At 43.5% G+C, this 144,179-nt stretch overlaps 1 long non-coding RNA gene across 1 annotated transcript; it reads right to left on the minus strand.

The window, feature by feature from the left end:
- Positions 1-774: 774 nt before the first annotated feature.
- On the minus strand, positions 775-94,523 carry LOC144792842 (uncharacterized). Its single transcript, XR_013602632.1, has 2 exons — positions 94,358-94,523; positions 775-2,649 (listed from the first exon to the last, which is right to left on the minus strand). It is a non-coding gene; the product is annotated as an uncharacterized LOC144792842 (long non-coding RNA).
- Positions 94,524-144,179: the final 49,656 nt, after the last annotated feature.

Consider the following 144,179-nt stretch of genomic DNA (forward strand, 5'->3'; position numbering starts at 1 on the left):
GGTGTTGGTGTTAGAGCATCGGCATGTTAAACACTGTGACACCCTTTACGGACACTTGTGCATTCTTCTACGGCTTGTGACGTGATTTGATTTGCACACCGATATATATGCCTGTGTTGAAGACAGCACTATGAGATGGTTTTACAATGCTTTCACATTACTGACCTCCTGCCATAGGGTTACATGTGTGAACATATTTGTTGAGTTATACATGCTAATAAAAGGTCTTGTTTCTCAAACAATTTGTGTTTCTGACATTATGCTTATAGCTCCTAAATGACTGCACTTGCCTGCCCTAACACTAGTACATTGCCTGGATTACCTCTACAGTATAACCATGCTTGCAATCCCAATTTAACATGGCTATAGCTGCTGATACATTCAAATGATTTGCAGAGGAGACTTTGTATTACCTAGTTCTAGCATCTTCAGGGACTGAAAGCTGTTCATTCATCAGGCCTGAAGCAACCACGTGCTCCAATTCAGACAATGCTCTGTTGCGGTAGTGTATAGGCAGGGCACTGGAATTATTCGACAGGAGAGGACCGAATTATTTTGCAGGGTTGACTAAATTATGCGGCAGAAAAGGAAATTATGCAACGTAATGCAGCACATTTTGATCCATTATTACTTCATAGTTTAGTCATTATTACCCATGTTAAAACTCTAAGGGCAAACGTTTCACCTCATAGATGCCAGTCTAAACACCCCAATAGAACAGTAAGGGGCGGAAAAGTGATCACTCAATGTTAAATAAGTAAAATACGCTGGATTACTTGAATTCCTTTATTTGGAATAGAAGATGAAGCATAAGAAACGGGCAAGCGCCAGGCAGCACAACCTCTCGGATCCCAGCTCGGCTTCTAACTGACTAGCCTCACTGGACTCCCCATGACCAAGCTTCATTCCAAAGCTCGCACCCACATGAGCCTTAAAGCTATACACAAACAGCTTTAATAGTACAAGAAATAACAACACAACACATCCCCCCTTCATATAAATAAAAAAAACAGTATCGCATGTACGAGAAGAAGGAGAAGACAATACTAGGAAAGGAAAACAAAAAATAAAAATAAATAAAATAATATTAATAAGGAAAATATGTGATAACACATTCAACAAGCATAAAATCAAAAACCAAATTACATATTCTTTAAGCCAAGCGGGCAACACTCTTTTCCTCTAGACCAAACGATATCACTAACATTAGAGTCTGTATTTTTGTTAGACATCCCAACATCAATAGAATTATCAACAATAGAATTTTAAACAAACCCTTCCTCTCTCCTTAAAGAAGAAAGAGACATATCAGATATGTTTTTGCTTGTGGAAGACTCAGAACTACCAGTTCCTTCCTTCCGAAAAACTTCTAGCAGCAGAGAGGTCGTTGGTAGAGAACCATGTTGCCCCTCTTAAAGACGAAACCATTTCATTTATTTTAGGTAATGGAAATCTTTCGATCACAATGTTGTTGTTAAGATGGCGCAAGTTGATGCATAGACACATTTTTCTGTTGGGTTTCCTTGCGACCACAACCGGAGAAATCCATCCGGACGTTTCTATCTCCTCAATAACTCTTTTAGCTAGTAGTCCTTGTATCTCTTTTTTTACTTCCTCTCTTATTAACATTGGAAAAGGTCTTACCTTTTGTACTTTCGGTTCAGCATTACCTTAAAGAACAATCCTATGTTCAAATCCCTTTAGTGTTCCTAACTCTTGTCCAACTACACTAACAAACTTCTTTTTCAATACATCCTCTATTTTGCTGCTTTCGTCCAATACAAGTACTTTCTCATCACTGTTTGGGTCTAAAATAATATGTACATTTTTCTGGTTATACCATCCCAAAACAGATGGTCCCACTTTGGCAACATACAACTTCCCTCTGGTCATTCTCCCTTTAAAAAGAAAAGTGAGCCATCTGAACCCTAACATGTCAATCTTCTCCCCTGTGTAACCTACAGGATTCACATCAAAGACATTTAAATGATCTCCTATTTTGTTTGTAAATTTCTTCTTCCATACTTCTTCATTCATAATAGTGTACAATGATCCTGAGTCAGCGTAAACGTTTACACTTACACCACCCAAGGACAGTTCACATATTGGTTCACCTTCCATAGAATCATCTTTGAGATTTAAAACCAAATTTCCTCTCACATTTTTCACACAATTCTCATCATCCTTGCTATCTTAATCCATACCTAACTCTTCACTCCAAATGCACTTCACATTGCTGCGTCTGCGACACATTTTGCTAAAATGTCCTACTGAACCACACACACCACATTTTTTTCTTACATCAGGACACATCTTATTGAAGGCTAAATGCTCTTTACTATCACATCAATAACATCTCCTATCCTCAGTACTTTTGTCCTTTCCCTGGTTTCTTAATGGTTGGTTTGACCATCTTCCTTGAAATTGTTTTGCTTGGTTCTTTGCTGTATTCTGCATCCTGAAAACTTCTCCTGGTGTCTTTCCAGATTCTTTCTCAGAATCTTTAACTACAATAGCACATCTTCCAGACATTTCTGATTTCCTCATTATCGCTAAAACATCATCCAGTGGTGCGTCCCCATTCACCCATAAACGGTCTTGTATAGGTGAATTATTATTGTGCATGGCCAACTGGTCCTGTATCAGGTCCTGTGAACAAAACAAAAAAAAATGCTTAAAAGTACATTTCCTTGAAAATGAAGAAAAACTTCTCAGTCCCTTGAACCAAAACAATTTAAAAATCCGACTCCTTAAGTGCCCCCGACTGTCTCACCTGTTTCTTCTTTTAATCGAATAATTACCGCTGTCCGTTCAAAACAATTCCCAATGTTTTAAATAATCCAGTTCTGAATAAGCAGCACTGTTGTCTCCTCAACTCCGGTGAAAGCTTGTGTAAATATGCCCAAATAATAATTTCCTGAAAATGGGCGCCAGGCAAGGTCATGCAACGTGACCTTGCGCAATGATGCCGGTGTACTATCGAGCTCTGTACCCCATCGAGCGCTGTACCCCCCCTCGTTTTGCGCATGCGCAACATTCCTGCGCATGCGCATATTATGCCCCTATGACGTTGTATGACGTTTCGTGACGTGCATCATTATTTGCTGTACCTCCTTTCGTTTCTCGACTCTGACCAATCAGAAGTCTCACTCTTTTTCTCATCCAATCACAAGTCAGACTCTTTTTCTCATCCAATAGATCGCCTCCAAACTGTTAGCTTCAACCAATCATCGCATTTCTATGTATTTATTATTCGCCAAGTTTCTGGAACTTTTCCCACAGCCCTGCTGAACTTTTACCACCCCCTGGCTACCGCTCGAGTTTAGTAGTGCAATCCCTGCATCGCTTGCAGTTGTGTGTTGCAGTGTGTACTACATCCTTTGCATCGTCTACTTGCAACCCTTGCATCGTTTGGGCTTCACTCTGTTGCTTTGAGTCGGTGAGTAGTGTAGCTATTTGCTTTTTTTTAATTTCAAACCCGCTTTGTGCGTTTTTTATATTTCTTTCGCAATGTTATGTCGTATGTAAATTAATATTTCTGATACCCGCTTTGTGCGTTTGTTATATTTCTTTGGCAATGTTATGTTGTATGTAAATTAATATTTCTGATAGACAACAATGTGCCTTTTTTTTTTGTTAATGCCTTTGTTCGACGTTGAAAGCCAGACATGTGCGTTAGCAAATTGCCTCGACGTTTAAAGCCAGACGGCTACGCCCATGAGCTACGCCCTCAGGCCTGCCATGTGCTACGAACTCGGGCCTTCTTCAAAATGCGTAGGTCCATTGGGCTTTATAAGGTTTGGGCAATGGTATGTTTAATGATATCTTATTTTTTTATGTGCTGTAAATTCTGTTCCCTTATGACGACGCTACCGTGTCAAGTCCTAACCTAATCTCTTTGAAAACCAGCATTGTGCGTTAGCAAGCCAGACACGTGCGGCTACGCCCTCAGGCCTGCCATGTGCTACGAACTCGGGCCTTCTTCCAAATGCGTAGGTCCATTGGGCTTTATAAGATTTGGGCAATGGTATGTTGAATGATATCTTATTTTTTTATGTGCTGTAAATTCTGTTCCCTTATGTCGACGCTACCGTGCCAAGTCCCAACCTAATCTCTTTGAAAACCAGCATTGTGCGTTAGCAAGCCAGACACGTGCGGCTACGCCCTCAGGCCTGCCATGTGCTACGAACTCGGGCCTTCTTCCAAATGCGTAGGTCCATTGGGCTTTATAAGGTTTGGGCAATGGTATGTTGAATGATATCTTATTTTTTTATGTGCTGTAAATTCTGTTCCCTTATGACGACGCTACCGTGCCAAGTCCCAACCTAATCTCTTTGAAAACCAGCATTGTGCGTTAGCAAGCCAGACACGTGCAGCTACGCCCTCAGGCCCGCCATGTGCTACGAACTCGGGCCTTCTTCCAAATGCGTAGGTCCATTGGGCTTTATAAGGTTTGGGCAATGCTATGTTGAAAGATATCGTATTTTTTTATGTGCTGTAAATTCTGTTCCCTTATGACGACGCTACCATGCCAAGTCCCAACCTAATCTCTTTGAAAACCAGCATTGTGCTTTAGCAAGCCAAACACGTGCGGCTACGCCCCCAGGCCCGCCATGTGCTACGAACTCGGGCCTTCTTCCAAATGCGTAGGTCCATTGGGCTTTATAAGGTTTGGGCAATGCTATGTTGAAAGATATCTTATTTTTTTATGTGCTGTAAATTCTGTTCCCTTATGACGACGCTACCGTGCCAAGTCCCAACCTAATCTCTTTCAAAACCAGCATTGTGCGTAAGCAAACCAGACAAGTGCGGCTACGCCCTCAGGCCTGCCATGTGCTACGAACTCGGGCCTTCTTCCAAATGCGTAGGTCCATTGTGCTTTATAAGGTTTGGGCAATGGTATGTTGAATGATATCTTATTTTTTTATGTGCTGTAAATTCTGTTCCCTTATGACGACGCTACCGTGCCAAGTCCCAACCTAATCTCTTTGAAAACCAGCATTGTGCATTAGCAAGCCAGACACGTGCGGCTACGCCCTCAGGCCTGCCATGTGCTACGAACTCGGGCCTTCTTCCAAATGCGTAGGTCCATTGTGCTTTATAAGGTTTGGGCAATAGTATGTTGAATGATATCTTATATTTTTATGTGCTGTAAATTCTGTTCCCTTATGATGAAGCTACCGTGCCAAGTCCCAACCTAATCTCTTTCAAAACCAGCATTGTGTGTTAGCAAGCCAGACACGTGCGGCTACGCCCTCAGGCCTGCCATGTGCTAGGAACTCGGGCCTTCTTCCAAATGCGTAGGTCCATTGTGCTTTACAAGGTTTGGGCAATGGTATGTTGAATGATATCTTATTTTTTTATGTGCTGTAAATTCTGTTCCCTTATGACGACGCTACCGTGCCAAGTCCCAACCTAATCTCTTTCAAAACCAGCATTGTGCGTTAGCAAGCCAGACACGTGCGGCTACGCCCTCAGGCCTGCCATGAGCTACGAACTCGGGCCTTCTTCCAAATGCGTAGGTCCATTGGGCTTTATAAGGTTTGGGCAATGGTATGTTGAATGATATCTTATTTTTTTATGTGCTGTAAATTCTGTTCCCTTATGACGACGCTACCGTGCCAAGTCCCAACCTAATCTCTTTGAAAACCAGCATTGTGCCTTAGCAAGCCAGACACGTGTGGCTACGCCCTCAGGCCTGCCATGTTCTACGAACTTGAGCTTTCTTCCTAATACGTAGTGTTCTTGACAGGGACGATATCTATACTAATGGTGTATATTTACACCTTTGTTTACTATTGGTCTTTGTAATTATTTGAATGACACCATGTAAAATGGCTTAATGGTATATATGACTGTATATTATTCTTCAAACTTTCTCTTTTTATAGTAATGGATGCCATTAAGTAAAATGAGCTTGTGGATTATGTGAGCCGTAATGTTTATCCAGATGGTTTTACAAAAGTTCAGAAGCATGGATTACGCCGAATGTCGAAAAGTTACACCGTTGATGGTAGTATATCTCATTATTTATTTGTAAGTGGCATGTGTTAACGGTTTATGTGTTATTGCATGTTTTTTGTTTATGTTTTCACTTTTGCCCTGCATAGTTTGTGTAACTGTCCTTCATTTTTTTCTCTTTTTGATAATAGCTGGGTGTTTGTTCTATACTGCTAAAGCTAAGAAGACAAAAGTGGTCATTGGTGCTGAATCTGCTTATAAAATGTATCAAGAATTTCATTCCTCTACTCTTGGTGGCCATTCCAGTATCAATAAAACTCTGAAATGCATTTCCTCCCATTATTTTTGGCCAAATATGTCAGTTCAAATTGATGAATGGGTAAGTTTCCATTTGGCCATGTTTTTATAAAAACTTATTATATATGTTTTTTCATTAGCGATTGTTTTTTTAATACAAAAAATTTGAACCCGTATATTTATGTTTTATTTCACTCTCTCTCCACTATGGTATGTACAGTTTTTCAATGAAGTATCCTATAGGGTATGTTTTGTTCTTGTTCTCCCTTAGCACTGTAGATGTAAGGCGTCAAGTTTTTTAGATTGTGCACTCTGTGACATGGTTATTAATTGTACTTGTCAGATTTCTATTTTTTTGACTTGCAGATCAAACACTGTGACGTTTGTCAAAAGGAACAACCAGCCCTCAAGATTTGCCCAGAATTAAAACCAATCAAAGCACGTTTTTACTTTGTTGACTCTACTGTTACAAACTTTCTGTCCATTACCTGATTTTGATCTTAGTATTGCGTTTTTTCTGCCTTCGACTTTTGTACCTGTGATTGTGTTTATTAACAGGTGGAAGAAGTTTGGGAACTTATTGGATTGGATTTGATTGGACCTTTACCTACCACTCCTACAGGATACAGATATGTTCTGACAGCCACAGATTATTTTTCGAAATGGGTTGAGGCATTCCCTTTACAATCAAAGACTGGAGTTGAGGTTGCTTCAAGATTGATGCAAATGTACCTCCACCATGGTACTCCAAAAATGATCCTAACCGATCAAGGTTGTGAGTTTGTGAATGAAGTGAGTGAGCCATTTTGCCATAACTTATAATGCTCTGATGTCTATTGTGATCTTTGTGTACTGTTTTTTTCTTATTGATTAACAGTTCTAAAGTTTATTTCACCCACATGTCCCAATATATTGATGTTTGTTTTCAGATTCATATGGAGTTATGTAGGCTCTTACAAATAGAACGTTCTGTAAGTGCAGCCTATCATCCACAGACAAATGGGTTAGATGAGCATACAAATACTAACATTAAAAGGTAATGCAAGTTTGTCATTGACTTTGTTAGTTACTTATGAGTTACCTGTCATGGTGATGTTTTTGCACTTTACTATTTTACTACTTTCTCTAATGTGTTCTGACAGGTTTGCTTTGCTGCAGTGAAATCGTAACTGGAAAGGAATGTGTCTATTGATCTGACAGTATTATTTATGCTTCCGGTTAATTGTTTTTATTATTACAGCACGTTGTCCAAGTACGTCAATGAGCATCAGACTGATTGGGATGTTTATTTGGACAAAGCATTGTTTGCTTTATGATCGAAGCCGCATACCACCACAAAAGTTTCCCCTTTTCTACTTATGTATGGCCGAGAAGCAAGATTTCCTAGTGAGGTCATGGATGGACCGGAATGATATTTAGAGTATTCCAATGTATATTTTAAACTGGCAGTTGATGGACTTTGACATACATGCTTGCCGTGTTTTTTTTGCATTTGAAACAAAGTTTGTTTATCATATTTTTGCAAAATAGCTGTATATTAAATCGCTCCATTTAAAATCGGTAAAAAGCATTTTTTTATTTTTGTTTCCTTCATTAGCTTCTGTTTAAACTACCAACAGAAAGCGAGTATGCACCACTTGTTGCAGAAAAGAAAATTAGAGCAGCAGAGTTGCAGAAGCAGACAAAGCAGAATATAGAGGTTGCTCAGGAAAAGCAAAAAGAAAAGTTTAAGAAAAGAGTTTGTAAGAAATATAAGCCGTACTTGTTCAGCGAAGGAGAGTTAGGCCTTGCTAAAAATTGTAGGCGATCGGCAAGGAAAGGCGGCATTTTGGAGCATAATTTCGCAGGACCCTACCATATACATGAGATTAAAGGGAAGCGTGTAAAGTTACTCAATAGTAGCAACGTGGTCTTACGTAGAACTTATAATCTGGACATGTTGAGGCCTTATCAGTTGAGTGCGACAGGTAATTTTGTTAGGGCTACCTTTTTTAAAGTAAAGGCCTAATTTTATGTTTTTTATTATGGTGATCACTGTGCCTGTGTAAATGTCTCTTTAATATGCGCAAAGATATTTGTTATGAACATTTTGTTGTGTAAAGAACACTACTTTACATTTGGGATTTATGATTATGTACTCTTGTTTCAGTATTATTAACAACCACTTCAAAAAAATCTTTTTTCAGGAAACATGACCAGTGACCGATGGCCATCTGTGCTCCCATCATCTGCCGCACCGCCTGCATCATCTCCCGCCACGCCTGCATCATCTCCCGCCATGCCTGCATCTTCCGCAATGCCCGCTTCATCTCCCACAAAGCCTGCATCCCCCTTAGGTCCTACTACCAAATTGTTTAAAAAAGTTCTTGATGTATGGCGGAAACCGGCGATTGGACGGTTAGAAGCAGTAGTGACGGGTTTCAAATTATATGATGATTCTTTTTGTTCCTTAAAAGAGGGCCAATGGATAGTTGATGAGGTTGGTTTACATGAAATGTATTCTTACTATAGTATCTAATTATGTAGGATGTACATGGTGAGTCCCGTGGTAGAGTTCATGTGTTTTCTTCATTTTTTCAAAGGTCATTAATGCGTATCTCAGCCGATTATGCCTGTTAACCACTAATGTACGTATATTGTCATTAATTATCAATGCACCAACCAAGAATAGTAAATGTGTATGAAATGTTTCTAAGCTACTTTATTTTATCTTGACTTCAGTGCTTATTGATTTCTGCAACAGTCTCTTCGTCCATTTTCCTTGGATCATATCGCTCCTCTCATTGCCGGGTAAATATTGAAATCTGTATCATGATTACAATATTGTTTTGAGTTGTTAATGATTATTTGATTGTTCCAATTAATTTTCATGCCATTTATTAATATTGGAACATTTTTCCGAGTACTAAAAAGGTGTATGCTGTATGTCATTTATTTTTGTCATTGTCTTGGAAGTGATTATTGTTCCCTTCCAGTTCTCTTTTAATACTTAATTACTTGTTAGCATTTTTCTGCAGACATTGAGTATGGATGTTGTATTTGACTTGCATTTTTTCATAAGCTTATTTTGTACTGTATAGATACCTTTTGAGATGAAGGATACAGTCCTGTGTCCGACCAATACTGGCGTTCATTGGCTACTTTTGGTAATTTTTATCTTTTTTCACCTTTGTCACTTTTGTCATATTCTTCTTCCTAAGTTTGACTTAGTATTACTAGTAACTGCTGAACTGTTTTGCTGAACACTATATTAATTTCCATTTCTTGATTTAGTATTCACGATTGTAGCATACAAATGCATTTAAAAATGTCCATATTTTAATATTTTATTTCCTATTGTGCTTACCGTTTCAGATTTTAAAACCTTTTGCCAGAAAAATAAAAGTGTATGATTCGCTGGATGGCAATCTTGGGACCTACCATAATTTTTTTACAGAATTGGAGGTAGCACTTACTTTTACTTTCTATTGCATATGTTATGTCAAAAGTGCACAGATACTTTTTGGCCAACATTTTTTTCTTCTAAGTTGAAATATGTATTATATTGTAATCGTACTTGTGTTTCATTTTTCTAACTAATATTTAACCAGACCGTTCGAATGTTTCTAAAGGGCTTTCCTACAGGAAATCGACTGTCCACACAGTGAGCTCTGGAAGTTAGTGGTAGAATGTAAGGCCAAGCAACAGGATAGCTACAATTGTGGTGTTTTTTGCATGCTGGTAATTTTTCCATACTTTAATTACAAGTTGGAATTTGTCGTAGATAGGTTTATGTTAAACATTGCTGACGCCTTTGTAGTAGTTGCACACATTAAAGACTGCTTTATATTTAAATTACTGTCTTGAACGCCAAGTGATCCTGATGGTACTGCCTGTCGGTCGTGATTTTTATTTGCCTGTGATTTTGTCTGGCAAAGAAGATGTTACTGATGTGGTAGGTGTGAGACGTTGGACACAAGAATTTAAAAGTAAAAAGCGCTTGAATTTATCAGTTCATTTTTATTTCCATTATGTTATTAGTGTAACATGTTCGTTTTTAAACTCTGTCCAGTTTGCAGAATCGTACATAGCTAGAAGACCAGTTCGGGCAAATGAAATCAATATCACGTTTCTGAGTGATTATAGAATGTTTATTGCAATAAAGCTACTGGAGTATTCAGGTAAGAATTTTAGATTGTACGAAACATGTTTCTACATTTGTAATGCCCTAGGTTACTTTCAAAGTTTATGTGTGTGGTAGCAATTTTTCATTTCTTCAATGATCAAACGAGCACTGCCAAGTATTTCATTTTATCCAAGATAGTAATTGATGGAAATTAACTTGTAGTTTTTTAAATGCTTGTTTTTGTATTGGTTTTTTGAACGACTTTCGAACATCAGTGACTGGCCTATGTACTTCGTTTCATTATTGTTTTAAACCTGTCCATAATCTCCTTTACTGATGCGCTACTCTTGTCCTCTATCATATTTAGAATCAGTTCAACACTTCTGCGGGGTCTGCAACCAAGAAAATGTACAGCTTGTTCTGAATTCCTCTAAGGCACAATGCCAAGTATGCTGTAGATGGATCCACATGGAGTGCATTCCAAGTGACCCCTCGTCTTGGTTACCTTCTCAAGGTTTTACTTGTCAGAAATGTATTTAAAAATGCAATGTATTTTGGTTGACCTTTTTCTGCATTTTGGCTGTAGATTTACATGGTGTCTAGTTTCCTGCCTTCTACAAATGTCTCTGGATTATCATCTAATAATAATATTTGTTTGTCAAGTGCAAACCAACCATCATCCGTTACGGTCGCTAGGTGACCAATGGTATGTGCGAATCTAATGTAATATCAGTGAAAGCCAGCCATGTTTTATTTTTCATTTGCTACGCACTTTGATATAACCCCTGTCTGGCAAATGGCATCCACGTAAAGAAGCCAGCCATGTGCGTTTAGAAAAGTGGTATGCTCTCAGTCCCTCTGCCAAAAAGCGTCCAATTCACTTCTGACAGTGGTCTCTAGGTGCAGGGGGCCCTCGGGGACATTAAACAAGGCATCAAGCAAGGCACCGTTGAATCACCCGTGACGTGATGCCACACCTTTCCACAACTACTAATAACATCAAACAACTGTAGGTTTTGATTTGGTAGGCAGGAGGGTCCATGCGAATCACCTTAACCTTATTCAGCATCCACAGAATGCAACACATCAATTTCAAAGTACAGTGACAATAATTCTTTACATTCAAAGTATAGGCCCTTTCAGAGGTGTGTTTGTCTATTCTTTTAATTCAAAGTACAGGCCCTTTCTGGGCTGTGTTTGTGTATTATTTCTGTAAGTTAAAGTACTGGCCATTTGTTAAGCATGTTATAAAATTACAAAGTCCAGGCCCCTTCTGGGTCTTGTACTTTTATTGTTGAAATTACAAGATACATGCCCCTTCTGGGCCTGTATTTTCATTGTCCAAATTCCAAAGTACACTTTTATGGTCGAAATTCCAAAGTTAAGGATCCTTCGCAATCTGTGGCTTGTTCTTGAGCCCTGTAGCCGTTCATTGGGATGTGTAGGTAGGCATCTATTAGGCCCCCTCTCCTGTTCTGTCCACGTCCATTTCCACTCACAAGACCGGACTGGCCTCTTTGTTGGTACTGCCAGGGCTGTTTTCTCAGCTCTTGCTGCGTCTGCGACTCTGCTAAGTGGGATTGTTGTGCACTTGCCTTCCTCTTCTTCTTTACATGTGGAAGCCATTTCTCAGGCTCCCACTGTGGAATCCAAACCCCCATTCTGTGTACTGCTCAGGGAAGCCAAAGTAACTACTCCCCTGACACTGCAGTGGTTAGATTAGGCGTTTGCTGCCTTGCTTGCTTTAAACCTTATTGAAATTCAGAAATATTCTTCCTATCGTGTTTCTCTATTCTTTTAATTCAAACTACAGGTCCTTTCTGGGCTCTGTTTGTCTGTTATTGTTGAACTTCAAAGTACAGGCCCTTTCTGGGCTGTGTTTGCCAATTATTAGTCAAATTCAAAGTACATGCCAGTAATTGACCATTTGTGGTAAGTACTACCCTGTGAATGCAGTGGGTAATTTGCACACCTGCTGCCTTTTGGGGTGTGTTTGCCAAATATAAGATATGATTTTGTAGTCAGTAAATGTGCACCACACATTGTTTTTCAATTTCTTCTTCTGCCTTCGAGGGCATCAAGCGTTGCTGTACTTTGCCATGTAGTTAAAGTCAATAACACGGATCTACATCTACATCTACGTCTACATGTGTGTCCAGTTCCCCTGTCCGTGACCCTTTATGGGCTTCTGGGTGGGGGCAGCTAATTCCTCAAATATCCAACTTGTCTGCCTTCTTTAGTCTCTGGTGATCCTTTTTGTTTTTTTGTTGACTGAATTGCCATGTCCCGGGTTCACCGTCTAATGCATCATTCTAAATTAGCCTTCCTAACAGTAATTTTATTGACGAATTTCCAAAGTAAAGGACCTTGCCCGGCCTCTACTTTTATTGTCGAAATTAAAAAAATAAAGGCGCCTTCTGGGCCTGTTTTTTTATTGTTGATATTCCCAAGTACAGCTGAAGCGGTCACCATCGTCAAGATCGGTTTGGACCACATGAGTCCTGTCGGCTTCTGGACTTATTCAGCGTCCACACAAAGTAGCACACCAATTTGAAAGTACAGTCACTATGACTCTTTACATTCAAAGGCCAGGCCCTTTTAGAGCTGTGTTTGTCTATTCTTTTAAATCAAAGTACAGACCCTTCCTGTACAGTGTTTGCTCATTATTTTTTTAATTCAAACTACAGGCCCATTCTGGGCTCTGTTTGTCTATTAATTCTGTCACTTAAAGTACTGGCCACTTATTGAGCCTGTGTTGAAATTACTTTTATTCTTGATGTTCTTCTGTTCCATTGTCTTTAAATCAGGCAATGTGTCACTTCGCTCTTCTTTGTAGAGTTGGATAATGTAATCCAGCTTGTTAATCCATGGTACTTTAACTTTATCTGGAAGTGAGATTTGAAACCTCTTTTCAGACGGCCAACTCCTTGCAAACTTGGTTGAATTTCCAAAGTACAGGCCCTCCTGATCCTGTACTTTTATTGTCGAATGTCTAAAGTACAGGCCCCTTCTGGGCCTGTACTTTTATTGTCGAAATTACAAAGTACAGGCCCCTTCTGGGCCTGTACTTTTATTCTCGATGTTCTTCTGTTGTTCCATTGTCCTTAAATCAGGCAATGTGTCACTTTGCTCTTCTTTGTGGAGTTGGATAATGTCATCCAGGTTGTTAATGCCTGGCACTTTAACTTTATCTGGAAGTGAGATTTGAAACCTCTTCTCAGACGGCCAACTCCTTGCAAACTTGGTCGATTTTTCAAAGTACAGGCCCCTCCTGGGCCTGTACTTTTATTGTCGAATGTATAAAGTACAGGCCCCTTCTGGGCCTGTACTTTTATTGTCGAAATTACAAAGTACAGGCCCCTTCTGGGCCTGTACTTTTATTCTTGATATTCTTCTGCTGTTCCATTGTCTTTAAATCAGGCAATGTGTCACTTTGCTCTTCTTTGTGGAGTTGGATAATGTCATCCAGCTTGTTAATGCCTGGTACTTTAACTTTATCTGGAAGTGAGATTTGAAACCTCTTTTCAGACGGCCAACTCCTTGCAAACTTGGTTGAATTTCCAAAGTACAGGCCCCTCCTGGGCCTGTACTTTTATTGTCGAATGTCTAAAGTACAGGCCCCTTCTGGGCCTGTACTTTTATTGTCGAATGTCTAAAGTACAGGCCCCTCTTGGGCCTTTACTTTTAGTGTCGGATTTCCAAAGAACAGACCCCTTCTGGGCCTGTACTTTTATTGTTGATATTCCCACGTACAGCTGAAGCGGTCACCATCGTCAAGATCAGTTTGGACCACATGAGTCCTGTCGGCTTCTGGACTTATTCAGCGTCCACACAATGTAGCACACCAATTTGAAAGTACAGTCACTATGATTCTTTACATTCAAAGGACAGGCCCTTTCAGAGCTGTGTTTGTCTATTCTTTTAATTCAAACTATAGACCCTTCCTGTACAGTGTTTGCTCATTTTTCTTTTAATTCAATCTACAGGCCCATTCTGGACTCTGTTTGTCTATTAATTCTGTCACTTAAAGTACTCGCCACTTATTGAGCCTGTGTGGAAATTACTTTTATTCTTGATGTTCTTCGCAGACGGCCAACTCCTTGCAAATGTGGTCGAATTTCCAAAGTACAGGAACCTTCTGGGCCTGTACTTTTATTGTTGAAAATACAAAGTACAGGCCCCTTCTGGGCCTGTACTTTCATTGTTGATGTTCATCTGCAGTTCCATTGTCTTCATAGGACACTTGTGTAAGGGCTCAAAGGGAGCACCCATCAAGTATGTTAAGACAAGATTTAAGTCCCATTGAGGCACAAGAAAGGGAGTAGGAGGTAATTTATTAACAATACCCTTCAAGAATCTTAAAACCACAGGTGATTTTAAAAGAGACTGCTGGTCCGGCAAACATAGAAATGCAGACAAAGCCGAGAGATAACCCTTGACTGTGGCAACAGCAAGTCCTTGCTGCGCCAAAAATAGAGAAAAATGGAGAACATCAGATAAGTGGGCTTTCAAATGGTCAACAGATTTCTCTCCACACCAGGGAGGAAACGCGTAAAGGAGTTTTCTTCCCAAAATCAACTGTAACGCGTCCCCCAAGGCTGCTTGCATCGGATTTTGGACACTGCAGAATAACAGGCAGTGAGCGTTCACGTGAGTAGCGAACTGGTCCACCTGAGGAGTCCCCCACGTCCGGAAGACATGACAAACTACCTCTGGATGAAGGCTCCACTCGTGGTTGGCCGAAAACTGCCGACTGAGACTGTCTGCACGCACCTTCAGAACTCCGACTAGATGATTCGCCATCAGACAAATCGGACCAGAGACACAGAGCCTCTCTCCAGAGACACTGCGACCCCACTCCTACCTGCTTGTTGATGTACCACATCGCAGTCGTGTTGTCCGTCAAGACTTGGACCGACCGACCGCGAAGGGAAGGGAGGAAGGCCTTGAGCGCCAAACGTATCGTCCGCAATTCTAGAAGGTTGTTATGAAGCAACCTTTCCTCTGGAGACCAAAGACCCTTGACCTCCAGGTCCCCCAGATGAGCACCCCACCCTAGAGTGGATGCATCCGTTATTACTGTGGCCACCGGAGGAGGAAGCTGAGAAGGCTTCCCCTGAGACAGGTTGCCTTCCACGCCCCAAGACAGATCCGCCCCAACTTCTCTGGAGATCCTCACTGACTCCATGAAATCCCCGTTGTGTTGATACCACTGACTGCGGAGGCCCCACTGGAGCGCCCTCATGTGCCAGCGTGCAGGTTGACCAACAGAATGCAGGAAGCCATCAGACCGAGCAGACGAAGGTTCTTCAGGACTGGAAAAACCGCTCCATTGTAAAATAAAGGAATCATTTCCTGTATGTCGCGAATCCTTTGAGGAGGAGGGATTGCACGACATACAGTTGTCTCCAGTACAGCACCTATGAACAGGATGCGCTGCGAGGGCACCAGGGTAGACTTGGGTACATTTATCGAAAAACCCAACCTGTACAACAACTGGGTTGTCTCTTGCAGATGTTGGAGCACTCTCTCTAACGATTCTGCTTTGATCAGCCAGTCGTCCAAATAGGGGAATACAAGAATCCCCGACCATCGGAGATGCGCTGCCACCACCGCCATCACCTTGGTAAAGACTCGAGGCGCAGTAGTAATTCCAAATGTAAGGACCGCAAACTGATAGTGTTGCGATCCGACCGTAAAAAGGAGATATTTCCTGTGCGACTTCAGGATTGGAATGTGAAAGTACGCATCCTGCAAGTCGAGGGACACCATCCAGTCTTGCATTGTGTTTGATCCGTTCCTGGAATTGAGATTTGAAAACTCTTCTCAGACAGCCAACTCCTTGCAAACTTGGTTGTAACTTGTTTTCCTGATTCCCAAACTTATACAGCTTGATGTTCTTCTGCTGTTCCATTGATTTTAAATCAGGCAATGTGTCACTTTGTTCTTCTTTGTGGAGTTGGAAAACGTCATCCAGCTTGGTAATACATGGTTGACATGGATGTGCAATGTCTGTACAAATCGAAACCGCCAGAGATGGGCAGACCAGAAAGGCAGGCTCTGCACTGTGTAATATTTGCATATCATATAGTCAAGGCAAGCAAGGTGACCTGTAAGGGTGTACAGAATAGTTTGTTGAAGCTTGTGCTGTCAAGGTCAGATAGGAAGCCATTTTTAGCTCCAGGCCTCATGTTAATGGGATCTTACATAATCATGAACTCTTTGGAAGTACATGAAAACAAATTTATATGGATATTTGTATATTTTTGGAACAATCCCCCCTTTTTGGATATACCTATCCAACATTAATGTGAAACCAAAAGATATATATGTCTATATATGTATGAAACATTACATACATATCTTTGAATGGTATTACACATTCTTTGCATAAGTCTTCTGGGCTTGTAAAGTACAGGCCCCTTCTGGGCCTGTACTTTTATTGTCGATATTCCAAAGTACAGGCCCCTTCTGGGCCTGTACCTTTATTGTCGATATTTCAAACTACCTTTTTGTTGTCAATTCCAAAGTACATGCCCTTTCTCAGCTATCTTTTCATTGTAATTCAAAATACAGGCGTTTTCTGCGATCTGCGGCTTCTTCTTGAGCCCAGCCAGAGCCTTTTCATAGCCGGTGCTTTCTTGGTCTTCCCGGCTGTCTTTTTGGCTGGTTCTTTTTTCAATGCACACTGCTTCTCAAGGCAGTTCGCAGTATTTTGTGAGTCCATTCATCTATTCCATGAGTTTCACGAAACGTGGATTGACTGTTGGAGGAGATGTAGCAGGATCCGACAATGTTTGCTCCCTTCAAGATGAGATCGTACCCGTTGGGACTGGCATTTTGCGAACCAGAACCTCAAAACACTCTGAGAATTGCTGGTACACTAAAGCAGATTTAAATGTGCTGGAAGCTTTCATGTCAAATTTGGCTTGCGACTCGGACGAACCAAAATATATATATGTCTATGTATGTGCGAAACATTAGTTACATATCTTTGAATGCCATTACACAGTCTTTGCATAAAATGCATATATTGTCACATTGATACAATGTGTCACTTTGTTCTTCTTTGTGGAGTTGTATAATGACATCCAGCCTGTTAATGGGTGGTACTTTATCCGTTCCTGGAGAGCAGGATAGAAAAAATACATATGAAATAATAAAAAGAACGAAATGTTGGCTGCAAGCTACAGCTAGCCCGAATATGAGATTTCAAAGCTCTTCTCATACAGCCTAATCCTTGCACACTTTGTCGAAACTTGTTTTCCTGATTCACAAACGTATACAGCTTGATGTTCTTCTGCTGTTCCATTGTCTTTTAATCAGGCAATATGTCACTTTGCTCTTCTTTGTGGAGTTGGATAATGTCATCCAGCTTGTTAATGCCTGGTACTTTAACTTTATCTGGAAGTGAGATTTGAAACCTCTTCTCAGACGGCCAACTCCTTGCAAACTTGGTCGAATTTCCAAAGTACAGGCCCCTTCTGGGCCTGTACTTTTATTGTCGCAATTATAAAGTACAGGCCCCTTCTGGGCCTGTACTTTTATTGTCGAATTTCCAAAGTACAGGCCCCTTCTGGGCCTGTACTTTTATTGTCGAATTTTATTGTCGAATTTCCAAAGTACAGGCCCCTCCTGGGCCTGTACTTTTATTGTCGAATGTCTAAAGTACAGGCCCCTTCTGGGCCTGTACTTTTATTGTCGAATTTCCAAAGTACAGGCCCCTTCTGGGCCTGTACTTTTATTGTCGAATGTCTAAAGTACAGGCCCCTTCTGGGCCTGTACTTTTATTGTCGCAATTACAATGCAACACACCAATTTCAAAGTACAGTGACTATAATTCTTTACATTCAAAAGTACAGGGCCTTTCCGAGTTGTGTTTGTCTATTCTTTTAATTCAAACTACAGGCCCTTCCTGTGCAGTGTTTGTTTATTATTCTTGTAATTCAAAGTACAGGCCCTTTCTGGGCTCTGTTTGTATATTGTTACTGTAACTTAAAGTACTGGCCACTTATTGAGCCTGTGTTGAAATTACAAAGTACTGGCCCCTTCTGGGCCTGTACTTTTATTCTTGATGTTCTTCTGCTGTTCCATTGATTTTTTTTGGGCGTCGATTTCTTTGACTGCCGGAAGGGGTTGTTATAATTGGTCATTCGCTAGCTGTAGTAGTCCATTTTTTGGAGAAATGGATCAAACACCACAGACTCAAGTAATGCAGTGCAGATTGTAGTTACACATGTTCAGATTGTAGTTACACATGTTCCTTCACATGCACTTGTGTTGATGTCAGCAGATATTATCCTCTTCTGCTTCCATGTATTCACACTGGACACAATAACACCAATTGGGGGTCTCTTCTTGATCCGAGCGTGAGTCTTTGCGTTCATTTGGACTCTCCTTGTTAACCCCAGTCTGAGTTTGACCAGTCTCCCATCGCAGCACCTCGGTTGCATCTGTCTGGTCTCTGGTCTTCCGTCTGCAATGTCTTCACTGTGTTTCATAAAGGTCCGTCCGTCCCCCGGGGAAATAGTGTCACTTGCACTCCCATGATGCTATCAGAATAAACCGGGCCATGTGTATGACATTTTTGTTTTTTAGTTTCATTCATTTTCACCGTAGTCTTTATTGTTTTCTGCAACGGTCATTTCCTCTATAGTCTTGGACACTAGGACGCCTTTCCCAACCAGGCTCGTGCCCGCATTTTAGCCTCGTTTTCAAGGCAGATCACAGTATTTTGTGACAGTGGTTTGACTGTGACTTCTTCGCGGCCGCCAGTGAAACTGCATTCATCTCGGCCGAGGAGGTCATGACTTTCAAGATCAGATCTGACAGGCCGCCCTTAGCCTACCTTATAAGTTGTGTGTGAAAGGTTATTCACCGAGCTGTGCTCATCCTCCCTCTTTGTTCAGAGATTGTTGTGTTGTTGTTAAATGCTGCGCGCTTGCACTCCAGTCAGCCGCACCTGGCTATCTGGTTCCGTTCGATGTGGCTCGTGTGTTATCTTCTTTTCAAAACTGCATAAAATCTTTGACTTTGGACAATAACCTTATTCAGCATCCACAGAATGCAACAAATCAATTTGTACGCCATTGTACGGCAGAGTTTACGGGTCCATTAATGACTGTATGAGGCAACTCCATGGCAGATCGTGTGCATTCAAACGATCCCCTGACTGGGACCCAACACTCCTATCAGTTTTGCGCAAGTATTTAGTCTTAGTTGGAGTTTGCTGTACTGCTCAAAGCCACATATCTGTTTATGGAGGTTAAAGACCAAACAGGACACACTATGTCTTCATTTTTTTTCGCAGGTGCCAGTACTCGATGTGCTGATACTCAATTGGTCGCCGGCTTGTATTTCAAGCAATGGCTTGTTAATGATAGCTTTTATTTGAAAGTGGGCCATAGTGCACAGAGTCATGTATCTGTGTAATGGACTTGGAAGCTGAACATCATTATATAAATTCATTTTCTTCAACCTTCACAATGATTGATCTGTCCATAACAGCCTAAAATTTGTATTGGTTTTGCGGATGTTCAATTGTCCTCCTTCTTGGCTTCCAGCTTTTTTTTTTCATCTGCTGCTTCTGCCGCCAAGAGTCAGTGTTCTTTTATGGCTTGGTACGGTCAGAAGACGCTTCAACATCGTTCTGTGTCAACGGGATCACGCTCGACGGGATCTCCATCGAGGTGTGTCCCGTTCCCTAGCCTGGGACCCTTTTTTGGGCTCCTGGGCGGGGGCAGCTACTTTGCCGACATGTCCAATTGTCCACCTTTTTGGCTTCCAGCTCTTTTTTTGTTCATCCTCCTCTTCTTTGTTTTCTTCTGTCTCGTCAATTCAGAGATATAACGCTGCACTTGCTTGTCATTGACTATACACATGTAGATTGAAAAGTCCAAACGCTTCGACACTGGTGTGTATCAACGGGATCACGGACGACTGGCTCGACGTCGACGTGTGTCCCGTTCACCCGCCCGGGACCCTTTTTTGGGCTCCTGGGCGGGGGGCAGCTATTTCTTTGGATTTTCAACTGCCCGCCTTCTTTGCTTCCAGCTCTTTTTTGTTCACCTTGATCTTCTTCCGTCAAGGGCATCAAGCGTTGCAGTACTATTCCATTTTGTCAAAGTCAATAGAAGGAGATCAAACAATTCGATCCACGAGACAGACTAAGTCCAGTTTACTGTAGCCACAGACAATACTGCTGTAAAAAATGAAATTTTAGCAGCCAATTTACTTTTGCGAAAAAGTATCGAAGGCTCTTCTGCATATTAAACAGTCCCACTCATTCTAGTGCCACATAAACAACATGTTCTTGGCAGAAAACTCAAAGGTTTCATTGTTCAGAAGACACACCAAGACCAGCTTTGCCCCTCTGGTCTAGACGACTCCCTTCATTGGTAAATACCTCTGCCCGCACCATATACCTTTCAACTTGCCAGCCTCACAGCAGGGGCAGTGTGGTGGCAGCACGTTGAGGCTCCTCAGCTTTGTAAATGTAAACCTGTTGTGAGCTGCATTTCAAGGCTTCTTGGGAGCATCCAGGACATGTGACTCTGTGTGAGCTGCAGACCAGTGCTTTTTGTCACCACCCAGACGCATATCTGTATAGTGAGGTGGGAATCCAAAACATCCAGCCTTTACCATTGCTCCTGTCTTTTCACGGACACTGAAATGGCTCAACATTCTTGTGTTTTCTATTTTTGTTGTTATTTATCTTTGCATTGCGCATAAAAAAAAACAGGTTATATCTCCAAGGAAAGTTGCGCCTCTGGGACAGACGCATTTGTGATTGTGGCTGAATCTTGACCACACGGATGGCACTGGATGCTTCCACAGATTCCAGATAGGCCACGCACTCCCTTCCAGCCTAATTTTCATCTGGAAATGTAAGAGAAATGATTGCCTGCCATTGTCCCAGCAGCGCATGTCGTCCGTCCTTTGCCAGAGGGCTGTTGTCCACTTTGAATTGCATCATGAATGCCACCAGCTTCTTTTAATCCTGGAATGGTCAAATATGATCTTGTAACAGTTCTATCAACAATACCTACCTTGCTCCCTTCAGAAAAGAGATTCTCCTCCAGGGAAGCCACGATTGCAGGAGGCTCACTGGCCACCTTATGGGATGCAGGCTGAAGTACCATCTGCACGTTTCAAGACACCATTTCTAATAAATACTTAAATATGCATGACTTGATAGCACTCCAGTCAGTGTACGCACATATTTACACTTCTTCCAATATAATACAACAAATCATTGCACGGTTAGACGTTTTAACACGGATCTTCTTGTCCGCATCTTCTTCATCCATATTTTTACCTTGTTATTGATGGTTACTATTTTTATGTAATGGACTAAGATTTTCAGTCTGATGTTTTTCATGTTAAAATTTTTCTTTTGTTTACAATTTTTTTTATTTTGAACTTTGTCCTTAATGAAGGGTTACTGCTCGTTCCCGTTCATCTTGTCAATTAAAGTAAGGCGGGTTGACCGGATTGCTGTTGACGGGATCGCCGGACTCTTGGCATTCTTCTGTCGTCTTCACTGCTTCCTTGCCCTACAGTTCTTTCTTCTTCACCTTGAAGTATACGGATACACCGCTGCCCTTCAGCTGCGCAAGGGCGCCTTTGCTGACCAGGTTCTTGAGGGAGGCCTTAACACGGATCATATTCTTCTTTATTGCGCCTTTTGTGTAACTAGTACCCCGTCCAGGCAGTGGGTAATTTGCGCACCTGCTACCTTTGTTATTTTGAACCTTAATCAGCATCCAAAGAATGCTGCACATCCTACCTGCCTCCTGTTCGGGCTGTGTTTGCCTATCATTTTTCTAATTGACATTTAAAGTGCAGGCCCTTTGGGCTGTGTTTGCAAGGTTGTTTTAGAATTGCAATTGAACACTGTTCGACATCGGTGTGTGCCAACGGGATCACTGTCGACGGGATCTCCGTCGAGGTGTGTCTCGTTCCCTCACCCGGGACCCTTTTTTGGGCTCCTGGGCGGGGGGCAGCTATTTTGCCTAGAAGTCCAATTGTCCGCCTTCTTGGCTTCAGGTCTTTTTTGTTCATCTTCTTCTTCCTTCGAGGCCATCAACAGTTGCTGTTCTCTCGCATCTTATTTTTTATGTTAATAGATGGATGTTTGTTGTATACTGCTATACATCACATGACTATACTTGTCAACGGGATCACGGTCGACGGGCTTGCCTTCGAGCGTGTGTCCCGTTACCCTGCCTGGGAGCCTTTCTGGGCTTCTGGGCGGGGGGGGCAGCTACTTTTGCGCATGTCCAATTGGCCACCTTCTTGGCTTCCAGCTCTTTTTTTTGGTTCACCTTCTTCTGCCGTCAAGAGTTACTGGTCTCTCCCGTCTTGTCAATGTTCTTCCAGCACTTTTTTGTTCACCTTCAATGAACTTTGAGGTCAGGGTGTTTGTTCAGAGTTTTTTGTGGTGTTGTTTAATGATGCGCGCTGTCCCTCCATTCCGGCTTGCTGATTTTTGACGTTTGTGACTCTGACCCTGGGCCATTTTTTTCCAATCCATCTGTCTCCTCCCCTTTTTCGAAAATTATAAAAATGATACCATGTTTCCATGCAACCTTTTTAAAATAACTGTATTGTAAACCATAACGTAAGTTGCTGATCTTATTGGCCGCATCGTAGCAATCGCCGTTGACTAGATCTCACTCCCAGTGATCCAAATCATTGAACATTTAATCAATCCTCCTCACCATTACTGACCTGTCCATAACAGCCTAACATTACTATTAGTTTTGCTTCCACCTGTTCAGTTTTTGGATTAATATAGACCATTTTTTGTTTAGGATCTGGTTTAAACAGTTCTTGTACTTAGGCTTCGATTTATTTCAGTGCCGGAAGGGGTGGTTAGAATTTGTCATTCGCTAGCTTTAGTAGGCCGTTTTTAGGAGAAATGGATGAAACACCACAGACTCAAGTAATGCAGTGCACATCGTAGTCACTCATGTTCTTCAACATGCAGTTGTGTTGATGTCAGCAGATATTATCCTCTTCTGCTCCCATGTATTCACACTCGCCACAATAACACCAATTGGGGGTCTCCTCTTGACCACAGTCTGAGTCTTTCCATTCATTGGTCTCTCCTTGTTGACCCCAGTCTGAGTCTGACCAGTCTCCCATTGCAGCACCTCGGTTGCGTCTGTCTGCTCTCTGCTCTTGCCTCTGCAGTGTCTCCACTGTGCTTCATAAAGGTCCGTCCATCCCCAGGGCAAATAGTATCCACTTGCACTCCCATGATGCTAATCAGAACATTACAAACCGGGCCACCGGGGAACGTGCGCGACAGTCAATGAGCGAGCAATGGCCAACAGCCGCATTTCTAAGTCCATTTTTGTTCCCCTTGGTCTCTAGATAGACCTTGTCATACGTTTAGCGGCTTATGCAAGCAAAAGGGAGCTTTTTTTCATAGCCACAATGGGAATGTTAATTGGGTGAAGACTAGAATTTTACTTTATTGTACAGATTCCAAATGTATTGCACAGATTAAAGTAACTTCCAAAACAGTGTTAATTGATAACTCAAAAGGATACCCAATGAATATCACAATGTAGCCATTAGTCCCATAATACACTTCATGAGGAAACAGGGGCTGAAGATATTGTCTAATGAGGCGTGCTCTCCATCCACTCAGGCTATCTGGTTTTGTCGGATGTGGCTCTGACCCTGTGCCAGACTTTTACAATTTACACTACCTCCTTCCCTTTACCATGAACATTAAAAAAATGATCCCATGTGTCCATGGCACCTTTTTGAAAAAACGGTATTATAGTCATTAATGTAATTTGAAGAGCATTTGCTGACCTTCTTCTTGGCCGTATCGTATCCTTCGCCGTCGACGGGAATCTCACTTCCAGTGACCAAAATCATTGAACACTTAACCCACACTCCTCACAAGTACTGACCTGTGCATAACATAATGATATTGTTTGTTGTCAGGCTAATTAAAAGTTATCTAGGCTGATCGGTTGGTGATCCTTGGCGGCAGCCTGTCAGATGTTCCCCTTCCGCTTGAAGGATCCGATAGGCAAAAGTACTCGATCTGTATGACATGTTTTTTCAAATTTGTTTTACTTGCACCTTCAGTGTTTATGGTTTTCTGCAAAACTGGCTTGCTCTATATATACAAGGACACTTATCGTACCAGTTTTCTGGGTAAATATTAAAATGTTTTCTTGTACTTTCTGTCTGTCTGCATTTTATTTTATGATCCCTGTCACACGTTCCGCTTTTTGGCGGAGGGGGCACCGTTCTTGGCCACTGGATTCTTGGTCTTGGCAGCTGCCTTAATGCCTGCATAAAAATACAGTACTATTAATGAACATGCCTGATGTATCAGGTGCATCAAGCGAATCATTCAACATGTAATTGAAACATTTGCGGATGACCGGCTATTGGCCGATCCTGACTTTTAACAATTTCCATTCCACTTGCCAAAAAAAGTGAAACAGGTCGACGGGATCCCCGTCCGTGTGTGTTGAAGGGACCACTGTAGACTGGACGGCATTGTAGCCACTGGTGATCAGCGCCTTCCTCTTGACCCCTGCATGCACCTTTTTGGGCTTCTTGGTGGTGGGGAAAACTTTCTTGGCCGACGGTTGATTGGTCTTGGCGACTGTCTTTTTGGCCGCCTTCTTGCCCACCAGGTGTTTCTTGTTCACCTTAGAATGACAACAGGACTGCCCATCTATGTGTAGATGATGTGAAGAAATTATATATTTTTTGAACAATTCCCAAAAAGTTTACTGCATGTAAACAACAGTCAACTGCTGCTCTACCAACAAGATTCAGGGAATGAGCAGCTCAGTAATATTCCAAACAGATGGAACACGTGCCCTCTTCCTTGAGGCTCCTGAGCTGCCACCTTGCCGGTGGTTAAGTATGCACCTTTTTGGGCTTCTTGGCGGCAGGGACAACTTTCTTGGCGACTGTCTTTTTGGCCGCCTTCTTGCCCACCAGGTGTTTCTTGTTCACCTTAGAATGACAACAGTACTGCCCATCTATGTGTAGATGATGTGAAGAAATTATATATTTTTTTAACAATTCCCAAAAAGTTGACTGCATGTAAACAACAGTCAACTGCTGCTCTACCAACAAGATTCAGGGAATGAGCAGCTCAGTAATATTCAAAACAGATGGAACATGTGCCCTCTTCCTTGAGGCTCCTGAGCTGCCACCATGCCGGTGGTTAAGTATGCATGTCCCTTTGTGCTGGAGTGATTTCATCCTCGGCGTCTGAGTGTAGGTGGAACACTAGAACGCTACATCATTCACCATTTGGGTATCTTTTTGATTTTTAAGATAGTCATTGTGTTCAAGTATTTTTAAAAAACATACAGGCTATAACTTTTCTTCACAATTCAAACATTCATTACAATCGAACTTCCAAAAACAACGTACATTTAACTCCATTAATGTTAACATATTTGAATCAGAGCTGCTACATGAAGTAAATTTAAATGTGATCTTTTGTAGAAAGAAAAAGAAAAATGTACAATTAGATATTGATTTTTTGAATTTTGACCTATCTCATGTAACGAGTTACTGTCTCCTTCACGTCTATTTTTCTTTCCTTGACGGCGACCTCTTCTAATTTATACTTCTCAACGTCAATCTACTAGACGTCGAATGTCTTCTCCTTGACATCTATGTCAATCTCTTTAATGTTGATCTTGCCACTAACCACCTCCTGGTTCCTCCCTGTTTGTTCAGAGATTGTTGTGATATTGTCTGATGCTACCTGCTCCATCATTTTAAGCGTACTCAAGAGAGTAGACCCATTGGAAGGCAGATTCTTAATCTTCCTTTGATAATCTTGTATTGTAATACAGGTTTCAGACCACTGTGGCGCACCTGCCCAGTCTCGGCGGGCAGACGGGTTGTTGACACCCTCTTTTGTTGTAATCCAAGTCATTTTCATTCTGCATCTTGAACATCTTGCAGGATTCACTAAGAAACCCATATATTGCATATATTGCTTAACAGTAAAGGTCATTGATTTATTTACACGTATTGATGATTAAATATGGCTAATTACAAAATGTAATTGATAAAAATATACGTAATTAAAGTGTGCACATACATATTTATTAAAAAGACGCTTCAATGTCGTAATAATTTATAAGTGTCATATGTAATGTCGTCTGTCACTACTATGTCAGGCCTGCACTGTATAGTTAGGGAAGAGGTGTGGCGCCACGGCTAGGGTGACTGACTCCGGAATCTAGGGACCACGGTTCGATCCCTGGCACCGCCAGCAGATTAGCCCAGCACCATGTGACTCTGGGCACTAGCTTGCTTAATCTTCCCAACGGCCCCCAGCGCCCTTTATGGGTGATTGTGCGCTTTACAAATGTGGATTATTATAGTTAGCAAGTTTCCCTGTTGCGTTTACTAACATATACATAGAAGTATATTATAGTCTTCATAATTCCATTGTCACCATCTTAATACAATGATGCTAACAAGAGAGTCGAGGCCCTGGCACAATATCGTCAGAAGGAGACAGCGTTACCCGTGACTAGATAGAGTTCTTCAAAACAATTTGAAAACATGTAAAAACAAGACGGTAGGAGTATGGCAACCATGTTAATGTACAGCAGAACATGCCAAACAAATACTTACTGTGTAAGTGACTTTACTTGTATCTAAGATATGTCAGTAGTAAAGAAACATGTTGTCTGTAAATTGAAATGAGTTATTCTGAAACATTGAAACTATTTTCACAAGTTCTGTCCTGTTCTATCAGTGTTTGTGGTCATCATGTTTTGAATTTAGAGCTACACTGGATCAGTACAGACTGTTTAAAAATAGTAATATTGGCATTTGTGGGCCCACAAATTTTACAGTGATATATAGAATTTTTTTTTAAATGTTAATGTTGGAAGTGCAAAGATTAAAACAATTGTGACTTTTGATACATTCTTAACATTTCTTTACTGTAATATCAGCATTTGTGATGTATAATGTAAAATGTATTTCATATTTATTATGCTATTAAAAGGAACTTAGTTTGTACTTGTGGAAATTAATTAAAAAAAAATGAAATAAAGAATTACAAAAAATAAATTGTGTCACTGCATTGTGTCAAGTGCTTTATTATACAATATGCATGGAGATGGTGCTTTCAATTGTTGTGAAGTGCACAAACACACAAGAATAGACTGTGCAACCGAAGCACATTACAGAAAGGTACAAAGCATTTAGTTTAATGATTTGGGTATTAAGATGGCATGCAGAGCTCGGATATAAAGTTGTTTCACAGCCTTCGTTGTTTTTATCTTGAATGGTTGATAAGGGCTTTCAAAATTTGAACAGAGAAGGTTGGAGGTTACATATGGTACTGCAAGAATCCATGAAAAGGCTGGAAGAAAGTCTGCATGTACAATGGCCAGTGTAACCATTTTCAGGGTGGGTACGCACAAGGTTGTGTCTAATGATGAATATCAAGTGGTTGATCCAACATGCACTGAGAGGGCAACAGAAGATGAATTTTACAGGCTTGGACTATGAGGAGAAAACACTGGACGAGTAAGAGGTTAAGTCAACAGATTTGATGGGGTACTTTCTTAGCAGTCACTAAAGTTCTGTACTGCGGGTATCTCTGTTATAGTCATGCAGCAACCCACTACCCCAAAAGAAAAAATGATAATGTACTGTATGCTACAGACCATGCTTGATACACCTTCAAAAAGAACAAAGTTAAACAAGTTTGGCTGTGCATCCTGGGATACCAAGGATCTCTAGAGAGTTGCTAAAAGGAACCGTATCACTATTCAAGACACATGATAGCTATATAGGGAACTTGTCTGTCCTACCCTTTCTCTTTATAAATTTAAGGATTTTGGTGAAGGGAAGTTTCGGTATGGGTGAACTTTTAAAATATGTGTAAAATGAGATTTTACTTTAGCTATCCTTTTCACTTGAAGTGAAGGTAATGGCCAGTGTTGCTTTGTATTTATAGGCTACAATATTTGTCTTCAATATTCGCTTACCTCTATGTATGACTGCAATTAAGACAGCTTAACAAAGCAATTTACTTTACGCCAGGGGTCCACACACATGGGCGGCAATATTCATTAAATTACGAGTACAACAGAGATATCCCTAGTACAGAACTATAATTTCAGATAAGAAAATAGTCCATAAGGCATTGCAAAAGAGGCGGAAACAACGGGCTGGAAGGTCCATGGGTGGTGGAGGCTCAGTCTGTTAATCTGTGTCCTACCTACTATGTTGCAAACTTAAGACACAGTAGCAACCAAAGCCTGTTACTTTATGTGACACACAATATTTGTAAATTAGGATGGAAGGAGTGAATGTAAAGGGGTAAAATACATGTGTACACATGTACTGATGCGGTCAGAACACTGGATAGATCACTGAAGAGCCAATGTCATATATAAAAAAGAAGACAAAGCAACGCTGCATGAAAAGGAAAGCATATCTTCTACACAAAGTGGAAAATCAGCAAGAGAACAAGTCTCCAAAAGTACAATGATCACACAATGTGGAACAGATTGCGATGAGAGGTGCAAAGGAAGTATGAAAAAGCGGTGTTAAAAAAAAAAAAAAAAGAAAGTTAAAACATCATACATGATGCCAAGCACACTGGGGGGGGGGGGTAACACTGTTGTACAACACAGAAAAGTGCAAAAAGTATATGTCCCAATGTTTCAAAAGCAGCAAAGGAGGTGCACAAACAATATCAACGCACACTAGTCAACGCACACTGGCAAACTAGAAGAGGCCTGTATAAGCTCCCTTTATGACTTAGGGGGTACACAATAACCACGGTGAGCATAAATACTACCCGCTCCCCATCAACACCAGCCAAACCCTAGTCCACGCACACTGGCAAAGAAGAAAAGGCCTGTATAAGCTCCCTTTATGACTTAAGGGGTACACAATAACCACGGTGAGCATAAATACTATCCGCTCCCCATCAACACCAGCCAAACCCTAGTCCACGCACACTGGCAAAGTAGAAAAGGCCAGTATAAGCTCCCTTTATGACGTAGGGGGTACACAATAACCACGGTGAGCATAAATACTACCCGCTCCCCATCAACACCAGCCAAACCCTAGTCCACGCACACTGGGAAAGTAGAAAAGGCCAGTATAAGCCCCCTTTATGACTTAGGGGGTACACAATAAACACGGTGAGCATAAATACTACCGACTCCCCATCAACACCAGCCAAACCCTAGTCCACGCACACTGGCAAAGTAGAAAAGGCCTGTATAAGCTCCCTTTATGACTTAGGGGGTACATAATAACCACGGTGAGCATAAATACTACCCGCTCCCCATCAACACCAGCCAAACCCTAGTCCACGCACACTGGCAAAGTAGAAAAGGCCAGTATAAGCTCCCTTTATGACTTAGGGGGTACACAATAACCACGGTGAGCATAAATACTACCCGCTTCCCATCAACACCAGCCAAACCCTAGTCCCCGCACACTGGCAAAGTAGAAAAGGCCTGTATAAGCTCCCTTTATGACTTAGGGGGTACACAATAACCACGGTGAGCATAAATACTACCCGCTCCCCATCAACACAAGCCAAACCCTAGTCCACGCACACTGGCAAAGTAGAAAAGGCCTGTATAAGCTCCCTTTATGACTTAGGGGGTACACAATAACCACGGTGAGCATAAATACTACCCGCTCCCCATCAACACCAGCCAAACCCTAGTCCACGCACACTGGCAAAGTAGAAAAGGCCAGTATAAGCTCCCTTTATGACTTAGGGGGTACACAATAACCACGGTGAGCATAAATACTACCTGCTCCCCATCAACACCAGCCAAACCCTAGTCCACGCACACTGGCAAAGTAGAAAAGGCCTGTATAAGCTCCCTTTATGACTTAAGGGGTACCCAATAACCACGGTGAGCATAAATACTACCCGCTCCCCATCAACACCAGCCAAACCCTAGTCCACGCACACTGGCAAAGTAGAAAAGGCCAGTATAAGCTCCCTTTATGACTTAGGGGGTACACAATAACCACGGTGAGCATAAATACTACCCGCTCCCCATCAACACCAGCCAAACCCTAGTCCACGCACACTGGCAAAGTAGAAAAGGCCTGTATAAGCTCCCTTTATGACTTAGGGGGTACACAATAACCATGGTGAGCATAAATACTACCCGCTCCCCATCAACACCAGCCAAACCCTAGTCCACGCACACTGGCAAAGTAGAAAAGGCCTGTATAAGCTCCCTTTATGACTTAAGGGGTACACAATAACCACGGTGAGCATAAATACTACCCGCTCCCCATCAACACCAGCCAAACCCTAGTCCACGCACACTGGCAAAGTAGAAAAGGCCAGTATAAGCTCCCTTTATGACTTAGGGGGTACACAATAACCACGGTGAGCATAAATACTACCGGCTCGCCATCAACACCAACACCAACACCAACACCAACGCCATCAACAGCACTGTTTAAGGTCCCTTTTGACCAAAAGGGGTATACAAAAGCACAGGGAGCACAAATACTACCTGCTCCCCATCAACGCCAGGCAAAGCCTAGTAAACCCACACAGGCAAACTACAATCGGTGGATGTAAGCTCCCTTTTGAAAAAAAATTATAAATCAAAAATATTATATTATTAAGAATTAATTACTATTAATAAAAAGAAATAATTCTTCATAATTATTATATCATGATATATTATAAGAATTATTATATATTGCATAAGAAATTAAAAGATAAATATAATATTATAAATTATATATTAAAAAATCAATTTCGAAAAAAACATATTTGTCAAACTTTACAGAATTAAAAAGAACGATTAGAACAATATGTGAAAAATAACTTCCTTTAAACATGCAAAGAACATGTTACCAAAATTATTTCCATCAATTTCAAATAATTGCTTGCGTAATTCCACTTTTAGAAACGAATGGCAGGCGTGGTTTAGCACAGCAACCATCTCCCACAAGCTACAACGTACTATGAACAACTCCTCCCCCGTGACGAAGTTTGACAAAATTTAGATAATTAAAACGAACGATTAAAACAATATGTGAAAAAAACTTCCTTTAACCATGCAAATAACATGTTAGAAAAATGAGTTCCATCAATTTGAAAGAATTGCTCGCGTAATTCCACTTTTAGAAAATAATGGCGGGCGACGATAAACACAGCGACCGTCTCCCAGAAGCCACAACGAACAATGAACAACTCCTCCCCCGTGACGTAGGGGGTACAAAGCTCGATGGGGGAACGACGGACGATAGCTTGGTTCTGAGAATCGCTGCACCCCGTGTGACGTAGGGTGATGTAGGGGGTACAGCGCTCGATGAGGGTACAATGCTCGTTAGAACACCGGTGCGCGGTAGATGTTGTGCATACTCGCTGATGTAGGGAAATGACTGCATCCGCATCGCGAGGTCAGCACAGCCGCGCGTCTGGAACATTGCCGCTGCTCGTAAAATGCAGCTGAAGGCGATCTCAAACCGTCGCGCTGTCCGCCTTAATAAGGTAAATAAAAAAAAAGCTTTTCTCACCTAGTACAAGAACCACTTCCAGAATTCTTTTCAAAGATAGTACGCTGCATAAACAACTGCTTCATAAACAACTGCTTTTAAAATGCAGTCTTTAGTCTGCGTTCTTTAACAAGTTCTCTCGCAAAGTACAAATTAAGTTAACTTGGAGTAAAAAGTGTTCCGTTTCCGTCCCTCGTCGCCACTTGTTAAATAAGCAAGATACGCTGGATTACTTGAATTCCTTTATTTGGAATAGAAGATGAAGCATAAGAAACAGGCAAGCGCCAGGCAGCACAACCTCTTGGATCCCAGCTCGGCTTCTAACTGACAAGCCTCACTAGAATCCCCATGACCAAGCTTCATTCCAAAACTCGCACCAACACGAGCCTTAAAGCTATACACAATAAACACGCATCTTTAATAGTACAAGAAATAACATCACAACACTCAACCTTTGCATAGGGCCTTACACTGTACAGTAACACACGTTACTGAAATTTTAGTACCTTTTGATCCATTTGAGCTAGAAATATTTTTTTCAATCTACAGATTATGCAGCAAATGATGAATTATGTGACAAATGCGGAAAATCCATAATTATGTGGGAAAAGTGCCTGCTGCAGAATTACATAATTCCAGTGTCCCCATGCATAAGATAGGTCTTCTGCATTTGCGACTATTTTTCAAGTGCAACTATGTCTGTGAGCCCTTGATATTAAATTGTGCTACAAGCCAAGTATGTTGCTGTGCCTGAGTGTGCGTTTTGGCTTATGTAAGGACAAACATGTTTCCTACTTCCACCTGTCCTTACTGTATATTTAGAGGGGAATGAATTGTCGCATGAGGAATTTGCATCTTCATCTTTCTCTAGGTAGTGGTTTTCGGACTCTGTGTGCCCACTGGCATGTTGCAGTCTTTCTGACATCCTGTGCTCTATAATTCTGCTGCACCTTGTGACTAGGACAGTGAGGGCTTCTGCGGTATTTGTTGTTCCACTTCTGATACCATGGTGTGTACCTCCAAAATGGGACTCTGAAGCCTTATATGCTCTCTTAGCTACTCATTACTGGTTTCCGGATACCATACGGCCTTTGTGCCAGACCTCACTGTGATATCCTAGTGTCATAGATATTATGACATAGGAGGCTACACAACTGGGCTCCAGTATGGAATCAAGTGTAGCAGTCGGTTGGGGAAATATTGTCCTCTGCCTGTTACATAATTTGGGTCCCGAAGGATTAAAAGACTTCAATCAAATGGAAAAGGTTAGAACTGGTAATGGTGAAAACGTATTTTTGAATGTGTGGTAGGGGTCAGGCAATTTCCGTAGCTTGAGAAAGAAATCATCGATATAGCATTATTGAAGTAGTAAACCAATCCGTCTTCAAGTTAAACGGTCTTTATTGTAAAGTATAACAGAGGCTGAGCCTGAAGTGCGGACCGGGTAAAGTAGCCAGTGCCAAAGCATTCCACAACCAAGGTACAAATACAAGGAATACAGAATATATAGCGCTGACAGCGCTCCAAGTACAATGCATTCTATTAAAAGAGAAGATGGCATTAGCATGTGTAATAAGTAAAGTTAACTTACCAAAGCCATATACTACAGCCGACTCGAGATGTAAGTAGCTTTCGTAAGTTTATTCTAAGGACCCACAACAATGAGCTCCCATCCAGCTCAGAGTGGCAGGCAATTGATTTCCTGTACACTTTAGAACCAGATGAGGACTCGAGGCCCATTGTTCCAAAGAAGGTGCATAGAACATCCAAGGCATGTCAAACAAAAGCTCTGCGCAAGCAGAGAACAATGAGACATTTAAAACAACATAAGAATATACATAGAAACACCTGAATACCACATCACCCATCATCTTTATACACAAAAGAACATAATCACACAATTTCGAAGGCAATTTGATTAAGCGCTGGCTACAAGAGAAAGTGCCCTATTGAACTGAATTATCCTGAACACCTGACATAGAGAGATCAGAGGCCACAACTCTTTTGCCAACCTCGGGTGACCGAAGTATCATGCTAACTCAATTGTCCTGACAATTGGTTACAGAACCACCTCCATCAGCAATAACAGAAGTGTGTGGCCTTTGAGTTACATGTTCAGACAAAACCTCAACATCATAGCTTAGATCAGATTCATCAACCCCGGTTCGGTTAGCATAAGCCCACTTAAAGATATCAACTTGTCTATCTGTTAAGAGGACTGCATTGTCCTTATTCCTCCACCATCCCTTCCCATCCAACAAAACAGAGAGTTTACTGACTCTGATAATGCGCACAGGAATGGCAAATTTAAACTGCCTCTTGCTGACTGTATCCGGTTTCTTTATAAGCACCCAATCGTTAAGAGCAAAGTGTTAAACCTTTACTTTAGACCTCCCATCATACAAAATCTTCTGCACCAGCTGTTTGGCTGCCACCCTGTCCCTGATAAGTTGAGCATCCTCCCCTTCAGCTCTTCCTTTATCTAGATTAAGTCCAGCCGAGAAATTAAGAAACCAGTTTGGCAAAAGTTTAGATCTAGCTTCCCTTCCTCTGAGTGCCTTGAACGGGGTAACCCCAGTGATAAAGTGAGGTATGCCCAAACCTTTTCTTGTAAAAATTCAGCAACATTGATGTTAGCAACGAGAGCTGTTTGAAGACCTTCTTTTAAAAAACAATTTGCCCTCTCAACAGGTCCATTGGAGAAAGGACTATACAAAGTTACCTGAGCAAGCTTCACATCAAACATCTTCATAAAGTCTTCCGTTTGTTTGGAACTAAAATGCATGTCATTGTCTGTAACTATACAACTGGGTGAACCTTCCACCTTAAATATATTTTGAAGAAAATTGGTTACAGTTGGTTACAGTTGAAGAGTTGGCCACATCTACAAAGGAGTAATACAACCACTTTGAGAAGTAGTCAATGGCTACTAACATGTAGGGGAGTGAGATTTGGGGCTTTAATGCAGTTGATAAATTACAAGTCATCCAAAATACATTTTAAGACGGATTCTAAAAGTGCCACATGGAACACCGGTATTTGTTGTACATGAGGAACTAGGGGTTAAATATATTACAGACATAGTTGCAGTCAAGCCCCTGCTCTGCTGGGTGAATGTATGGTCCAACGAAGAGGCATCTTTTAACCAAGCGGTAATTTTAGATAGTCTTTCCTTGGAGCACACTTTGAAAATCCCTGGCTTAAATACATTAAAGATACATTTAATGCCCTTGGAAGACCAGATATATTCATGAATCACGAGATAGTGAAAAAAGGAGGATAAAAAGTTAATCAAAGACTTATTCTTTAAAACAATCAACACGGAGTGTGAAGGAAAGGAGCTTAATAAGCCCGTGGCAAAAGCCCTTGCTCTAGTCAAATCAATACCAGGTATGGGGCGTTACTTGTCCAATTTAAATAACCTTCATGAGCGTTTTTTAATAACTTGTTTTAGATGAAATATGTTTGATCATTTAGTTGACTCTCCTCCTGGTTTTGTAGTACATACCGAGGATAGAGGGCCATGTGGCTCCGACAATAGGACTCCACTGGATATGCTACATTTTATCTTTTTTTGTAAATATTTTACGCATCCCAGACGACAATTTCTGATACCATATTTAAAAGAAATGGGTTTCAGGCAAGCATGTGTTGCCCTTTTGCACTTGCAACTTTTACAAAATGAACGTACACTGTGTGTTGTTACACATTTTTTAAGTGCAATGGTAAGATCAGGAAAATCTAGATATGACTAAGATTGGGAGGGATATTATGGACATATGTTGGGTGTATAGTAGAATTAAATTGAGAGGAAAGATGATTGTATTTATGCCATACGAAATGTAGGCAACTATTACATGCTGATTTTAGGTACCCCTTAGAGCAATTTCAAAGACTAGAATGGTCTAGACCCCCAGGAGAATGATAGTCACTTTTGTATGAATACTGTATGCTGAAATTTGTATTTTAATGAACTCGATTCAGATTTTTATTGTACCATCTCTTTTATGGCAGAGTTACTGCTGAATAAAGATTGTTTATTATTACTAACAAGTACCTTTTGTCAGAAGGAAACAGATTGAAAGGCCCAGAGAAGTCTAATGCAATCTTCTCCCACACTCTTCCAGGAAAATGATCTGTGTATACTGGTATCTTAGGCAACTTACAATGTTTGTCAGAGACAACACACTGAGGGCGTACTTCAACAAAGTTAGAGACTTGTTTATCCACACCTGGCCACCAGTAAACGTGCTTAATCCTCTTGGTAGTAGCTGAGATTCCCAGGTGTACCTCATGTGCCATGCAAATACTTTTTTTCCTGAGACTAGCAGAAATTACAAAAACTCCATTTCTCATACAAAAGCCTTCCTCAAATGATAATTCCTCAGCAACCTGAGCAAAACACCTCATCTCACCAGTGAGAGTTTTCTCAGATGGCCATTTGTTCTTGATATAGTATTCAACTTTTTTCAAGGTATCGTCTCCATTCATAGTTGCACCTCACTCTTCTTGGGTGACGGAACCCTGATAAGCAAACACAGCATCAATGAACCCCACCACACATTCCCTGTCAGAGCTATCCAAGGACTCACTGTTATGCGTAATAGGAAGACGTGATAAACAATCTGCACGAATGTTTTTTTTCCTCTTTGAATATATTTGACCACCAAATTGAACTCCTGTAATTTGGATAGCAAGTGAACCAAACATGCATATGCCCTACCCAAGCCATTCCCAGCCAATATAAAAATACCAAAAGCTAGTGGTCAGTGAACGTTTTGCAAGATCTACCCCAAATATATGTTTTGAACTTTTGTACAGCCCATACTATAGCTAGTGCTTCCCTTTCAATGGTGACATAATTGCTTTCAGCACCTGACAAACCTCTAGAAGCAAATGCTTCCTTCCCATCCACTCACTGATCAAAAATGGCCCCAAGCCCCTTGAGGCTGGCATCAACCGTAATGAATGATTTTCCAGTAGATACAAATGGTCGCAGAGTAGGAACATTCACCATCAAAAGCTTAACTTCTTCAAACGCAGCAGTGACATTTCTATTCCACTCAAACTTTGTACATTTCTTGAGAAGAGATCTTAGGGGCTGCATGGTCATGGCATACCGTGGTACAAATCTTGCATAATACTCTCAAAGCCCCAGAAAGGAGCACAACCCATCCTTATCAGTGGGAGCCGGAGCATTTTTAATACCCTCCACATTGCAAAACATCAGTTTGATCCCCTTAACCGAAATGAGGTGTCCTAAATATTCAACTTCTTGTACTAGAAGCTTGCATTAACTTGGTTTTACAGCCATACCTCTAGTTTGTAGAATGCTTAACACTTTATGCAGGACCAGTACATGTTCTTCCTTGGTGTCTGTATATCGTCTTGAAAGGCTTGCACATGTGGCATGACACTAAATAAACCATCCATCAATTTTTTAAATACACTCACCGCTTATGCAAGGCCAAAAGGCAGCCTAAAAAATTTGAAGGCACCAAACAGAGTTACAAAGGCGATGAGTGACTGTGATTCTTCCGAGAGCTGGATTTGGTGATAAGCCGAGTGCAAGTCAATGATAAAAAAAACTTTGAGCACCCAATATTACCCAGAATTTGCCTGAATGTGCCGAAGAGAATGACAATCAACCACAATGTTCTGATTGAGTGATCTCAGGTCCACACATAACCTGAGATCTCCAGTCCTTTTTTTGGTTAAAACAATGGGAGAGATCCATTCAGAGGCATCAATGAGTGCAATTATTCCCTCCTCCCTTAGTTTGGCTAATAGTATCTTAAGATCCTCTCTAATACTAAAAGGGACAGGCCTGACCTTGTGCACTACCGCCAAGGCATTTTTCTTAAGTCTGATGCTGTGTTCAAAACCCAACACAGTACCAACCACGTCTTTAAACACCCAGGATAGTTCTCAATCATTCTGTCAACAAAGTCATTCTTTAGGCCCACCAACAACTCTAAACGAGGTTCTCCCAAGACAATAGGAGGATCTTGTACAGGGCACAAAAGTATGCCTAGTCTTGTAAGATCTGTCCAACCCACAATGTCGTATGGTGGAACTGGTTTCTATCAAAACAGATTCTGAACAATCTGGGGACGACAATCTAGAGACCGAAAGAGTGTTCTGCATTGATGCTCCTGTTTTAAATCTTGAAGGGAGCTACAGATCTACACCTATGTGTGACATGATGATTGGAGGGGTAGAAATAGCTATTGTAGCAGACTCTGGTTCGCCATATACTATTAATAAATTAAAATGTATGGTAGAAAATATTTGTTCCTGTTCAGGGAAGTTATTTAATTTGAATCTGATATCCATCCAGACACTTTCACTGGGGAGAAAATGCCTATGTTGGGATATAGAGAATTGAACTTTGTGTTCAAGGGCAGATGCACAGGGAGCAAACTTTACGTTGCTGAAGTGGGGCTTTATGTCCTTGGTTTGGTTAACCCGAAAGCCCTAGACATAGTACTAAATCCTAACAGTGTTGACCAAGTTTTATTATTAGCTGTGGGTGAACAAAAATGTGTTGATTATTTAAAGGACACCTTTCCTGAGATAGTTTCAGGTACGGTAGAGAAACTTAAAGACGTTGTGCATCGTATTGTACTTAAGAAGGGCATGAGACGTGTGAATCACAAGGCACGTAATGTACCTTTCAGTGTTAAGAATGAAGTTAATGAAGAGCTAGAGAAGTTATTGAGTAAAGGTTTTATTGAGCCTGTAGAGAGCGCTGAGTGGCTGGCCCCCTTAGTTGTTTCCAGGAAAACTAATGGCAAGGTTAACCTTTGCATTGATTTGAGGGAACTCAATAAAAGCATAATAGTAGGCATGTTTCCCTTGCCCAAGATCAATGAGCTTCTAAGCATGACCACGGGTGTTAAATGGTTTTCAACCATCGGTTTATCTTCTGCTTACCACCAAGTGGAATTCCACCTAGATAGCAAAAATGTGACTGCCTTTATTACTCCCATGGGGTGTTTCAGACTTGTTGGAATGCCTTTCGGATTGGCATCAGCTGCGGCTGTTTTCCAAGGGTTAATGCATCGCCTCTTCAAGGACGTTCCCAACGTAACTTACTTTCAGGATGACATTCTTATAATGGGTAATTGTAAGGAGGAGCATGATTTAACCTTGAATTCCGTTCTTGTGAGACTAAAGAACTGTGAAGTCACAGCTGAACTAGAGAAATGGAAAGTTTGCAGACACTGTCTCCTATTTAGGGTATGGAGTGAGTGATAAAGGTGTGTTTCCTAAACAGGAGGTAATTAAAGCTATTAAAGATGCTCCAGCTCCTACTACAAAAGATGAGGTGAGACCATTTTTAGGGTTGGCAGTCTTCTACTCGATGTTTGTGAAGGATTTTGCTGAGAAAACATTTGGCATTAGACAACTTTTGAAAAGTCGTCAGGATTTCGGGTGGAATGAAAATTTTCAGAAGGAATTTCTCTGTACCAAGAATGATATATGTAATGCCGTTCCTTTGCAAGGATTCAATATCAAATCCTGCACTATTTTATCCACTGGCGCTATCGGTAAAGGGTTAGGGGCTGTGTTGTCCCAAGTATCTGAAGATGGAACAGAAAGTACTATGTCATTTGCTTCATGGTCCTTGACTTTGCCTGAGACCAAATATTCGGTGATTGAGAGAGAAATGTTGGCATGTGTGTGGGCTACCTAAAAATTTAGACAATACTTATGCGGGACCATTTGTACTGATCACAAACCCTTGGTTAAGGTGCTAACCATCAAGGGAACAGAAAGAGCTACACCACGCATTGGTAGAATGTCTCTCAAATTATTGGATTATGCATATGAAGTTGTATACTCGCCTGGAAAAAAGAACAATGTAGCGGATTACCTGAAAAGATCACCCATTCTGGATGGTGACACCCTTATGAGTGGAGATGAATAGGCTGACTACAATGTGGCACAGGTTTTTAGTGAGAATTTAGATAATTCCCCTATTCTTGAAGGAGATTGGCAGTCTGGGTATGCTGAGGATGTATATTTGATGGAAATAGAGGAATATATCTTGAGGGGATGGCCCAGTATATTCGATCTTACTGAGGAATGTAAGAAATTTTGGGAGTTACAAGAGGAGTTGTCAGTTTCTGATTTGGAATTTATTATGAGAGGCAATTAAGTAGACCTCTGTCTAAGTTACATAATGCGATTTTGGAACTTACTCATGAAGGGCACCTTGGTATTATTACGTCAATATGTGAACAAAGAGAAGTACGCAGTTCCCCAAAAATGATATACCGATGGAGTGAACAAGGGGGGCCCGGGGCCCACGTGAGAATGAGATACAGGAAAGGGGTGGGATCCTACCTTTCGGGACAAAAACCCTCACACACCCAGCAAGCTAGGTGTCATGCTTCATCATCTGGGTTTTGCTCCTCGTCAAACTGGCGGTGCAATATCTGACGGGCACCCAGACGGGGCTCTTTGCCGGAGATCTTCTGTCCCTGCCAGTTGGTGCATGTGGGTGTGAGGTCCCTAGGGAGAGGTGTAGATGTAAAAGGAGTGATGGTGATTAAAAAAGGTTAGGTAGTCCACTACCTGTGTTTAATGGTGTGGCTATCTACCTTGCTAAAAACAGTGAGAAGAGATGACTCCCTGGTACTAAGATCCAGGGAAGTATACTCTACCAAGTGGTTGGTCAAAATGTTTCATGCAATTGTTCTGAGGGATACAGCGCAATTCATCAGGACCTACAAACTAAACTACTATCTACACACTGTGGAAGGGAAAATTACCTACTCCACAGGGGATTCTGGGGTAGGCCGGTGGTCCTACCACTTCTTAGTGGAACCTGGGGGGGAAAAACAACAGTGAACATAGGAAACAGTCAGATTGATGTCAAAATCTATGTTCACCCCTAACCCCTGGCCTGTATAGTGCGGCAGCAATACCATCACCTAGCACTCCAATTCCCAGGTCGGCCCCTACATATCTCCCTATATGCGGACGATATGCTGCTCTATGTCCGCGACCCCGCACAAAATATGGACTCCCTCTTACGCGCATACATCAAATTTGGGGGATATTCGGGACTACAGATAAACTGGGACAAGTCCTCCGTATTCCCACTGACTGACACTACCCTGCCGCACCCGATTGAATACCCATTAGCGTGGCAGACGGACCCAATACGATACTTGGGTATATGGTTCCACAGGGACCCGGAATTAGTCATACGGACGAACTAAGGCAGGGCCATAGATACACTAGAAGACAAAGTCAAGAAATGGATTCAGCTCCCATTATCACTGGCTCACAGAATAGCGATCGTAAAGATGGTCGTGCTTCCTAAACTCCTTTACCTCTTCAATAATATCCCCATCCAACCGCAAAAGGGAAGTTTTCAAGCGGCTGACCACATTGGTGTTGAAGCTGATATGGGCGGGCAAGCAAGCGCGTATTACCTTACCTATGTTGACGCTACCTTATGACAAAGGCGGGTGGGGAGTACCAGACTTCTTGCTATATTACTTATGAGCCCAGGCCCAATACGCTACGCACTGGTACCACAAAACCCCACATTTGACACATGTAGCTATTGAGGAGGGTGACGCCGAGCCTGTCCCACTAGATGCCATCATCACACACAACAGACCCCCACTCCACAGCAATGACATTAATACGATTGACACCACAAACGCTGCATGGAGACGATTAGGTCAACTGATGCACAAACTACCCCTATACGCTCCTGCATTGCCGCTACACCATCATCCGAATCTGTCGGTCATGGCTGAAGCTGTCGGCATGGGTCTCCTAAAACAGGTGGGGATAGTCTCCATGGGTGACTTATATAAAGACGGGGTATTCATCACGGAACAAGACCTGGCCTATATACAAAACCCAACGCTATTATTTCGCTTTACATTTCACAGGCTAAAGGGGGCGATCAAACAGCATTACCCAACCTTTCCTGATGAACCGTTAACTTTGGATACATTGCAATTCCTTCTAACGACTCCCAACACCACGCACTTGGTTTCACGGCTCTACAAAATGGCGCAGGCTGAAATAGGCTGTAGAGCGTCCAGGGCTCAGGATAGATGGAACGCGGTACTGGAGGCTCCCCTCACAGAAAATAGATTGGGAGATAGCCTGCACACTAACCAAACTGCTCACGCCCAATGGCAATTTGCATATAATACATTTTAAATACCTGCACCAAGCATATTACACACCAGTCCAAGCATAGGTATGGTCTACGGGATGAGGCACGTTGCAGGCGATGTGGTTACGGCCAAGCAGATTTTATCCATTTAGCATGGAATTGTGCGGGGATACAGAACTACTGGATCGAGGTGGTGGCTAAATTGTCCGAAAAGGTGGGAGTAACTATTGTATGTATAATTCGCTGTTGCCTACTGGGGTTACTGGGAAGTGTGAAAGCCATGAAACGTAGGTTCTGCGCAGTGGCCTTGCTGTTGGCTAAGCGAAGAATCTCCATATGCTGGGAGAGTACTAGGGTACCATTGGTCAAGCAGTGGCTGAAGGACATGGCGCATTGCCAGGACACGCTCCGGACTTATGAAGAATCACTGCCGTCTAGGTCCAGACCTAAGGACTATTGGGTGTACCTTACCACCTACCTGATTGCACATGTTGATGATTGAGTGGTTTTGGTTGTCTGTTAATTGATCTGACCTCCCGTAATTATTAAAATTCGAAGGCATCACTTGTTTCTTAACACTTTAATGTCGGCTGGGTGGGGAGTGCTGTTGTGGAATGATCCAGTTATGGTTTATGACTGTTCTACAGTAGAAAACAGCAAAATCTGAGACCGAATGTTACTGTCAACGCAGCCGGCCCATGGTGGTTGTAGGCGGCTTGCTGTGTATTTTATATTCTTGAGTCGCAGTTTCTATATGTGACATTTCTTTAACGGATTGACACGCTGCCAGCCCACGTAGGGTTGTAGGCACCAAGCCGTGTAACATTGACGTACTGTATCAATAAAGGTCTTGGAAACAAACAAAAAAAAACAAAAAAAATCTATGTTCACCCCTAATTACTCAAAGCGTATAAAGGCAAGGATTTGGGTGAGCATCATCAACCCTGCCAGAGCAAATGCACAATTTAAAAACAATTTTTACACAAAAACAAGGGAACCCAGAAGGTATACTATAGGGACCTTGGGCAGTAACATATTTTATAAAACAGTGGTCCCCATTATTGGAAATAATGGTCTGTAAGATCAGACAAAACAATTATCATACACTTGATAGGTGAAATGACTTTTGTCCAGCCGGACAAGAATTTTATTTTCAATAGATTTAGAACAATAGTTAAGAAATTGGGAGAACCATTTAGCATCAAGCGGGCACAGACGTGACCCTTACAAGACAAGACAAGACAACAAAAAACTGGTGGCCAAAAGGGCAAAGCAAAAGTTGCATCTGTATACTTTTAGTCAGTTGTTACAGATTTTGAATTGCATTACAACACTCCACTGCAATTAATAATATTTCAGTCATATATTGCATTTGGGGGTTCAAAGGTCAACGACGTTTCGATGCCATATTAAAATCTAGGGCATCATCATCAGGACAGGAAATGACAGTTGTTGTCTTAACCATTAATTACACTAAGCCTTTAGTCACAGTACTGTACAAAAAACATTTACATTTATAATAGGAGGGAAAGGGAAAAAGAATAAAAAGGATTTTTAGTTTTAGGCATGTTGAATTAAAAATTCATAACCATTGTGAAAATACTGTGAAGATAAAGAAGAAAGTGTGGACCGGCGAGTGCACTTTAAAACTGCTAACAGCATGCAGCATGGATTCGGGAAGTCTGTGAGCAATGACGATCCAGACGAACTTGCTTAACTAATTGTGAATTACATTTCTCTCATGGCGTGAGGGCAAGTGCCATTTAACGTGGTGCGGGCAAGTAAAACCGACAATTGCAGGGTTGTCGAGCAGAGTGGTTCTAGTCATGCCTCGGGGGTATAGAGCCTTCGTGTAAAAGAATTTGAACGATAAATCGGGCGGCGGGTGAAAAGCATGCTGCGAGCGGACGAGTAACCTACGTTGAGGCTTTCTTTAGTCGTATTATGTAGAGTAAAAACGTCTCGGTGGACTGCGGGGATATCTGAAAGGAAGCAGTTATTTGTGTTACCTCGGTGAGCGTAACGTTTTACCCGAGAGAAGAAATACAGTTTCGAATATTTACCAGATCGCAGGGCACACACTTGTCCCTGTAGGGAAAGGGAAGAGAGCGCAATGGCTCGGATAAGGGTCTGCTCAATGGCTGTGTCTAAAAGGGAAAAATTAAGAACCGGATAATTAGGTATTAATGCATCTGGGTTCGTGTGGTTAGCGTGGGGTAATACACAAGGCTTAGGAGGATGAGAGACTTACTTGTTCACCTTTCAGACTGTAGCAGCAGTGGCGGCGGATGGGTGAGTGAGTAGGCTGCCCTGAAGGCTGATATGCCTCGTGATGTGTGGAAATAGTGAAGGGACTGCCTAGGATAAAACATGTACTAGAGTGCTGGTGAACATGGCGGCCATTTTACAGTGGTTACATTGTGAATTATAGTGCAGGTGCCAGTGATGATACTGCAAAGAACGGCGCAAGTGGTAAGAACGGAGCGCATTTTTTTCAGAACACAGATTAAAGCATTATTATTGGGCTGAGAACGGCGCAAGTGGAGAGAACGGAGCACATTTTTCAGATCACAGAATGGAGCATTATTATTGGGCATCACAGTAAAGAGGTCCAGTCTTCCTGACGATTGAGACCATTTCTAATGCTGTCACATTTCAAAATCCAACGAAGTTCCTCTTTGTTGAGCAAGTGTGCAATGTCTGCCCCTCTGGGGGGTGGTTTAATGATTGTGACCACTGTCCAAAGAATGTCTTTTTCACTGTGGCCCATTCTGGCAAAATGTTCGACCAGGGGTGCATTTGGTGTTTGACATCTGATCCTGCTGCGGTGTTGTCCTATTCTCAGTTTCACCTTTTGGCTTGTTTGGCCTATATAGATAAGCATGCAGGGGCATAAGATAGCGTACACCAGATTGGTAGAATTACAATTTGAAAAACATTTGTGAGCATACTTTATGGTCTTATATTCAAAATACTGGCCTTCAATCGTCAAGTCACAACAGACACAGTTCCCACATTTTTTATGTCCTGTAAGTGGTGGAAGGTCCCATGCATCATTTAGAGTTGTTTTCAATTGTTGTTGGGGAAGAGCTGCCCTCACTAAATGATCTTTAATATTTTTTGCCCTTTTAAAGGCGAACATAGGACGCTCTATTGTCAATGTGCCGGCATTCAGCACCGACCAATGTTTAAGCACACTCTTTCTGATTAAATTAGACACTGGTGAGAATGTGGTGACGCAAATTAATTTTTCTTGGTCTGTTTTTTGTCTGGGCTCTAGTAGGGTTTCTCTAGGGCAGTACCAAGCCCTTTTCATGGATCTGCGCACTAATTTGCGCGGGTAGCCCCTGGTTCTAAGTTTCTTACTGAGGATCTTTGCCTCAGTAAAGTAATCTTCCCTGAAGTAACAATTGCGTCTAATACGTAAGAACTGCGAGAAAGGAAGGGAATCCCGCAGCACTCGTGGGTGGTTGCTGTTGTAGTCTAGCAAAGTATTGCGCTCCGTAAGTTTGCGATGCAGTGAGGTGGTAAGGCGACCGTCAGAATGTTTAATTTCTAAGTCCAGAAAGGGGATTGATTCTTTGCTGGAGGACATGGTATATTTCAAGCCCCCACTGTTGTTGTTCAGCCAATGTTGAAAACTAACGAGATTGTCGGAGGATTCGTTCCACACTAAAAAAATGTCGTCGATATACCTTTTCCAAAGGCAGATGTCATTCAGAAAAGGGTTCGACGTGTCCAAAATGTTGCTGGTTTCAAGGTGGTCCATGTACAGTATGGCCAGGTTTGGGGCAAAAATAGCTCCCATGGAGGTACCCCTAACCTGGCCATAGAACTGTCCGTCAAAAAGAAAAAAGTTTTTGGTCAAACAAATTTCCAATAGCTGGAGAATAAATATAGATGGAACATTATGGGGGCGCGGACGTGTTTAAAGAACCTTTTCAATCATGCGCAGGGATTCAAATTGCGGGATATTAGTGTATAATGATTCCACATCCAGCGTGCACATAGTGCTGGATGTGGGGTCAAACGGGTAGTCTTCTATTCGATTTATCATTGCCATACTATCCCTGATATCACAAATTGTGTCAGGGACAAATGGTTTAATAAAAAAATCTATATAGTGCCCGAGTGGCTCAAGTACAGAGCCACAGCCCGAAACGATGAGGCGACCTGGGGGAGAGAGGGGATTCTTATGGATCTTGGGTAGACAGTATATAACAGGGGTCCTAGGTTATTTTGTATTGAGAAACTCGTACTCTTTTTTCGACAGGAAGCCTAATTCACAGGCTTCTGTAGTCACTTTGTTAATCAAATCCTGAATTTCACTGGTGGAGTTGCGAGGCAGTTTGCAATAGTGTTCCCTGTTGTTAAGTTGACGTAGGATTTCGCCTTTGTAGAGTTCAATGTCCTGGATTACAATCCCGCCACCTTTGTCCGCGGGTTTTATAACCAAGGACTGGTTAGTTTTGAGGGTGGTGATAGCTTTTTTCTCTTCAAGGGAGATGTTGTAGGGCGTGAAAGACCTTTTGGTTTCTAGAGTTGTTAGGTCTTTGAGGACAAGTCTTTCAAAAGTTAGTATCTCCGGTGGAATTATACCGGCTGAGGGACTGAATTTAGATGGGGGCTTGAAAGGAGTATTGGAAGATTTGGGTAAGGCGGGGTTGAGAATGAAAAAACTTTTTAAACTAATCTTTCTGAAAAATCTTAGGAGTTCTGTTTGTATGTCCTGAAAATTAGGACGTACTGTAGGGACAAATGAAAGTCCTTTACTCAACAGTGAGATTTCATTACTAGATAGATTATGATCTGTGAGATTGAAAAAGGGGAGAAGACCGCTCTCTAGTATACTAGTATTGTTACTAGTGGTTTGATCAAGAAGCGTTACCACCGGTAGTGCTGGCGGCGTGTGAATCGTTCTCCGTGAGGGTTTGGTGGTTTGGACCATGTTTGTTGTTGTTTGCGCCTGCCCCTCGGTTGGCCACGACCGCCTTCTAAAAAATTCCGGTTAGAAGGTCCCGGACTGTCACTTTGATCGGACTGTCCCGAGGAGTCAGCTGAACTATCAGTGAATCCTACGTGTTGTTGTCTTTTATTGTACCTGCCCCACGGTTTCTGGTTTTGGGGACCGTTGTATGGACGATTAGTATAGAAATCTTTAGCTAAATATGGGTATGCCCTTTCTTCGCTGAAGTTCTTTATGTCTTTCCTAACTTTAATTGTTTTCTTGTTTAGTTCTATTTTGTGGAAGTCTTCAATGGTTTTGTTAATTTGCTCGAGAAGTTTATTGGATTCAGAGCTGGTATTGGCGTCTTTTATTTGTTTTTCAAGGTCCGTTATTTCAATATTTAGTTTTTGAAGTTCTTCGGTGGCAATATCAACACCAAGCACCATCCAATGCCTAGAGCAAGTGGTGCTGATATAACTAAAGCCGTTTAGGTATTTAGGGTTGTTAGTGAAGACCCCTGGTACGTTGCGTACCTGTAAACCTAAAGGGATAGTATTAGATCTAAGGTAGTCTGTAAGTAATCTGATCATTAAGGTTAGGCGTACTTCTTTTTTCTTTAGTTTCTCTAAATCAGTTGTAAGTGAGGTACTGGGCCCGGCTAGTGTTTCTGTTGAGTCTGAAAGGAGGGAAGGGCCTCCTAAGAATTTGTTAATTTATTCCAAATTATATAAAGGTGGGTGAGGGTCAGACATGCCTGAAGGGAAGACACAATGAGGGAAAAAATTATATTAACACTACGGAGGGTGGGGACGGGGCGAACCCACTTGAGAAAAGGGGCTAGGATTGCCTGAATCCCTTGCAATCCAGCGAATGCGCTAATTATTTTTACACAAAAACAGGGGAACCCAGAAGGTATACTATAGGGACCTTGGGCAGTAACATATTTTATAAAACAGTGGTCCCTATTATTGGAAATAATGGTCTGTGAGATCAGACAAAACAATTATCATACACTTGATAGGTGAAATGACTTTTGTCCAGCCGGACAAGAATTTTATTTTCAATAGATTTAGAACAATAGTTAAGAAAATGGGAGAACCATTTAGTATCAAGCGTGCACAGCCGTGACCCTTACAATGTGTGACATTGATCCACATTCTGTCCATCACTGTTGTGTTTGCAATTACCGCTCTAAGTGTACTGGGGATGCTCAGACGTGAGTCCCAGGCACTCCACACCACTGGAATCAAGCTAGCCGGGCTGATGAGAGGTGTTACCTCGAAACCGGGCCGGTCCTCGGATGCTTGTTTCCGTTCTGGGAAGGACATGGCTTTTGTAGTTCGGACTGGACTGTTCCCATGGGGCACAGGGTCAGCGGTGATTTGCATATCGCCATTGTCTAACCCAGGGTGGTGTGGAGTGGAAAAACGATGGATTTGGGCCCAGATCTTTGGACTGGGGTGAATGTGTGACATTGATCCACATTCTGTCCATCACTGTTGTGTTTGCAATTACCGTATTAAAATCTAGGGCATCATCATCAGGACAGGAAATGACAGTTGTTGTCTTAACCATTAATTACAGCCCAATAATAATGCTTTAATCTGTGTTCTGAAAAAAATGCGCTCCGTTCTTACCACTTGCGCCGTTCTTTGCAATATCATCACTGGCACCTGCACTATAATTCACAATGTAACCACTGTAAAATGGCCGCCATGTTCACCAGCACTCTAGTACATGTTTTATCCTAGGCAGTCCCTTCACTATTTCCACACATCACGAGGCATATCAGCCTTCAGGGCAGCCTACTCACTCACCCATCCGCCGCCACTGCTGCTACGGTCTGAAAGGTGAACAAGTAAGTCTCTCATCCTCCTAAGCCTTGTGTATTACCCCACACTAACCACACGAACCCAGATGCATTAATACCTAATCATCCGGTTCTTAATTTTTCCCTTTTAGACACAGCCATTGAGCAGACCCTTATCCGAGCCATTGCGCTCTCTCCCCTTTCCCTGCAGGGACAAGTGTGTGCCCTGCGATCTGGTAAATATTCGAAACAGTATTTTTTCACTCGGGCAAAACGTTACGCTCACCGAGGTAACACAAATAACTGTTTCCTTTCAGCTATCCCCGCAGTCCACCGAGACGTTTTTACTCTACATAATACGACTAAAGAAAGCCTCAACGTAGGTTACTCGTCCACTCGCAGCATGCTTTTCACCCGCCGCCCGATTTATCGTTCACATTCTTTTACACGAAGGCTCTATACCCCCGAGGCATGACTAGAACCACTCTGCTCGACAAGCCTGCAATTGTCGGTTTTACTTGCCCGCACCACGTTAAATGGCACTTGCCCTCACGCTATGAGAGAAATGTAATTCACAATTAGTTAAGCAAGTTCGTCTGGATCGTCATTGCTCGCAGACTTCCCGAATCCATGCTGCATGCTGTTAGCAGTTTTAAAGTGCACTCGCCGGTCCACACTTTCTTCTTTATCTTCACAGTATTTTCACAATGGTTATGAATTTTTAATTCAACATGCCTAAAACTAAAAATTATTTTTATTCTTTTTCCCTTTCCCTCCTATTATAAATGTAAATGTTTTTGTACAGTATTGTGACTAAAGGCTTAGTGTAATTAATGGTTAAGACAACAACTGTCATTTCGTGTCCTGATGATGATGCCCTAGATTTTAATACGGCATCGAAACGTCGTCGACCTTTGAACCCCCAAATGCAATATATGACTGAAATATTATTAATTGCAGTGGAGTGTTGTAATGCAATTCAAAATCTGTAACAACTGACTAAAAGTATACAGATTCAACTTTTGCTTTGCCCTCTTGGCCACCAGTTTTTTGTTGTCTTGTCTTGTATTGTAAGGGTCACGGCTGTGCCCGCTTGATACTAAATGGTTCTCCCATTTTCTTAACTATTGTTCTAAATCTATTGAAAATAAAATTCTTGTCCGGCTGGACAAAAGTCATTTCACCTATCAAGTGTATGATAATTGTTTTGTCTGATCTTACAGACCATTATTTCCAATAATAGGGACCACTGTTTTATAAAATACAATTTAAAAACAATGGCACACATAAAAAGCAACAACGGAACATTGTGGACATATCAATAACGCAATTCAGTTAAAAGAGACAAACAGAGATACGCTCATCCTCACCCTAGTATATACAATGTGTGGCTTCTGCAGTCTCCTCCCGTATGCTGAGTACTTCAAAAGTAAGTACCCTGGTGGAAAACAAGTAAGGAGAAGAGGGAAAGTGTGATTAAGGAGGCCAACTCGGTGGGTGTGGGACGAAACGCCGGCTCACAACGGACAGGCCAGCATCCCCCACAGTACCATCCCCCTTGGAAGTGGGGAGCGCCATTGTAAATGTGCGAGCAGTACGTAGGGAGCCGGGTACAACCAATGCCATTACCCGGCGCTCAATTAGCACCTGAGGCAGGCAGCTGCACCAGTGGAAACCGACAAAAGCATGGGTGGAGTCGCGGTGGAAAAGGGGGAGCCATGCGGCCCCCCCAGGGGCTCCGCTGCAGGGAAGCAAAGAGTGCAGCCACCAGTAACACGCACAACCATGGGGTCTCCGAGAAGGACATCAATTAACCAGAGCTAAAGCCAGGAAGCGCCACTCAAGGAAGCCTGGGTACCGATAGGGAAAGTGATGGCGTCACAGGGCGGCGGTCCGCCGTTGGAGCCAGCAAGGGCGGGTCCTGGTGGCAGAAACAAGCACTTACCTAGTGCCGAAGCATGTTCTGTCAGTAAACCTACCCTCATGAAGTATCGGGGTCCAGGAGCCGGTGACTGGAGGCGATAACACCACTAACCCCTACAAGGATAACCTCACTGTATGGCGCAGCCATCACTTTCCCTAACGGTACCGCTGCTTAACGCTGCCTTGCAAATAACGCCCCCTTTCATGCAATACATAGCGTGAAAGAGGTGGGCAGTGGGTGTTGCGGTGGCCGTTCCACTGCAACACCCATTGATTTTTATGCTGCCGCCTATTTACAAGGGCAGCGTAAATAGGAGACTGCGCCAAAATTAAAACCAGGAAACACCTGGTCTTAACTTGGCAAAACGAGGAGAAATGCTTTATTTCTCCTCGATTTTCCTTTTTCCACGTGTGCTGCCTTATGTAGTACACATGGAAAAAGCAAAACACCTTGGTTTGTTTAATGTTCAAGAAGGCGACCCTTCCTGCACATAAATAATCTTTAAAAAAATTACATTTTGTAACTTCCATGTGTGCTGCATTAAGCAGAACACATAGAAGTGACAAAACAGCAATTCAAGATTGTTTATGTGCAGGAAGGAGGACCTTCCTGTACATAAACTATCTTCCCCTGCACACAGATGCCCTTGCACTATGGTGCAAGGGCATGCATTGACGCTACCCTGCTAAATGTAGCACCAGCGCAGGGGGAAACGCAGGGCTGCAATATATTCTTGTAAATATGGTGCAGCCCTGCATTTCAGTAGTGGCGGAGCGTGTCAAGCCAAGGACACTAACGACACGCTCCTCCACTTCTGTTGTAAATATCCCTCTTAATATTTTATATTGAAAGAATTGGCAAAAACAAAATAGTTTAATCAGAAGATTGGTGCTGCATCCCAGTGACTAACTTTTAAATGGCTGGTTTTATTTTGCAGTAAGAGGCTCTTGCTCCTGCCAGGGCCAGACTGGAAACCAAAAGCAGCCCTAGAAAATATTTTCAGACCAGTCCCCATACGGTGCATACCAAGTGCAGTGAGTGAGCCTGGCCACTACAGAGGGGGCTTTGTAAGGCTCTCCCCCAAAAGATTTTGGGAAGCAATGGTTCAGTCTACAACACATTTATCATTACGTATTGAATTTGATTAGTTTTTAAAGAATAGTAAATGAAAACCTTACTATGCACCAGGGTAGGACAATCTGGGAATCAAAATGAGTTACTTACAAGAGAAGTAACTCACTGACCTATGCACATGAAATAAAAAAAAAATGTAAATGCATGGTACACGTTCTTTGCAGTAGGCATATTAACCCTCTGTGCTACATTAGATAAATTAAAGCTGCCACTGAACAAAACTGACATCTCTCTCCTGCAGGTACATTAATCACTGGTGTTATCTTGACACTTTTATTATTGTTCGAAAACTGCTAATGATACAGGAAACTTTGCAGTGCTTTTAAAACTGCTGCCTGTGGACCCCCTGGGAATGTGTCAAGGACCCCTGGGGGTCCGCGGACCACAGTTTGGAAAACACTGCTCTAAAGGATACAGGACTGTGTCCCACTAGATTCTTGTTCTCTACCTTGTTTATTGGATCTATTATATTATTAAATTGTTTGTCCGGCTGGACATTCAGAATATAGCATTGATTTCAATCTATATTTATCTTGTTGTTATGTTACTTGGTTAAAGTCCACTGTTCGCATATATAACTGTTACCCAAGGTCCTTAATTACCTTGAGGGTTAGCTTGTGTTTTTGAAACACAGAGAGTTTTTGTTAAGGCCAGGAGATCAAGGGGTCTGTTCCTCAGCTGAGGACAATCTGAATCAAGAGCCTATTTGGGGCGTGGTGCAAAATACACCCAGACAGGGTACGGATCCCATCAGGGATGTTATCCCCAAAAACAGAGGTTTCAAGTTAGATCGTCCAGAGGAAATAGGAGACAAAGAGGAATGTCAGCAGGTAAGAATTTCAAAGACCGTTAGAATACCCTAATAAAGGTGGGTGGTAGGTTGGCTCAGTTTTGTGGGAACCTCAAAGTTTGTGACAGATGACCCCTGGGTTCTAGAGAAGGAAGCCATAGAAGAGGCCAAAGATGGCGTTCTAGGGTTCATCAGCAAAATTAATTTGGTCAACAAAAAAGACAGAGGTATGCGGCCAGTGATTAACTTAAAGGGGTTGAATGAATGGGTTGTATATCACCACTTCAAGATGGAGGGTGTTAAGAGATGTGTTAAGAAAGGAGAAGGTGTCTGCACGCAGTTGTGACTGCCATGTCGGCTTGGCATATGCCACCACTTGATAAGCACTAATCTTCCCTTTTATTACATGTAAGTCACCCCTAGGTTAGATCCAAGGTACCCCTATGGGCAGGGTGCAGTGTATCTGGAAGGTAAGGCATGTACTGGTGTGTGTGACATGTCGTTATAGTGAAACACAGTGTATTTTATTTTTCACTATGGAACGGCTATCAGTCCCATAGGATAAAATGGGAGATACTTTGTAACATCTTACAGGTATAACTTCCCATTGGGACAAGATAAAGAAATTGAGTTTAGTATGCCTGAACTCAGGATGCAAAAATGCATCTTTTAGTAAAGATGATTTTTATGTTGTGTGTTTGAAAGTGAGTATTTTATTGCTTAGCCATCCTGGGTGCCTCTGCTGGTGTGTGGATTGACTGTCTGACTTTGGAGTGACAGGGGCTGGGGCTGAACATTCACTGTATACAGCCACTAGGGGGTTGAGGTGTGTCCTGCCTTTCCTGGATGAGTCAGGGCTGGGCTGAATGAACCTGAGCTGCATTTAGAGTAGTGGGAGGAGATTTCCTTGCACCTGAATAGGCCTGGTCTGCCTTGGACAATGCTGTGTCCACCTCCTGTGAAGAAGCTGGGCCAGAGAGGACAGAACTGGTTGGGCTGAGCACAGACACTCTCTGCCACAAGAGAACAAAGGGAAATATGGTATAAATATTGGGGCCCGGACCCCAGATCTTTAGAATTTTTTGGGACCAAAAATACTGCCAAGAAGAAGAGCTGGAGAAGCTGTGAGGAGGAACTACCACTTTGCTGTGTGCTTTGCTGAGTTGACCTGCAGTGGCTGTTTCTGTCTTGGGCAGAGAAAGGACTCGACTGAACCTTCTGCAAATTCGTTGTGTGAGTTATTATAAGGGCTTGAGGTAGAGCTTGCCCCCTGTTCAAAAAGTCTCAGGAACAGCAAATACTTCAAGTTCATCTGCTACCAGCACTGGAAAATGTGTGTTTTGTGCGGCAACAGGAGAAAAAGCAACCCGATGCCGTCAACGACACCCAGTTACCCTGTCCAAGTAGGGACCGTTCTTCCTAGTCAGGATAAGGGGGTTACACTACTGAAATAAGCCCTGATCATCCCCTTGGTAGCGTGGCGCGAGTAGTCAGGCTTATCTCAGAAGCAGTGTGTAAAGCATTTGCACATGCCCAACAGTAATACTGCGAAAACACTACAAAAGGACACCACACCAGTTTTAGAAAATTAACCAATATTTTATCTGTGCAAACAAGACCAAAAACGATAAAAATCGGGCATACAGTTCTCAGCAATCTCTCTAATCAAAGATAGGCTTAAAAGATAGTTCCTTGAAGTAAATAGCTCGGACCGGGGCTTTCACGGTGTCATGAACAACAAATCCGAACAGTTCTGGCTGACCGCAACATTGGGGGCCAGCTACGGTGTCGGAGAAACCCGCAAAACTGCACTTTTAGAAGTACAGGGTGTCGGCACCCTATTGTTGATCTCCAAAGAGCCAGCGTGGGTAGGCTTAGGTTACGGAGGTCGGTGCAGGAGTGAAGGAGCTGGATCAGAGGAGTAGATCCAGCGCAGATGGTGGCAGCAATTCCTCAGTGCACTCAGAGAGGATTGCACACTTTACTTAAAAGGTAGGCAAGGAGTACAAGAAGGGTGCTGATATACAAGGTGGTTTCAGGGTTATGAGGCATCTATCCACATTAATGGGGTCCCTGAGAAGAATTAGGGGGCAGGATTGTGGCTTCTTTTCCCAGAAGAGGGGAAGGACACTCTAGTGGCTTTGGGTAAGGGGTACATCCTCGCCTACGCTGACATGAAGGAGGCCCTTCTCACCAGGTATGGTCTCACTCCTGAGTAATACAGGGATCATTAATCTAGGTATAGTATAAGTATAGGTCCAGTTCGAAAACTGCTGTACACACTTGGTTGGAATGTGTAGATTCTTTTTGCAGGTCACTGGATGGTTTGGTGAAAGGCAGTAATGTGACACATTTTCAGGGGCTCTACAATTTGATTCTGTGGGAGCACTTTTCAAGTGTATGTTTGGCAGAGCTGAGCCAGCACTTGACTGATAGTAAGCTGACTGACCCCAGGAACCTTTCTATGGAAGCGTACCACTGTGTGAGTACCAGGGTCCACAAGAAGGTGATTGGGGAGATTCCGCCAAAGGTGGACAGGATCCCCATCAGAAGAGTGGGGTGGACATGGGTAAAGCACAGTTCTCTAAAGGGCCCCAAACTAGTACCAAGAGTAAAGGTTCCCACCCCCCAGGAGATAAGAAACCAGGGGTCTCTTTAGGGAAGCCTTCAAAGATTGGTCCGCGCAATTGCCATGCCTGTGAGCAGGTGGGTCACTTGAAGGGGGATCCCAAGTGCCCTAAAAAGGCACAGATACTCACCAGTGGGCAGTCCAAGGTGTTGGCTAGTGTAGCAATTAGGGAGGAGGGGTACCAAGAGGAGGGTGGGGATCCCACAGAAATGACCCTTGTCTCACTAGGGGACAGTGAGATGGTCCTAGGAAACCAGGTGCCAGCAAACACTAAGAAGTGCAGCGCCTGGGCAACCATCAATGGAAAAGGGTAGAGTCTCTCATAATACTGTAGATAGTGTGACCTCAGCCCGGTGTCACCTGGTCTCTGAGGAGCAAGTAGTACCCGGGGCCTTCCACTAAGTAGTTGCTGTGGACAACTCAGAGCGTCAGTGTAAGGTGGCGCAGGTTCCCTTTGAATGGGGGATCTCAGGTCCCTTGAAGGTGGTTGTGACCCCTTCCATGCCTGTAGATTGTCTGATAGGTAACAACCTGGAGCAGTCCTTGTGTAAGGATATGGATGTAAAGATCTTACCTTTGTTTCCGCAGGAGCGACATGCAAGACGAAAAATACCCAATGTAAGGTTGGTCCGGGTGGTTAACAATGAGTCGAGGGATGTCTGGGGTTACCTTTGTTTCAGGTATCTTTATTAACTGTCCTAAGGGCTTGAGTAGACTGTTTTTAGTCAAGAATCAGGGTTACAAAAGAATGGATGAAACATAACATGTATAAGTGGATGTTCCCCCGGGGAAGTGTTCTGCGTTGTCCTCAGGTAGGTCTTCTTCGGTTGTGACTCCTCGGGACTCCTCGAAAGGGCAGAAAGAAAAGGATAGGGCCGGGATTAGCCACATCCGCTCTCATAAACAATACTGGTGCTACCGCCACCTTACGTAGTGAAGGGAGGGGGGGGAGAAGGGTTCGTGAAGGAAAGGGGGCCGACGTGCCTTGGTTTGAGCTAATTCTCGCCTCCCCACCACCCCCACCAGAAAGCACCCCTCAGCAGTACTTGCCTCGGGCCACGGCCCGTCCACAGGGCCGTGGCGTCCGGACCCGGGGCGGTTGTTCCCTTCCTTGGGCCACCGGATGTGTGCGCCTTGTAGATCTGAGGAGGGTTCTCCCTTGGGTACCAGTCCCCGCCGAACCTGCTCCCTCCTGTCTCAGCTCCTCCTCACGAACTGCTAGGCTCCGCACCTCCACCGCTGGGACAGCTGGGCTCCGCTCCTCCCCCGCTGGGACTGCTGGGGTCCTCTCTTCCCCCGCCGGGACAGCTGGGCTCCTCTCCTCCACCGTCGAGACAGCTGGGCTCCGCTCCACTGCCGAGACTGCTGGGTTCCGTTCCACCGCTGAGACAGCTGGGCTCCTCTCCTCCACCGCCGGGACAGCTCCTTCAGTTTCTCCGTCTTCCTCCGGGCTCCAGGATACCACTTCCTGCACACGCCGCCCGTCCTCTGTTGGGAGAAGGCTTTTATGGTCCCACCTCTCTTTCCGTCACCGCCTGTCACGAACAACAGCTAGACCGTCAACCGCTTCCGAGTGGGCGCTGGTGTCTCTTCCCGACATATCCCACTTACGGTTGTCGTTCCTGGCTGACCCTCCGTCCGCATCACACCCAACCTCCCCCTACTCGCCAGTCATGCCCAACAATGTCAAACAGTAATGGCAACCAGGGGAAGAGGAGAAAAAAAAGGGAAAAGAAAATAATTTTCCCACACTGTCTCTTCGTAACTATAAGGCCAGTCAATCAGGGATATTTCCTAGAGGTAAAGGAAAAAGGTGTATATAAGTGTATGATAAGGAAAAGAAAATATAATGTTCCAACAGTGTTTTGATTCTCTTACTACCTGATTGGTTCCCCTCTTCCTTATGCAACAACTTAAGGTGTCTGGGATAGGTTCAATTATGCTGGCTATGAAGAAAGGAAAAAATACTAGTCAAAACTATACCCTGAGATTATAAAGGAAAAACATATAGGTCATGGAATATTACCCACCTATGCAAATCTGGGAGATACCTTCTGAGGTCAGGTAAACAAAGGAATGTATTAAGGAGCTAGCTAGAATACCCTATTAATCCTTAACTTCAGGGCAAGTGATGGGGTACTCTTGCATTTTATCTTTACAGGGACAATTATCAAAAAAAGAAAATATGAAGAGACAGATCTCCAAGGAAAAAGAACACCGCCACTGAAGGGCCCACTCTTTCGAACTTCCCTGTCCTTTCCATCACGGCCTCTTTGGACCTTCTTATCAAATTGAAAACAGGCTCCCCTCTGGATCCTTGCCCGGCCAAACTTCTCGCCAAAACAGCGCAAGTGATTAATCCCTTAATCAACCCAGTGCTAAATCTATCTCTTAGCACGGGAGTAGTCCCTCAAGTTTGGAAGCAGGCCCTCATCCTCCCTCTTTTGAAAAAACCCAACCTTGATCCTATTGTCCAGGCCAACTATAGACCTATCTCTCTCCTTCCTGCTTATGCAAAGGTCGCAGAGAAGCATGTCCATTCTTCTCTCTCCAATTTTTTGGAGACTAATGACATTCTGCATCAGACCCAGTCTGGGTTCCGTGCAAACATGAGCACGGAAACAGCACTGTTGGAAGTGACGGAAGCAATCAAGGAGGTTTTGGATTCTGGTGGAAAAGCGAAGCTGGTGATGTTAGATCTCTCGGCGGCTTTTGATACCGTCCCCCACAGCCGTCTTCTTTTAAGACTCTTTGAGATTGGTCTGAGGGGGACGGCTTTTAGCTGGTTTGAGTCCTTTTTGGCTGATCGCCAACAAACGGTCTGGGCCCCCCATACTCAGCCTTAGTGCCGCCTTTGGAGGCAGGAGTTCCTCAGGGCTCAATCCTGAGCCCTACTCTCTTTAATATCTATATGGCCCCTCTGGCGGCGTTGGCTGAGTCTCACGGTGCCCGGATCGTTTCATATGCGGACGACACTCAGCTTCTCTTCTCCTATGATAAGAACACAGTTTTTGATGGAGAGAGTATTAGGAGATGTCTGGAAGCCGTTTTCGGCTGGTTTCAACTAAATAACCTCAAGTGCAACTCAGATAAATCAGAGGTGCTTTTTTCGGCTGCCCCCCCCCCGATCCGGGCTGGAAGTCCTGGTGGCCGGCGGCTATGTTTCCTCCTTCTGCCGCCACCTCTATGGCCAAGAATCTGGGAGTGAAGGTAGAGAACGGTCTTACTTTAAAGCCACAGATCCTTGGCTTAGTGGGACAGTGTTTTGATCTCCTAAAAATGCTCAGGAAGTTCTTGCCACTACTATCTCTAGCCCACAGAAGAACTATCGTCCAGGCATTGATAGGTTCGCGCCTGGACTATGCTAATGTGTTATATCTAGGCCTTCCTGAAACTCTTTTGTCGCGTTTGCAAACTGTGCAAAATTCTGCTACGCGAGCAATTTTTGGTCTTTACCAGAGATCAAGCGCGAGAGACCTTCTCAAGGCCCTCCACTGGCTTCCAGTTCGGAAACGCATCACTTTTAAAGCGCTTACTCTGGCTTTTAAGGCCCTTCATGGCATCGGTGCCAAATATATCAGGAAAAGATTGAACTTCTATCTACCTTCTCGATCACTAAGGTCTTCTTCTCTGGCCTTGGCCACTGTCCCGGCAATTAGACAAGCCCGTATTGGAGGTCGCTCCTTCAAACGTTTGGCACCTCAACTGTGGAATTCCCTGCCTCTGTCTTTGCGGAAGAATGATAATCTTTTAGCCTTCAGGAAAGACCTCAATACATGGCTTTTTGTTCAGTAAATTTGCCATTTTCTTCTGCATTGTGCCTCCTTTGGGTCTATAGCGCCAGGACACTCTTTTGAGTAGCTGAGCGCTCTACAAAACTCATTTAACATAACAACATAACATAACATAACATAAGTATGCCTTTGTTTAGATGCTGGTAAGCATCACCACTGAGTAGGCCGAAGTGCTGGTTAACTGTGTTCTTTCTTTTCTCTTTTCTAGGTAATTGTGTACTAGAATGAGGATAGGGGCAGGAGCCGCGTCAAGGACTGGAGCAGAGGACCGGAGCAGGAGCCCTAACCGAAACTGGAGGAGGAGGCATACCTGGAACCAGAGCAGGGGCCGCGTTAAGCAGCAGGCAACAGGGAAAGACTTGGAGGCAGAAATCTAGGGAGATCACCGTTGGACCCCTGAAGAATGGAGGAGAAGATGCCCTGAAGCCCACTGCAACCCAGAAATGCAATAGTGATTAACCCGTAATCGGACACTCTTGTACTCTCAAAACACTAGAACGCAAAACTCTCTAGTACTGGAGCAAGTAGGCTTTATACCCATCCTCTGCCGAGCCCTGCACGTTAATCATAGCGGGATCGGCCAAGCTGACAAGGCTGGCAGGCATGACAGTGGAGCTCAGGTCTCACTCTAAGATGCTTGGGTTGCCAGACCAGACCGTTGGTGTTTAGTCTGGATCACACTGGATCTACTGGGAGAATGGTCTCCTATACAGTCAGCTTAAGGTTGCTGAGCCTTGGTAAGCCCATGTGCTGGTGGTACCCCAGCACTTCAGACCCTTCCTATTGGGTCTGGCTCATGATGCACCTTTGGCAAGACATTTGGGGCAGAACAAGACCTTTGGCAGGCTTTTCATCCACTTATATTGGCCTCAAATGCGAAGGCAGTCAGGTGCACCTTGCAGGTCTTGCCAAACTTGCCAGGCAAGTGGTAAGAGTGGGAGGAAGTGTAAAGCTCCTCTCCAAACTTTTCCAGTTGTAGGAACCCCTTTAAAAGAGTTGGGATGGACACTGTGGGGCCATTGGTTCCCAAGACAGCAATGGGCAACAGGCATCCTGGTCTTGGTGGACCATGCCACCCGGTACCCAGATGCTTTCCCTCTCAGAACAACTGCGGCGCTGGTGGTGAGCCAGGCATTAATGGGAATCTTTTGCCGCATGGGGTCCCCCAGAGAGGTGGTATCTGGTCGGGCTATCAATTTTATATCGAAGTATATGACATCCCTGTGGGAGGAGTGTGGCGTAACTTACAAGTTTACCACTCCTTACCACCCCCAAGGTAATGGGTTGGTAGAGAGGTTCAACCAAACCCTAAAAGGCATGATTACGGGTCTAACAGAACCCATGAGGCATAAGTGGGACGTCCTCTTACCATGCCTTTTCTTTGCATACAGGGAGGTACCACAGAAGTCCTTAGGGTCAGTCCCTTTAAGCTTCTGTATGGGCACCATGTGAGAGGTCCTCTCAGTTTGGTAAAGATAGGCTGGGAGACAGCTCACAGGAAAACTCCCCAGGATGTATATAGCTACATGCTGGTCTTCAAAAACCAAACTGCTAGATTCAGGAAACTTGCTCAGTCGAACCTAGAAGCAAGCCAAGAGGAGATCAAACACTAGTATGACCAGAATGCCCCTCTGGTAAAGTTTCAACCTGGCCAGAAAATGTGTGTTATGGCCTTACTTACGCCTTGTGTTCGGCAGGGCAGGAGGACTGGGCCTTTTGAGGTAGTGGAGCGCAGAAGTAATGTCACTTACATGGTGAATTTGCAGACTCCGAGGAACCCTTTGAGGGTACTCCATGTGAACTGCACTGTAAGATGTCCTAAGTGAGCACGCTCTTGGTGACAGACGAAGGGGTCGAGGAGGACAGTGAGTCTCTTCCAGACTTCCTGTCAACCAAGGAGCATGATGGGTCAGTGAAAGGTGTGATCCTCTCCCCTACACTGACCCCAGAACAGCAGAGTGACTGTCGCCAGTTGTTGGGGCTGTTTGCAGCCCTGTTCTCCCTGACCCCAAGTGCCACTCATTGGCCTACCCATGACGTGGACACTGGGGATAGTCATGAATGAAAAACATTTTTATTGCACAATTACTTAAAACCAGTTGCAATACTTCTTACATTTGTAAATAGAAAACATGAGTAAAATTCAGCCAAATGCCAGGATAAAACTGTTTAAAAATACGTGTTACTCTTAAAAAAGCAAAGGGAATTATTTTAGCAGCAATTATAATATAAATGTCAAATTTAATGTCTTAAAGCCATAGGGAGGCGGAAGTGTGAAACAGACGTGACATCTGTGTCAACCACTGTGTGTCTAAGCACCGCTAGATTTAAGAAGACTGAGAGCCTAGTGTCATGCAAAAGTTTGATATTAAAATTGAAAAGCAAGTTGATTTCCTGTTTATTTAAGATGTTGCTATACAAGCTCTTCAGATGTTGACCAAACCTTCTTTCTCGGATAACCGAACAAGCAACTCAGCCATATATTTCCCAAATCTACCCAGGTCTATTGGTGCGGTGCAGGCGAACAGGACTGGTACCGCTTCTTTACATGTCTGCAACCCTTTAGATAGACACATCGGTTTTAGGAGCTTCTGACGTTGTTGTAGCAACCCGGAGCAGCAGAAGACTAAATGTAGCAGAGACTCCTTTTTGTAATTACATATGCTGCATCTGATTATAGAGGCCAGGGATTTCCATCCAGGGTTTAATTCTTTGGTTGGAAGGGGCACTAGCCTGGCCCAGTGGATGTTTTTTAAAGGTTTCCTCCCCACTGCTTGCTTCAGGTAAGGCTGTAATTTATGCTCCTTATATTGTATTGCATTGTATTGTAATTGCATTTATATAGGGCTTACTACCCCTGACGAGGCGTCGAAGCGCTTTTTCGGCAGGTAGCATGCTACTCCGGGACCCATAGAGGATTAGTGTTGAATTAGTATAGTGAAACATCCAAGTACATTTTAAGTGGTGGATAGGTTAGACAGTTATTTGGATTTGGAATGATAGCAGAAGGATAGAGGAGGAAAAAGGTTTGTATTTATTTATCGCTTGCTTGTTGACGCACGCTATTCAGGAAGCCTATAAAGGATTAGTGGTGAATTAATATGGTGAAATATGAGGTAATTTCAGTGGTGGATGTTAGTCTGTTACTTGGAGTGAGAAGGATAGCGGAGGGATAAAAGGGGAAGAAAGATTTGCATTCATATAGCACTTGTTACCCTTGATGAGTGTTGAAGCACTTTTCTGGCGAGTAGCACGTCACTCCGGAACCCATAAAGGATTAGTGTTGAAAATGAATATAGTATAAATATGAAATAATTTGAGAAGTAGATATGCTATTCAGTTATTTGGGCAGTATATTAGTATAGTTGAATATGGAATATGAATTTGAGAAGTGAACATGTTAGTCTGTTAATTTTGATTGAAAAGGATAGTGGAGGGATAAAAGAGTGAAGGATTTTTTTTTTAGGTCTTAGCAGTAGTAAGAGGCTTTTGGATGAGTAAAAAGGAGTTTTGGACGGAAGGAGTCAGTAGGGAGAGTTTAGAAAGGTTTGTTTTAGGGGATCGGTGTAGTAAAAAGAGGTGTCAGATGATGCAAGGAGGGGTAGAGCAGGAGAGAGTCTAGAAAGGGTTATTTTGGCCATCATAGTAGTGGTATGGGGTTTGGGATAAATGAGAGAGTGGACGTAGAGGACATATTGATGTATAGGATGAGAGATAGAAGGGGTAGATTAGAAGGAGTAGTAGAAAGAAGTTTGAGATGAGTCAGAAGGTTGGGCTAGAAGATATATTGAGCAAAGTATAGGCTGAGAAATAGGCTAGTGCATTGGAAATGCTAAATTAGAAGAAAGTGATACATATATAGATCCATAAGTACATTGAAAGTACATAGATACATAAAGGAAGTAAGTATATTTAGATTAAATATATTGATAGAGGCACAGGATGAGAAATAGGGTAGTGCATTGGATATGCTTTTTCAGGAGAAAAGTAACAGACACACAGATCCAAGTACATGGAAGGTACATAGATGCACAATGGAAGTATGTACATTTAGACCAAAGATGATTTTTATTTATTGATGAATGTTATTATTATTATTATTATTTTTTATTTTCTCTTAACAACATAATTATTTTACATGTTTTATAAAGTAATACACAAAGATAGGTACATAACTATAGTGAAAACAAATGCTTATATACAGAGGGATATGTTGTAAATTTCTGTTTCCGTATGGTGCTTATGTGGGGAAGAGCCAGATCTTGAGTAGTTTTCTGAAGATAAGGTGGTTGTCGGTGGATTTTATGTTGGGGGGTAAAGAGTTCCATAGTTTGGCTGCTTGAACAGAGAAGGATGTGCCACCCATGGTTTTTTTCTTGTATGGTGGGATTTTGAGGCGAGATGCTCCTTTAGAGCGGAGGTTCCTTTGTTGAATGTGTTTGGAGATTTTATTTCTGATGAAGAGTGGTCCTATTCCATGTATTGCTTTGTGGGTGATACAAAGCAGCTTGAACGTGGATCTTCTGGCAACCGGTAACCAATGCAGGGCTTTCAAGGCAGGGGAGATGTGGTCTCGTGGTTTGATATGCAAGAGTAGTCTGGCAGCCGAGTTCTGAATCCGTTGTAGTCTTTTCATGGTCGTTAAAGGTGATCCGTGGTAGAGGCTATTGGCGTTATTGAGTTTGGATAGAACAAGGGAGATGGTAGCTTGGACCTTGTGTGGAAATCCCAAATGAGGGAAAATGTGCCCAATGTTTCAAATGCTCTTTAGGCTTCCAATTGGTGCATTCAACACCTAGCAATAGTATTTTGCCTGTATGCACCAAACCGAACTCCTAGCGGATGAGGCTGTTCCGGGTGTGTTTTGGTAGCTTAAATATGCGTTTGTACACCTGGCATTGTGATTTCTCTAGTGTGATATCCAGCTTGCCTGGGAATGCCTGCTGTGCGTAGTCTGCTATTGCCCTTATTTTGGACTGTATGACTCTTCTTATTGGGACTGTCATTGGACTAAGCAATTTGTCGTGGAGTTTGCACAAAGCATAAATTGTCGACTGAGCTTTTGAGTTCATTTTTTGAAGGTATAAGGCTGATTTCCCAATTTCACTGAGCTATGCCCCAAGATAATTGTATGAATTTGTGGTAGCGATTATCTCACTACTCACTTTCCATTTAAGTAGTGCTTTTTTTGCAGACCGTCCAAATATCATCACTTTGGTTTTGTATGGATTTATCACCAATTTATTAGTCTCATTATGGATGTTCAGAGCGTATAAACACCTTTGTAGGCCAATTCTGGCGTGATCCATCACAACCAGGTCGTCTGCTTATTGCAATATTTGGAACTTCTTGGGGCCTAGTTTGGGACTGGCGAGGTAGGCATTTTGGAGCGTCTTCCCTAGACCAGCTGTGTATAAGTTATATAGGGTCGGGGCAAGGACACAGCCCTATTTTAGACTCCGGTCTGTAATACACTTTTTTGTTATTTTGCTATCTTCTAATTTAATTTTTATCCAGGTTTTACTATATAGGGAAATAATAGCATTCAAGAGGCTCGCTCAGATGTCCCATTTTCATAGCTTGCTCCAAAGCTTATGTCGAGAAACCCCATCGAATTCCACAGAAAAGTCAACAAAACAGGCAAAAACTGGTTTTTATTATTTTTGGGGTTAGCTTGCTGGCCCAGATAGGAAACAGCCACTATGTTGGCAATTGTCAACCCTCCTTTGCGGAATCCTGTTTGATATGGGGGGGGAGCGTTTCTGTCTTCGATCCACCGGTTCAACTCTGCCAATAAGGTGCTGGCATAGGCTTTCCCTTTGATGTCCAGTAGGGCAATCAATCTGTAGTTTTTGGGTTCTATATTGTCTCCTTTCTTAAATATTTGTTGTAACAGTGAGCCGTGCCATGAATCTGGGACATTAGCTGGCAGGCGAAATTCAGGGAATAGGTGGGATAGAACTCCTCCCCGGTATACCGGATCTTCTCTGAACATTCCTCCCGGGAACTCATTGGGACCCGGGGCCCCGTCTTTTCTTATCTTTTTTCTTAGCTTCTTAACAGTGGGGTCATCTTGATCATTGCCTCCAGTTTCTGACCTAGGCTCATCATCACTATTTGCATTCTCCACTAGACATATGGTAGACGCACCCTTTACTTTCTGTGTAGATAGTAGCTATACGACTTAGCCATGCCTCGGCGGGGGCAGAGTTCCGTCGATCCACTTTGTCATTTTCCAGCTGGGCAATGTATTGCCAGAACTGCTGGTGTTTATAGTTCTTGGCTAGCACATGGATTTTAATCCATTCTTCCTCAAGATTCTTTTGTTTTAGATTCCATTTCAGCTGTTTGCGCTCAAAATGGAGTTCTCTGCAACTGTGCTTGGTGGCCTGTCTTCTGGAGTTCCGGTGGCTCCCTTTTGCTTGTTTTAAATACAGGGTTAGTTCACATAGTTTTTTATTATCTTGCCAAGTTTGCGTTGAACATGGCTATTAGCTCGATAGTTGCTCTTTGCTCCACCCCAAAGGACTGTTTTCAGGGCAGAGGTCCATGCGCCCTAGTTTTCAATAGTGTATTCGACGCTAGGATGGTTGCTTATACATCCCTGTTCGTGTTTCCATGATGTTAGTAAGGCGGCCTTCTGCTCATTCCATCTTAGCCTCCTGATTAATGAGTATTCCTCTATACCTCTGGAGTGTGCTAGAGTCATGACCTGTTTCCGTTGTTTGGTATGGATGCTTATTTCCAATTGAAGAACTGCATGGTCCCTTGTTTCATGCGTTGCCATTGCAAAATTAGCTATTTTTTTACTGAGACAATTGCCCAGGAAGATGTATAGTTGCACTGGGGATAGTCCTCCTTTGAAGCCCAGGATATACAGGTTGGCTTACAGGGTCAGAGATAGCATCAAAGAGGAGGTCTCCAAAATACTGGTGTTAGGGGTGATAGAGCTGTCCAACAGTCCTTGGGGCAGCCCAGTGGTCTTGGTTCCAAAGCATGCTGCACCCAGTGCCACTTCTGAACTGCGGTTCTGTGTGGACTAACGTGGGCTCAATGCTGTCACCAGGACTGACGCGTACCCCATCCTCAGAGCCGATAAGCTCATAGATCGGTTGGGAGCTGCCAAGTTCCTCAGTACGTTTGATTTAATGTCTTGGTACTGGCAGGTTGTCTTAACTGATGGGGCAAAGGAGAGGGCAGCATTTTCAACCCCAGAGGCTCACTACCATTTCCAGGTGATGCCCTTTAGATGTAAGAATGCTCCTGCAACCTTTCAGAGATTTGTCAATCATGTGTTGGCTGGACTGGAGGATTTTAGTGCCGCCTACCTGGACGACATTGCAGTGTTCAGTTCCAGCTGGAAAGATCATTTAGCAACCTCTCTGGGAAGTGTTAAAGGCTCTGCAGAATCAGGCCTCATGATCAAGGCAAGTAAGTCCCAGATCGGACAGAGCTCTGTGGTGTACTTAGGGCACCAGGTAAGAAGCGGTCAGGTGCCGCCCCAACAGAGTAAGATTGACACTATCCTGGCTTGGGAGACCCCAAAGACCCAGACAGAGGTGTAAGCCTTTTTAGGTCTCACAGGTTATTATAGGATATTTGTCAAGGGCTATGGCACCATTGTTGCCCCCTTCACTAAGCTGACTTCCAGGAAGCAGCCCAAGAAGGTGATCTGGACTGATGCCTGCCAGACAGCTTTTGATGCCCTGAAGGCAGCCATGTGCACAGCGCCCGTGCTCAAGGAACCCGACTTCTCCAAGGAATTCTCAGTGCAGACTGACGCTTCAGAGCATAGTGTGGGAGCGGTGCTCTCACAACTGAATGACGAGGGCCTAGACCAGCCTGTAGTCTTCCTTAGTAGGAGACTACTCCCGAGAACAGAGGTGGAGTGCCACAGAGTGAGAAGCTTTTGCTGTGGTCTGGGCACTGAAGAAGCTAAGACCCTCCCTGTTTGGGACTCACTTCCTAGTTCAGACAGACCAAGGCCCCTCAGATGGTTAATGAAGATGAGGGGTGAGAACTCAAAACTGTTGAGGTGGTCCATTTCCCTAAAGGGAAAGGACTTTACAGTGGAACACCACTCTGGCACAGAAAACGCCAACACTGATGGTTTGTCCAGGTTCTTCCACCTTAATGAAGAGAACTCCAAGGAGATTGGGTAGTTCTCCCTATTTCCCCGAGTCTCAAACCCTATTTTGCAAGTCGGTATTAGGTTACCAACACGCAAAATAGGATTTGAACATACCACAACTCTTTTTTAGCAACCTCCGAACTGGTAGCAGATGAACTTGAAATCTTTGGTGTTCCTGGGACTGCTTGAACAGGGGGAAAGTTCTTCCTCAAGCCCTTGGAGAAACTCACACAAGTTGCAGAAAGTTTAGTCTAGTCCTTTCTTTGCCCAAGACAGAAGCAGCCGCTGCAGGTAAACACAGCAAAGCACACAACAAAGTGGTAGTTTCTCCTCACAGCTTCTCCAGCTCTTCTTCTTATGGTTGTTGTATAGCGTTTTAGGACCCTTGTGTAATTTTCCCGATTCATCCATACTAATATTATAAAGACAGAGCCCTAATCTTTGAGGCGGGTAATCTCAGTAACCACAGCACCAATCACAACACCCAGTACAGCAGTGGAAAGGGCAGTTGCAGCAGAAGGACATAGGCTATACAGATGGCCACCATATACATTTGAAAGGTAAAAGAACCGTGCCAGCAAAGTAGTCCCTTGTGGGCGTGTGCGTGGGCGGGGCGCAGCATGACGACAAAAAAAAGCATTCCTTAAACGTGTGTGTTGTGCTGGGGGCATGACAAAGGCTGGGGGTGTGTGCTGGGGGCGTGACAAACTACAATGGGCGCGGCAATTGCGGAATTGCACGGGAGCAAGGGGCGTGGCCAATGGGCGCAGAAATGCACGGGAGCAAGAGCGTTCAATGGGCGTCTGAGTTCAGCTGGAGGCGCGCCAATTGCGCAATTGCGCGGGAGCAAGGGATGTGACAAATGACAATGGCCGCGGAAATTGCGGAATTGCACGGGAGCAAGGGCCGTGGCCAATCGGCCGCCAACAATCGCACCACATTCCTAAATTATGATGCCAATTGCGCACCTGGGCCTATGCGTTCAATGGCCGTCTGCGTTCAGCTGGAGGCATGGTAAGTAACCGTTCGCTATACTCACTTGTGGGCCTGCACGTTGGGCTGGGGGCGTGTCACACATACTGGGGCCGAATGCCGTGTGTGCCTTGTGCTGGGTGCATGTCAAACAGACTGGGGCCGAATGCCGTCGGTGCTTTACTAAAATGTCGTTACGTTCCTGCCTTCACGCCATGTGGGTCCTAAAAAAATAATAATACCGGGAAATAACTTTCAAGGGTCCCATAATTTGCATTGTAATACGGTCGCCGCTGGAGCCGGGCCTCAAGAGGGGGCACATGCCAGTGAGCGTGCCTGCGAGGACAATAACTGCAGCGTCTCCTGCGCGCTGTCATTCAAATCTCTGCATAAACGAATTTACACACGGCGCCCAACATCAACCAGGGCTGGAGCCGGCCTCAAGCGGCGGCTGACGCGACTAAGTGGCCCTGCTGGCACACTAACCTTGAAACTGACTGCACTTTCCCACATGCGCAGCGTCTCTAGCGCGAGCTGTCACCAACTCAACTGTTCATACCCAGACAACGTCGGGACGGGCTGCTAGTGCCCTTATATAGATATAAAATACTGTATCCTTATATAGGCATATAAATCATAACCATATTAAGATATAGCTCAAGTAGTCCTAATACGGCTTGGCTACTTCCACCAGTTCCGAAAATCTACAACGATTTCTTGGAAAAATCCGCCTTCAGCAGACAGGGACTTCCCCCTGCATGAATATTAAGTTATCCAAGAAATCATGGAGTTTTCAGAGAATTAAGTCGCTGATGACGTTATTATGTCTAATCTTATGTCAAACTCGGCACCTTCAAGGTATAAATATGCCCACACTTGTCCAAACAAACACACGGTGGTTTGGAGCAGTTCGACTATCTACTTGCCCGACGCGCCCTGCTGCAGCAAGTACCGAAGGAAGCCGACCCTCCAGCCGACGCACTGAGAGACGCTGTACTTTCTCCTGCCGAGAAATCCAGCTCCAGTGTTTCCAAGCTACCCTTGCGGGTTGCTGGGAAATCGAGTCCTGAGAGAGAGATACAAGACCTCCTACATTCTAAACCAAGGTACGGAGCTGATTAGACCCTAAGAGAATTCTTGGAATAGATTCTTGGCAACTAATACTAAAACTAGGCTACACCTCACTTACTTATTCCCTTGTACTAGACCTAGGTTAGGTACACCGGGGTAGGTGTATTTTAGAAGCACCAGTTGAGTACTTTTAGTCATTATTTATCACTGTATGTATTTTATGCATTTTAGGTATCTTATGGCTTAGAAACCATATCATGCTTTTACAGTACTATTTTATAATACTCTTCGTATTATATGCTCTGTACTTTACAGCAAGTATTACGATTGCAGCAGTTCATTTCTTATGCTTGAGAAAGAAGACTGCTCAATAAATACCCTTTTTATTGAAAACGCCCGTCTCTATTTCTCTGCACCTCTGGTGAAACAAAGCATGCACGATTGACTGAGTGAAATAACTATCTATTGTTTCTGTGACTCTAGAGATATATTTCTTATTCTTGGGGAACAAAGTTGTTATGTTTTAAGCGGTTGTCAGAAACTAATCCCTTCTTGTTCATTCAAGAAAGTTTCTAGTGACCTCTGAGCTAGCTGGCACACACACAATTAAGTTTAGTATATTCGGTAGAGACCTAGTTGACTTCAGTCCTACGTCTAAGCTACAGGATACACTATTCCAATGCGCAGAGCCTATTGGGAATATAGGAACTACACTACATGGTCTGCTTGGTCAAAAAGAGTTCTAAAGTTCTGGGGTCTGGGCCCCAATATTTATACCACATTTTCCTTTGTTCTCTTGTGGCAGAGAGTGTCTGTGCTCAGCCCACACCAGTTCTGTCGTCTCTGGCCCTGCTTCGGGAGGAAGAGACAGCATTGTCCAAGGCAGACCAGGCCTCTTCAGGTGTAAGGTAATCTCCTCCCCTCCCACTACACTAAGTGCAGCTCAGGTCTATTAAGCTCATCCCGGACTCAGCCAGGAATGGTTGGACACACCTCAAACCCCGTGGCTATCTACATTTAACCGCATGCGTGCGGGGGGAATTCCGCCCGTACGCTGGGTTTTTAAAAATCGCACTTTACGTGACGAGCTGGGCTCGTCATGAGCGTGCGAGGAGGCTACGCCATGACGAGCCCAGCTCGTCATGAGCGTCGAAGGGGTTAATGTGCAGTCCCTGTCCCTCAAAAGCCAGTCAATCCACAAACCAGCAGAGGCACACATGATGGCTAAGCAAGAAAATACCCACTTTCTAAAAGTGGTATTTTCAAACACACAACATAAAAATAATCTTTACCAAAAGATGCATTTTACATTCTGAGTTCTGGCATACTAAATTCCATTTCTCCATTTTGTCCCAATAAGAAGTTATACTTGTAAGATATTACAAAGTATCTCCCATACTATCCTATGGGGCATATAGACTTTCCATAGTGAACATGTCACACACACACACCAGTAAATGCTTTACCTTTTACATACACTACACCCTTCCCATAGGGTTACCTTAGGCCTACCGTAGGGGTTACTTACAAGTAATAAAAGGGATGGTTAAGGCTTGGCAAGTGGTGGCACTTGCCAAGTCAACATGGCAGTCCCAACTGTGCATAGACACTGCAGTGGCAGAACTGAGATACCTTTACAAGGTTACTTCGGTGGGTGGCACCATCAGTGTTGCATGCCCACTAGTGGCATTTGATTCACAGGCAATGGCACTCTCAGTGCAATTTACTAGGGACTTGCCAGTATATCAAACAAGCCAATTATGGAAACATCAATCCATAAAATAATTTACAGTAGGAGCACTTGCGCTTTAACACTGAACAGCAGTGAGAAAATGCGCAGAACACTAAATAACCAAAAACAGAGTTAAAACCAGGAGGTCAGAAAGCAAAAAGACAGGGAAGACACACCAATAGATGCCAGGTCTCACGACTTGTTAGCATGCCTCCTTTCCTTAACACATCTCTTAACAGATTAATCCCCTCTATCTTGTAGTGGTTATATACAACCCATTCATTCGACCCCTTTAAGTTTATCACCAGCCGCATACCTCTGTTTTATTTCTTGACCAAAATTATTTTGCTGATGCATCCTTGGACTGGGGTGAATGTGTGACATTGATCCACATTCTGTCCATCACTGTTGTGTTTGCAATTACCGCTCTAAGTGTACTGGGGATGCTCAGACGTGAGTCCCAGGCACTCCACACCACTGGATTCAAGCTAGCCGGGCTGATGAGAGGTGTTACCTCGAAACCGGGCCGGTCCTCGGATGCTTGTTTCCGTTCTGGGAAGGACATGGCTTTTGTAGTTCGGACTGGACTGTTCCCATGGGGCACAGGGTCAGCGCTGATTGGCATATCGCCATTGTCTAACCCAGGGTGGTGTGGAGTGAAAAAACAATGGATTTGGACCCAGATCTTTGGACTGGGGTGAATGTGTGACATTGATCCACATTCTGTCCATCACTGTTGTGTTTGCGATGAATCCTAGAACGCCATCTGTGACCTCTTCAATGGCTTCCTTCTGTAGAACCCAGGGGTCCAGGGTCACAAACTTTAAGGTTCCCACAAAACTGGGCCAACATATCACCCACCTTTATTAGCATATCTGAACGGTCTTTCGAAATTCTTACCTGCTGGCATTGCTTCTAGTCTCCTATCTCCTCTGGATGATCTACCTCAAAACCTGTTTTTGGGGATAACATCCCTGATGGGATCCGCACCCTGTCTGGGTGTATTTTGCACCATGGCCCAAATAGGGTCTTAATCCGGATTGTCCTCGGCTAGGGGACTGCCCCTCATTCTCCCAGAACTACCAAGAACTTTGTCAGCCTTTTTAGTGGTCGCAAACAGGAAATCGGCCCATTTGCGATAGCATGTTCTGAGCTCCTTTCCAATCCTCCGCTGTGTCGCAGAGGAATATCAGGAGAGATCATCCGCGTTCAAGGCTAAATGGTTTGGTGTCCCTCCGCTGTGTCAATGGCTTCCTTCTGTAGAACCCAGGGGTCCAGGGTCACAAACTTTAAGGTTCCCACAAAACTGGGCCAACATATCACCCACCTTTATTAGCATATCTGAACGGTCTTTCGAAATTCTTACCTGCTGGCATTGCTTCTAGTCTCCTATCTCCTCTGGATGATCTACCTCAAAACCTGTTTTTGGGGATAACATCCCTGATGGGATCCGCACCCTGTCTGGGTGTATTTTGCACCATGGCCCAAATAGGGTCTTAATCCGGATTGTCCTCGGCTAGGGGACTGCCCCTCATTCTCCCAGAACTACCAAGAACTTTGTCAGCCTTTTTAGTGGTCGCAAACAGGAAACCGGCCCATTTGCGATAGCATGTTCTGAGCTCCTTTCCAATCCTCCGCTGTGTCGCAGAGGAATATCAGGAGAGATCATCCGCGTTCAAGGCTAAATGGTTTGGTGTCCCTCCGCTGTGTCGCAGAAGAATATCAAGAGATCATCCGGGTTCAAGGCTAAATGGTTTGGCTTTCCTCTCGTCAGCAGACCCCTGTAGTCCCGTCCTCTTCTCGCCTGGCAAGCCAGCGGCTCCATAGCCAGGGCAAACAGTAGCGGGCTAGGGGGAACCCCTATTTTGTGCCCCGATCCACAGCCTGACCCCAGGACACGACCTTTCCCGTGTGCACTCTTGCCATCGGGTTTGTGTTTAACAATTGTACTCACGCTGAGAAGCCACCTCCTAACCCTAGCGCGTCCAGCACTACATAGAGGAAGGGCCACTCCAGGCTGTCAAAGGCCTTCTCAGTATCCACTATGAACACAGCAGCTGTGGTTCTATCATAGTACTCTGCATCCATAATGGCCGGGAGCCGTCGTATGTTAATTGCTGTATTTCACCTTGGAATAAACCCGCCTGATCTGGGTGGGCCAGCTTTGTCATATGAGGCAACAGTCGGGTCACCAAGATCTTGCTTAGTACTTTGTAATCCATATTCAACATGGAAAGTGGCCTGTAGGCCGTGTGATTATGTGCCGGCTTTCTGGGCTTCAGAACCAGAACAATAAGGGCCTCTCTGGTGCTTTCGGCAGAGTCCCTGCCTCTCGAGCTGCACTGTACACTGAGACCAGTCTAGGGGCCAGTTCTCCCACATATGTTGCATAAAACTCAGCCGGCAGACCATTAGTGCCAGGGGTCTTGTAGTGCGCCATATGCTTGATGGTTGCCTGTATTTCCTGCAAAGTAATATCCAACCCCAGTGCTTCCGTCTCATCCAGCTCTAGGCATGGCACCTGCAGTCCCTCCAAGTATCCCCAGCCAGCAGTCATATCACAAGTGCTGGGCCTCTGTACAGTCTGGCATAGTATTTGTGCAAAAATGCGCGAAGTGTCTATTGCCATCGCTATCAGCCAACTCTACTACAGGGGAGCTTTTGTTGGCAGGGTTAGCTAAGCACGCTAAGAGGAATCCAGATTTGTCCCTCTCCGCATGTGTGCGGTCTAGATATTGTTTGTAGTTGATGCACCGAAGTCTTTCTTTCAGTCTGTCACGCTACTTCCTCCGTAGCTTCTTGCACTTCCTGTTGTAACTCTGGGTTTTCTGGACACCTCTACTCTAGCTCTCCAAGGGCCTTTTCCGCACCCGCAACCTCTAGGAGGATTGTGCACCTGATTCCGGTGTTCTCTGCAATGCAATGGCCCCTCAGGATCAGCTTAAAGACATCCCACTATGCCTTTAGAGAGGAGGCTGTCCCTGTGTTGTCGCTAAAGTATTCAGCGATCTTCTCTGGGATCCCCTCTCTAAGTATCTGATCTTCTAGCGCATATGGGCAGAGCCTCCACGTAGGAATTGCGGGTCTAGGGTGCACCGATTGCAAGCAGAGTATGACTGGGTTATGGTCTGTAATTGTTCGGGCTAGATACTCGGTCGTGCGCACTAAGAGCTGTACATCAGCAGTGCATAAAAAAGTGTCTAACCGCACATGAAGGTCAGACATGGCTGAAAAGTAAGAGTAATATCGGTCGTGGGATGCAACATTCTCCAGGAATATAGTAACCCCCCAGTGGCGTTGCCAGTCGCAGAATGCTCGCGTAATGCCCGATGTCAATGAATCTCGCAGCGGGGTGGGATCTGTCTAGGTGCATGTCAGTTACACTGTCAAAGTCTCCCCCTAGCAGCGTAGGGCTAGTCAAATATGGGGACAAGTGTGTGAAGGGGCGTAGATACTTATTATATTTAATTTGCGTCTTCTAATCAACCTCTTACTACCACATATCAGCCCTCTGGGTACACTAGGGAGTCTATCACTTGAAATGGGACCCCTGCTTGTATCCATATCAGGGTCCCTCGCACGTAGGAGTAGTATGTGGTATAGAAGGCCTGGCCCCTCCATCGTCTCTGTAGCGCTAGTCCCTCTTTCTGCATGAGGTGCGTTTCTTGTAGGAGGGCTATTTGCACTCCTCTTCTTCTAAGGTAGGATACTACTTTATATCTCTTCGCCATGGTATGCATTCCCCTTATGTTCCATGTCATTCATTTATATGTCTGTGGGCCTGCCACCTTGCGTCTCCCTAAGAAGTGTGCTCCAGCTTCCCTCCCCAGACCCCATTTGGTGTATACTAAACTCCCTGTTATCCTGTCTCAAATATAAGAAGCGGTGCAAATCAGTGTCCCCAAGTATGTGCAACAACAAGCAAGATCCCCAACTCCCATTCCCTTGGATAAGTAGGTGTTTGCCTCCCATCCAAACTATTAGGTCAATTCTATCAGCAGCTCCCTCGCTGCTCATTCAGTCAGGGGGGGTGGGCCTTTGCCCCTCTGGCTCTTGGGGCCACCATCCAGCTCAGAGGAAACAGATTCTCTAATCAGGTCGGCCCCCTCAGCGATCACAGCATCTCTGCTCCATGGCACAATCTCTACTGACTGACTTGTCCCTACTGGGACTAATACAACGTAATTGCGGGCCCACTCATCAGGCAGGTCACACCCTGGATCTGCTCCTATCCAACTCTCCTTTGGTCTCCTGTCTGCCTCCAACGCAAGTTAATTGGACAGACCACTTTATTATTGAATTCTATACACCCCATTCTAAACCTACCCCCTCAGGCCCGATCTCTCTGCCCAGTAAACAAAGACAGTGGCACAAAATTAATAAAATCTCATTTAAAGAGAGGTTTGTCGAACCCTTTATCACTTCCTCAGAGAACATCGAAACTGCTCTAAAGAAATTCGAAAGGGCAACTAAGGCAGCTATAGATGACATAGCCCCCCTGAAACTGTTTAAACCCCGGCCAGCACACAAACAAGAAGTGTGGTTCTCAGAACATCTAAGAATGCTAAAACAAGCCGCCAGAAAACTGGAAAAGAGGTGGAGATCATCCCACCAGGCGGATGATAAGAACCGCTACTGGGACTCTCTGTCCACTTATCATAAAGCCATCCGTACAGCACGCAAAACGCACATCACGTCCCAAATTACAGCTGCAGGAAATTCCCCTAAGGTTCTGTACCAAATCCTACAGTCATTCGTCAAACCAGTAGCGTGTGAAAGCTCTGAATCGGCATCGCAACACTTATGCGATGAAATCTCCCAGTTCTTCATAAAGAAAATAGACACTATTTATGAGAAAATAACTAACTCTAACATGGCAACTAGTATAGACTCATCACTCCCTCAGATTAATGATGAACTGAATCAGATCACACACACACCCTGGACTCTTTCCCTCCCATCACTTCAGAGGAGGTATCATCGCTATCCACACAGATTAAGAGTGGAAGCCCGGATGACACGATTCCAGCCAGAATAATGCCCACTCTCACTGAAAAATTATGCCCTGTGATTCAGAGGCTCGTGAATCTCTCTCTAAGCGCAGGTGACGTCCCCAGGGAATGGAAGCGGGCCCTGGTAAGACCAATCAGGAAAAACACTGCCATACCTTGGACCGAACTAGCCAATCTAAGGCCCATTTCCCTGCTACCATTCTTAGGGAAACTGACCGAAAAACATGTTAACCATCATCTGTCTAACTACATTGAACTTGCTGGCGGCCTGGACTATTCTCAATCAGGGTTCAGGCCAAAGCACAGCACGGAGTGCACCCTTTTTTCAGTCACGGACGACCTGCATATGTATCAGGACAAAGGCTACGCCGTGATCCTGGTACTACTAGATCTGTCTGCAGCGTTCGACACCGTGTCACATACCATCTTAACTGACCGGTTGGCTAACATTGGACTAAAGACCAAAGCCCTCGCCTGGCTAAGGAGCTTTCTATCCAATCGCACCCAGAGTGTCATCATGGGTGCATATCGCTCAGAGGAGATTTCAAAAGGGGTGCCACAGGGCTCTTGTTTGAGCCCAGCTCTTTTCAACATCTACGTGGCACCCCTGGCAAGAGTGATGCGCACGTATGGTTTCATCCCAGTGTCATATGCGGATGACACACAGCTCCTCTTCCCTTTCAAAACTCTCTCCACTGAAGTAAAAAGCTCCTTCTCATCAGGCATGAAGGCTGTAGCGCAATGGATGTCCTCCAACTGCCTCAAGTGCAATGTCAGCAAAACAGAAGTCATGTTGTTCGGAGAGGCCAATATGCTGTGGACTCCTGACTGGTGGCCGCAAGACCTGGGAGCAGTTCCCGAACCTAAACAGGTCGTCAAAAATCTAGGGATACGTCTAGATCAAGAACTATCACTGAAACAGCACATCAACTATGTCATAGGCTCCTGCTTCCACACTATCAGCCTGTTGCGCAAAGTTTTCCCCCCTGCTCCCAGACTCCATCAGGAGAACTCTGGTACAGGCTCTTGTGTTAAGTCGGATCGACTATTGTAACGGCCTATTACTTTCTGCAAATAAGGGTGTGCTGGCTAAGCTCCAAGTAATCCAGAACACGGCGGCCCGCTTAGTCCTGAATGTTCCCCCGAGAACAGCCTTTCTAAACCTCTTCTGGAACAACTACATTGGCTCTCAATCCGACAGAGAACGAAGTTTAAAATTTGCTGTTTAATACATAAAAGTCTAAACGGACAAGGGCCCGCCTACTTGGAAAATAAATTTACTCCATATGTTCCGACCCGATCTCTCAGATCCAGTGACCACCTTCTCTTGGTGGTACCCCATGCTAGAAAGGCCAGGCACGGTAGCAAAGCTCTATCTGTAACTGGACCTTCACTGTGGAACAAACTCCCTTTGTCCCTCAGACAATGCTCAGAGCATCTAAAATTTAGAAAGCAGCTTAAAACCCTGCTGTTCAGAAATCAGATCTAGATCCTGCTGATGTCATTTTTGCTCTGTCTTTGTTTTTTGGCTCCAAAGCGCAGAGATACTCCAATGGGAGTTGATTCAAGCGCTCTATAAACCCGCAAATAAAATAAATAAATAAATGGCCGCTAACTCTGAGCATCTCTCAATCTACCCGTTCTTTCACTGCTCCCAATGGTTTCTTAGATGATGTCATCAGCTGTTTGTGGTGTCACCCGCGGGAGTTCAGTGCTCAGTGTCTCATATACACTTGATCCCTGTTCAGAATCTGACTCTATCATTGTTTTGCTGCTCTCCAGTGCAAGCTGTTCCGTCTCCTTTCCGCTTATTAATGCTACCACTTTTATTGTATTCTATCACTCCCTTTGCACCTTGCAATACGTGGGTATTAGCACATGTCTGTTAGCCATTCTGCTGCAAGATCTGCCATTGTGCTTCCGTTGTCTCCTCATCTCCCATGGTAGGGCTTCGCCATGGCAACGTTCCAGCCAGTCCCAGGCCTCTCGGAGAGTATGGAAGAACTCCGTTTCCTCTGATGTAGACACCCGCAGTCTGGCAGGATAGAGCATAGTGTATTTATAGTCAAGCTCGATGAGTTTCAGTTTCACACTGTGGAACGATCCTCTCTGCTTCTGCACTTCTCTGGAAAAGTCCGGGAAGATTCTCACCACTACATTGTTCACATGGAGAGCTCCCTTTCGTCGAATTTGCGCCAGAATATGGTCTCTATCCCGGCAGTGGAGAAGCCTCACCACCACCACCAGGGGTGGTGCTCCAGGGGCGGGCGGGCTCGCCAGTACTCTATGGGCTCTTTCAAGCACGTAGAACACACAGTCCTTTTGGTGCCCCCTCCGTACAAAGTCAGTGCTCGAGGTAGTCCACCATGTTTGCCTTCCACCTTTTTAGGGAGTCACTATCCTAATGTCGTTCCTGTGGGATGTTTACAGCATCTTCTGCTTGCAGTTCTAGGGTGCTTACTTTAGTTTCTAGTATAGCAAGCTGTTTTTTCATTGTTGAAATATCCTGGGAAGTTTCCGACAGCTGACGTTCGTTCGCTGAGACTCGTTCCACCAGCAGCTTATGGTCGTCTCGGAGGATGCCCAACTCTGTGCCTATTGAATCTATCTTCGCCTCTAGGCGCTCGCTGGAGGTAGTTATCGCTTGCAAGATGTCTTGTAGTGTTGGGGCTTGTGGGTGCGCTGTCTGGGAGGGGAGGGCCTCACCCCCCCCTCCTGTGTGCTCTCAGTTGGAGACCCATCTTGGCCATGCTTTCTTGTCACCTTCCCCATTGCTTGCAGAGGGACCGCACCACGGTCTACGTCGGAGCTGTGTGCTCTTCTCCTCGTTTCACTTTCAAGGTGTGTTTTGTTCCTTAAGGTGTCCCTTCTTTTCCAAAGGTTCTCCTGATAATGGGGGCCTGACTACCCCGCATCCCTCAAGGTTGCTTACCCACACGGAGGGGGGTTTGCCGTCTGGCTACAGCACCCGGACCTCAGTGATCCTTCAGCCCTCTACTAATATGTAGGCTGGGTCAGAGTCTGTGTTAGTGCCCTGCAAGGAGCCCTTCCCCGTCCCTCAGCTGTTCAGGCTCTTTGAACCTTCCCGCTGTATTCAGTGTTCCAATCTCCCTATTCTGGCTCTGCAAGGGGATCAATAACGTGTATAGATATGATGCCCTGCACTTCAAATGTGTGATCTTGTCTTATACCTCAATTATCAATTTTTAAATCACGTTTCCAATGGTGCTGCCTCTCGAACTGACTGGCTCCTGTCAGAATGGAAACTATCTCAACAAACAGAATCTGTTTGAGAGAGGCGCACTTTCCACTAACCCTACTACGGTTCTTGCACTTTGGCATATATCTACTATAATCAACCATATAGATTCCAAGAGAAACAACCTTTACCACGCGGATTTTACTCCGCGTGGCCTTTACAACGCGTCCCTTACAACGCAAGTCGTTACCACGACTTGCGCTGGAGGGCACTAAAGGATTAAAAATAGTAAATTTACTATCCCAACACCTTCCCTAGTGTCCACGGGGACTGGTGTTAGAATAGTAAATTATACTATTCGAAATCCGCGCCCCCAACGCAAGTCGTGGTAACGACTTGCGTTGTAAGGGACGCGGTGTAAAGGGATGCGTTGTGACGGTACGCGTCGTACCGTCATACATCCAGATTCCAACATTCATAAATGAGTAAACATCAATATATAAAGAAATGTCATAAAAAAACATATTCAATACAGCATCTTCAAAAAACAACAGTTCTCTTTTCCAAGAAACAGACTCCAAATGTTGCTTCTTTTCTTTTATTCTTCTTCTTTTGCATCAATTCCTGAGTGCATTCACTCCATGAATTCACTTATGTACAACACATTCCTTCTTGTTTCCCAATGCATTTCGGTATACAAGATACCTTCGTCAGGGGAATGCTATAACAAATTAACAAAAAAACTCTTATGTACACAACTCATTTTCTTCAATAGGGTTTCATGAGACCACCACCTGTGATCAAATTATACTATGGTGCTTATTTGAAATTAATCAAACTGTTTATTGAAAGCAACTGAATAGTGCTTCTATAACCTTAATCCCTGCCCAGTGTGTAAAAAAATGTGTAGTTGATAACCCTGTGACACAACATGAACTCGTGATCCACTCTAAGCCCACCAGTGTAATAAAAGTGTACCTGAACAAAACCTCATGTCGTTCAAGCGGACCTGTGTATTATCGAACAACTGAAAATGAACATGATAAGACCCGTAAAATAGCTTCTTTACCAACTACTAGACAAAGACAGTCCTACCTGCACTCAAGTTGTCTGGTAAATCCCAGTGTGATTTTTCACCTATGTCCCACGACAACTGTGTTTCACCAATCTTCAAACCAAACTGTACCTGAACACAACACAAAAACGCTTTAATCTCTCTTCTCATCTGTTGTCCCTCTTAAAACCTCGTCCCGTTGGCGCAAAACGTACCTGCTAGCAACTCCTGCTAGTGCTAATCGTGTGGTTCCCACCTGCGTCCTCGAACGCCACTCGTTCACCATTGCTCGCTACTACCCGATAAGTGAGCACTGGTGTAGACAACATAAAAAGCGGACTACCACAAATCGAACCTTACTAAAACGCCGCCATCTTAGACTAGTGAAAAATACTGTTTGCGTGTTCATGTGACAGATTATTGAGCTCTAATCATGTTATATATTGACTAAAAATTATCGGTATAACTCGATGAGAAAACTAAATAATCAATGTTGCTCAATGCAAAAAATATATATTTTACTCCTCAAAAGTTAATAAATAGATATGCACCATGTGTAATAAACTACCCTACTGGAACCCCATGTGTACTGAAACCAGCTTGATTCATTTTTAATATGCCCTGATGTATTCTTAACATGGTCAGATAACAGACTATTTCAAGCAATATAAAACATTATATACAATATGCCACATCCTAAGAAATGTGAACCTACAAAAAACAAGATAATTCCAATTTGTCATTAAGATCCCAGGGTTCAAGCGTGTTCAAATGCTTGATCCAATACGTTTCTCTTTGCAACAACTGTCGGTTGACGTCAACATGTGATGTTTCATCCACTTTTTCTAGTACTGTAAATCGCAACTGTGGGATGGAATGCTGTCTGCAAGGGGATCACCATTCCGTCTTTGTCCAACATCTGGCTCACTCCCCCTTGTTTAGACTTGGCTCTCTCCTTTCAACTCCAACTTGCAGCTGCCCTGCTGAGTTGCCCCGCTCTCTGAGCTTGCCGTGTGCTATCAGGCTCTACTCCGGTAGGCGTTCTTGCTGCTGGCACTCTCACCTCTGCCCACCACTGACCACTGTGTACAGGCGCATCAGTAACACCCCGCAACTGTGTGTTGGCCGACCTGGTCATCGCTCGTGGCTTGGAACAGACGCAGGGTCACCTCACTCTTCCGGGTTTCTGGCTATCTCGCCCGTCCCAGGGGTCTGCTCCATGGCTCGTCACTCATTCGGCTCCGCTGGGCGCCGCCATCTTAGGAGAGCCACAAGCAGCTGCCGAGCTACGCGGGTTACTTTCAAGCGCCGTCTACTCTGATGCGCTGCAGCCTCTGACAAACTCCTCTGCTCTGGGCATGTTTGGGGGACCACCAGAATCCGATTTTCGCCCGGTTGGGGGGGGGGGGATGGGGTAGGGGGCTGGATGGAGCTTGATGGCGGCTGGCCAGTCAGTACTCTTGAGCAATGCTGCTCACTCCATCGGCGCCAGACCATGCCCCTGAGCCACTCCTGGTTGATACAGAGTTTCAGAGAAGTAATTCTATGACCATGCTGAAAGTATCACTTGAAATCCTCCATGACACTTCTAGATTTGATGGCATGGAGGACTTCAGAAGACAGTGGGAGAGGCTTGGACTTTCGGCAGAGGCTTTCAGACTCATATCAGAGTCCTGGTCATCAGGAACCAGGAAGGCATATAGATTGGCTTGGCAAAAATGGTTTTGTTTGTGTATACACAGGGATTATGGTCCAGTATACACAGATATAGTTCATGGGGTTAATTATTCAACTGCAATATTTGGAACTGGACTATGGTACAGAACAGTGAATGTTTATAGGTTGGCTGTTGCAACAGGTCATTGTATAGTAAATGGTGTGTTTGTCGGTCAAAATGTAGTAACTAAGAAAAAAACGAGTTGTATATGGGTGATGAACCCTCCTAAAACATTATCAAAGACAATATTCTACCCATATTTTGAGTAAAATGACTGTGCTTAGTAAAATATTTAAAAGGCTATGAAAGAAGTACTGGGAGTTTGAGGAATAATGTTGCACAGTTATTACTTGCCTACAGCTGGCCTTATAGGGCATTTTGCCACCAACTTTGGCAAGATGGATGACAGAGGTGATGAATGAAGCAGGTGTGGATGTGAGTAGATGTGGAGCACATTCGCTTAGGGGTGCATCAGCATCAAAAGCATTTGTTTTGGATGGTGGACTGCAAAACATTTCAAGAGCTGCAGACTAGCCAATGAGAACATGTTTAGAAGTTGCTACTTTAAACCTGTGGTGAATGCAAGTGACAATGTTTTAACTGCATTTTAAACATGCAAAATATTAGCCTTCATGTCCTGGCATAAACATGTAGATTTTCCACAGTCTGACAGAATACACTCTGTCTGGTTTCTTTCAGAGTAAGAAAACTTCAGATAAGAAAATTTGAGGTATTGACAGAATAAGACCTTTTGTATTTGGAATTCTGATCTTGAGTTTTGGGATTTATCTTGTTCACAGCATTTGAAGAAGGAAGATAGCTGCGTGTTGCTGGACCTTATAGCCTATAATCTTAGCCTCCCTGTCTTTAATAAAATTCCCATTTTCTGCCCATCAGGCTGTGGAAAATCTACATTGTGCACTATGCAGATGTGTACATTCATAAGTTTATTCTTAGTTTTCAATTGTAGGCGTTTCTAGAAGTATGCCAGAGGAGTGCTCGTGGAAAGGGTCATGTAAATCTTATCAGTACATACTTTTTTTGCTTTGTACCTGTGCTTAATTTGAGCCTTGGTCGCAGGTGGGGTCCACCAGCTCTCATTTTCAGGGACCAGGACTTATTTTTCCTCTTTAGACTTTGATCCAGAGGAAGACAAACATAAACACATAAAGGTATAAGTAGGAGGAAGATAACGAAAAATAGTGACAAAGGGAGAAAGTGGAGATGACAATGGAAAGGCATAAGTTAACTAAAGTAGCAGGCAGTGTCTTGTGGTGAGTTAAAGAAGCTACAACTGGAATAAAGACATGCTGCCTGATTCATGAAAACCGGAATCTGCGATTTCCCAATTGCGATTAATTGCGAATCTCATTTTAGAAATCGCAGATCGGCATTCTTGATTGTTTGCGATTAAAAAAAGCGATTCGCACGCGGCCGCAAAAAGCGTTAGCGAGTGTCGAAAATCGCTGATTATTCGCTATTTTCGGCAACATCCGTGTAGGATTAGCGATATCGCTAATTGCGAAATCGCTAATACACGTGATCGGGAAAACGGGAAGTCGCTTTTCGAGCACAGTGATGACATCACAACCAGGAAGCAGCCAGTTCCCACCCCCATTCACCACAGTGAGGCAGACCTCGAGGCAGCAACTGAGTGAGCTCCTGCAAGGACACCTGCCAACTTGGAATACCACACCCAATCTCACTGCAGCAATGGCAGAGGAGGCTGTGCCAGGGCCCAGCAACACCGGGCGCAAGAGAAAACTGAAGTTCTCCGAACAGGAGTTGGAGCACCTCATCGAAGGGGTGGTAGAGAACCACTCCAAACTGTTTGGAAAAGAGTCAAGGAGGGTGCCAGAGCAGGAGAAGCAGAGAATATGGGTCGGGATAGCGGCCACAGTGAACTCCGTGGGCGTGGCAGACAGGTCACTGGATGAACTAAAGAAGAGGTGGTACGACCTCCGAGGTCGTGCCAAGGAGAGGGTTGCCGAGAGGCTGGGAGAGTCCCTAGCCACTGGAAGGGGAGGACCTACAGTCCCTCCAAACACCGCCATGGAGGACCGCGTCGAGGACACGTTGGAGTCCGAGACGTGCATTGGGGTCATCAGATTGGACTCATCCCGCCCCACCCAAGAGAGCCAAGGTAAGTGGCATGCGACTGCGAAACTGTCCTCTATGAATGGCCATTACCGTATAGCCTCCCATAATGTTCCAAAGTCATGCCATCGGTGCACATTAGGTAATGCCCTAAAGCATTGTGGGACATGTAGTGTGGCCACAATGTACAAGTACCCCAATGCAGCCAGACAGGTTCCAAAGTACGCAATGCCACAGCCAGTCAGGGAATGTCATCCAGCATGCATGTAGCAACTGCACGTATGACAGATACATGCAACGAATGGACGTCCACTTCCCCTCACAGGTGGCGCAGACAGCAGCGACAGTGACAGGCTGTTCATCGATGAGAAACCACAGGATGCGGAGGAGGTGCCGTCACAAACACATCCAGCACCAACAGGCGCTGCACCTACCCCTGCAACCAGGCCCACAGCATCAGCGCCAGCACCAACAGGCGCTGCACCAACCCCTGCAGCCAGGCCCACAGCATCAGCGCCAGCACCAACAGGCACTGCACCAACCCCTGCAGCCAGGCCCGCAGCAGCTGGAGCCTCCACATCTGCTCCAGCGACAGCGGTGACACAGCGCCCACCCACTGTGGGCAGCCAGCAGAGCAGGCATGGCAGGGCTCGCCTGCAGAACAATGCACGCAGCGGCAGGAGGGGGATGGAAGTGCGATTGCCTAGCATGAGCATAGAGCATAGAATGCTACGCATTCACCAGATGCAGGCACGCCGGCAAGGGACCATACAGATGCAGCTGCATAATATTGGCCGCAATGTGGCAGGTGTGGGGGAGAGGATGGACCGCATGACGGCAGCCATGGCAGGTGTGGGGGAGAGGATGGACCGCATGACGGCAGCCATGGAGGCCAACACTGCTGCGCTAATATCACAGCGCAACACCGGACGCCGCCACCACCGGCAGCTACTGACGCGGCTGGCGTCATACACCAGGTCTAACTATGTGATCGGCAATGCTACATCCCAGCTATCGCGTCGGTCCCTGGCGCAGCAGCAGCAGCTAATCCAATGCTGCGAGGATGTGGCCAGAGTATTAGAACACCTCACCACTGCCGTTATTGCACTCCACCCCCCTGTACCTGGCACTGTCGGGGGGGACGATGCCAGCGAGGGCACCTCAAGTGTGAGCAGCCAGTCTGCCTCACAGGTAGCGGTGTTACGACATAGCACCAGGCCCACTGCAGGGTCACGTGCGGTGGCAGAGGAGGAGCCGGAGAGGTGCTTGGGTGATTCGCGCCGGAGGCGCAACTGACTAACATGTACTTTTACAGGCACAGGCTGACACTATAAGCTTGCCCTGTGTTTTGGACGCAGCAGTATGGGGCAATACTGATTGCATAGGACGGATGGCAACTTGCACTATTATTGTGAATCAAACAATAATATTTAATCTTGCATCATACATTGGCGTCATGTCATTATTTCCATTTGCATGCAATTGTGATTTGTTGGGTGAGGGGAGTGGGTGGACTAGAAACTGTTCATTGTGATGTGGTTGCGGCGTCTGTGGCCTTCAGCTGGGTTCTCCCCGCGTGCATGACGCCCATGTGCAGGTGGCCGGTCGTCCCCTTCCGACTCACTGCCAGAGATGTCTACAGGTATCCTGCGCTTGGTAGCAATGTTGTGTAGTATTGTGCAGACAGCCACAATGCGGCAGCACACATCAGGGCTGTAGTACATGGCCCCACCTGTCTTGTGCAGTATGCGGAATCTGCTCTTCAGCAGCCCAAAAGTCCTTTCAATGCAATTCCTTGTCCGTATGTGCGCAACATTGTAACGCTGTTGCTGTGGTGTAGCAGGGTTGAGGTATGGGGTGAGGAGGTATTCACGGAGGGCGTAGCCACTGTCACCTGAATGAGAGGAGCAGAGGGTGAGTGCCTGTGCAGCGCAGCTAAGTCATCGCAATGTGACATTGTGGACAAAGTGTACTTACAAAGTAGGTGTCCTTCCCCAAAGTCTCCCCTGGCCAGTCGTGTGTGGAGGCCGCTGTGCCGGAATATGAATGAGTCATGGGTACTCCCTGGGTACTGTGCCACTATGTCCGTGATGTATGTCTTAGCATTGCAGACCATCTGGATGTTGAGGGAGTGGTAGGACTTGGGATTGCGGTACATGTACTCCGTTGCAGCTGGTGGGCAGATGGCGATGTGGGTACAGTCAATGCATCCTATCACATGTGGGAAATGGGCAACATTGTAGAATTGTAGCTTGGTCAAATCCAATTCCTGTTGGCTGGTGGGAAATTTGATGTGTTGGTGTAGCTGGGTCAGCATTGCGTCAAGGAAACTCCTTAGGCAACGGGACATGGTGGGCTGGGATATCCCCCCAGCAACCGCTACTATCCCCTGGAAGCTCCCAGAGGCCAGGAGGTGCAGGCTACACAATACCTGGACATGTGTAGGCACGGCATTGGTCCGCCTTGTTGGGTGCTGCATCAGGGGGTCACGGTCCTGTGTTAGCTGGATAATCATTTCTCCATTCAAGCGGTACTTTGCATAAATTTGCTCTCTGGTTTGGCCCAGCAGGGTGACCCGCTGGCGGAATATCCTGTCCTGGATTCTGCGTCTCCTCCGTGCTGCTCGCTGCAGCCTTCGCCGCCTAACCACCATGTACATTCCTGGCATTGTGAGACGCCAAATGCTGCTGCTGATTCTCCTTATGTGTGTTTGGTCAGGCCTGCACCTGTTACTGATTGGCCAACGGTTTTTCAAAAAAAAATTTCAATGGCTTTTATGGTTACCACCTGCTTTGGGTTGTCCTTAGTTTGCGCCTCGCAAACAGCGATTTTGGGCTTTTTCGCTATTTGCGATTTTTCATGAATACCAATTGCGATTGTATAGCGAATTCGCTATTATTTTCGCAGTATCCGTGGTTTGTCGCATTTTCCGATTCGCTATTGCTCTCCTGCCGGGATTCTGCGAATCTATTTGCGGATTCGCTATTTATTATGTGTTTGCGACTTCGCTATTGTCGTGATGAATGCCGATTGGGGAAATTGCGCCCGCAATAGCATTTTCGCAGCTATTGCGAGCGCAATTTAGCTTGATGAATCAGGCGGTATGCAACCGTTCTATTCGCCTCGCTGCGATTTCGCTGTCAGCGAGCTTTTGAGCAAAACTTTGTTGTCTGGCACTTATTCTTTTACAAATTAAGCACTGCTTTTTACGGGCATTTGTAAATGCATTTCCCACACTTACATGCACACTTACATATGGCAGAAAGTGTGTTGTATTGAGTTACGTTGCACACGCTTGTTGCCGTGCTGCTTTGCCTATGTGCATTCAAATGTAATTATGCATCTTCTGAATGACGTTCCACGTTCTGCGGTTTCGTGTACTGAACGGTCAGTTTCTTTCACCAGTCAGTTGCCAGATCACAGAGGTTGAGTCCATCAGAGGATGGGCTCCTTGTATGCAACAAAAGAAGAAGAAATATACAATAAATTGGATGTCTACAGGCGGATGTTGTCTTCATTCATAGTATGCATACAACGTTATTATGGCGACATAGATTGGTTTTCTACATGGTTCATTTAATCTACTGTATCTGTTCGTGTAAACCCTGGAGCCCACCTTCAACTGCGGAGTGTATACGGAGCTCGTCGGCTGCATTGTATTGGAAGTGTATCCAGAAATCGTCAGGGCGGAGTCACGTATGCTGGATATACAGAAAGCAGCTGTACCAATCATCGTGTTTGCACTGGCAAAGGTACAGAAGTGGGAAGCTGCTACGAGTAGGAAGTAGCTACACCAATCCCCTTGTTGGAAACGGCCTTAACAATCAGTCGGCAGGACACGCATTCACTTTTGTCTTGGTTGCAGACTTGCAGGTCATCACGCTGAACACAGAGGAATGTGTACAGCTAGTTAAGACTTGCCGGCTGTCACGCTGAACACGGAGGAACGTGTACAGCTGGTTAAACTTGCGCACCGATTATTCTGCTCACAAGTATTTTGTTATTCATCACCAGTTGGGCAGATATATATTTCAATGCGGTGAGACTACATTCTTCAAGTTCTACTTGTTTAAATTTTACATATTTTTTAAACTTTCTTATCGTAACAAAGTGACTATGTTTGTTGCTCAAATTTACGGTGTGATTTAAAGAATTTTTTTTAACTTTCTGAAATATTTGTCTTTCACTCATTATTGTATTTGTTTAAATAGTAAAATTGTAATTACTCCTGCTGTTGGGAGGAAGTAATGTACAACAACCACCTACACATTTTCTGGATACCCCAGGCAAAACTAATTTTGTGGCTATAGATGGTGTAGGTTGTAGCCATTTTGTACAATTGTCTAGGTACCGAAGGGCAAAAAGTGTTTGATAATTTGGTAAACAGACATAATATCGACTACAAAATATAAAATGGACATAATATCGACTACAAAATATAGGCTGAACAAAATATCCAATGGACAGAATATAGACATCAAAAATATCGTTTTGAAGGTAAGTAATGTAATATCGAATGTTAAAAATATAGAAAGTTAAAATATCGAAGTATATAATATAGGTAATTAAAATTATCGAATTTTTAATAATATCGAATTTTTTATAGTGTTTGTTATGTTATTATATGTGTGAAAAGTGTGTATTTATGTTATAATTAATTTTAATTAATGAATTTTTATTTTTTATTTTTTGCGTAATTTAATTCTGTAGCGGGTTGTGGGTTTATAGGGGAATAGGGTGGGAAGTAATTTAATTATAATTAATTAAATATGTAAATTTATATATTGGTATTCATTTTTAATTAATTGTTAATTAATTTATATTTGGTAATTAATTAAATTTTAATTAGCAATTAATTTTAATTAATTGATTAATTGCTAACTATGTTAATTTTACTAATTTATTTTCTGTAGCGGGTTCTGGGTTTATAGGGGGATTGGGTGGGAAGTAATTTATTTATAATTAATTAAATACGTAAAAATATTTATTGGTATATTTTTTAGAATTAATTGTTAATTCATTTTTATGGGTAATTAATTACATTTTAATTGGCAATTAATTTAATTTAATTGATTAATTGCTAATTATGTTAATTTTACTAATTTATTTTCTGTAGCGGGTTGTGAGTTTATAGGGGAATAGGGTGTGAAGTAATTTATTCATAAATAATTAAATAATTCAAATTAATTAATTGTATTTAATTTGAATTAATTGTTAATTAATATTTAATTGTTAATTAATTAATTGTTAATTTGTAATTAATATGAATATGTAACTAATATTATTAATTAATTGTAATTTGTAATTTTAATTGATTAATTATTATATTATATTAAATTGGTAATTACTTTTAATTAATTTTTTATAGATATTAATTTATATTTTTTTAAATAATATAAGAAGTATTTACTTTCGCTACTGTTGCACTCTCTGGAGTGGGAATAGTCATTTTTACCCCTACGCTAGCCAACGCTTTCCCTACTGTTTCACTCTTTGGAGTGGGAATAGTAATTTTTACCTCTACGCTATCCAACGCTTTCCCTACTGTTGCACCCACTGGAGTGGGAATAGTAATTTGTACCCCTACGCTATCCAACGCTTTCCCTACTGTTGCACTCACTGGAGTGGGAATAGTCATTTTTACCCCTACGCTATCCAACGCTTTCCCTACTGTTGCACTCTTTGGAGTGGGAATAGTAATTGTTACCTCTACGCTATCCAACGCTTTCCCTACTGTTGCACTGTTTGGAGTGGGAATAGTAATTTTTACCCCTACGCTATCCAACGCTTTCCCTACTGTTGCACTCTTTGGAGTGGGAATAGTACGTTTTTACCTCTACGCTATCCAACGCTTTCCCTACTGTTGCACTCTCTGGAGTGGGAATAGTAATTTTTACACTTCCGCCATCCTACGGTAATAATATTGGATATTATTTAATTATATTATGTTACTATATATATATGTTTTAACAAATATGATTGTAAAAAAAAAGTTTTATAGCGTTCATTCATTATTTAATTATTATAAGGTAATTTAAGTATTTTTAAGTATATTTTAGTAATTAATTTTTTATATTAATTTAATTTACCATTGTTTTTAATAAAGTCGATATTTTTATAAACCATATTTTTGTAAACGATATTTTTTACTCGATATTTTTGTACTTACCTGTTTGTAGATACAAAGTCGATATTTTGTCTGTCGATATTTTGTCGCCGATGTTTTTGATAGTCAATATTATGTCCCTCGATATTATGTCAGTGATCCTGATAATTTACCTGATATTCCTGCTCCAGGGGGCGAGGGTGGAGATGCGTGGAATATATGTATTGAAATTGAGAAAAGAGTGGAGAAACAATTTACTGAAAAACCTAGCATAGTTTTAGAACTATTTAATTTTTACTCCAGGAAACAAAATTGTGATGAGAGTGTAGATCAGTATGTGGCTGCTCTACATATTTTAGCTAGCTAATGCTGCTTTGAGAATGCTAAAGATCAATATCGGAGGGACCATATTGTGTTTAATTGTTATAAAAAAAGTGCCAGAGTATTTGCTGTGTTGTACTAATCCTACCTCAGAAGAAACTTTTAAAATCACCAAAGGTATTGAGCGATCAGTCCTTTCTGTAAAAGCTAGCTGGTGAATCCCCTAGGACGGGCATCGTAAGCAGTACCAATGTGAGCGCAGTAAAAAGTATTACGAGTGGTAAGTTCAGCAAATCTAATACATATTATCGATGTGGGTCATACAATCACATTGGCAATAGTCTCAACTGTCCTGCACTGGGTATGAAGTGTAATAAGTGCAGAAAAAACAGTAATTTTATGAAAGTGTGCAAGAGTACCAGTGCGGTTAAAGTAAATTGTGTGCCTGAAAACATCCACAGTATTTACTTGAGGAGAAGGATGGCGTTGATACAGTGACCATTTTAACCTTAGAAGTGAATCATCCTGAAAATGCTTTACATTCTGTTAACTGCGTTGCTAGTAGTCTCGCTAAGAAAAATAGACTGTTTTTCATGGTTCAAATTGGGTTTGTGAATTTACAGATAATGGTGGATTCTGGATCACCTGTAACTATGTTGTCTGAAGAAACATTTATGTTACATTGGAGTTCTTGTTTGCTCAAAACACCTTACAGTAAAGCTGTAGCATATGGTGAGTCTGAGATTGTCACCAGAGGGTATTTTGAAGACACCTTGGAATTTTACACGAGATCTATCTTTACCAAGATATGTGTTGCTATTAATGGTTGTGACATAATGGGTTGGATTCATCAAGGTAGACTTGGCATTGTACTAAGACCCAGGACCACTATTCCAGTTATGTTAGTGGAGAAAAATGTTGGTAGTGTTGACAACATTTTGCAGAAATATTCTACTGTTTTTTCTGAATCCATGGCAACTGTCAAGGACTTTGAACATGAGATAATTTTGAAACCAGGTGCCATGCCAGTTAAGCACAAAGTTATGGTGTTCCACTTTCTGTCAGGAAGGATTAGAGCCAACATTTAGATCAGTTATGTGCTGAGAAGATTATTGAACTGGTTAATGCTGCTGAATGGGTCAGAACAATTGTAATCGCCAAGAAAAAGTCCGGAAAAATCCGCTTGTGTGTGGATTTACGCTCCTTAAACAAAAACATTATAGTTGATTGTCGCCCTAATGAATTAATTTCTACCTTGGAAGGGGCAAAAGTCTTTAGCAACATTGATTTAAAGACGGCATTTCATCAGGTATTACTTAAAAATGAGTCTCAGTCCTGTAACCTTCATCCCTCCCTTTGGAGCTTTAAAATACTTATTGTTGCCGTTCGATCTTGCATCGGCGGCAAGCGTATTTCAGAAATTGATGTTCACGTTAGTCAAGGATGTATCTTGAGTTTTGGCTGGACGACATCCTGAATTTTGCTAAAGATGAATTAGAGCGCAACTGCATATTAGACAAAGTTCCAGGAATTTAGTCTAAGCATGATATGACGGTTTCAAAGGACAAGTGCAAATTTTTAATGGATAATGTTGAATATTTAGGACATTGAATCACTGCACAAGGAATTAAACCTAAGGAAGATCTTATCGGAGCCCCAAAAGAGGCACCTGACCACAGCAACAAGGATGATTTGAGATCTTTCCTGGGCCTAAGTGATTATTACTCCAGATTTGATTGTGGGTATGCTACCCTTATGGAACCTCTTAAAAGAAAGTTGTGGAAAAAAGAAACATATTTTTGGGGTCCAATGGAGCAAATCATTTTCCATGATATCAAAAACATACAGGGTTGTGTCCCACTTGGTTGAAAGATATGTCACCTGGTAAACTTGGGAAGGTGTAGATTTAAAGAAACTAGAAACAAAGGTTCAGAATACACAAAGGAGAATGACAACAATTATGAAAAAAAAACTGTCGGTATGGGTATTATGAATGAATGATCTTGGGTCATGTTGAAGGACATGAGACCTAGGAGGTCCAAAGTAGAGTTCAATTTTTATGGAACTATCAAAGTTGTTAACATTGCACGCTCCTCTGTTCTCTTGGAAGAAGGGCATTGGTGGGAGAGAAGAAATTTGGTGTTATAAAGCGAGTTTCAAAGTACTCTAGTAAGAAACAAATTAAAACAACAGAAGGCTAATGACTTATTTCTTCTGCCTTTGGCTTCTACTACAGTGGGTATGAGTAAAGATTATACTGCCATTCAAGACAATAATTCATCCCTAATTGTGGAATCTAGCAGTCATCCGTCGTTAGGAAGGAATTCAGTTGTCAATCAGGGAAACCCCTTGGTGGACAGTGATATTATTGTTACTCGTAACATTGAACTAGTTACAACCAAGAGTGGCAGAATTTTTTAAAAAACTGTGTTTTTGCAAGATTTTTCTATTAGACATTGTGTGTTTTCTCCTCTATAAATATTGTATTTAATCGCCAAGAAAAAGTCTGGAAAAATCCGCTTGTGTGTGGATTTATGCTCCTTAAACAAAAACATTATAGTTGATTGTCACCCTAATGAATTAATTCCTACCTTGGAAGGGGCAAATGTCTTTAGTAACATTGATTTAAAGACGGCATATCGTCAAATATTACTTAAAAATGAGTCTCAGTCTTGTTGTAACCTTCATCCCTCCTTTTGGAGCTTTAAAATACTTATCGTTGCCGTTCGGACTTGCATCGGCAGCAAGCGTATTTCAGAAATTGATGTTCACGTTATTCAAGGATGTATCTTGAGTTTTGGCTGGACGACATCCTGAAGTTTGCTAAAGATGAATTAGAGCGCAACTACTTATTAGACAAAGTTCCAGGAATTTAGTCTAAGCATGATATGACGGTTTCAAAGGACAAGTGCAAATTTTTAATAGATAATGTTGAATATTTAGGACATTGAATCACTGCACAAGTAATTAAACCTAAGGAAGATCTTATCGGAGCCCAAACGAGGCACTTGCCCCCAGCAACAAGGATGAGTGGAGATCTTTCCTGGGCCTAAGTGATTATTATTCCAGATTTGTTTGTGGGTATGCTACCCTTATGGAACCTCTTAAAAGAAAGTTGTGGAAAAAAGAAACATATTTTTGGGGTCCAATGGAGCAAAGCATTTTCCAGGATATCAAAAACATATGAGGTTGTGTCCCACTTGGTTGAAAGATATGTCACCTGGTAAACTTGGGAAGGTGTAGATTTAAAGAAACTAGAAGCAAAGGTTCAGAATACGCAAAGGAGAATGACAACAATCATGACAAAAAAAACTGTCGGTTTGGGTATTATGAATGAATGATCTTGGGTCATGTTAAAGGACATGAGACCTAGGAGGTCCAAAGTAGAGTTCAATTTTTATGGAACTATCAAAGTTGTTAAAGTTGCGCGCTCCTCTGTTCTCTTGGAAGATGGGCATTGGTGGGTGAGAAGAAATTTGGTGTTATTAAGCGAGTTTCAAAGTACTCTAGTAAGAAACAAATTACAACAACAGAAGGCCAATGACTTATTTCTTCTGCCTTTGGCTTCTACTACAGTGAATATGAGTAAAGATTATATTGCCATTCAAGACAATAATTCATCCCTGATTGCGGAATCTAGTAGTCATCCGTCGTTAGGAAGGAATTCAGTTGTCAATCAGGGAAACCCCTTGGTGGACAGTGATGTTGTTGGTACTCGTAACATCGAACTAGTTACAACCAAGAGTGGCAGAATTTTAAAAAAAACCTGTGTTTTGCAAGATATTTCTATTAGACATTGTGTGTTTTCTCCTCTATAAAAATTGTAATATATATTTTGGGGGGGGGGGAGATGTGTTGTATTGACTTACTGTGCACACGCTTGTGCCATGCTGCTTTGTCTATCTGCATTCAAATGTAATAATGCATCTTCTGAAGGAGGTTCGATGGTATACAGTTCCATGCACTGATTGGTTGGTTTCTTTCACCAGTCAGTTGCCTGATCGGAGAGGTGGAGGTCGTCAGAGGATGGGCTCCTAGTATGCAAGAAAAGAAGAAAAAACTTACTATAAATTCGATGTCTTTAAGTGAATAGTGTTTTCATTTAAAGTCTGCAAACAACAACGTACCAGGCATAACTGCTGTAGAATGTGTCGGACAGAGCACAAATCCCCTGTGATTTCAGAAGAGTTTGGACATTGTGGAAAGAGACTAAATGTGTCACATTTTTTAATATAAATTGTAATATTTTAGTGAAAGCAAGGAATATGAAAGCCTTGTGCAATTAAAACAGCTCTGTGGAAAAATCCCTTAAACTCAGTATTGTTTTTTACAACAATTGTCAATCAATAAAATTTAGGAAGGGAAGATTATTAAACATTCCACACAGGCATAAGCTATGAACATGCGCAGATGTAATTTATGAATGTATTAATTTAAGACTACTTCAGTAAATCAGGCCCTTTGTTATGGAAATATAATACAGAAAGGGCCTTTGCCGGAAACCAAGGCATCAGCAAAGTCACAGCAGTATTTTTCTGTCCGAAACCTACCCTACTAACGACCAAATTAATGCTACTATTTGTTTTGCCTGCTTAAAATCAATGCTTTAATTGCATTCTAGTTTGTAAGCGAGACATGTTTTACTCTTTAATAATACGATGCACACAAATAACCTCCCACCTGAGAATTGGGAGACACAACCCATTAACCTTGCTTCCCAATCAATAACCCGTGTGCTTCTCATCAGCTAAATAATGAAATATTTTAACCAGTGCATTCTTCTGTTTTGTTGTCACTCATATCTAAAGCCAAGTAATAATATTAGTTGTATAGGAAGATGACTTTAACAGGACTAGCTTGTTTACAGTCATAATGTGTACTGCTTGTCTGGAGGAGCTAGAAGTGAAATAAATGAAAAAGGCCTTTTCTGGGCAGCGCTACTATTTTCTTAATATTTTAGAAAGTACAACATGGTGATTGTTGTGTATGACATTGAGATTCAACATTTTAAAGGTGTATTTATTGTGGTTGTTAACAGCAATAACTATACAGGCATCAGAACGATTATAATCAATTAGTTGAACAATTTATAAAACAGTTTAATAGATGGGATTTATGTTAACACAAAACAAAACCAGTATTAATCGGCATGACCATTGCTGCTAATAAATATGTAACCATAATATATAGAAAAATAAGGGCAATAGTGTTTGTCAATGACACTTTCGTGAAAAACCCTAGGGGCGCACTCATAAAAGCATCTTGCTTTTTCTCTCCAGCTATCTGCACTATCTCTGACCACCCTTCTGAAACCAACAGATCAATAAGGTTATTACAATCTTAGTTATGGAGCTCTCAAATACAAATAAATTCCCATAATGGAAGAATGTAGATGTACGAAAAAAACAACTAGGGAAAATAATTTTTGATGCACAGATTGGTGATTACCGCCTCTTCTATCCATCCTTGTCCCATTCCTTACTAATAGAGTGAGTGTGACCATTCACTCCTTTATCTCACCTTTGTAAAGCTGTCTTCTCTTTTTATGAAAAAGAGTTTTATGATGTATAAACCCCTCCCCTTCCTCCAAACTTCCTGTTTTTTCCTGTGTGTGCCCTTCCCTTTTAGGCCTTTTGAGGCATTTCAGTGGCCCTTCATGCTATTGAATGTATATCATGGTTGTTTTGTCTGTATAAATGCTTATGACACTTTGTTGGCAGTTGTTATGGCACTGCATGCTTGCTGCCCCTCGAGAGTAACCAGCTGCACTTCCCATTAGCGGAGGTGTAGGAGACAATACATTTCTGGGGGACAGAAACAGCCTTGGAGACTTTCCATTTCAGTTGTTTGTGAACCGCAGGCTCCGATAACGTACAAAAACATTTAGTTTTGAAGTGAAATAGGGAGAAAGGTAGTATGTTGTTACAGTTTGAAGGTATCTTTTATTGTTATTTATATTTCCAAAGTAATTAAACCAAATATGAAAATACATGTTGTAGAACCTTGCATCTTCATGCACCAAGCAAGTAAAGGTGAGAGAGAAAAAAGAAGAAAAGCAAACAAAATGTTCCTAGTGACATTCCTAAACCTCAAAATGTGACTGAGCTAGGTAGAAATCATTCTTTCTTGGTGCAGGCATCTATAATAAAATCATGAACTTTAAGTTGAAAAATCAAATATTTTCTTGCGCCATTCAATGCAGAGGACACATTATTTTGCTAACGTCTGTGTGTGAAATGATTCCACCATCTCTTTATGTATGTAACACATGGCAACATGATTGAGTCTTTTCTGGGACATAGTTTTCAGTCATCGGAAACCAATGAAGCTTCTCTCAGCAACCAAGAAGATACTGAAATATCTAGCAAAATCTTTAGTAGCTTATCAACCTGTGTAAAGAAAGTTCTCTCTGTTGGAAGCATTTATTGGAGTATGTCCATCAGTTCCAGGACTAAATAGAACTTCAATATACTTAGTAGTGTAGCTAATTGAGATGAAAGCAGCAAAGAGTCAATTTCTCCGTATTGAGCAATAGTGTCAATGCCACTGCCTATTAAAAGCAGCTGCTCAAGTTTTTTCAAAATACTGAGGGTGATAGAAATCACTGACAGTTACAGGATGAAGATGTCTGCTGCTCCATCATCTATCACCACAGTCATGGGAGTTCAATGGCATTAACATGAAATTTAGCAGCATAAACACTATACTGCTTTTTTGAGTTGTGCAGGCTGTTCAAACAATTCATCATTGCAAAGCTTTAGTATTGCACTTTTTAGTACATTCACATCAGCTAGTAGTAGTTCTGATATAGTTCGCTGATTTCCTTGCATGGCAATATTCAAACATTCTAGAAGTTGCAGTACTTGGAGACCTTTCTGAAGACCTAGGAAGTTTGTTTCTTTCTAAACTTGTGCCAGCAAACCGTGAACACAAGCAGACACATTGCTACTTATCTTGGAATTTGGTATTTATATGAGGGTGTCCAGAATAGGTTCATAGCTATTAATTACTTTTCGTACAGCTTTTACACAGACAGTCCAACACATTGGACACAATGGCTTTATTCTCAACACATTTGCAGGGCCTTCAATACAACAACGTCAAACATTTGTTGTCTAATCTATGGGAAGAGGTTTGCAAATGGATGACATAAGTGTAGAGTGCACTCAAAATGCATTTCTTGCACAAAACATGAGTAGCTCTATGAGGCAAATTTACAATAAGAATAAGCCTAATGTTTGCAAAAATGATATCAACAGTGTTTTTGTGGAAGAGAGACGCTTAAAAATGGGAAAGTGCCTGCTGTGCGAGGCACATACGCAAGAAGTGTTTTAAGATATTTGCTTGCATTGAAAATAGATATAGTGCCATATGCAGCAAAAGATGTGTGTGGGTGAAACTCAAAAGTGAGTGTTAGCGATGAACACAAATATGAGGGGCTGAGTGTGATACTTTTAAACACAAAGTGAAGCTTACAAGTGAATACAGCAGGTGGAAGATCGCAAATGAGTACAGTGTGGGATGCACAAAAGCCCAAAACCTTCATGTGTAGGATTCTCACAAAAATGAACGCTATGTTATACAAAATGCTCATTACAATGTGTGATATACACAAATGTGAAAAGCATGCCATGCGAGATGCATGAATACATGAGGAGACTAAGGTGTGAAAAGTGCGCACACACAGGTAGTCTAGCCATGTGAAACAAGACACAGACAAGCTGATTAGATCCCACCCTCTTCCCTGTATGCTATTTGTGAGATGTGTTTGAAACAGAGCACAAGGCATTTCTTTGGTACCAGCTTTAGGGTGGTATGGCCGGCACTGTCACAACAGGCAATAACTTCAGGAGTGGAGGCGGGGGCTTCAGTTCGGTTATCAGTGGACTGGTCCCCTCTCAGTGGATGCACATAGTGGTAAAATCACTTCTAAAAAACAAACAACCTTGGCCCCTTTCAGTTTGGGTAACTAAGCAATCTCCTTGCTGCCAGGAGTATCCAAGCTCTTGGGGAAGCATGTAAATAAACATCTCTCAGCCTTCCTCGAATCCAAAGAACTCCTCCCACCCCATCCCAAATGGGGTAGAGGCCACAACACAGCACAGAAACTGCTCTGCTGGCTGTGGTGGAGGAATTGAGACAGCTATTGGACCAAGATGACTTCGTAGCTATCATACTCTTAGATGTCAGTGCGCCCTTCAACACTGTTAATCATACCATACTCATTCAGAGAATATATAATGCCGGAATTGGGGGTGGCAAATGCAAAAACAACAGTTGATGGACAGAATGCAGAACAATGTCATACATTCACCCCAGTACAGAGATCTGGCCCTAAATCCATCGTTTTTTTGCTCACCATGCCATTCCAGTTTGAACCCAGCCATATGCAAATCAGTCTTGACCCTGTGCCCCATGGGAACAGTCCAGCCTGAACTGCCAAGCCAGGTCCTCCCTGGACTGGAAACAAGCATCCTAGGACCGGTTTAGGGCTTTCAGCCCTCATCAGCCAGGATAGCTTGATTCCAGTGGCATGGAGAGCACGGGACTCACGTCTGAGCATACCTGTCCCACTCGGGGTGACAAATGCAAAAACAACAGTTGATGGACAGAATGCAGAACAATGTCATACATTCACCCCAGTACAGAGATCTGGGCCTAAATTCAACATTTTTCTGCTCACCATGCCATTCCAGTTTGAACACAGCCATATGCAAATCAGTCTTGACCCTGTGTCCCATGGGAACAGTCCAGCCCGAACTGCCAAGCCAGGTCCTCCCTGGACTGGAAACAAGCATCCTAGGAATCAGAGGTGGGGCAGTGAAGTGGTTCATCTCTTTCGAGAGAATAGAACCTTCCATGTACTAGATCAGTTCTACTATTCTGACAGTCTGCCTTTGAGCTGTAGGGTGCTGCAGGGTTCAGCCCTGAGCCCCACCCTCTTTAACTTATATAGGTGCCCCTTGGCTGAAATTGTACATTCCTATGGGATGTTGTTGGTCTTCTATGCTGATTACACACAGTTAGTCATGTCAATACCCCCTGACTCCCACTTGAATCACCTCCAATTGGCCCCCTGTCTTCAGGAAGTGGCCGGCTGGATGGCTAACTGTCAGCTGAAGTTGAACGAAGACAAGACTGAGGTCATATTGTTGGGCAACATCATCAGAAGCCAGGCCCTGACTGTCTGATACTGGCCAAACACAAAAAGCCTGCTAAAGTGTTGGGGATGTGGCTGGATGACAAGCTCACCATGGACCACCAAGTAAAGAAGCTTGCAGATAGCTGCTATGCCATTCGTAGACTGCTGTGGGAGGTCCTCAACCTCCTCCCCCCTCATCCAAAAATCTGATTGTCCAGGCCCTGGAAATCTCACGACTCGACTATGACAGAGCCTTGACCTTCGGCTCTCGCAGATATGTGATAAAGAGGTTACAGCTCATCCAAAATGCCACTGCTCGACTCCTCGTGAACATCCTGAGGCACCAGTCCACTAAGAAGGCTTTGGCAGAAATACACTGGCTCCCGGTGGAGCAGTGGGTGTAGTTTGAGGCCCTTTGTATCTTGCACAGAGCACTTCACAACAAAGGCCCTTCACAGCTACAACTGTTAGCCTCCCCTTAAACTCCTGTTCGGCCACTCAGATCATCCTCAGCACACCTGCTGAATGGTCCCAAGATTCTCAGATCTAGATGGGGGCCACTCAATGGCCTACTTGGCCCCCAAACTGTGGAACACCCAACTGATGGAGTTGCACCGACTGGAATGTGAACTTCCTTTCTGTATGGCCCTAAAGACTTGGCTATTTAAGAATTCATTAAACCCCCCCCGCCTTCCTGTGATGGTTCTGCTGGTTGGTGTTGGTTCTTGTGTTGGGAGGCCTCTGGGTAGCCATGCGCTTTACAAGAATGACTGAATAGAATAGGATAGTTCAAAATTGCTTATGGTGTTAAAGCACCTGCGCAAAGCTATTCATGTGGCCAGCAATTTTCATACAATAATAATGCAAGGTAACTCTGGTGATTAATGTACTTGCCAAAGAGATCTGAGTTTTGCCTCGTGTCAATTTTGACTTGTGATTAAGTAGCTTAGAGGGTTTATGTGCCTGCTGTAAAGCACAACATGTAACATTTAGATCATAGATTTGCATTTTATAAAGATAGACCAGTGAGTTACTGCTTTTGCACAGATCTCCTTTGGTTCTTTGCAGTTCAAGTTACAATCGTTCTCATAGAGCAGGTTCAGTTATGCACCGGTGGTTAGACAGAATATCGGAAACAAAAAAATCTTTGGACAAAATATTGTGTCAAGAACTTCGAGGCCAAAAATATCATGAAGCTAAGTTTCTATAGGTAAGCAAAGTTTTCCTATACATAACTTCACATATATGCACCTTGACGCTATATATATCTTTAAGGTAAGTGGATGTGGAGGTAAGGGTAGCAAATCTATACTTACCTATGTGCACTAACCTTCTTGGTAATTTGTTCCTCAATATTTTGGAGATTATATTCTGTCCACACTCTATTTTTATTTCTGATATGCTGTCAATGATCCCTGTGCACTAGCTGTCACGATTCCCCATACTCTCGTGCCCACCACCAGGGGGCTGAATTGTAGGACTTTCCACTTTCATATATGGACACTCCCCTTCATACATATACTGACTTCCAGCCATTTGGACGCTATTTGGAAATTGCCATCCATTCCCAATCAATGCTGGGTTTTGTAGAAGCCAGCCTGCTCATGCCTGAAACTCCATTACCTAGAGTTCCCTGCTCACTGCTTCGTCTCCAATCCTGCAGGCCAATGATGGGTGGAGGAATTCAACTCACCTGTGGCTGGCTGCTGCTAGCCTGCTCACACCTGATGCATGTGATTACTGTGAGCTCTTTTAAGCCCCAACTCCCTTCAGTCCAGGTTTGGTCAGCGTAGCTGTGTTCCAGTGAGACTGATCCTTGTTGCCTGACCTTTTGCTATCCTTGTTTCCTGAGCTTTTGATATTCTTTGATTCCTGAGCTAGAGTTATTTTGTGCTCCTGTGTTGCAGCTATTCCTTGTTCCTGATTAGCACTGCTTGTAGTGCTTTCTTGATTCCTGAGCTGTAGCTATTCCTTGTTCCTGATTAGCACTGCATGTAGTGCTCTTTTGATTCCCGAGCTATAGCTATGCTTGTTCCTGAACTAGCACTGTCTTCAGTGTTTCCTTGATTCCTGTTCCTGAGCTATCGTATTTCTAGTTCCTGAATTAGCACTGTCTTCAGTGCTACCTTGACTCCTGATCCTTAGCTATTCCTTGTTTCTTTGATTCCTGAACTAGTACTATTAAATGCACAGTAGAATCTGCTCTTTTGTATTTCCTTTGTCCCAGTTCCTGCTTTTCTCCCCATCACCTGTTTCAGTCCTTAGTTGCTGTCTTCTTGTACTGTCTTGCTTCTAGTTTCCTTGTATGTTTGTTACTTGCTTCCTGTCTAGTGTGTCCTTGCTTCCATTCTTTCATGTTAAGCACACCTCCTTGCTATCTCCTTGTCTATTGTGCTTGTGTTTAGTTCTACACCCTTGCTGTTACTGCCTTGCGTGCTCCTGTTTGATTGCCAGGATCCGTGGGCACAGCTGACTACCTAGTAGGTGTTTCATGTCTACTATGACTATTGTCTTTGAGTTACTTTTAAAACGTCACCATAGGTATAAGCTCCAGAGAACCTGCCTTTGCATGTATATCCTATATGTGGGTATTTGCAGTCAGAATCTGTTACAGCAATTGTGGGTGAGGAACTTGCTGAGCTTTAGTCTTAACGTGTGGAGCTCCTGAGTGCTTTACCCCACATTCCCTTTATTGTTAATGTTGTTTTATATAAATGTCTTGCACATTTGTCCTGGGTGTAGTTATTCTGAATGCTAAATCACCTCTTGAGTTCCTATCCTTTCTGAGTTCTAGCTATCTTGTTCCTTTGTGCAGGCCTCCCCTTTGGATCCCTTTTCTCCTCTGACTTCTTGTGTGATCCTCGGCAGTGCTGTGCTCATCGTTCTGCTTATATTTCCTACTGAGTCACCAGTCCTTACCCAAGTCCCTAATGGTGTGCCAGACAGTCCAGACAGTCCCTGACACTTGCTACAAAGAGCTGCACGCAAACTGCAATGAGTAAGTTTAGAATATTACAGGTTTTTTAAACATGTTTTATTACTATAAAGTTACTAAGAAGGCTTTCGTTTACAAGGCCCCTATGCAGCTGGAACATCACTTTTGATGACTCTCCGGTGGTGCATATTGCAGTGCCATATCTACAAGGACACGTAAAGCCATCCTTCATAGCTTTTCTTGGCCTTGTAGATATGGTGTGAGGCAACGCAGCACACGGTGCTGCATTGCCTTACTGCAATGGGGAGGTGTGCCATGGGCGTTACGGTGGGTGTTCCCACGTAACACCCATGGCATTTGACACATTCCCAGATTTACAATGTTCTGTAAACCGGAGAACGTGTCAAAAGCTTTTGCCTCCCCAGGGGAGGCGTAGGAGAGGCGCAGAGGGGAGAAATTGCCTCCATTATTTGTTGTTGTTGAGAAAGGTGTCCCTTCCTGCACAAAAACAATCATTCCCACAATACAGACACCATTGCACAATGGTGCAGGGGTGCCTATGCTGGCGTGTGGCAGCCAATTGAGCTCCACTGCAGGGAAAGAGGACAGGAATGTGCCCTATCTGGTAAATATGGCACAATTCCTGCCCTTCTCTTTTGCTGTGGGGCAGCACAGCAGGCAGGCTTGCGGCACTTATACTGGAACAAGAACCCACCTCCAAAATCCACTCTAAAATAGAGCTGAGTACATATACAGGCCACAAAAGACACATACATCAATTATACATGTGCAGTAGTTTCAGAATATATTTTTTTTAAATGTATACTGTAGTATTTATTTGTCATATTTTCTTGTTATATCAATTAGCTCATCCATGTACATATTTAGTCAAGCATATATTTCCCACAGAGATCAATTTTGAAATATAGACCTCCCCCCATCACATGCATGTCAATCAGACATTCAACCTAAAACAAACCATTCATACCTAATCATTCATACCATCAGGTTAAAACATACATAGCACCTTCAAATGGAACATCCAATTGCAAAACACAGAAATTAACTTGTGAGTACATTAGCAAAATGTCTCCATATTATATGTCACATAACACATACTACAGTATTTATATATGTTTCACTTTTTCTTCTTTTCACATATATATAGTAGACATCTGGGATGGCTTAAATCCTTCGTAGGTGTCCCCAGGCTTAGGTGCTGGTGCCGAAGCACGTTTCGGTGTTAGTGATCCAAAGACCACTCACTTTCTTCATGGCACACACCGATGGAGTATAAAGAACATCCAATAAAAACAAGGAGTGGGGGATAAAAGCAAAGTGGCCGTGAATAGGAATACACTCTACAATGGAAAAGAAACTATTAGAACAGTATGTACATATACCTCAGCTCACAACAAAAAAGAATCACACTCACCTAGATTTCTTTATGACTTTACATTCATACCGAGTGAGTGTGTCCAATCATACTGAGTGGACCCATACCAAGCATTGCCTGTCCTATCCAAGCATCATCCCATAGAAAAATGTGTAACCTTATAACCCCCTACCGTGCTCATTATTAAATTGGTGCAGCATCCCCAATGTGAAGGAGCCTCACTAAAAAGTGAGAAAAGATCACCTTATGAGTGCAGCAGCTCTGAAATGTGGAACAAACTAACGGAACCCCGAAGTCACTCAGAAACAGTTAGCAACTTCACTCCATGTCTGTGGAGGGATTTATAGCCTGATGGAAACATCAACACTGCAATAGGAATCAACAACCACAATGAATTTAAAGCAGAAAACTACAGAGCCTTATATGAAAGAAGGCCAATGTAGCCAAATGCCTTATACTCAGCATCCTTAGTACAGAAAAGAGGTAAGAATGGAGTCAAGAAAGAGTACAGCACATGGCAATCTCTTCTCCTGGGGCCACAAGATCCCAAAAATCATTAATTCACAGGATGGGCAACAGCAGCCTATTCTAAATTGAAACTATAAAGAAAACTGAACATGTCTATCAATCCCCCTCTGAGTCAAATGAGACTCACAGCAAGCAAAGGGCTGTATGACTATGCCTATGTACGACCACTCAAGCGCCAAAAAGAGGGACTGAAGTATGGTAAGCAGTTCTACATAAATACCCTATGGGTCGCGCGTGATACAAAGGGTTAAAGTCAAAAGACCAGTCCCGTAAAGTCATCAGAGAGAAACCCGATTCTTACTTACTAGAGTCAAACAGACTTCCACATGGTCCCAACCATGTCTCGGGTTGGCGAACGCTCTTGCCACAAACAACAAAACATGAGTGGATATGGGTCCCGGCTTAGAGATTTAACAAGCATTTGCAATGCGATAGGTCTCGCATTTACGCAAATTTGAGCTATTGGCATTGTAAATGACAATGCCTTTTATTTATGTTTTGGTTTTTAAAACATAAATAAAAGGCATTAGCATTTACAATGCTAATAGCTTAAACGCTCGCAAGTGCAAGACATATTGCATTCCAAATGCTTGTTTGTAAAAGAGCTCTATGCTGCGTTTTCACATTAATGGTGGCCATGCCCATTTCTATAGACGACCCGGGTATAAAGAAAGGTGCACGGCCGCCGTTAAAGTGAAAGCGCGGTATGGGGCGCTTTTACAAAAAATGCATTTGTTTAAGGAGTCAAACACATTTTTTTGTTGTATAAGCGCCCCATGCCGCCCTTTGACATTAGTGGTGACCACACCCCTGTCCTTAGACGCTGCTCATGTAAAGAAATGTGCGCGGCCGCCATTAAAGTGAATGCAAGGTAAGTGGCGCTTTTACAAAAAAATACATTTGTTTGTCAAGTTGACAAACAAATGTTTTTTTTTTGTAAAGGCACCCCATGCCGCGCTTTCACTTTAATTTCGCCCATGCTCCTTTCTTTAAGACACGGCTCGTCTAAAGAAAGGTGTGTTCGTCATTAAAGTAAAAACGCGGTAAGAGCGCTTCTAAAAATAAAAGGCATTTAAGCAGCATAGCGTGAGCAGAATTGCCGCACTGTGCAGGGAAAATGTTTGAAAGATAAAGCGCTGCGTCCATGATTGGGCCCTGCACTGTCATGGAAACAGGGTGGGCTAGGGAGAGCCTGTCGTGCCTGCAAAAGCAGCTAGCGTAAAGACATTAAAGAGAATAGTGCTCACAGACTGTAGCTAAAACAAACTGTGCAAAAAACATACGTAAAAAGCCCAGTCCTCATCCGTCCGCCATCCTATCGGGGGCCGGTACCGTCCGCCACAAGGGCGAAGGAACCGTGCCCCCAATTAAGATGCATCCGCCACAGTGGCGGGTGCATCCCGCATTTTTTACATTGTGGCGGTCGGGGCTTGAAGCACCGGCCGCCGCAATCAAAAAAAGCACGTTGTACATTTCAATGCACAACATGACAGGCACCGTGCGGTGCCTGTCATGGTGTACATTGAAATGCTGGGGGGTACCATAGGTACCCCCCATGTGACCCCCCCACCCCCCTTCACCCTGGGGGCCCGCAACGGGGACCCAAATCAAAGACCTCACCAGCCATCCTAATATGGCTGGCGGTGTCTGATAGACACCGCCACCATATCACCATACCATATCAGGCTTTTTCCACCGCAGTCGCAAGCCGACCGCGGCGGAAAAGCGGCGGACGGTCTTCCCCTCCGCCACGGTCCCCCCTGCCATCGTAATATGGCGGGGGGAAGAAAGGTGGCGGACGGGCAGGGATGGCGGACGGATCGCCACTGCCTGCATGGCGGTGGCGATCCGTCCGCCATCCTAATGAACCCCTATGTTGGGACTAACAAGCTTATTATTGAATCAGAAGCAGTCATTTAGAAAGGACAGTAGTAGGAGCCAATTGCAAAGATGCGCGGAGAGTGGGCGGAGCTTCAAGTCCTTACCTGAATACAGCATGCCTCGCAGAGCTGAGCATGTGCTACCCAGGGTCGACCTAAAAAGGAGGCAGCATAGGTGTAATCAACCAATCCGCGGGAAATGCGGTTTGCCACACCTGCCTAGTGCCATAGGTATGGAACTCAGGCCACCATGGGATACAGGGTCAGCCATGTTGAAAGAAGTGTCCGCAAATGAGCTAGAAAGTAAAAAGCTCGCACAAATGGCCAAAGTGTCGGCCATCTTGAAATGTTCTTGATAAAAATAATTTGAAAAAATACCTAAAGCCCAATCACACAAGAAAGAGTTATACTGGAGCTCCAATCCAAAGCGGCCTATAGTAATGGTCTGCTTCCAATGATCGAAAAGAGTATGATAATAAACATAACAGCCCACGTGCAAACACTACGGCTGGTCGCTAAGAAACAGGAGCAAATTCAAGACGGCCATCTGAAAAAGACATTCAGTGCCGCAGAGGAGGCAGACCACAAGCCCCAGGCAGATACGCAGCCACCAGTACTTCCTCAGACGGAGGCGCCATTCAAAACAGGAGCAGAACTCTCACAGAGCAGGAGTCTATCATCGCCGCAGAGGGGGCAGGCCCAAAGCCCCAGGCAGCAACGCAGCCACCGCCACTACTGCGCCCGGAGGCGCCATTCAAAACAGGAGCAGGGTTCCCGAAGTGCAGGAGCCTATCATCGCTGCAGAGGGGGCAGACCACAAGCCCCAGGCAGCAACGCAGCCACTGCCACTACTGCGCATGGAGGCGCCATTCAAAACAGGAGCAGCGCTCCCGAAGTGCAGGAGCCTATCATCGCCGTAGAGGCGGCAGACCACAAGCCCCAGGCAGAAATGCGGCCACCACCACTACCACACCCGAAGGTGCCCTTCAAAACAGAAGCAGAGCTCCCACAGCGTGAGACACACCCGGAAGCGCGGCCGGGCGAAGACCTTGACAAGAGGGGGGCCATCTCCACCAGTCAGCAGTCAACAGAGGCTGGGCTGGCCATCCCGGCTCCGTATTTTTCTGCTCCCTGACCTTAAGAGAAGGCAGCCTTGTCAAGGTAGGATAATAACTATATTTCCTTTCTAAATTTCACTGTTTTAAAACACACAGGCAGAGGAACAAAATAAATTATGGTAAAAAGAAAATTGGCATTAACCAGTACAGGGAAGCACACCATGGGAATGCCAACAAACTCCATCATAAACTATCTAACAGGGTCTGTGGGGTTAATAGAAAATGACATTTTAAGTGTGGAAGAGCAAATAGAAGCAACAAATCAAGCAGCAAACACAGTATTGAGCTGCACTGTAGTGCATGCACCCAAAGTTCCCAATTTAATGGTGGAGAATGCCAATACAAACCCGAGGCGACATGATGATAATCTGTGCGTATCAAATAAACCGCTAGAAATTGTGGGATTCATTGACACTTCTGAATCTATCTCCCCACCACTTAAAAGAAGTAAACCGCGTGGCAAGGTATTGATAAATGAAAAACTACCTCAAAAATCCTTGAAAACTACCAGATCACATCTGCCTAAAATCACAGATAATGACAATCTTTTAGGAAAAACTCAAAATCCAGAGTCACATAGATTTAAAATGTTGGTGGATAAAATATTTTTAAAGTTATAACTCATTGAACATAAAGTTATGCAGGACCTGAAGGAGATTAAAGATAGAGTAGCCACTCTTGAAACACACTGTAAGGAGTGTAAAGATGCTTTGGAACCAATAAGTAAAACTCAAGGGAAAATTCATAACTTTCTACATCCCAAAATAAACAAACCAAAAACATCTTACCCTTTGGCATCTAACCCCACAAATAGCCTAAGTAACCCAACGCAACAACAGAATCCTGGTCCTAGCGGGGGCCCAAGCAACGAGGCTACTGTCAAGGCACTCACACAGATGAACGCGGAGGGTGGACATTTTCAACAACAAACAGCTCAGGATGATCAAGTAACACTCCATCAACCTCCTGATGCAGCACCCTATGTCATGGTGCTAAAAGTTGTCTACAAGCTTGAGTCAAGAACCGAAGCAAGCTGCGGTAGCTTAGAAAACAAAGTGGTGCACTGGCTGTTGTCCCAAAAATTCAAAGCAAACGTATTACATGCAGAGATCATTATGGTAAGGAGAATTAACTGGGTGGTCCCTAGCTGGAAGCAAGAAAGGGGTGACTGTATAATAATCAATTTTCGAAACCCTGTTCTGGTACAGTCGCTTCTTTTCCATCTGCAGCAATGGCAGAAGTACCTTGACCATCAAGGCAAAATGATGACAGCTGTCCCCCTTGCTTATTTCTACCAGCCCCAAGAGCCCCGATGGAGATTCCAGGCACAGAAATCTGTAGCTGTCTAAAGCGATCCTAGACCAACTGATTTGTTTACATCTCCCAATAGATTTGCACCCCTACTGTCTCTTGACGATCATGATTGACGCCATAATATGCACCAGAGTGACATTGCTGTTGGTGTTGGTGTTGTACCCCAGGAGGCAGATTAATTTAACAGGAGGACTATCCTACTTAAAACAGGACAAAATGGCATGGGAGATGCTCTTTGTGACGCTGAAGTAAATAACAGGAAGATGTACCCTAGGGAAAACACTGCCAAGAAGCCTTTTTCTCTTAAATCCTGGAATATAGCGGGTGTAAAAATCAAATCAGAAAATACTGATTGGTGTAATTATATACATACAACAGACTTACATGCCTTCAAGAGACTTGGCGCACCAGGGATTATACAATCAATGGGTAAATTGCCACAATTAGTCTAGCTATTCTATCAATACATGGACGTGCTAAAGGGGGCTTGTCTGCCTTGGTTTCAACCACAGCTTTTGTGACTTAAAAAGTCTGTTGTAAATTCTCCCTTCTTTCAACTGGTTTTACTTAAGAAAAATTTGTGATATTCCATTGTTTTAATTCATTTTTATAATAATATGTTTAGTACTAAGATTTGCGAGGTGGTAAGGTCACTTGAGAAAGAATTAGATAAATGTATAAAAGATATTGTTGGAGATTGGACCCTTATTTGGGTAGGTGATTTTAATATTTATCTCTGTGTACATTTACTTACCGATATCCGCGGGCATGTAGATTCTAATAGCTATAACTTGAGACACTTTCCCCATAATAACTATGGGGACAGTTTAAATATGATGTTCTATAAATACAATATGGAAATAAGGAACCAGAAAGGGGGAACCCTGCTACCAACTTTCTACAGGAATAGAGGCTTCTCGAGCATTGATCATATTCTTATGTCTTGCAACAGTGAGAGTCTAGTACATTAACCATCGGTACAGTTTACCATAATGCTCATTTTCCACTTATTCTTACAATGGATTTGCCAACTCAGCAACAGGAGGTGTATCAGATGCCCACCTCAGTTGCGATTGCAAAAAAGAATAATATCAGCCTAAAATGGTCAGTAGTTAATGTCTCAGTATTTCTGGAGAAGCTGGTAAAAAGTAATTTAGACGATTTTAATGTTTGCACTGAACTTGAACCAGATACATTGATTTCAGCCTTCAGTAGGATTACCACAACCATAGCTAGTAATTTAAAGAAGGTACATTCCAGAAAGCAAGTGTGTCATACAGGGTGGTACGAGAAACATTGCACTCAGGCAAATCACAAATTAAGTAGGGCTTTGCAAAAAGTACCAAAAGACAGGAAGAGGAAGTTAGGTTACTAAGGGTAAAATACAAACATGCTATAGTTCCACTCAAAAATGAGCTGAGGGGACAAATGTGGGCAGGCTCTGAACAGGCAGAATATAGCAAAGATACTAAGCTCTTCTGGACAATCATTAATTCACCATTTTTATCAGATGGAGCTGATCCAAAAGTTGAAGATCATGCCACCCCACTTACTTGGGTGAAACATTTTGAAGGGATTTTTATCCTGTACGGATCACCCGGTAGTATCTCAGAGTAATATAACTAGCATGATATCAAACCATCTCTGTGGATGATGTTATTGTAGCCATTGGAAAATCTACTGCCTTGAAAACACTGGGTCCTGATGGGGTCCTAGTTGATGTGTTGAAGGATTTAACTGAATTATGGGGACCAGTTCTTACAAATGTTTTTAATGCTATGAGTAAGGGGTTTATTCCCGAAACTTGGATTCCATAAACGTTCCTATTTTTTTTTTTAAAAGACATGAGGGGCCCTAGGTGTTACCATCCAATATTCCTCTTGGACTCCTCTGCTTAAAGTTTAGGGAGGGTAATTTTGGATAGACTTGATGAGTGGATGAGTGAGAATTGTATCTTAACCAATGCACAAAATGACTTCAGGAAGGACATTGGTACTACAGAGCAATGTATAAATCTGCATCTTATTTTCAGCAAATATACATTAACTAAGCAGGGATCTATCTATCTTTGCTTTGCTGATCTTTCTAGCGCCTTTGACTTGGTGACCCACACAACCTTGTGGAAAACTTTGGTTGATATGGGTGCTCCAATGGACAGAGTGGTCCACCTATCACAAATGTGTTCATCAATGACCTCCTGCGTTAGATTTGGGCTGGGGGAGAAGGCACCACCAGGTTTAGTGTTAAAAGAGGGATTAGACTGGGAGGTGTGATAGCCCCAACTCTTTTTTTTCTTATATATAAACAAGATCGATAAAGAGCTCCAAGCTTTAGAAACAGGCGCACCTAGAATTGGATCCTGTGTCACCCCTCTGCTCCTATATGGAGACTATCTGGTATTAATGTTTAGAACAGCAAACGGTCTCCAAAAACTGATTAATGGATTTGTCGCATTTATGAAGTGGAAAGACTTACAACTGAATCTATTTAAGACTCATATTATGGTATGTGGAAGTGGCAGGCCTAAAAAGAAAATACACTCAGTCAGGGGTCACAAATTACTTGAAGGTGATAAATTCTCCTATTTGGGTATTCTCTTTTCAAATTCTGTTTCATGGAGGCCTCATTTAAAATTAGTGAAATTAAAGTTTGTAAGATCTATTGAGGCCTTGTTCAGGTTTGCAAGAAAAGAAACTGCACACTTAGAAGAATTTCCAAGTAAAACCAGTCAATGTTAGCCTACGGAGGAAATTCAAGTTACTGTAACTATGATTACAATTACTTTTCAGGATCAGTAGAGGGCTGAAAGATGCAGCACTGAGTTCTCTCCTTTTTTTTTTTGTCCTCATATGCCAAAAGATATTCTCGTAGATCCTTCCCTTGTTACCAACCACTGATTTTTTTTTGTAAATATCTTTTTATTGCAGCAAAATAAGTTGTACAAGCAGATCATATATACCATTCCAACCGTTGTCTGTCATAAGTATGAGTCTCCAGTACATGTGTCACACAGCCATTTAGCTCACACCCCGGAGGTCGAGCGGCGCAAGAACGGAGAAAGTCATGAGCTGGAAAAGACAGTATGGCTCAGCGACATCCAGTAGTCCGGAAGATGGCAGGGCTGCTTTTCGGTCCTCTCACCCCCCCCCCCCATTTCTGCAATTCCTTAACAAACCGGCTAGACCCTCCCCTCCCTCTCTGAACAACATCCTCCCTCCCGCCCAACTCTCCCAACCCCCCTCCCCTAGTCCCACCCCCTCCGCCCCTCTCCCTGCCCCCCACCCCCCCAGGCGTGCCAGAGTACCACCAGTGCGAGCTTGCATCCACCCCGACCAAACCAGACCCTAAACAGACCATCAGGAGTAATCAACAAAAATTGCCAGTCATCACGTAGGAAGTAGGGAAACAATGGAGGGAGGCTAGATCAACACCACCCTAGGCGACGGCGCCTCCGGGTCAGGACTAGGCGCGGGGGTGTATTCATCATCCATGTCCAAAAGTGTGAGGTCTAAGACCAACCTCTCCCATGCCCTGGCCCTCTCCAGAGCAATGTCAGTGCCCACTCGAAGCGCAGCCTGCAAACGGAGCTCCCCCTCACATCGGGCCCATTTTTTAAGCTCAGCTTTCCATCTCTCTATAGGGGGTCCCCTGCTCGCTTTCCATTGGGATGTTATGGCACGTTTCGCTAACAGCAGACCCAGGTCCAGAAACTTGCTAGTAATTTTGTTCTTTGATGTGTGTGGGAACCAATGTAGGATACAGTGCGCCATGGTGAGTTGCAAGTCCCTCTCCGTAACCTCTGTCAGGCTATCCACTACCTCCCGCCAGAAGGAACTTAACTCTGGACAGGACCAGAACATGTGCTGGAAATCAGCCAAGTCCGCCGGGCACCGCGGGCAGGCCGCCGGATGGGTCGGGAAATATGTATGCAGTTTGTCAGGAGTCAGGTAGGCCCTATGCAGGACATAAAAGTGCACCAGCTGAAACCTAGCGTTGCGCGTCCCGTTCCGGGCCCGTTCCACTATGCTAGACCACGCCTCCTCAGGGATCTCCATCATCAGGTCAGCCTCCCATTTCGCCTTCAGAGACAGCAGTGGGGTGATCGCCTCCGAGACCATGCGCCTATACAGGCATGTAACAGCTTTGACCATCCCCGCCATCATCACTACATATTGGCATCCCAAAGACAGTGGGGGCTCTGTCATGCCCGTTTTCCAATGCTTGCGGATTGCCCTTGTCAGTGCCGCATGAAGGAGGAAGTCCCCCCCGCCAGTTCAAAGCGATCTCTCAAGAGGTCAAAAGGCAGCAGTACACCATCCTCGTAAAGGTCTCCCATGGACTTCAGCCCCTGCAGTTCCCAGCTTTCCAATCGGTGCCATGAGCCCCCATGCGGGAGTGCCCCGCACAGCTTGAGCAGGATCTCAGGTGCGTACGGAACTGCGATGCGGCCCCTCAGGAGATATCAATTCCAACATTTCCTGGCCGTCGCAAGTTCCTGGGTGAGGTGGAAATCTCCCATCGGGAGTCCCAGAACAATCCGGGATAACACCTGAACCGGTCCCGCCGGCTCCCCTGATCCGTCCTCCCCTCTCCTGGCTCTCGCGACCCATTGTGTCAGCCATTGCAGTTGAGCCGCCAGGTAGTATAGCTCGTAATCTGGCACCGCTAGTCCCCCTGCTGCCCTAGGACGGAGAAGTGTAGCGTGCGCCACCCTGCGCCTGCCCGCCCCCCACAGAAAGCCAATCACCATCGACCTCAGTCGGCGAAAGTAGCTCACCGGGATCCAGATCGGGAGGGTCCTGAAAAAATAGAGCAGTCGCGGCAGGGTCACCATCTTAAGGAGCGCCACCCTCCCCATTAGTGACAATGTGAGCGTGCTCCAGAAGTCGAAGTTCACCTTAGTGAGCCTGGTCACCGACCCAATATTGCCCTCATGGATGTCTGCCTTATCATGGAAGATCGATGTACCTAGGTAGCGCAGACTCCTCTCCTCCCATGTCACTCCGTCCGTGGACTGCGGACACATTCTACGTGGGCGGGCCGGGAACAGGTAGGACTTCGTCCAGTTCACCCGGAGGCCAGACACCCTGCTCAACAATTGTAGGAGGGACTTAGCCCCTCGCAGAGAAGCAGCCGAGTCCGCCAAGAACATCAGCAGGTCATCAGCATAGAGTGCGATGTGGTGTACCTGTCCATAGACATCCAACCCTTGATATGCCTGTTCCAGCCGGGCTCGCGCCGCAAGGGGTTCGACCGCTATGGCAAACAACAGGGGGGAGAGCGGGCACCCCTGTCGGGTGCCCCTACCCACTGCCCACATCTCAGAGATAATTCTGCCAGTCCGGACCCTCGCCGTTGCATTCCAGTAGAGCAGTATTGTCCAATCTACGAAGCCCTCGCCTAGTCCCATTGTGCGCATGACATGGAAAAGGTAAGGCCATTCTAGGCTGTCAAAGGCCTTCTCCATGTCAACTGCGAACACCGCCGCCTCATCCTCGTCATAGGTGTCAGCCTCCAAGACATGCAGGAGCCTTCGTATATTGAGCGCTGTGTTGCGGGTCGGGATAAAGCCGGATTGGTCCGCGTGGATCAACGTGGACATATGGGGGAGCAAGCGGGACGCCAAGATTTTACTCAAAATCTTATAGTCTAGATGGAGCATGGACAATGGACGATATGCCGCCCTGTCCCATGGCTGCTTGCCCGGTTTCAGTAATGGGACGATAAGCGCTTCGCCAGTGGTCACCGGAAGGCTGCCCATCCGTTTCACCCTATTGTAAAGCCACGTCAGTCGGGGCACCAAGAGGTCGACGTAGGTGAGATAGAACTCCGTGGGGAGCCCGTCAGAGCCCGGCGTCTTGTTCCTTGCCATACTCTTGATGGCGACTCTCACCTCCCTCTCCTCAATTTTGCTCCCGAGCAGCTTCGCGTCCTCCTCCACCAGCTCCGGCAAGTCTAGACCCTCCAGGAATCCCTGGAAGTCGTCCACTGACGGTAGGACCCGGCTACGATAAAGCTCCGTGTAGTAGTCGTAGAATATCTCATTAATCCCCTGCTGGTCAAATCGCGCCACTCCCGAGTGATCTCTGAGTTCAAGAATGACCGAGCTCCGACGAGCTGGGTTGGCCAGCCAGGCCAAAAGAGCTCCCGTTTTATCACGCTCCGAGTGCGCTCGTGTGAGATAGGCCTTGTAGTCGAAGCACCGGAGACGCTCCACCGTCGCCGCCACCAGCTCCCGCGCCTCAAGTAAGGCCTCGTGAGTGTCCGGCCGCTCAGGCCTTGCTCTCTCCAGCACCCGTAGTTTCTCGTCCTCCCGTGTAACGTCTGCCATTAAGGTCCTCCTAACTCCCGACGCCGTCGCAATACATTGTCCCCGCACTACCGAGTTGAAGGCGTCCCATTCAATCGCGGCTGAACCCGCGGTGCCCGCATTGACCTGAAAGTACTCCTCGATGTTTGAGGCTATTGTGGATCGGAAGAGCTGATCATCCAGCGCCTCTGGGCGCAGCTTCCAGGCAGGCATTCGTGGGCGACGCTGCGACCAGCGCAGGTGCACAAGTAGTGGGTTATGATCGGAGACCGTGCGCGTAAGATACTCACTGTGGCACACCTCTGCGTGCACGTCCTGGGAGCACAGGAAGGCATCTATGCGAACGTGTAAGTCATGGAGGGCGGAAAAAAATGAGTAGTCTCTATCTGACGGGTGGTTAGCTCGCCATGAGTCAACTAGATCCCATTGGGATTGCCAGGCAGAACGCGCAAGCGCCAGTTTATTAGCCCGTGCATTCGGTAGAGGTGGGTGCGATCTGTCCAGTGCAGTGTCAATCACGCTATTAAAGTCCCCTCCCAGGAGCAATGGTTCCACTAAGAACGGGGCCAGTTTGTTGAACAGCAAGGTGAGAAAGGCAGGCTGTTCGACATTTGGGGCATACAGACAACCCAATGTCAGGTCCCTCCCATCCAGTTTGCCTCGCACCATGACATACCTCCCCTCTGGGTCTATTAGTTGCTGTGTGCATTGGAACGGTACCCCCGCCCTTATCCAAATGGTCACCCCCCCTAGCATATGCGGAGTAACCAGTGTGGTAGACCTGCCCCCTCCATCTCCATTGCAGCGCCTTCCCCTCCTTAGCCAGTATGTGTGTTTCCTGGAGGAAGGCGAAATGAATGCCTCGTCTAACTAGATAGGAGTGAATCTTGTGACGCCTATGCATGGTATGCATCCCTCGCACATTCCACGTGAGACATTTGTATCCTAGGTCGGGTCCCATTGTAGATCCCATCGTGCTTCATCCACTCTCTCAGCAACCCCCCCGACACGCCCAGGTCCCACCCCCATCCCCCCCCCAACCTGATCAACTAAACTTCCCCAACTCCCACTCCCCAGGACAGACAGCCAACATGGAATCCCCATCCAAACCCTAGCAATTTAAGTGTATCTCAGCAAAAGAGGGCTAGGGTGGCAGGACGCCGACCCTGACAGGCCCGAAGCCCCCCGCCCCCCCTCTCCCCTCTGGGACATTCAGAAGGACCCCCACGGCTCAGCCCCCCCCCCCCCCCATAGCTCAGCGACAAGTCCCAGGAGGCATCCATATCTCGCCACACAGCGCCCGGAGGCAGCCTCAGCCCACAGCCCAGTACCTCACAAACGTGACCAGTGTCCACCAATCTCCGTTGCAGCGCCTTCCCCTCCTTAGCCAGTATGTGTGTTTCCTGGAGGAAGGCGAAATGAATGCCTCGTCTAACTAGATAGGAGTGAATCTTGTGACGCCTATGCATGGTATGCATCCCTCGCACATTCCACGTGAGACATTTGTATCCTAGGTCGGGTCCCATTGTAGATCCCATCGTGCTTCATCCACTCTCTCAGCAACCCCCCCGACACGCCCAGGTCCCACCCCCATCCCCCCCCCAACCTGATCAACTAAACTTCCCCAACTCCCACTCCCCAGGACAGACAGCCAACATGGAATCCCCATCCAAACTCTAGCAATTTAAGTGTATCTCAGCAAAAGAGGGCTAGGGTGGCAGGACGCCGACCCTGACAGGCCCGAAGCCCCCCGCCCCCCCCTTCTCCCCTGTGGGACATTCAGAATGACCCCCACGGCTCAGCCCCCCCATAGCTCAGCGACAAGTCCCAGGAGGCATCCATATCTCGCCACACAGCGCCTAGAGGCAGCCTCAGCCCACAGCCCAGTACCTCACAAACGTGACCAGTGTCCACCAATCCACTTCAGCTAAGGATTCCGTCTGCCGTTTGGGGAGTCACCACCGGCAGGTCCGTCTCCGAAAGATCGTGCACACTACTGGAGCCAGGACTGAGTGCACTGTTCTTCGACTGTTCCGATGCACTACTGGCAGGGCTAGCGTCTCCCTGGCTGATGGCCGCCACCACCAGCACCGCCTTAGCTCTTTCCCGCTGCCATCCCGATGGGGAGCCAGCCCTCCGCGTCGGCGTCGTTCCAGCAGAGCGCCCTCCAGGCGAGGTCGCCGGGGGGATATCTGCGCCGGACTCCCCCCTAGTATCCAGCCAGCTCCAAGCCTCCTGCGGCGTGAGGAATAAGTGAGTGTGCCCTCCAGCGATGACCCTCAGCCGGGCCGGGAACAACATGGCATAGGGCAGCTGCAACGATCTCAATTTCCGCTTGACCGCCATGAAAGAGGCCCTTTGTCTTTGTACGTCTCTGGTGAAGTCCGGGAAAACCATGATCTCGCTGTTGTCAATTCGCAAGTCCGGCAGGTCCCTGGCCCTCTGTAGAATGTGGTCGCGATCCTGGAAATGCAGGAGGCGCATCACCATCGGTCTCGGCGGGTCTCCCGGTTTGGGCGGGCGTGCCGGGACCCTGTGGGCGCGTTCCAGGGCAGAAAACGGGGAAAGCCCCTCCGGGGCCACCTCAGTCTGCAACCAACTCTCCAAGTAGGAGACCGCATCCTGGCCCTCCGCCTTTTCCGGGACACCCACGAGGCGGAGGTTGTTACGCCTGGAACGCCCTTCGCTGTCCTCGGCCCTGAGTTCCAGCACTCAAACTTTCTGCACCACCTCCGCCAGAGATGCTCGTAGAGTAGCCACCTCCCCAGGTAGGTCCTTCAGGGTTACCTCTGAGGTCGTCACCCGCTCCTTCAGCTTCCTGTGGTCGTCCTTCAAGAGGGACAGGTCCGACCCGATGGTGTCCATCCGTTTTTCAAGAGCTTCCCGCGATGCTACTATCGCCTGCATGATATCACCCAGGGACGGATCTCGTGGGCGGGTCGAGCTCCCCGGGCCAGGATCCAGCACCTCTTCCTCCAAGGGGTGCCCCGGGTCATCCAGTTTCAGTGCGTCGAAGCCCTTCTTTTTGCCTCCTCTCGCCATTCTGCCGAGTGGCAAGACTGGTGCGCCTCTTCTGCGATCCCCAGGGACTCAAAACACTGTCGGTCGTTGTCCCGGCCCCTTTGTAGCCGCTCTGCACCCCCTCACCTTCGCGGCCCTCACCAGGCGGCGCTCCAGTCAGCCAGCAATCTCCGGGAACGGGCGTCGTTCCCCCAGGAAGAGGGGGGGGCACCAGGGTCTCCGCTCCGGACTTAGGGCGAGCCCCCCCTCACCGGGGAGTCGTAGTTCATTTGGCGCCTCCGAGCACTGGTCCCAGGTCAGTCTCTAGCACGCGGGCGCCCAGTAGTCCGCCGTCGCAGGCCAGGCAGTGTACCCTCCCCTCGATCAGCCCGGGAGCCTCTCCTATGTGATCGGCAATCCCTGCCGCCTCCGTGTGCCCCACCGCTGAAGTCAGCTCTCCGCCGGCCTGTGTAGGATTCAGGTGTCGCTCCCTCCAGGGCGAGGGGTACCAGGGTCTCCGCCTCAGCAGTAGGGCAGACCCACCTCGCAGCGATGGTCTGGGGTCCCCGTGGCTGTTAGAGCCAGTGCAGCCTCCGTTACGCGGGCGGCGCCATCTTGGGGTCAGGCAGGCCGATATCACGTCGCCCTCCGGTCGCTCCCACACCACGATGCCAGGTGGAGCCCCCCGCCACTTCCAACACTGGGGGACCTCCGCCGCAATGTGGGCTATTTCTTATGCCCTCCTGCGCTCCTCACCTCCGGCGGCTCCTCTCCGTCAGGCAAAGCAGGCAGGGACACCAGCTGCCATTTTAGGCACTCGCCCCTCCGGCTGCTCCGCTCCGTGTAGGGAGACTGTTTCAGGCAGCCGCGGGGCTTCCAGGGCCGCCAATATCATCCCTTGTGCTCCCTAGACCCTCCAATGTGCGCCTGGAGGTCCGGGGTTCGAGCCGGGGGTCAGGATATGGGTCGGAGAGAGGCGGGCGCGGAGGAGCTCCGGAGTCCCGCTTCCACCTACATCGGCGCTTAAGCCACGCCCCCTTGTTACCAACCACTGATACCGAATGTAACCAGGAATTATCATATCCTCCGAAGATCTTATTGGAAGCACTTTTTGTAGATACCCCTCCAAGATACATCAATTCAGTTCCTCTAACTGACCACCATAGAACTGATCTTGGGGTACTTTAAACCACAAAAAGGCATAATCATTGGACCTTATTCTTAAAGCTTACAACTTGTCCAGCCAAGATATACATGGAGTCCAAAAATGCTTTTTTCTCTTCCAATTTATACTATCTAATTTCAATGTATACTTTATTGAATTAATCCAATCCAAATAAATCAGTGCAGTATCTTTTATCCATAATTTGCATATTTCTCTTCGAGCTAATATAATTAAATAAAACAGCAACTTATTTGTCTCTCGTGAAAGGAATTCAAAATTCAAAGCAATACCAAAAAATACAAGTAAGGTATTAACCTGTATATTTAACTCCAATATACTTTCCATACCTTCAGATACCGCACACCAATACTTATGCAAAGCAGGACATGTTAAGAACATATGGAGATCGTCTGCTTTTTCCATCTTACATTTAGGACAACAAGGAACAATCTCCTTCGAAAATTTAGCAAGTTTAGCGGGAGACCAATACACTCTGTGAAGAGAGAAAAAATGGTTGCGTTTTAAATTGGCGGGAGAAACTGTGGTATGTAGTATGTCAAAAGATACTTGCCATAACTTCTCCAAATCGACATCCAAGATATGTTCTCCCCACAGATGAGATGGTAAAGTGAACTCGCCGTCTTCTGCTTCTAAGATAGCCCAGTACAAGGTTGATGTCTTTATCTTCCCGCCAGTTCCTTGAAGTAGATCCTCCACGGTGCTTGTGGTTCCTACTTGCAGTCCTATTGCCTGGCTCCAGCTTTTTATTTGAAAGTATTTAAACTTAGATATATTGTAATTAGTGACATAAGAGATCTCTTCCCAAGATAACAGTGCACCTTCCATCATTAACTGAGACCAGTGATTAATGTCCGCTTCCCTTAAAGGCTTTGCGAGACTATCTTTTGCCCATTCCGGGGAACCAGGGGACTCCCAAATAGGAGACATTGCCGTGTAGTATGTAAGTTTCAGGGCCTTCCTTAGTCTGGCCCAAGTGAACGCCATATCCCTCAAGATTTTCAATCGCACCTTTTTAAAAAAGCGGGGATCTCCATATTTATAAAGAAAACCATTTGAGCTTCCATGAATCCCAATCAACATTTCATTGAACATTATTCCAATTTCTGACCTGTCTGGACACTTAAAAAGTAGAATTCCTGCTTTCAGTAATAAGGTCCATGCATATATTTTCACCTCCGGAGCGCACAAACCGCCTTTACTCTTTTTTCTGCACAATATCTTCCACGAGACTCTGATACCCTTTGAGGCCCATACAAAGGAGTTAAATTTAGCTTGAATTATTCTGAGCTTATCTTCTTTAAAAGCTAACGGAATGTTCTGGAACAAAAAAATCAATTTGGGAAGCAACATCATTTTTATGATGTTCACCCTTCCGATAAGTGTAAGGGGTAGAAGAGACCACCCCTTTAACGACTCAGTTATTTCCTTTGCTGCTTTGTCTAGATTTCTATCTGTTAACTTCTCAATGTCCTGAGTGATTTGGATACCTAAATATCTTAGTTCCTGTTTTACTATAGGGAGCCGAACTTCGATATTCCAGAGCAAACATTCCGTTTTGGACTGATTAATCTGATACCCAGACAGTTGGCCAAACTGGGTCGCAGCGATATATATTGCCGGAATTGCTTGCATTGGGTCTGACGTGTAAATAAGCATGTCGTCAGCATATAATGAGACCTTTTTTCCCAATTCCTGCATTTAAAAGGTACTATATTTGTGTCCTGTCGAATCCTCTCCGCCAGAGACTCAATGTATAAGTTAAAGAGCAGGGGCAAAAGAGGACATCCTGTCTTGTCCCCCTTTTAATGCATATGGGTGCTGATAAGTTCCCATTAACCAAGACTCTAGCTATGGGATACTGATAAATTGAAGAGATAGTTCTGCAAAAATTCTTCCCCAAATTGCATTTCTCTAATACCCTATTTAAAAAGACCCAATTTACCCGGTCAAATGCCTTGGCGGCGTCGAGCGTAATAATGGCCATAGGCAATTTATGTAAAGATGCTAGATCTATAGCTCCCACCAATGATTGGATCAGATTCTGTAAATATCGCCCTCTGACAAATCCCTTCTGATCCTCATGCACCAATTTATCAGCAACACCATTCAGTCTCTCTGCTAAAATCCCGGCAAAGATTTTATAACCAGATTTAGCAGAGAGACTGGCCTGTATGAGTCACATGACGCCTGTGGTTTTGACGGTTTGAGAATTAACACCACCGTTGCTTCGTTCCATGATGCAGGAATCTTCCCTCCCTCTTCAAAGATTGAGGAAAAAAACCTGCACAGAATTGGGGCAACCACTGGAGACAGAATTTTATATAGCTCTGCTGGTAGCCCATCCGGGCCCGGAGCCTTACCCTTCTTACTTGAATTAACTGCCCCAACCACTTCCCTCAAATCTATTTTCCCACTTAGATTGGTGGCTTCTTCGATCTCAATTCTCCGGATGGCATATTGTTCTAACCAAGCAAGAATCGAGGAATTCTGTGGAAACAGATCTTCATTGTACACCTGTTCAAAGTGACTAAAAAAGTCTTTTTCTATGTCCTATGCGTTATCTGAAGTTTCCCCCATTATATCCTTCTGTATCTCTTTGATTCTATTCCTCGATTGGTCCTTTTTAGTTTTCCAAGCCAAAAGCTTCCCACTTGCTTCTCCATATTCGAAATGGGAAAGGGAGCTAGCCTGCCATCGTTTCCTAAGGCTAGAGTCCAACACATCTTCTAATTGCACTTTACACACTGCTAATTCTTGTAAAGCAGATGGCTCTAGTTGGTAATTCTGGGCAAATTGCTCTTGCTCTAACCTAGCTATTTTACCCTCTATATCGGAAACCTTAGCCCTGAATCTTTTTTGTCTTGTGACTTGAATACCTAGAATCACCCCCCTCAAAAAGGCATTATAAGCATCCCATACAACTTCGATTGGGGCAGTTCCCAGATTTAGCTCAAAAAAGCCTTCGGACTCGTCTATCAACTTTTTTGCCACCTCGTCTTCCAACAAAATGGTACGATCCAGTGTCCACCTCTTTATGCATGGCACACTCAACAATTTTTAAGTTAGGGAGACTGCTGAATGGTCGGATAAATGGCTCCCTACATGCTTGACCTCCTTAGACTTATCCCCCAATTCTCCTGTAATTAAAAAGAAGTCTAGCCTTGATCTATGCCCTAACTTCTTATTATGAAACGTGAACTCCTTCTTTGATCCCCATTTCTTTCTCCATATATCTGACCAACCCAACTGGTGCATAGCAGTTCGCAAAAGGTTGCGAGTTTTGGAATTATATATCGATCTATCCCTATATGTTTTATCTATTTGTGGGTCCAAAACTACATTGAAGTCGCCCGCTAGGATTAGGGGATCCTTAAACTCTAACAATTCTTCCATCAATTCCCTTAAGGGGAGAGGGTCATCCAGATTCGGGCCATAATATCCTGCCACTGTAAATTTATGGAAATGGTATTTAATCGTGGCTATCGCCCATCTGCCCTTTTTGTCTACCCTGGACTTCTCTACAGATACGTCTGGATTCACTTTAACCAAAATCGCTACTCCTCTTATAGTTAGTTGTTGCGAGGTACAAATCACTTCTTGGATCCATTTTTTCCTATTACACACCTCTTGCAACTCTTCCTCTGTCAAATGGGTTTCTTGGAGAATAAAAACCTGCTCTGGTGCGTCTTTTATGTATTGGAATAACCTTTCCCGTCTATGCACTACTCTTAGACCATTTACATTCCAAGATAAGACCTTCAGATATATGTCCTGGGTTAACCCAACCTGGACCATTGGCAACAATTATAAATACCTACATCTCTTTGGCAACTCAGACATTCTTTTTTTCCCACATGCTCCCCACCCAATGTGCCCGCTCCTCCCACCCCTCCCCTTCCCCGTCCCTAGTGCTCCCCTGGAGAACCCCCCTTCTTCTTCTTGGCCCTACTCTGGCCTTGAGGCTCCTCCCCTGACTCCCGACGGCTATTTACATTTTTACATAATGAGTTGTCTCCCTTATGTGCCCCTAATTCTCGTTTTGCACTTAGTTACATATCTATCTATCTTCACAATGTTAGAATACTAAAGGAAAGGGAGGGAGAAACAAAAAAATCCAAAACTCCATAAAGAGAGAAAAAAAATAAAAAACAAGCGTTAACCCGACCCTGTCTCCTGAACAGAATCTATAATTAACTGTAAATAGGCTTCAGCTTCCTCCACTCTTTTAAAAATTCTCATCTTGTTTTCAAACATGATCTTTAAAGATGCCGGTAACTGTAACTGTGCTGTCGCCCCTTGCTGTCTGAATGGATCTAATCATTTTCCAAGCTCCCACTGCCTGGATGCCGTAATCGATGATACGTCCGATCTGATTTAAAAAGTAATCCCCTCTGCTGAGAGAGTATTACTCTTCAGAGCCCTGTTCAGGATCTCATCCTTCAATGTGTATGTTAAGAAATGAACCAGAATCTTCCTTGGCCTTATCTTATTTGGTTTCAGCCTATATGGGTCTCTATGTACTCTCTGTATGTCCCTAATTATATCCGATTCTGAGATTTCAATATTCGTAGCCTGTTTGATTAACTTAGCAACAAACTTCATAATGTTCTCCCCCTCTGCCCCTTCTGGTACTTTCAACAAGCGAAGATTGTTTCTTCTCTGAGCGTTTTCGATTAATTCCTGTTTTTCCTGGTACCCCTGGTCCCGCTGTCTTATATCGTCTATTTTCTTTGAATGTTGTGAAGCTAGCTTTCTTAGATACGTGACTGTAGACTCTAAATCCGTTGTTCTAACAGTAAGGGCCTCAAATTTCTCCTCCAATTTTTCACAGTACGTTTTGATTTCTTGCTGGTTCTGCTGTGAGACCTTTAACCCGTCCCTCATTTCCTGGCCCAAAGACTGCAACATCCTCAAAACTGACTGATCATTAGATGTCATGTCGTCATCCTCTGATATTTCCACTCTTGTGCCAGCTATCTTTATATCCGGACAATCTATAGTTAGTTGTGGCCCTTTAGTTTCTTTACGAAGTACTCCTTCGTTGCTAGATTCTACTATCCTGTTTTGCGAGCTAGATAGGTCCTCACTTAACCCTGCGCTCTGCATGTCTATTATATCCTCCTGACCTACCAAGGGCTGATATCTATTTGGGCTCAACAGATCCTCTGGGAACTCCAAGTCCGCCCCAGTGAGGCTACCCCATATGGGTCTTAATTCAAGAGTCGGGGGTACCACCTTGAAAAATTGTTTAAGGGAGGGAGCAGGCCTTTTTTTATTTTTTATTGTTTGAGCTTGAGGGGGTAGATTTTTTAACCCGTCTCTCCTCTTCTTTGATTTCCCCTTAGAATTGAGAGGCAGGGGCAATCTATTTAAAGGCAGCGAGCCTTTATTTTTCGATAAGATTGTATCTTTTTTCACATATGCCGAAGTGCTTAAGCCCTTAGACCCCTCCTCGTCTTGCTTTGTGCTTCTCAGGCAGTATCTCCAGCCCTGTTTGCCTTGCAAATTATTCCCTAGATCGAGAGGAGCTTCCTCTGCACCTCCCATGCATAAAGTGCTCTCCTCCTGACTTTGTTTTACTGCCCCAATGGAGTCTGGGAGTTTGAGGTCGTGCATATAATTTGCCCCCCTGCCTCTACCTACTTGCGAGATTCTTGCCACAGCACTGCGCCCCCTCCTTACTTCAACCGCAGCTCTTGTCCAGTGGACACCCCCCTTCCCTGAACTGCAGCCTTGTATTCTCCTTACCTCCTTTGTTTTATTCGGCAGCTGTAAGTCCCCTTGTGGGCTCCCACCAACAATGGCGGCGTCAGCCCGGATAATTGTATCTGCCTCCGCCAGGACCTCTCACCCCCCAGGCGTTTGCCCAGGGACATCCGCCGAGACAGCCAGTAAAATGCTGAGGTACAATGCTGTCCCCAAAAGCAGCGCGCGATAGTGTCTCTCAAACCCTGCACCGCGTATAGCTGTCCCGGCGTCTCTCTGCTCACTTCCACATTCGCCTTCCCCTCGCTGCCAAGCCTGAGCACGGACCTCTGTTCTGCCCGAAAAACCGCCCCTCTGCACCTTACAGTGCCCGCATCCTTCGCTCGTCTGCTCCGTTCCTTTCTGTATAAAGATTAATGTATTTTTCCTGGGAGACATCAGATAAAAGCCGGCTCCGGTCTCGGAGCCTCCCGACTAGCTTCTGCCGCTAGCCGCCATGTTCTCCCTCCTGCACTGAGGTCTCTCCTGTTAACAGGTGAGTTCTGTGGCGCGTTTTAAGTTAGAAAATGAATTCCTCTTCATTCCTGAGGTTCCCAGTGGACCAACTAGCCCACCAGGTACCTCCAGTATGCGCCAGGAAGCTGCGTTGCAGAGAGGTGTTCAGAGGCCACGCCCCTTTTTACAACACTCTGCAACGCAGCTCCGTGGCGCTTACTGGAAGTACCTGGTGGGCTAGTTGGCCCCTAGGGGACCTCTGGATTGAAAAGGAATTAATTCCCCAACTTAAAACGCGCCACAGGGCGTGTTTGCACACACATCACTTCAAGCTCCACCCCCTACCCTTACCACTGTGCAAACACGCCCCGTGGCGCGTTCTAAGTTGGGGGATTAAGTCCTCTTGAATACTGGAGGTCCCGGGGGGCCAACTAGCCCACTAGGAACCTCCAGTATGCGCCAGGGGGCTGCGTTGCAGAGAGGTGTAAAAAGGGGTATGGCCTCTTTACACGTCTCTGCAACGCAGCCCTCTGGCGCATACTGGAGGTTCCTGGTGGACTAGTTGGGCCCCAGGGACCCCCAGTATTCAAGAGGAATCAGTTCCCCCTCTGCAAACGCGCCAGGGGGCGCGTTTGCAGAGTGGTGCAATCCGTCATCTCAAGCCCCACCCCCTCCCTGCACCACTCTGCAAACGTGCCCCCTGGTGCTGTTTCTACCGTGCCCCCTTTGCGTGTTTTTTGCGTTTCTTTTGCTGCTTTCTTGGCCCCTCTGTTCTACCGAGGCACAAGATGGCTGCCAACACTTCCTGGTTTGGAGTGTTGACAGCCAATTAGCATAAAGCTTGTGCTCAGGAAGGTACGCGTCTATAGATATATCTATGATTTTACTTTTGATTTTCTAAGAAACTACTGAACGGATTAACACCATTTAACAAAAAGCGTAATCTGGGAACCAAACTCTACCTTTTTGCCAAATTTAGTGTAATTCCGTTTAGCAGTTCGGGCTGTCGCCCGTCTTAAAGGTCCCTATGGAAAATTGCATGGGGAAAACATGTTTTGGGACCCCCCTTTTTTCTCGGCCCCGTTTGACGAATCACCCCCAAACTTTCAGGGAAGGAGCGGAGCAGGCCATTTTCTTGGAGAATTTCACGAAGATTCGTCGACCGGCACCAAATTTATTCAAAATAGAATGTTGCGGATTTCCTATGGAAACTAGGTCCTAACTATAACTACCTACCGGGCAATATATTGATTTCTTCCTACAGGATTCGGTAAAAAATCTGCCCAGCTATATAAAGGACACAAGTGATTTCTTAACTAAAGTGAATAATCTTGCATGGTCAGATGATATGTTAATGATAGCGTTAGATATAGAATCGCCATACACTAGCACAGATCATAAGGCAGGGATAGCAGCAGTCAAGTATTTTTTAGATCAGAGACCATGCAAATTCTACCAGCATAATAAGGCTATTAGCAGCCTAATCGAATGGTGTTTACATAACAATTTTTTTCTTTTTGGGAAAGAATTGTTTAAGCAAATCAGGGGCGTGGCGATGGGGGCCTGTTTCTCCCCCAGCTATGCGTGCTTGCAAGTTGGCTGGTGGGAGGAAGAACTACAGTGAGTGCTTCAACAACAACATAGAATGCTATTTTAGGTACATAGACGATATCTTTATTGTATGGAGGGAAGCCAATCACAAGCATTAGATTTTGTTAATAATATCAACAACAATAAATTAAACCTCCATTTTACAGCACACATAGACAACAACACTATGGAATTTTTAGATGTCAAATTGTACATTAAGGACAATAAAGTAGAAACGACTTTGTTTAGGAAGCCTACCGAAACCTACCGAAACATGACATTGCACGCCTCAAGCTCACATCGGAAACATCTTATTGCCAGCATCCCTTATGGGGAAATATTAAGGCTAAAAAGGATTTGCAGTGTGGGATCAGACTTTGACTTTGACAAATGTGCCACTGAATTATTAACAAGACTCAAGACACTTGGTTACTGGCTCTATTTTCCTCTTTCTGCTTAGGTATCTATTGATATGAAGGAGCAGCGCACAAGAAAACCTATGATTACCTACCCACTTGGGATGGAAATGAAACATGAGTTTGAACTTTTCCTGTGCCACAAGAAATGTATGCTCACTTGGGATCGTTGTAGAATAAGATAGCATACAGCCTATAACTGAGTATCACCCACGTGGGTGTGAGAATAAGAATCACATGCATATCAAGCATGTAAATGCAGTTGGAGAATAGTGAATATGTTCAAGTCTGTTGCTGATACATTACACTAAATGACTGGCACAGTGAAAACTTGAGCTATTATGAAATAATGTAATTCGATAGGAACGTTAAGTCATGCTGCTATATGATTAGATTTGCGGATCGATGATATTTTTGTTCCAGACATCTGTGTTCCAAATTGTTAGAACTATTGAACTGTAATACTAAACTACGGTATATGATATATGTAATTTACGATACCAAGTGTATTGTTTAATTGGAACAAACAGTAGATTCATGCTCCTAACTAACACACCATTCCAACATGGCCGCTAAAGAGGTTTGTTTGGGTTTAGTCCTTTGTTGGTGTTTATACACTGGGAACTTCACAAGACTTTGTTTGTAAAACTTTATTTATGGATTCTTACTCCATGCACAAATCACCCGTGAGCAAGGCGAGCTGATCGCTGAAACGCGTTGGGTTGTTTTTTCCACTGCTATGATTTAACATGCTGGAAATGAATTGAAATAAATAATCCTTGAACTACTAAGAAGGTTACTGAAGTGGTGATTTACCCTTGGATTGGAGTGCATTGGCGCAATTGCTTTGTGCTTGGTGAAATGGGATACATTTGACAGGGTAACCACTGACCCTGTGGTGCACCGCTGTTTTGGCGTCCCGGTTGAATTGGAGGAAGTGGAAACTATATATATATATATATATATATATATATATATATATATATATATATATATATTACCTACTGGCGGTCGCCAGTAGGTATATATAGTTAGGATTTTTTCCCTATGGGATTTTTGAAAATTCTATGTCTAATAACTTTGGCGTTTGTGGACGGAATTGGATGAAATTTTCTGGAAAATGGAACATTTTGTTTCTGAGCAGCCCCTGAAAATTTGGGGGGTGTTCGTCCAGGGGGGGCCGAGAAAAAAGGGGGGTCCCAAAACGTGTTTTTAACATTGAGTTTTCCATAGGGCGGTTGGCCTCACTTTTAGCCCGAACGGCTGAATGGATTTCCATGAAACTTGGCAAAATTGTAGGGACTGGTAGCCCGATGTGCCTTTTCTAGGTCTCAATATATGTGCTCCAGTGGATTTTGAGAAATTAACGTTTAAAAAAAGATATATATCTGTAAGCGCGCTCTGGGCAGCGCTCCGGTCCGCGGACCTTAAGCGTAACGGAACTTCGCGTAGCTAAGCTGATTGGCTCTCCGGTGTCTGTCAACATTCTAAACAGTCCGGAGCGGCCGCCATCTTGTCTCTCGGTAGGATTGAGAGACAAGAGGAGGCCAAAACAAAGGCGAAAATGACCATAAGGGGGCATACTAGATCCTCCCTGACCCCCTAGGTTTAATGTGGAGGTTTTAAAAGGGCCCCGCGGGGCAAAAAAAACAAAAACATTTTTTTGTTTTTTTTGCGTGGGGAGCGCCCGGTCCGCGAACCGGGAAGCGTTCTGGGCAGCGTACTGCAATTAAAAATGAATGATAGACTTTTCAAATGCTGTATGTTAATTGATTGTTGTTTTTGTTGATTATTTTTTATTTTCTTTATTTTTTAAGCATTTTTTTTAATGTGATTGTGTTTCATAATTTATTAAACTTTCTAACATTTCATTGTCAGAAATTTCATAATTATCATGGAATATACATTGTAGTCTCTGAGGGTGTAAAATGTCCTCATTTGCAAGGAGGTTATCTACTGCTTGTACACATTGCAGTAGTTCATTGTCCCAAGTTTCATCGAAAAATTCAATGTCAATTTGATCAATTGTATCAATCAATTCTTGGCTGCTCTCTTGCAGGTCCATTTCAAAAGAAACTTGGTTTTCGCCTTCCATTTTGCCTGAAATTTGGATTAAAAAAATATATATTAGTAGAGATAGGGCAATGTTGGGAATAATTTTAGATAGGCATTTTTTATCAGTGAATTTATCTTTGGGCAGTGTATAGTATAAGAGTGGAAGTAGGAATATAAAAAAGTGTATGTGATTTAACGTAAGTAAATTCATAATTATACAAGAGAAGCCTAACTCCATCCATAACTATAACAGAGAAGTCTCTCTAAATCTATAACTACTACAGAGGGATAGTATATATCTATCAGAAAAAGTTTACCATATTAACTTATAGTGCACAATATACTTCAGTTTTAAAAATAAAAACTTACCTTTAGAAAGAAGTTGAAGGAATTAGTGAAAATACTATTGAAATGTACAGCAAGAAGTAGTAGTCAAAATGGCGGTGTTTTCTTCTCTTCCTTTATATATATTCAGGTATATAACCAATGAAATGTCAGGTAAAAAAAATAGAAAATGAAAGTAACATTTTCATTGGTTGTCAATTCCAACACTTCAGATGTGTTTTGTGAAGTAATTTACCTCAGGGTATTTAGAGAGGTCTACAGGCTAAATGACTAAATGGAATTCCAATCAAATTTGTGAAAATGGTAGGGATTGGTATGTAGTATGAGCTAATCTATATTTGGTGAAATTGTCTCCAGTGGCTTTTCTGTGAACTACTCTCCCACCTTTTTTGATGGTGCGCTTCCCAGAGAGCGACCCGGTACGCGAACCGTTGAGCGCCCCGGTTCGCGAACCTTAAGCGTTCCGGGAGTCCACCATTTTGTGTTTCGGTCGAATTAAGATACAAGATGGAGGGCAAATAATGTTCAGAATGGGTAGAAGGGGGCACGGTAGAGTTATCTTGACCCCCTAGGTTTTCTGAGGGTGGCTGAGGAGGCTTATATGTGCGAAAAAAAAACATTTTTAAAAAAAAATTCGCGAGGTTAGCTCCCGGTTCGCGTACCGGGTAGCGCCCCAGGGAGCGTACTTTGTTGGAAATTAGTGAAAAATGTTAGAGTAAAATAATAATTGTGAGTGATCAGATGTAGGGTAGCTCTGAGAAGAGCTTTTGGGTTTATGGTACATTTAGGTACTTATAAGTAGGTACCAATGCACATTCTTAAATTCAGAGTGAAAACTCTGTTGCCCTCATCTGAGAAGTGAACTCCATCTCCTCTGTAGATATCTTGCATGTAGTAACGCAAGTTATTGTTGTACAGGGAGCCCATTCCATGGTCTCTCATGTAAGCTGAAACAGATTTGTTTACATGCTTCCTCGACTTCTCAATTTGTGGACAAAATTGGTTTGACCACCTCCATTTCTGTCTTTGGCATATATTTGAATATACCAAGGCAGTCTGAGGAAAAAGTGCCATTAATTGCTCAAAGGTGTCCTTTAAAAGCATTTCCAGACCTACACCAGTCAAAGTGCCCAAGTCATTACCTCCACAGTGCACAATTAACAGGTCAGGTTTGGGCAAATGCATAAAGGTTTTCACCAATGGTATCAATTGGTGACATTTTAATCCTCTGTGGCCAAACCACTTAATTTCCACATCTTGTAAATTGAGGTTAGGTAATTTCCTGTTTTCAACGTACCTTTGAGCCCAGTGAATATAACTATGTCCAACAATCCAGACAGAAAACATGGTGAGAGAAGGTTCTCCTGCAGTCAGATGAAGTGTGGCAATGAAATGGCAGTTGAAAAAATGAGAGTTTAAAATGAAAAAAACTGTGGAGTTTCTGTGTTCATGAAGCAGTAACAGTGATTGGTGGATTTTGATTGCTGAAAACAGAAAGTTAGGGTGCACGGATGTGTTCTTTGAAAGATGTATTTTGAATGGTCAATAAAAAATCATTAAATGAAAGAATGCACTGGATATGCAGGTGCACTGAGAGTTCAGAGTTCAATTGCAACAAAGTTGTGTGAACTTGCAAACACCAGAAGTCTTCCAAGAGGTGGTTGCCATGCAGAAAAGACAGAAAGGGCAGAGGGGGGAAGGGTTTTCATTTGAAAAAAAGTGAGGGAAGAGTTTTGATTGGGTGACATGAGAAATATGTGTGAAGAATTACAGCATTTCTGTGCTTTTGATAGCTGCAGACTCTGGAGTGCATACCTTTTGCTCTGCTGAAGACAAATTGGTGTGTTTCTGAGACTGTTTTCAAACTCAAAGTATTTGCTAAGGTGAGAAAATATTTCTTTAATTTAGATAGAGAATAGTGTGCTTTAAGGAGAAAATTATGAATTATGTGGCGCAAATTGCTTGTAAATATGCTCCCACCTGTGCATGGAAAATTTAGATTTTGAATGTTTGTGTTACATAGCCATGTTAAAAGTGACCCAACCATGCAGGAAAGGCAATCAAAAAACGCTTTTATGTGTCTTAAGGACATTTTAAGTAATTTTCCCATGTGCAGTGTTTTGAAATTATGATTTGAAAATCGTTTTTGAGGTAAAGGAATTGTTTTTAAATTTATGACAAGGACATAATGGTGTATGCTTCTTTATAAGGCAATTGACTGTCCCTGATGTTATTTTTCCCATTTTAATGTAAGACTTTTCTCTGTGGCGCAAATTGCTTGTAAATATGCTCCCACCTGTGCATGGTAAATTTAGATTTTAAATGTTTGTGTTACATAGCCATGTTAAAAGTGACCCAACCATGCTGGAAAGGCAATCAAAAAACGCTTTCATGTGTCTTAAGGACATTTTAAGTCATTTTCCCATGTGCAGTGTTTTGAAATTATGATTTGAAAATCGTTTTTGGGGAAAAGGAATTGTTTTTAAATTTATGACAAGGACATAATGGTGTATGCTTCTTTATAAGGCAATTGACTGTCCCTGATGTTATTTTTCCCATTTTAGTGTAAGACCTTTGTCTGTGGCGCAAATTGCTTGTAAATATGCTCCCACCTGTGCATGGCAAATTTAGATTTTGAATGTTTGTGTTACATAGCCATGTTAAAAGTGATACAAACATGCTGCAAAGGCAATCAAAAAACGCTTTTATGTGTCTTAAGGACATTTTAAGTAATTTTCCCATGTGCAGTGTTTTTAAATTATGATTTGAAAATCGTTTTTGAGGTAAAGGAATGTTGTTAAAATTTATGTGCGCCATATGCCCCCAAATTTCTTTTTCAGGGGTGCAGCAGGGTGTTATTGAGACACCCCTGCAGCTTTGGAAAAATTCCTAATTTGCGATGAGCAAATTGTTAATCGCAAATTGCACCTTCATTTATATGAGCCTCCTAGCCCATGGAAATGAATGGGTAATTTGCAATTAGCAATTTGCTCATCGCAAATTTGGAATGGTAAAGAATCGCTATTTATTCCTTAAAATTCGCTATTTTGGAAATGCAAAATAGTTATATGATACATATGGCGGTTGATGTCTAAGAAGATAAGAAGCTTAGGGATACATTTATGATGACTGGCGCAATGAAGTTGACATCACTTACTTCATTGGTAGAGCTTTACATGTATTATGTCCTCTGTATTCTTCATCAAGCGTAACTTTAATCTGCAATCCTGAGTAGGCCTCACCTTAAACAAACCTCTGGATAGGCCACATCTTATTGTCATCCTGAATTAATCATTTAAAATGCTAGGGACAGATTTATGATAGGTGTATGCCTCTTTTGCGCCACTTAGAAAACACTGTCCATGGGGAAATGACTTAAAATGTCCTTAAGACACATGAATGTGTTTTTTTAAAACGTTTGCAATTTTTTTGGGTCACTTTTAACATGGTTATGTGACTCAAACAGTCAAAATCTAAATTCGCCATGCTCAGGTGGGAGCATATTTACAAGGAATGTGCTCCATGGGGAAAGGTCTTATAATGTAATATGGGAAAAATGACATCAGAGACACTGAAATGCCTTATAGAGAAGCATACACCATTATGTCCTTGTCATAAATTTGCAAACCATTACTTTTCCCCAAAAACGATTTTCAAATCATAATTTCAAAACACTGCACATATGGAAATGACTTAAAATGTCCTTAATTCAAAATTTGCTATTCCTTATTTTGCGATTGCACTGAAGGATTTGCAAATTTTACGATTCCTTAAATGCAATGTATCAAATAAAAAATATGTAAAAAATGATATTAAGGATTTGGAAACTACCACCAACTTCTAGTTTGTGGTAATTTGCGAATTCTTTTCAAAAAGCATTTTTTTCTAAAAAACAAAAGGTCCCATATGACGCCCATACATGTCCTTAGGGCATGTATGTGTGCCATATGCCCCCAAATTTCTTTTTCAGGGGTGCAGCAGGGTGTTCTTGAGATACCCCTGCACGCTTGAAAAAATTCAATTTTTTGTGATGAGCTAATTGCTAATCGCAAATTGCAACCTTCATTCCTATGAGCCTCCTAGCCCATGGAAATGAATGGGTAATTTGCAATTAGCAATTTGCTCATTGCAAATTAGGAATAGTAAAGAATTGCTATTTATTCCTTAAAATTTGCTATTTAGGAAATGCAAAATAGTTTGATGGTACATATGGTGGTTCATCTGTAACAAGATAAGAAGCTTAGGGATACATTTATGATGACTGGCGCAATAAAGTGGACATTACTTACTTCATTGGTAGGCCTTTACATGTATTATCTCCTCTGTATTCTTCATCAAGCGTAACTTTAATCTGCAATCCTGAGTAGGCCTCAACTTAAACAAACCTTTGGATAGGCCACACCTTATTGTCATCCTGGATTAATCATTTAAAATGGTAGGGACAGATTTATGATAGGTGTATGCCTCTTTTGTGCCACTGTGCGTCACTTTTATGATGCAACGGCGGTGCTAATTTGCAATTAGCAATTTGCTCATTGCAAATTATGAATGGTAAAGAATTGCTATTTATTCCTTAAAATTTGCTATTTAGGAAATGCAAAATAGTTTGATGGTACATATGGTGGTTCATCTGTAACAAGATAAGAAGCTTAGGGATACATTTATGATGACTGGCGCAATAAAGTGCACATTACTTACTTCATTGGTAGGCCTTTACATGTATTATCTCCTCTGTATTCTTCATCAAGCGTAACTTTAATCTGCAATCCTGAGTAGGCCTCACCTTAAACAAACCTCTGGATAGGCCACACTTTATCGTCATCCTGGATTAATCATTTAAAATGCTAGGGACAGATTTATGATAGGTGTATGCCTCTTTTGTGCCACTGTGCGTCACTTTTATGATGCAGCGGTGGTGCAAAAGATTTGCTATGAGGCGACAACATTACAAATTGATGCATTTAGGCAGATATGTCATGGTGTAAAAAAAACGTACCACATGAAACCGATGCAGCAGTGATGCAAAAGATGCACCATGTCTTAAGACAGGCCTCACTTGGGGCCATATGTATCAAGCTAATTAGCATTCGCAAAGATCAAAATTCTACGAATTTTGGCCTTTGCGAATGTTAATTAGACAAATGGTATGTATCAAACAAGTTTGATGCAAAATAAGGAGTAGCAAAATTTGCTATTCCTTATTTTGCAATTGCACTGAAGGATTTGCAAATTTTGTGACTACTTAAATGCAATGTATCAAACAAAAAATATGTAAAAAATGACATTAAGGATTTGGAAACTATTGTGGTAAAGTGGTGGTAATTTGTGAATTCTTTTCAAAAAGCTTTTTTTAAAAAAACAAAAGGTCCCATATGACGCCAACACATGCCCTTAGGGCATGTATGTGTGCCATATGCCCCCAAATTTCTTTTTCAGGGGTGCAGCAGGGTGTTCTTGAGACACCCCTGCACCCTTGGAAAAATTCCTAATTTGTGATGAGCAAATTGCTAATCGCAAATTAAACCTTCATTCCTATGAGCCTCCTAGCCCATGGAAATGAATGGGTAACTTGCAATTAGCAATTTGCTCATCGCAAATTAGGAATGGTAAAGAATCGCTATTTATTCCTTAAAATTCGCTATTTAGGAAATGCAAAATATTTTGATGATACATATGGCAGTTCATCTCTAACAAGATAAGAAGCTTAGGGATAGATTTATGATGACTGGCGCATCACCAGGGATGTGCCAGTCATCTTGCGCCGCTGTTCCGCCACCCATGGTGTGCTGCATTTACAATGCGGCGCAGCATGGGGCAAAAACGGCACAGATGCTTGACGCATCTGTGCCGTTAAGGTGGCGCATTGCTGGAGTTGTATCGCAAGTGCGATGCAGCTCCAGCAAGGCTCAGGGGTGCCCCATCTCCACAATGTTGCGTCAAGACCTATGCCTGCTTCAAGCAGGCGCAGGGTTTTGACGCAGGTTTCTCCTATCTGATTGTAAATGCGGCACATCATGGGTGGCAGAGCAGTGGTGCACGTTAACTGGTGCATGCCTGGGGATGTGCCATTTAACATAAATCTGCCCCTTTACATTTAAGTATGTGCAGGGGACACAGAGTCGGTGAGGCTTATCCAAGGTTAAGAAGAGATGAGTCCTGTTCAGTGAAAAATTAGACATAGGCTTCACCTGCTCAGCATCGCTGGACATGGCTAAATAATAGCTGCAAAATGTTACTCTTGTTAAACAATTTTACTATTATAATCTGTGAGATTTGTCTCTTACTCTGCAACATCTCATTGTTGTTATCTTTCTTTAAAGATAAAGACAACCTCAACATGAGCGACAATCTGCAATCAGTTGATTTTGACCTCATCATTGAACTTGTAATTGAAACATCAGTGGATGTTGATCCCTTGGATGATTTAAATCCTGAGGATGAAGAAGAGCGTGATGAGGATGCAGATTTGTCCGAATTATATGATATAGGATGGGAAGCTGACCTGCTTGAGCCTTTGGAAATATAAACATTTATTTTTAAAATTTATAATTAATAAAAAGTAAAAAGGTAAACCGTTTAATTTAAAAATAAAGACACCTTCAAAAGCAGGTTATGTGTAGTGTCTTCAATAAAATATTAAAATATGCTCATAAAATTAGATCAGATTCACATATAAAATAGCATAGGTAACATAAATATAAATGTCATTTCTTTTCTGGTATTTCTGTATTGTAAATTTGCCAACGACTAAAAAATCTTCTAATTAAAATGTCAAGTAGTGTGTTAAGTTTTTGATCACTGTTACTGATTTACTATTTGGTAATAATAGTTAATAACATTTTTTATTATATTTTTCCACAGATTCAACTGCAGATCATTTCAAGATTTCACCATGCCTACAATAGAAAGACAGATAAAGGCTGCAAAACGTCAAAGACAGCAGGTGAAAAAAAATACGCAGCAGTCCTCTAACAAAAAGATTTGTCAAGTCACGAAGAAAGCACCGGGTAAGAGCACAAAACAATTTATAAGAAATATGTGTAGTAAAAAAAATATTACTACAGAAAATGTTTCAGTCCATAAAACGAGAAGGAAATCAAATGGAAAGGAAAGGCCAATGAAAAATGTTACTGCTAGAGCAAGAGATAACTCTGTGCATGATAGTAGAAGGAAACAACAGTTTAGGGAGATTCGTAAACGAATGTTCCGGAACAGGATAATTGGCAATTTGTTAAAAAATATTAAGAAAGGTCAACAGAAACTGGTTTTTTATAAGACAAAAAAAAAAGTTGAGAAAGTTATTGATCAGGCATTTGAAATTAAACGTAAGTTATTTATTTTGATAATCAATAGAATTAGGAAGCTAAACAAGGCAATTTTTGATTTCAAAAGAAATAGTAGATGGAAGAGAATAGTTAATCGTAGTAATTTTTGTGAAGTTTTTTCTGGAGAATGGATGCATAGTTCAAGCTGTGAGGCATTTTTTAATGAGGAGAGTTATTTCCAGGATAATGATTTGGTGCATGCAGTTGACACCAGTGGTCGTGCTTATGAAGTGAAAGATGGTTGTCCAGTTGAAAAAGAAAAACTTGTGACAACAGAGGCAGAAGAGGTGTTAGGTAATGAGGTTTTAGGAAGACGTGCTAAGGGTCCTGTGTACACCTGGAAGTGTAGTAGTATTTGCAGTGTGCGACAGGATTCCATCAATTTGCTTTGTGATTTTGTACGGTCATTTAATAAGAAAAGTTTGAAGCAGAAAATGATGTTGTTGCAAGAATTAGATCCTTGCAGAGTAAGAGAAGTGACAGGTTTGCATGGACATTCACTGGCTTGTCTTTCCAGGAGAGTATGCCAGAGTGTTTTTCATCATTTCAGGATGCTAGCAGTGCATCATAACAAAGTGAGGAAATTAGTTAGAATGTTGTATTATGCTAAGAGTCCAGCAATTATGCTTAAACAATTATGCGCTGCTCTTTTGCATGGTTCTGAAATAGATGTGAAGAATATATGTGAAGAAATTGAGTTTTGTTACTTTGGAAGTAAAGAGGAGAATGTTGAAATTGAGCAAGAAGAAGAGGGTCATGTGGAAGATAGTGTACAGGTTTCCAGTACAGATAATTTCCAGAGGGAAATTGCGACGTTTGAGGTGAAATCAAGTGAGAGGCCTAATTTCACTTGTGTGTGTTGTCGACGCACTTATTATAAGAATCAGACTAAGTTAGTGGATTTATATGCAAAAAGTGAAAGGGAAAATAATAGTGAATGGAAGGATTTCACAACATACTTGATGGTAGAAAATTGTTTTGATTTGGGATTGGATCAACGTGTGTGTACTTATTGTTGTTGCAAATTGAATCAAAACCAGTTGCCTGCTAGAGCAGTTCATAATAATCTGGAATTGGTTGAGATTCCTTCTGAATTGAAGGATTTAAATACTTATGAATCTATTTTGATTCAAAGTATCCATCCCTTTCAGGCTATTGTAAGAATGGAGCCAAAGACAGGGAAATTGCCTCCATCAGATTTACAGAGAGGATTAAAGGGAAGAGTTGTTTATTTGCCTCTAGATTTGAAGAAAAACATTAACACAATTGGAGTAGGAAAAGTGGAAGAGGAACCTCTGGTTATCTTAGTTAATGGGGTTCCGACAAAGAATAAGAAAATATGGCAAGATTTAGTAGATGTTAGGAAAGTTAAAAAGGCAACATTGTATTTGAAAAAAAATAATAAATACTATAAGAATGTATATGTTGCAGAAGAGGAAGTAAGTGAGGAAGAGGATAGCGATTTGTGTGCTGGTCAAATTGAGAAAGTAGAACCCTCTACTAGTGAATAAATATATGAACATTATAGTGTTCATCCTTTGCATTCCAAGGAAGTCATGGGGAATGCTATTGAGTTGTTTCAAATGAAACAAGCCAAAGGGAGTCCCATTAGTGTTTGGGAGGAAAGTTTGGAAGCTCGGTGTTTCCCACAGCTTTTTCCAACAGGTCAGGGAGGAAGATATGATGAGCGACCTCATCAAATTCCTGCTTCTGAATACCGGACTTTGCGATTGTATGCAGGAAATGCTAGGTTTCGACAATGCATTCCTTATTTGTTTCATCTCCTGTTTGAAAGCGATCTGTCTGGACTGTCATATGCAGTGAACCACATCTTGAAAAGTGGTATACACATGCAAAACATCTCGGCAAGTGACTTTATGGATAAAGTCAATGTCCAAGATAGTATTTTGGATTCTCACCTGATTAATCTCATGGCGTGTCAGCGTGGTACTAATGAGTACTGGTACCGTCGTCATGGTGATTTAAAATGTATGCTGAGGAACTTAGGTACTCCCACATGGTTCCTCACTCTGAGCTGTGCCGAGTATGGCTGGGAAGACTTACTTGAATTTCTACAAGAGGCAAATGCTAACGTAGATAACATCGAATTCAAGACACCCGGAGAACTGTGCTCTTTGGATCCAGTCAATGTATGTAGGTACTTCAATCATAGATTTGAAGCTATGATGTCTTTCATCATGAATAAGAAGAATCCACCTCTTGGAGAGGTGTTGGATTTCTTCTGGAGAAAAGAGTACCAAGCAAGAGGTGCTCCTCATATACATATGTTGCTGTGGATCAAGGATGCACCTAAATTTGGAACGGATCCAGAAGACTCAGTGATGAGTTTCATCCAACAGTATTCTACGTGTGCTGTTCCAAACGCAAAGGAGAAGAAAAGCCTAAGAGAAAAAGTTCTGCGTTTCCAAAGCCATCGATGTGGAAAGTACTGCCGTCGTAAATTCCGAAACAAAGACAAGTTCTACACTAAATGTCGTTTCGGCTTTCCACGACCGGTGATTTCTAAAGGAAGAGTAAACAGTTTGATGTCTTCGCTGCGACACAATGTCATGAAGAAATCACCTAAAAACACTTACAATTTGAAGAGGAACGAAGAGTCCAAGTACATCAACGACTACAACCCGGTGATTTTGTCCATGTGGAATGCTAACATGGATATACAGTTTGTGGCTGATAACTGTATGGCTGTGGCTCGGTATGTGACGTCTTACATCACCAAAAAAGAGAAGACAGAATTGAAGGATATGTGGGAGGACATTTCCCATGAAAAGAGCCTCAGCAAGAAGTTGTACAGTTTCAGTCTGAAGATGTTGTCGCATCGAGAAATCGGAGCGTACGAATGTTCTGACCGGTTGTCTTCAGCAAGTCTCTATGCCAAGTCCAGGAGTATCGTTTGGGCGAGTCTTGGTCTTGCTGCAACGCGTAATCGAGTTCTCAAACCTGTGCGGGAAATTGAGTATTTGGCGGAAAAGGAGCCAAACAGTACCGACATTTTGAAGACAAACATGTTGGATACATATTATCCAAATCGAAGCAGTCACCTCGAGAATGTTTGTCTGTATGAGGTTCTGCAAAATTACATATTCAAGAGGAACATCAAAGAAGATACTGAGAAAGGAGTGTATGCTGTAATAGGAAGTGAGGGATGTCTGGTCAAGCAAAGAAAATGCCACTTGGTAAACCATCGAAAATTGAGTGGCGAATCTCCTGAAAAAAAGGAGTTTTTCTATTTAGCACTTTTGCAACTTTTCAAGCCTTGGCGTGCAGAAGAGGAACTGCTTGGAGATTTCCTCTGTTACGAAGACTCTTTCAATGCCGCCAAGGAGACCATAGAATGTCCTGCTTTTCCCAAATATGTAGAAATGTTGAATGCGGAAATTGAGCAGGAAGCAACAATTGCAGCCGAGATTGCCAGAGACAGTTCTCAGGACAGTCAGAGTTCTGCTTCATTGAGTCAGGATCCACTAGGAGGACCTGTTATCGAAAATGAAGCTGCCACTGCTATGAATGAAGTGGAAAGAGCCATGGCACATGCTCAGGAGGATGCGGTTAACTTAGAAGAGTTGGAAAGACAACTCAACGTTGAGCAGAGGAAAATATATGACGAAGTTACCATGCAAATTGATCATGGATTAAGTCATGATAATAAAGAGTGCTCATGTACGTCGTTGAAGCCTGTCCGACTGTACGTGAGTGGAGAAGCGGGAACTGGAAAAAGTTTCCTCATTAAAGCAATTTCATGCTATTTGCAGGAAATGACAGAGTCATCGCTGTCTTGTGTTGTCACTGCTCCAACTGGACTGGCAGCACATAATATTAAAGGGATTACTTTACATCGTTTACTGATGCTGCCAGTGGAGCATGACAACAAATTACAATATCACAAGCTATCTGGAGATGCTTGTTTTGAAGTTTCAAGAATCTTGAGGAAAATGAAACTTCTTATCATTGACGAAGTAAGCATGGTTTCCAATGTCATGCTTGCCTTTGTGCATTTGAGGATGCAAGAAGTTCTCAAAACAGAGTATGATGTGTTATTTGGTGGCAAACACATCATTGTTTTCGGAGATCTTTTGCAGCTGACACCAGTGAAAGGGCAACCTGTGTTCAAAATGCTCACGCATGAAGATACCAGGAAGTGCCTAGGCAGCATTGGCAACGTCAATATATGGTTAAACTTCAATTATGCTGAACTGCATGAAAATATGCGTCAGGCGAAGGATGAAGTTTACAAGACTATTCTACAAGATGTTAGAATTGGAAAAGTGACCGAGCATGGGAAAGAAGCTTTACATGCACGATTACTGTCAAATTTATATCCAGAACAAGATGTTGTGCCTGAGAATATTTTTCAGAAAATTACTGAGAAGAAATCTGGAATATGTTTGATGCCAACTCTTGCAGAATGTGCCAAATTTAACAACAAAATGTTGCATTTAGAAAAGCAAGAGATTGTGAAACTGGAAGCTATTGATAGAGTAGAGCATATGGGATCAACAATTATTTTGTCTGAGAATCTGAAAACAAAATTGGATTCATTAGAGAAGAGTATATCTAAAACTGCAGGTTTTGAAAAGACTCTGAATGTGTGCTTGAACTGCCGTATAATTTTAAGAAGGAATTTACATGTTGAAAGAGGTCTGGTAAATGGATCAATGGGTAATGTTGTTGATTTTGTGAAATACAGAAATAGAGATGGAATTGAATTTTTAAAAATTAAATTTGATGGCATTGAGGAAGTACAGCTAATTGGTCGTTGTTCTGCTAGATTTTTGCTTGTAAAAGACTTATATGTTCGCCGTAAGCAGTTTCCTGTTTGCTTGGCATATGCGGTGACAATCCATAAATCGCAAGGTTTAAGTGTAGACAGTGCATTGGTGAATATTGGCAGTTCTGTGTTCAAGGAGGGTATGGCATATGTGGCATTGTCACGAGTTAGAACTTTATCGGGATTGTACTTGATTGAGTGTGATGTCACAAACATTTGTGCGGATCTAGATTGTGTTAAGGAATACAATAGGTTAAGAAGAGAGTATGCGCCACATTTGCCTCAGTATCCTTTGTTTGAGAAACGTGTGGTAGGCCGGAAACGAAGAAATGAGAACAATACTGGGGAGGTTGTAGCAAAAAGACAAAAAGGCAATGAACCTAAAATTACAAGCAGAAACAAAAAGGATTCTGTTGAAGATGTTGTTGGTTTTCAGTTTGAAAACAGTTCTGGTGTCAACTGCTATGCTAATGTAGTGGTTAATGTTTTGTTTTCTCTAGAAAATGTAAAAGAAGAGATTGTGGTCAATTCTGATCAAATATTTTGCAGTTTGTTAAATTCTGTGTTAGAGAAATGTAGCACTGATAGAAGAAACATAGAAAGTGTGTCTGAAATTCGAAATCTGTTAGACAGATGTTCAGGCCAAACACAATTCTCTCAAAATATTCAGCAAGATTGTCAGGAGTTTTTAATGTACATGCTTGATGTATTACATGCTGAAGGTGTAGATGTAGATCAGCTGTTTGGGCTTTCTTATCAATGGCAGCATGACTGCGAGAACTGTATGGTATCAAGTACTACTAGTGTAGACTCAGAAAGATTTATATATTTAACTTTGCCAGACAGTAAATCAGTCTCCTTTAATAAGCTAGTAAAAGCAGCTGATCACAACATGGAGTGTAGCCAATGTAAATCTGAAATGATGTCCACATTATTTATACGAACATATGGCCAGTACGTCATTTTAATGTTCCAACGATGTAGGCCTGATGGAACAAAATTGACAACTTTAATTAAAAATTTTGTAGCTTCGCAGTTGTCAATATCAGGAAGGACTTTTGTAACTGCAGCAATTATATATCATGACGGCCCTTCAATAACATCAGGACATTACACAGCTTATTTAAAGTCTAGAAATGGCTGGTCATTCTGCAATGATTCTGTTTTAATTTTCAAAAAAAAATTGCCGTATGACCTTAAAAACTCTTACCTGGTGTTTTTAAAACCAAAATTTTAGGGAAATAATCTCGGGATGTGCTCTGTGGAATTTCAAGAAGTTCTAATGGCTCCTACACAATTTGGCCTTGAGGATAAGTGTAGTTCAGAGACATAACTTCTAACCATAGGACTGGACGTCATGGAGAAATATGTGCACTTTGAATGAGTTCAGAAAAACTGTTTCTTTTTATAAGCTAATTGAAGCAGCCAATCAAAACATGGAGTAGAGGGAATGTAAGTCTGCAATGCTGTCTACTGTTTTACATTGCTTTGTGATTAAAAGTGATGTAGAGAATTAAATAATTGTAGTAGTCATAGAGGTAGTGTAAGTCTGCTTCATAGTAAGCAGTATCAGTGTCATAGGAAATGTAGAACATGACTGAGCAAGAAGGGGAAGATATTACTATTCCAGGATTGTGAAAATGATCTTCAACATTTTAATTCTGAAAGTTGCGGAAATTCCAAATGACGGGATTGGCTTACAAGAAATCCAAGAGTTATAAATGGCTCTGACCAGATTTGGCCTTGAGGAAACTTGTGGTAGAGAGCAAGAAGTCATTTATTCGATGTAACGTGTTTTTAAAAACGATGGAGATTTTCTTTCAGAAAGTGGCGGGCTGAAAGTAATAACAGCACAAAAGAGTGTAAGCTGTTCATAGGACATCCTTGGACGTCATGGAAAGTAAGTTAACTTTAAGGAGTTCTGAATTCTGATTTCTGATGTTGTATGGGTTTTTTAAACACAATCATTTTGATTGTGTTTTTTTTTCCCCGCTGTTATATGATGAATACCTTTAAGTCACTGTTTTTAGTGAATTTTGATACATTCTGAGAACAGCAAAAATAAACCATTTAACATGTATAATTAATTCTGTACTGTTTGCATTTATGCTGTACATGTAGAACTGTGTAGGAGGCATGGAGAAGGTGAGGCTTCTGTAAG

Source organism: Lissotriton helveticus, chromosome 11 (assembly GCF_964261635.1).
Source record: "Lissotriton helveticus chromosome 11, aLisHel1.1, whole genome shotgun sequence".
Taxonomy (NCBI): domain Eukaryota; kingdom Metazoa; phylum Chordata; class Amphibia; order Caudata; family Salamandridae; genus Lissotriton; species Lissotriton helveticus.